Source organism: Salmo salar, chromosome 01 (genome assembly GCF_965601325.2).
Source record: "Salmo salar chromosome 01, fSalSal1, whole genome shotgun sequence".
Classification (NCBI taxonomy): domain Eukaryota; kingdom Metazoa; phylum Chordata; class Actinopteri; order Salmoniformes; family Salmonidae; genus Salmo; species Salmo salar.
In genome coordinates, this window is record NC_138291.1 from 147,749,334 (window position 1) to 147,891,510 (window position 142,177).

At 43.3% G+C, this 142,177-nt stretch overlaps 5 protein-coding genes across 8 annotated transcripts; 4 read left to right on the forward strand and 1 right to left on the reverse strand.

Moving 5' to 3' along the window:
* Positions 1-24,272: 24,272 nt before the first annotated feature.
* ppp2r2ab (protein phosphatase 2, regulatory subunit B, alpha b) lies at positions 24,273-39,088 on the forward strand. 2 transcript variants are annotated; one of them, XM_014132109.3, is made up of 10 exons: positions 24,273-24,477; positions 26,627-26,704; positions 33,886-33,983; positions 34,129-34,294; positions 34,407-34,519; positions 34,830-35,007; positions 35,146-35,310; positions 35,514-35,683; positions 36,039-36,130; positions 36,229-39,088. In XM_014132109.3, the coding sequence occupies exons 1-10, from the start codon at positions 24,471-24,473 to the stop codon at positions 36,506-36,508; spliced, it is 1,347 nt and encodes a 448-aa protein (XP_013987584.1). In that variant the 5' UTR covers positions 24,273-24,470; the 3' UTR covers positions 36,509-39,088. The 2 variants fall into 2 exon arrangements, with proteins under 2 accessions (XP_013987584.1, XP_013987576.1); XM_014132101.3 differs by having other exon boundaries at positions 24,274-24,477; positions 34,126-34,294.
* A 930-nt stretch (positions 39,089-40,018) lies between these two features.
* LOC100194666 (BCL2/adenovirus E1B 19 kDa protein-interacting protein 3-like) lies at positions 40,019-57,209 on the forward strand. Of its 2 annotated transcripts, XM_014132122.3 has the most exons (6): positions 40,019-40,296; positions 52,501-52,756; positions 53,419-53,506; positions 53,898-54,001; positions 54,379-54,528; positions 55,528-57,209. In XM_014132122.3, exons 1-6 carry the CDS (start codon positions 40,170-40,172, stop codon positions 55,574-55,576), a joined length of 774 nt encoding a protein of 257 aa, XP_013987597.1. In that variant the 5' UTR covers positions 40,019-40,169; the 3' UTR covers positions 55,577-57,209. The 2 variants fall into 2 exon arrangements, with proteins under 2 accessions (XP_013987597.1, XP_045546405.1); XM_045690449.2 differs by lacking the exons at positions 54,379-54,528; positions 55,528-57,209 and adding an exon at positions 54,165-54,378.
* A 14,137-nt stretch (positions 57,210-71,346) lies between these two features.
* On the forward strand, positions 71,347-101,670 carry LOC106565238 (dihydropyrimidinase-related protein 2). Its single transcript, XM_014132134.3, has 14 exons — positions 71,347-71,675; positions 80,911-80,999; positions 81,224-81,408; positions 82,040-82,204; positions 83,854-83,915; positions 84,670-84,750; positions 90,666-90,734; positions 90,836-90,956; positions 91,112-91,268; positions 91,437-91,578; positions 93,005-93,175; positions 94,136-94,315; positions 94,987-95,161; positions 95,321-101,670. Exons 1-14 carry the CDS (start codon positions 71,628-71,630, stop codon positions 95,410-95,412), a joined length of 1,737 nt encoding a protein of 578 aa, XP_013987609.1. The 5' UTR covers positions 71,347-71,627; the 3' UTR covers positions 95,413-101,670.
* Positions 101,671-107,068: 5,398 nt separating this feature from the next.
* On the reverse strand, positions 107,069-114,815 carry adra1ab (adrenoceptor alpha 1Ab). The gene is made up of 2 exons (XM_014132146.3): positions 113,449-114,815; positions 107,069-108,938 (listed from the first exon to the last, which is right to left on the reverse strand). The coding sequence occupies exons 1-2, from the start codon at positions 114,380-114,382 to the stop codon at positions 108,388-108,390; spliced, it is 1,485 nt and encodes a 494-aa protein (XP_013987621.1). The 5' UTR covers positions 114,383-114,815; the 3' UTR covers positions 107,069-108,387.
* Positions 114,816-132,194: 17,379 nt separating this feature from the next.
* Positions 132,195-141,479, forward strand: tmem230a (transmembrane protein 230a). Of its 2 annotated transcripts, XM_014132195.3 has the most exons (5): positions 132,198-132,396; positions 132,653-132,676; positions 136,393-136,507; positions 136,674-136,796; positions 140,990-141,479. In XM_014132195.3, exons 3-5 carry the CDS (start codon positions 136,406-136,408, stop codon positions 141,128-141,130), a joined length of 366 nt encoding a protein of 121 aa, XP_013987670.1. In that variant the 5' UTR covers positions 132,198-132,396; positions 132,653-132,676; positions 136,393-136,405; the 3' UTR covers positions 141,131-141,479. The 2 variants fall into 2 exon arrangements, with proteins under 2 accessions (XP_013987679.1, XP_013987670.1); XM_014132204.3 differs by lacking the exon at positions 132,653-132,676 and having other exon boundaries at positions 132,195-132,396.
* The last annotated feature ends 698 nt before the right edge of the window (positions 141,480-142,177 follow it).

Genomic DNA, 142,177 nt, shown 5'->3' on the forward strand with positions numbered 1-142,177 from the left:
GCTGAGAGAAATGAGTCAAAGGTAGACGTAGGTAGGTTAAAGTCACCCAGAATTGTGAGGGGTGAGCCATCCTCAGGAAAGGAACTTATCAAGGCGTCAAGCTCATTGATGAACTCTCCAAGGGAACCTGGAGGGCGATAAATAATAAGGATGTTAAGCTTGAATGGGCTAATGATTGTGACAGCATGAAATTCAAAGGAGGAGATAGACAGATGGGTCAGGGGAGAAAGAGAGAATGTCCACTTGGGAGAGATGAGGATTCCAGTCCTGTCACCTCGCTGACCGGATGCTCTCGGGGTATGCGAGAACACGTGGTCAGACGAGGAGAGAGCAGTAGGAGTAGCAGTGTTTTCTGTGGTAATCCCTGTTTCCGTCAGCGCCAAGAAGTCGAGGGACTGGAGGGTAGCATAGGCTGAGATTAACTCTGCCTTGTTGTCCGCAGACCGGCAGTTCCAGAGGCTGCCGGAGACCTGGAACTCCACGTGGGTCATGGGCGCTGGGACCACCAGGTTAGAGTGGCAGCGGCCATGCGGTGTGAAGCGTTTGTGTGGCCTGTGCATAGAGGAGAGAACAGGGATAGACAGACACATAGTTGACAGGCTACAGGAGAGGCTACGCTAATGCAAAGTAGATTGGAAAGAAAATTAACTAAACAACTGGGGAAGCGAGAGAGCAGGGCCTCCCTCAATAACCATTCGCTGAAACACTCAAACACTCAAACACTCAAATATAACTATTCCAACTTCCACTTAGAAATTATAATTGATGTAAACTACAGTGGTTCAATGTTTCCAGGAATAGGCTCAAACTTAGTTTATTCAGCTCGATAACCTCTCTAGGGTAGGTGGGACGAAATCGTCCCACCTACTCAACAGCCAGTGGAATCCCGTGGCGCGTTATTCAAATACCTTAGAAATGCTATTACTTCAATTTCTCAAACATATGACTATTTTACACCATTTTAAAGACAAGACTCTCGTTAATCTAACCACACTGTCCGATTTCAAAAAGGCTTTACAACGAAAGCAAAACATTAGATTATGTCAGCAGAGTACCCAGCCAGAAATAATCAGACACCCATTTTTCAAGCTAGCATATAATGTCCCATAAACCCAAACCACAGCTAAATGCAGCACTAACCTTTGATGATCTTCATCAGATGACAATCCTAGGACATTATGTTATACAATACATGCATGTTTTGTTCAATCAAGTTCATATTTATATCAAAAACCAGCTTTTTACATTAGCATGTGACGTTCAGAACTAGCATACCCACCGCAAACTTCCGGTGAATTTACTAAATTACTCACGATAAACGTTCACAAAAAACATAACAATTATTTTAAGAATTATAGATACAGAACTCCTTTATGCAAATGCTATGTCCGATTTTAAAATAGCGTTTTGGTGAAAGCACATTTTGCAATATTCTGAGTAGATAGCCCAGCCATCACGGGCTAGCTATTTAGACACCCACCAAGTTTAGCCCTCACCAAAGTCAGATTTACTATAAGAAAAATTTGATTACCTTTGCTGTTCTTCATCAGAATGCACTCCCAGGACTTCTACTTCAATAACAAATGTTGGTTTGGTTCAAAATAATCCATAGTTATGTTCAAATATCCTCTGTTTTGTTCGTGCGTTCAAGACACTATCCGAAGGGCAAAGAAGGGTGACGCACCCGACGCGTTTCGTGACAAAAAAATTCTAAATATTCCATTACCGTACTTCGAAGCATGTCAACCGCTGTTTAAAATCAATTTTTATGCCATTTTTCTCGTAAAAAAGCGATAATATTCCGACCGGGAAACCCTGTTTTAGTTCAAAGACAGAGAAAATAAAAACATGGGGTCGCCTCGTGCACGCGCCTCAGTCTCATTGTACTCTGATCGACCACTTACCAAAGGCGCTAATGTTTTTCAGCCAGGGGCTCCAAAGACATCATTCAGCTTTTTCCCGCCTTCTGAGAGCCTATGGGAGCCGTAGGAAGTGTCACGTTACAGCAGAGATCCTCAGTCTTCAATAAACAGAGGCAAGAAGAACGACACCTTGTCAGACAGGCCACTTCCTGCATGGAATCTTCTCAGGTTTTGGCCTGCCATATGAGTTCTGTTATACTCACAGACACCATTCAAACAGTTTTAGAAACTTTAGGGTGTTTTCTATCCAAAGCCAATAATTATATGCATATTCTAGTTTCTGGGCAGTAGTAATAACCAGATTAAATCGGGTACGTTTTTTATCCGGCCGTGCAAATACTGCCCCCTACCCCCAACAGGATAACTTGGTACAGTATTCTTCCGTGAAACCCACCCAGTGCACCGTGTCTTATGTGTCTTATGACGCCGTAGCTAACTAGCATGCTAGCATCCGATAACACACGGTTAGCACCAATACTTGGTTACAACAAACTATCAATGGATCATTCGTGTCCGTGTTTAGTTCCTTTCATAACACAGAAGTAATTAAACGTTGGCTAGCTAACACAAAGTCAGTCCTGCTAGCTACACAAGTGGACTACACAACTAGAAAGCTTACGTTGCAAAAATCTTATTGACTAAAAATGATACAGTACTGCTAGCTGGTAGCTGGTAGAGTTGGCTAGCTAGCAGTGGCTGCGTTTAACTTTATCTTTGATACAAATACAACTATGTAGCTAGCTAACGTTACATTAATCAAATCGTTCCGTTGTAAATATAATTGTCTGGAATTTTCCAAGCTGTTTAAAGGCACAGTCAACTTAGTGTATGTAAACTTCTGACCCACTGGAATTGTGATACAGGTGAATTATAAGTGAAATAATCGGTCTGTTGTCAGATGGTGGGTGTAGCTGGTGCATGAAGTCAGGCGCAGGAGAGCAGAATGAGTGGGCAACGTACTTTACTCAAAATAAAGGCACAAGGTAAACATACACTTGATCAACAATAAACGATAATCAATTATGCACAGGTGAAAACAGCACCGAATGAACATAGAAACATTCACGCACAAAAACATGGGGGAAACAGAGGGTTAAATACATGAACATGTAATTGGGGAATGAAACCAGGTGTGTAGAAAACAAGGACAAAACACATGGAAAATGAAAGGTGGATTGGCGATGGCTAGAAGACCGGTGACGTCAACCGCCGAACGCCGCCCGGACAAGGAGAGGGACCGACTTCGGCGGAAGTCGTGACATCTGTAAACAATTGTTGGAAAAATTACTTGTGTCATGCACAAAGTAGATGTCCTAACCGACTTGCCAAAACTATAGTTTGTTAACTTCTTATGGCTCAATTTGACAACATCCGGTGAAATGGCAGAACGCCAAATTCAAATTAAATTACTATAAATATTAAACTTTCATGACATCACACATGCAATACACCAAATTAAAGCTACACTTGTTGTTAATCCAGCCAACGTGTCAGATTTCAAAAAGGCTTTACGGCGAAAGCAAACCAAGCGATTATCTGAGGATAGCACCCCACCAAACAAACACAGACAGTCATAATTTAACCTGCCAGGCGTGACACGAAACTCAGAAATAAAGATATAATTCATGCCTTACCTTTGACGAACTTTTTCTGTTGGCACTCCAATATGTCACATAAACATCACAAATGGTCCTTTTGTTCGATTAATTTAATCGTTTTATATCCAAAATGTCAATTTATTTGGCGCATTTGATCCAGAAAAACACCGGTTCCAACTCGCGCAACATGACTACAAAATATCTCATAAGTTACCTGTAATCTTTGTCCAAACATTTCAAACAACTTTCCTAATACAACTTTAGGTATTTTTTTACTAATCAATAAAATTTAAGACGGTATAAACTGCGTTCAACACCGGAGCAAAACAAAGTGGAGCGTGCTTTCAGGTCACGCGCCTCAACCACAACAGTACACTTCCCTCGACCCTTGTTCTGAACAGGGCTACTTCTTCATTACACAAAGGAAAAACATCAACCAATTTCTAAAGACTGTTGACATCCAGTGGAAGCGATAGGAACTGCAAGCAACTGCCTTAGAATTCTAGATTCCCATTGAAAACTCATTGAAAAGAGAGTGACCTCAAAAACAAATCCTGGATAGTTTGTCCTCGGGGTTTCGCCTGCCAAATAAGTTCTGTTATACACAGACATCATTCAAACAGTTTTAGAAACTTCAGAGTGTTTTCTATCCAATTAATAATAATATTCATATCCTAGCTTCTGGGCCTGAGTAGCAGGCAGTTTACTTTGGGCACGCTTTTCATCCAGACGTGAAAATACCGCCCCTAGCCTAGAGAAGTTAACAAGAAATGTGTGGAGTGGTTGAAAAACAAGTTTTTAATGACTCCAACCTAAGTGTATGTAAACTTCCGACTTCAACTGTATATATATATACACTACCGTTCAAAAGTTTGGGGTCACTTAGGAATGTCCTTGTTTTTGAAAGAAAAGCCATTTTTTGTCCATTAAAATAACATCAAATTGATCAGAAATACAGTCTAGACATTGTTAATGTTGTAAATGGCTATTGTAGCTGGAAACGGCTGATTTTTTATGGAATATCTGCATAGGCCTACAGAGGCCCATTATCAGCAACCATCACTCCTGTGTTCCAATGGCACGTTGTGTTAGCTAATCCAAGTTTATCATTTTAAAAGGCTAATTTATAATTACAAAACCCTTTTGCAAATATGTTAGCACAGATGAAAACTGTTGTTCTTATTAAAGAAGCAATAAAACTGGCCTTCTTTAGACAAGTTGAGTATCTGGAACATCAGCATTTGTGGGTTCGATTACAGGCTCAAAATGGCCAGAAACAAAGACTTTCTTCTGAAACTCATCAGTCTATTCTTGTTTTGAGAAATGAAGGCTCTTCCATGCGAGCAATTGCCAAGAAACTGAAGATCTCGTACAACATTGTGTACTACTCCCTTCACAGAACAGCGCAAACTGGCTCTAACCAGAATAGAAAGAGGAGTGGGAGGCCCCGGTGCACAACTGAGCAAGAGGACAAGTACAGTAGTTTGAGAAACAGACGCCTCACAAGTCCTCAACTGGCAGCTTCATTAAATAGTACCCGCAAAACACCAGTCTCAACGTGAACATTGAAAAGGCGACTCCGGGATGCTGGCTTTCTAGGCAGAGTTCCTCTGTCCAGTGTCTGTGTTCTTTTGCCCATCTTAATCTTTTATTTTTATTGGCCAGTCTGAGATATGGCTTTTTCTTTGCAACTCTGCCTAGAAGGCCAGCATCCCGGAGTCGCCTCTTCACTGTTGAGACTGGTGATTGTCATAAGTCTTGTGTCTGAGCCGTTGAGTTCTGACTCCACTTTGTCTCTGTGCTGTACTGATGTGGAGGGCATAGCTGATTTTCACTTTCACTCTGGAACAGAGTGGTTTGGAACAGAGTAAAAAGTGTCAAAAGAACCAGACCCTCATTCCCAAATTGTAAGATATTTTCTTCTCAGTGCCATAGCAACTGATAGAGTGAAATTACATCTTGTCCAAACACAGAACATTCTGTACACAATACAAGCAATCCTACGCTCTCTGCTTTATTGTTCCCTTATGACTGATGAAAAATAAAACCTATGATGGAAAATAACATCTGTGCATGCGGTGAAAAAATAAGATTACAATGTGATGCCTCTGATTGCATGGAATAGATTAAACAAATCAAATTTTCATTGCAGAAAATGTATAAAAGATGGATAATGCATTTTTGATGTCTTGTCTAATAGCACGTCATATTTGATGCAAGGCGATGAGCCATATTAAGAAGAGCCGTCTCTTTATGTTGGATGGGAAATGATGGTTACTAATATGAGCGTAGAGGTGAAGTTCTTCAACCCGTCTTGCATAACCAATGACACCTCTTATCAACGGCATGATGTGCATAATGACTGTCAGTGATGTGCTGGATTTAGTCATGTGTAAAAACATAGATCAGTCATCATTGACTACAATAAAGTCACAAGACTGCAAAAATCGCATGGCTCAAATCAAACAGAGGGAAAAGACAGTTGTGTGGCTTGTAAGTTGTGGTTGTAATTATGATTTTCTCCTTGGTTTAGAAATTCTGTGTCTTTTCCAGAGCTATGTGTTTGCTGGCATGTGTGCCACCTGATTGGCTCTGATGTGTTAATGAGGTTATGAGGGGCGGCCTGCCAAATCTCTATGTCTACGTGATGGCAAATAAAACATTTTCACCATGCTGACAGTATCTGAAATGTTGCAAATCTCATAGTCCCCAAATGGTTTCCTTTCTATTCTCCATCCCAATCTTACCCACTGAAATTGGATGGCATACCCTCTTAATATGATTGATGTCCCTGACAATCTTATATGAACTGCACCATAGTATAGTGTGTGTCTGCGCGTGCGCCATTGTTCCCTGACAAATGTTTGTTTACCACTAAGAAAACGCAGTTCACATATAACAAACACACACACACTTTGTGCTGCCTTCAAATATATGTCCAGAAGGCAAGACACAAATCCTTGATAATCAGTCTAGTATATGCATCTGAAACTGAAGAGTCCCTTGCAACTGTATAATTTAACAAATGTGCAGCACAATGTTCAATTTAGACAAATTATACAGTTTATAATAAATGCAGTTTTGATAGGGGAAAACAAGCATTAGAACTGTGATATCTACTGAACAACAGTAAACAAACAATGCATAAAATATACAACTAGATGCATTTGAAGCAATTAGGAAATAGCCTAGTCAAATAGTGGAATGAATCTCTACCAGTGTTGCATATTATTTTGTAGCATGTGGCTAAACTGGCTATCCTCCTCTTTTAGGTGATTTGCCTTATCTTCTTTTAAGTGAAACACCATTAAAACCATGTGTCCAGCTTGTCCAACTTGAATGATCTGTATGTTGCAGTTGATGAGATCAAATGACTAAGCACAGAGCTGACGAACTCTGACGCCACAGAGAGCTCTTCAGCATCAGAACATGGGATCAGTGACAATTCGATTTCTGCAGGAAAGCTCAAAATGGCATATAGAGCTGGGGGTTACAATCTAATAGGCCTCTTCCATACTCTCCCCCCTTGCAGAAAGCAGATCCCTGCCTGAGAAATAAGCAGCATGGGTAGGATGTTGGTTGCAGAAAGACCCTCAGAGAATGAAAGCATTAAGGTTTGTTCTTCTCTGTCTGGTGTCCCTAGGCCAAAACTCATCAAATGACATGGAAAGAGTGGGCTCAGAGATGGCTGAGAGAACCCTACAGTATATGACTCTTCATCTGTGTCACACCAATTGGCTTCCCCTCTATGTGTAACAGACGTCACACTGTTGGCTTAGTGAGTACCGCTTTCTTCCTGATTCGGCTCACAGAGGATTGAATCCAGGACCTCCATCGGCGACATTTCAAGCTAGCTGTGGAGTGATTTTACAGTATGTTCATAACACTGTTAGGCTACAAGTAGACAGATGCTCCCTCACATACAAGTTTTGACAACCTGAAATACATGTAGGATAGATAATGAAGATATTTATACTTTAGCTGTATTCACAGCATTGAATGATGAGGTATTTATATCCCTCACCAAGAGACTGGAGATGCATGTCATAGACAGTGCCTTATCCCATAGACTTTATACAGCCAAAAATAAATTATCATAATCCAACAAATCTGATCCACAGAATATTCTCTGTAACCCTCTAGATCCTGACAGTCAACTAATCACTTCACTCTTACGGGAAAATATCCTCACAGGAATAGCTCTATAAAGGGTCTTTGTAGATTAAGACGTGTTAAGAATTCCTGTAAGTTTATAAGATCATTCATGCATACAAAAAGTATTAACCAAGACTGAAATGCCCATTCCGGTATATGCTGGCTGTTGCGGACAAGCTATTTATACAGTCATGTCTTCATTTTGCCTTCACGAGTAAAGAGAGAACACAAAGAGTGCTTCTATGTTTACAGTAAATTGCTAATTATGGGTTGTGTGATCTACTACATATCGGTGAACTGTTTGAACTATACTCTCACTCTTGAGCCTATGCTCTTGAGACTACAAGGTGAGCTGCCTGTTCTAGAATGCTTATTGTGTGTGTTGTGCTCAGAGTCTTGTTTCAGTACCATTTAAATCTCTGGTAGGTACATCTAATATGGGCTGTTCCAGAATGCCTATTGTATTGTGCTTTCAGTCTTGTGTCGGTACATCTAAGGTGGGCTGTTTTCATTAACCTCGTCCGGTGCCATAAACGCATCACCACAAATGGGTCACCACTCAGGGGAGGTGATTAGGGAAAGGGGAAGGGATAAGGGGGATATCTAGTCAGTTGTACAACTGAATGCATTCAACCTAAATGTGTCTTTCACATTTAACCCAACCCCTCTGAATCAGAGAGGGGGCTGCTTTAACCCCCTAAGGTTGATGTCCATAACCGAACGGAAACCTAATTAGCATACTAAACAAATCCCCATAAAATCTGTCAGTTTAAGCTAGAGATATGTTTTTTGGGGGGCTCCCGAGTGGCACAGCGGTCTAAGGCACTGCATCTCAGTGCTAGATGTGTCACTACAGACTCTGGTTCGATTCCAGGTTGTTTCACAACCGGACGTGATTGGGAGTCCCATAGGGCGGCGCCAGGGTAGGCCGTCATTGTAAATAAGAATTTGTCCGATCCTTAAGAGGTTACTGACTTGCCGAGTTAAATAAAGGTAAAAAAATGCAAAATGCTTTTTTTGCATTGGATGAGTCCCAATCCATCGCATCAGCTTATGTCACACTTCCGTATCTGCGGTGAAAGGTGTCAGAGCAAGATCTGACCATGAGACATCCCGAAAATCGGTCTTCTCACAAAATCATCTGTAGTGTCCGACCGGTTTGAAATACAAACTATTATTAATCAATGTCCACGTCACAGTGCCCGGGGAGCAGTTGTTGTTGGGGGTTAAATGCCTTGCTTAAGGCCAGAACGGCAGATTTTTCCACCTAGCCAGCTCTGGGATTCGAACCAGTAACCAGCCTAATGCTCTTAACCTCTAGGCTACCTACCTATTATACTCTAGCCTGGTTAATGGTCCTTACTGACAGCACTTAATGAAAATAAATGGAGGGCTGAAAGACTACACACAAGGAAGGAAGAGATTCTCCATCACTATGTGTTTCACCTTGTTTTCATGTTTAAGTAATCCCTTTTTACACTCAAGGGAATTAGGCCTAACACAAACAGAGTGATCAGATTACTATGGAACCACAGGGGAATCAAATAGTAGGTCCTAGGCATACAGTGCTTCCTTTCCTTTTTTAGTTTTCAATTGTACCACAGTGTGCTGGAGAAGGGCTTTCTTTAATGTGACTGTAGTAGAGACAATAAGGGCATCTCCAACACTTCATTAGTTTTCCATTATTATATTTTTGCATTAGGCGTATCAGCCAGAGTGAGTGCAATGATTAAATTTGCTTATTTCCATCAGACATAAACAGACTGAAAAATGACACGATTGGGGGGGTTCATTTGGTTAATTGTGACTTAACTTGCCAATCATCCTTGAATTGAATGGACACCATGGGCATGGTAATACATACGAGGTACATAAAAAGCAAGCACAACAACTTCTGATTTGCTTTTAGCCTTTTGTTTTCTGTCTCCTCTGTCTTCATTTCTGTATTCTGCTTAATGTACATGAGAAAATGTCTGTTGGCATAGCACTTAAGCTTTGAAATAGATGTATTCCTGTGTAATGAGTGTTGGAGGAAAAGTAGTAAGGGACTTCTGCAACAGATCTTCACATCAACTGACCTGCTTATGATAAATAAAGTCAGGCACTTGGCTAAACTGTTTGGGGATGATAAATAACAAAGTCAGGCACTTGGCTAAACTGTGACTATACCCTTAGCTAACACACCACCGGGTGACTCTCACAGTGTAATTAAAAGACATTCCCTTGAAATCCTGTCGACTAGGGAAGCTGTCTAAGAGATCATATGGGTGCCAGATAAACAACCCCTCCCTCAGCGAGCCTAGCTATGTTGCATCCTCTTCTCTCCAGCTCTCTTTCCTAACTACTCTCCTCTGCCAACCCCATCAATCGCTGTCGTTCCCACGCTCAACACCCCCCAAGCCCAACTTCCATCTCTCCCTCTCTTCTGCCCACACCCCAACAGCCCTCTGCATTATTTCATCCCTTCTCCCGGTCTGGTATAGTTGGGCAAGACTGCCCTCTAGTCATACCATTGGTTTCCTTCTTTCCTCTCGCTTGTCAGTCCATCCCCCTCCGTGCTGCAGTCCCCGTGTGTCTAGTTTGGTGGAGCCAACTGTGTCATGGAGAAAGACTGCCATCTACTGTCTTTAGTATTCTCTGGTTGTTTCTGAGCTGTTCTCTTTGCGATATGGCGTCAGTAAGGTAGGACAACACTGCCACCTGCTGCATTAAAATGTGACAAAAAAAAAGTAGGTAGTCGGTTCAATTGAAAAAACCCATTTAGTGGCTCTGCTTGTGTTAAATACTTACCTATAGCTAGCTACACAACATCTGTCTTCATGGGGCATGTTTCATTGCCTGTAGATATATTGTTGCAACAAACTTGACATGGATGTGATTCACATATGATAATTACATTGCTTTTTATGGAATATTTTATATCTTATGGAATATTTGCTTTCCATTATTATACAATACACTTACATAATTAGCCTGATCTGTAAAACATGTGTATCATATTATAACTATAGCTGCAAGACTCCCTCCACCCCCATCTCACTCTGATTTTAGACTGTCACAGCTGTTCCTGACTTTTCTAAACAGCAGCTCACTCACACAGCTACACCTGTAGGCAGACACTCTCACACAGTGGTTCCATTAGTCTTCTCTTTATGTCTCCTTCTCACCATATCTCTCCTATTTGTACTCTGACTCACATGGCTCTCTGCCTTCCTCCCACATATACAGTCTTATTCAATACATTTTCACGTAATCTCACACACACACAGACAGATGGGCCTATGTCAGAACTGGTAATACCCAGTGTTTATCAGTCTTAATCTACTTACATTGTGCTAATTAAAGCATTGTTCATCGAGTGATATTTTGGTTCACTGTCAATTGATTAATCATTCTATAAACCACTGAGTTTTAATGAGCAATGTTGTGATTTCTGACAGTGAGATGAAAAGTTGTCCGAATGCTTAGCCTACATACCACAGCCAGCAGGTGGGGGAGCTAGACCTATTTTGATTGTTGGCTGCTGGGAGCACTAAACAACAAACACCACTGATTGTCAGCACGCCCCACAAAATGGAATCACGTACCCCCAGTCAGAGGCACATTACAGCTAGCGAAGAATGTGCCTGAAACAAGATGACTTGTGCACATTGGTATATGCGCTTATGCCTGGGAGGCCACCCAGTTACAAAACCAATGCAGTTCTGCTAACCCGGTGAACTTGTGTATGGGCGATTCCATGGAAGATGAAAATATTTTTAGTATCTCAGATTGTTCTGGCAATTCTCACATAAAAACTGAATTAGGAGGAAGCATGTTTGAAATACTTTTTTACATTTGTATCACATTTTTTTTAGAAAATCATGATGAAAGTGGCCATTTTAGAACATTCTTAGACCTATGCATGTTTCCTGTAAGACCCAGACAACATATTGGTGTCATTGTACTCCTTATAGTGTGCTCTAAAATATGGAGTATGTCTTGGTTCAAGAATTTAACACTTTTAAATACAAAATGTGTTGTGTTTCAAGCACAAATCCTTTAGTATTTAAAATGTGTTGTTTATTTGCTCAATTGGAAATGTATGGGCCTATTGCAACCATCGATGACCAGATTAATGCCAGCTGATCTCTCATTACACCATCAATACGCGCTAAAATCAGCCGAACTGCTTCTTCTTCTATGGTATTATTGCGGTCAGAAAACAAATGATAGAGGTGCATGACTGTGAAGCTGCCATGTACTGTACTGGAGTGTGTAGTCAATCCCAGTTCACAGACTAAATGAATAAAGAAACAACATTAAGAAAAACTAAACATTTCACATTTTAGCAGACGCTCTTATCCAGAGTGACTTACAGTAGTGAATGCATACATTTCATTTCATGCATTTAAAAAAAAAAAAATGTTGTTGTACTGGCCCCCTGTGGGAATCAAACCAACAACCCTGGCGTTGCACACACCATGCTGGCATTGCAAAGACCATGCTCTACCAACTGAGCATGGTCCTACCTAATCCTGTACAACTAAGAAAATAAGAAAAGAGCTCTACTAACTTCAATCAAACCGTCCCCCATCACCCAAATCCCTTCCAACCAGATTTTCATGCGAATATTCAAAAATCTGCATAAAACAATATGCGCATTTTCCCACCAGAGTTTTTGCAGAAAAAAAATTCCTTTTACAGTAAATTCTGATATACCGAATGAAAAATAGAAGTTAAATGGGTTTCCATTGCATTTTCAACTCCACTGATGGTTTTGTCACAAAAACTGTTGGGTTATATAGAAAATGTGCCCATTGTGGTCTTGACACATGCACTCTAGTCAACAGCTCACAGATAAGAGCAATATTATTTGTAAGCATCAATCATCATGTCACCAGAATAATCGCACCATGTCGACGTAAATTTGGAGTCACGCGATGATATGATGTGTGGTCCTTCCACTACAACTCAGGAAACCATGCAGTTTATTATGAAGGTTTGACAGCATGGTTTAAATGCATGGTGATGAGCTTGATGCTCCTTTCCAATAAAAATCGAGGATCTTATTCTGGTGACATGATGATCGATGCTTGACTGCCGTTTGACAAATAAAGATATTTTTGCTCGTATCCATAATAATCTCATCGTGTAGACTAGCCAAACCACACATTTTGGTATTTAAAGCAACAGTTTTTGTGACAAAACTATCGGTAGAGTTAAAAATGCAACAGAAGCACGTTGAACTATAGATTTTTATTGGGTACATGAAAACTTAAGCAAAAAAGTACATTGTGTGTGCACTGTGTCATCACGCACTGATTTAAATCCACAACAAGTCAATTTGGTGGAAACACCAGTGTTGGGAAATGAGCATATTTTCTTTATGCGGATTCTAGAAGATTCGCATGAAAATCTAGCTAGTAACCAGGTTTCATTCAACCTTTTTATGGGACTAAAGTACATGATGGAAACAGAAAATGTTTCGGCAAACTATCCAAATGTCGACAAAACAAAATAATCTAGAGAAGGTGGGCTCTTTTTGTGTCTGTAAAATTAATTATGAGAGAAACACCAGTGGAAACGCTTTTATGCGCAAATATTGATATACTGTAATAACCATCATATTGAAGTAAACTTGGAGTCACGCGATGACGTTGTGTGGTCCTCCCACGACAACTCGTCAGGATAGCATGCAGTTTACTAGCCTACAGATTAAATAAATGATGATGAATTTCACAGGGTGGTGAAAGTGCAATGTGATGAGCTTGATGCTCCTTTCCAAAAATATCGAGGGTCTTATTCTGGTGATATGATAATCGATGCTTGGCTGCCGTTTGACACATACAAATAATCTTGCTCTTTTGTCCATTATAATAACCTCATCATGTAGGATATACATGCGTACTAGATTTCTTCTTCAATGAGTCGGATGCAACGGACATACTGCTCTTCACGGAACAGGCCCAAATCCACCCATCTGAGAAGAAAAAACCGACACCAAGCTAAAGATCGACTTACAGAGATAAATCCCCAGTGGTGCCCGTGAGGGGGTAGGATGAGCACCCCAGCTTGACGGACCAAAGGACACCGACACTTGGCAAAAGAATAATGACTACGAGTACAGAATGTGTTTGCGGGAAAGACTGCAAGAACCCGCGTGGCCTCAAGATCCACCAGGCTAGGATGAAATGCGTGCAGGTGGTGCATGAGACAGTGCACAGGAACTACTCTGGTGAGACGCAGGAGGAGTCATGGCCTGGAGTTACCCCACAGCAGTGGTGGAAAGTACCTAAGTAAAAATACTTTAAAATACTATTTAAGTCGTTTTTGGGGATATCTGTACTTTACTTTACTATTCATATTTTTATTTTACTATTTATATTTTTGACAACCTTTACTTTTACTTCACTACATTCATAAAGAAAATAATGTACTTTTTACTCCATACATTTTCTCTGACACCCAAAAGTACTTATTACATTTTGAATGGCTAGCAGGACAGAAAAATTATCAAATTCATGCACTTATCAAGAGAACATCCCTGGTCATCCCTATTGCCTCTGATCTGGCGGACTCACTAAACACAAATGCTTTGTTTGTAAATTATGTCTGAGTGTTGGAGTGTGCCCCTGGCTATCCGTAAATAAAAAAAACAAGAAAATTGTGCGGTCTGGTTTGCTGAATATAGGGAATTTGAAATGATTTATACTTTTACTTTTAATACTTAAGTATATTTTAGCAATTACATTTACGTTTGATACTTAAGTATATTAGTCAAGTAGTATGGCCTCTAGCCAAACAGGAGAACGAGTGGCTCCAGTTTGATGAAGATGCTGAAAAAATCCTTGAAGCATCAGCCAAAACGTGAAGCAGATAGACATCTCCAGACAATGACAAGAATCATTGTTTCCCTGGCTTCAGAGAAGTTTGGCATGGAGGAGAAGATAAAAGTGAAGGCCCCATGCACCATGAACAACAGAGCAGCAAAGAACCACCAGATAAGGCAGGAGTTGAGAACAGTTCAAGGATGCGAGTGAGGGAGAAAGACCAGCTATGTCAGAGCTACGTAACATCCTCAGGACTTGCAGAGAGCTGACTGGCATAGAAGGCGCAGCAAAGAGAGGGCCAGGAGAGAGGGCCTGCCTTTTTCGCAAATCCCTTTGGATTTACCAAACCGCTCCTAAGGCAGAAGCACAAGAAGCTGCTGCAATACAGGGAGTATAGCGACACCGAAAGTCTCCTAGGTTAGTACAGCGGTGAGGAAAGGAAAGAAGTGGAGAGCTCAGGATGCAGTGAGCAGGCTGAGTCATGGCTACGGCACAGCATGCTGGTGTGTACAGTAACTCCCGGAAGAGCAGGCCTTGGTAGCATTACAACACCATGCTACGACAAGGCCCAAGAGAAAGACAGGCGGAAGCTGGTGCAGGAGGAAGTGTGAGCAGTAGTCGAGGAGGAGGGAGCCAGCAGGATGGTCGGAATGTGGCAACAAGGCAATAAGATGGTCCGAGCTATGAAAGGCCGAGCCCTATCGCATCAAGTTCTTGATCCAGGCAGTCTACGATGTCCTGAAAAAGAAAATGAGAGCCGCTCTAGGACCTCAGATGCAATAGTTCATTAACCAACGTTTCAACAGCCAAGTTGTCTTCATCAGGGTATAGTCTATGATGTCCTACCAAGCCCATCTAACCTGTTCTGCTGGGGCAAGGTTATTTCACCATCATGCTCTCTGTGTCTAAAATGAGGAACACTTGAGTACATCCTCAGCTGTTGCTAAAAAGCCATAGGCGAGGGTCGCTATCGCTTGTTCTACAACTTGGTGCTTAAAGCCATAGTGGATACCATCTGCAGTGGGATCAGCCACTGCAAGCACCTCCAACCAGCGAAGCAGGCCATCGCATTCATCAGAGCCAGGGAAAAGCTAACACCAGCTACCAGAACCTCCACAGGTCTTATCACAACAGCTTAAGACTGGGAGCTGAAAGTCGACCTGGGAAAGCAGCTCAAGTTACCAGACATCATCACAGCGATGACACTGAGGCCAGATATTGTGCAGCTTTCCGAAACCTGCAAGCAGGACATCTTATTGGAGAAATGACTTGTCCTATCTGGCCGGCCGACTGGTCCTATCCGACCGGCTGGTCCTATCTGGTACTGGGCCGGTCCCATCCAGCAGGCCTATCTCAACCGCCGGTCAACCGGTCACATCCGGTTGGTCGACTGTACCTATCTGGCCGGCCGGGAGGACCAGACCTACCTATCTATCTGGCCAGCCAGGAAGACCGGACCTACCTATATGGCTGGACCAAACCTATCTAACTATCTGTCTATCCGGCCACATAGTTAGTTAGGTATGGTCCGGCCAGCTGGCCTCACCTATCTGTCCGATCTGGTCGGCCGGATCTACCTAGCTCTCTGGCCAGACCTATCTGACCGACGGACCGGTCCTATCTATCTGACCGACGGGCCGGTCCTATCTATCTGACCGACGGCCGGGCCTATCTATCTGACCAACGGGCCCAGACTAACTATCTATCTGGCTGGCTGGCCGCCGGCCGCACCAGACCTACCTTCCTATCTGGCTGGGAGGACCGGACCCACCTATCTATCTGGCCGGCTGGCCACACCAGACCTACCTACCTATCTGGCCGGGAGGACCGGACCTACCTATCTATCGGCCGGTCGGCCAGGACCTTTCTATCTGTCGGCAGGGAGGCCGGACCTATCTATCTGGCCACCGGGAGGACCGGAGCTACCTATCTATCTGGAGAGCGGGGGGACCAGAGCTACCTATCTATCTGGACAGCGGGGAGGACCTGACCTACCTATCTATCTGGCCGTTCGGGAGGCCGGACCTGTCTATCTGGCCGGCCAGGAGGACCTGACCTACCTATCTATCTGGCCGGCCGGCCAGACCGGACCTACCTATCTGGCCGGACCAGACCTAACTAGCTCTCTAGTCGGACATATAAGACCGACCGTCCAGGCCTATCTAACTGGCCGGCCGGCCGGACCTACCTATCTGGTCGGCTGGCAGGACCAGACCTACCTAGCTCTTTGGCCCGCCGGCCAGATGGGAGCCACCTTACTATCTGGCCGGCAGGCTTGACCGGACATACCTATCTATCTGGCCGGACCGGGCCTAGGTAGGATCTACCTATCTTGCCGGCAAGCCGGACGGACCTATCTGGCCAAACCTACATATCTGGCCGGCCAAACCTACCTATTTGTCTGACCGACTGGACCTACCTTTCTGGCCTGCCGGACATACTTATCTGGCTGGATGGCCTGCCGGACCTAGCTATCTCGTCGGCCGGACCTACCTTTCTGGCCGGCAGAACCTACTTATATCTATTTGGATGGCCAGACGGCTGAACCTACATAACATGAGATAATTAGTACAATCCCCTTTCCTAATAAACAACTATGGAAAGGTACATCTCCCTTGTTTCACATACCCTTAATATATAAAACAATCAATCCCTAATATATACAAGACAATCACAATATGATAAACAACAGGCACCAAAAGACAGACCATATGCTATCTCGGGCATTTCATTCTCATCAACGACATGCTAAAAAAAAAATTGTGAGAACTTGAAACTTACCTATGGAGGTTATAAGATTCAAATTCTTCAGAAGACTATTCCAAAGAATGGCAGCTGAGTATAAAAAAGTGTATTTCCCCATATCACTTTTAAATCTAAAAGAAACAACGTCAGTTTCACTCCTTCTAGTGGAATAGTTACTGTTATCCCGTACCAAGTTAAAGTAGTTACAGTACATAGGTACCTGGGGACCATACTGTGGACAATCTTATGTACAAGACACAATTTAATCTGAGACTCTTTCCTCCACTTTGAGCCATCTAAGGCTTTCAAAGTGAGAATGGTCAAAATGCGTAAGTTTTAAGTATAATCCTGACTAAAATGTCTGGAATTTATTTTCGAATATCTCGGGGGCGCTATTGTACCAGGAAGAGCACGCATAGTCAAAGCCATACCTGTTGCTGACAGGTATATAAAATTGAGAACGCAGCGATGCAATCTCCATAGACAAACATTGGTCGTAAAATGGCCTGAAGAGCTCAGTGACTTTCAACGTGGCACCATCATAGGATGCCACCTATCCAACAAGTCAGTTCATCAAATGTATGCCCTGTTATATCTGCTCCGGTCAACTGTAAGTGCTGTTATTGTGAAGTGGAAACATGTAGGAGCAACAACGGCTCAGCCGCAAAGTGGTAGGCCACACAAGCTCACAGAACGGGGCCGCAGAGTGCTGAAGCGCATAGTGCCTAAAATGCGACTGCCCTCGGATGCAACACTCACGACCAAGTTCCAAACTGCAACTTCAGCAAAATAACTGTTCGTCAGGAGCTTAATGAATAGGGTTTCCATGGCCGAGCGTCAGCTAGAGTGGTGAAAAGCTTGCCGCCATTGGACTCTGGAGCAGTGGAAACACGTTCTCTGGATTGATGAATCATGCCTCACCATCTAGCAGTCCGAAGGACGAATCTGGGTTTGGCGGATGCCAGGAGAACGCTACCTGCCCGTTTGCATAGTCCAAACTGTAAAGTTTGGTGGAGGAGGAATAATGGTCTTGGACTTTTTTTCATGTTCAAGCTAGGCCCATTAGTTCCAGTGAAGAGAAATCTTAACGCTACAGTATACAATGACATTCTAGACGATTCTGTGCTTCCAACTTTGTGGCAACAGTTTGGGAAAGGCCCTTTCCTGTTTCAGCATGACAATGCCCCTGTGCACAAAGCGAGGTCCGTACTGAAATGGTTTGTCGAGATCGGTGTGGAAGAACTTGACTGGCCTGCCCTGAGCCCAGAACTTAACCCCATCGAACACCTTTGGGATGTTTTTGAAATATTTAGGACTAACTTATTTCTCGCTACCTATTCTGAAACTGACTGCAGCTCTTTATTCAATTTTGCAGTAATTTCAGTCGCTGTAGTAGCTGACCGTGTATAGTGTTGAGTCATCCGCATACATAGACACACTGGCTTTACTCATTGTGTCTCTGAGTAGTCGTAATGCTGCAGCAAATGTACATTATCCCAGGGGCGTTGAAAGTCACAATGTAAGTAACCTAATATTTGTCCCTCTAACTCCCCTGAATGCCTCTGTCGGTCCTATAGCTATTGTATACAGTAATCATGTGCCAATGAACCAGAGTTACACTGTTAGCACTGAGGCGGCGTGCCCTAGTAGGAAGTCCACTGTATGCACCTCACCCTGCCCTATCAGCTCAAACATAAATAATATTGTCATGTCTACTTCTGATAACCTTCTCAGTAAAGCAATAAAAACAATCCCAGAAAACCAAAGTTCCAATGGCTGTGCCTAATATAGTGTATAAGAGGTCAAACAATAAGTTAAGTAGTGATTCCTATGTTGATGATGTAAAGAATATTTGCTGGTCTGTGGTGTGTAATGAGGAGCACCAGGCGCTGCACTTGGCACATTTATGAAATTGCTTATTCCAGTTACTAATAAGCATGCACCCATTATGAAAATGACTATAAAAACTGTTAAATCCCTGTGGATTGATGAGAAATGTAAAAAATGTATGGTGGAGAGGGATGAGGCCAAAGGAATGGCAAATAAGTCTGGCTGCACAACCGATTGGCAAACATACTGCAATTGAGAAATCATGTGACTAAACTGAATAAAAAGAAGAAGAAACTATACTATGAAACAAAGATAAATTATATAAAGAATGATAGTAAAAAGCTTTGGAGCACCCACCTCTTCAGCGTCTCATCCCGTCAGCGGGATCAAAATCCAGCGAAAAATCATATCGCCAATTAGCATTAAAAAAAAAAATCATAATTAAAAAAAAATATATATATAATATATATATTTTTTTTTTTATAGATACACCTCTCCTGAATCGACCCACGTCGTCCGATTTCAAAAAGGTTTTACAGGAAAAGCAAATCATTAGATTATGTTAGATGAGTCCATCGTAAAAAGCAGCTTCATAGCCATTTTCCGACCAACCACTTGCATCACATATAATCAAAAAACAGCTAAATGCAGCACTAACCTTTTACAAACTTCATCAGATGGCACCCCTAGGACATCATGTTATACAATACATGCATTATTTTGTTCAATAAAGGTCATATTTATATATAAAAACAGCATTTTACATCGGCGCGTAACGTTGACTAAATAATTTCCCCTCAAATGCGTCCCGGTAAACAATGCTACATTTCCCTAAATTACTATCCGATAACGATTTTTTCAATTTATATTGTCAATCTAACATTTATAGATGAATATCTCTTGAGAACACCTGTCATACCAGATTTTAAATTAACTTTACTGGGTAATCACACTTTGCGATAAAAGGAGATGCGATACTCAGAAAATGAGCTAATATACAGAGCTCGGCGCCATCTTGGAAACAATCGCATGTCACATCTCATCTTGTATAATATTGTCAATAATCGCCTACCTTTAGTTGTCTTCATCAGAAAGCATCCCAGGTCCACAACAGATGTATTTTCGGTCAAAAAGTCCATACTTCACGTTCCATTAGCCTGCTGTTGGTAGCGCGTCCTATGGCTCTCTCCAAGCGCAGGGCTGAAGTTCCGGATAAAATGAGATTCTCCCGCCTGTAGGTTCGTTCAAACATGTCAAACGTTGTAAAACATTAATCTTCAGGGCCTGTAACACCAAGAGAGCCAATAAGATTCGAGGGGGATGATTTCATTGCCTTTAAAACCGTTTCCAAAGGTGGGGGTAGACATGGCCGCCGGCGTCATAATGGTGATGGCCCATCCCCTGTGACCAATTTCCAATGCGTGTCATTCACTGAGTTTCGACTGTATAAGGCTCAAACCACTGTGAAAAGACTGGCGACATCTAGTTGAAGCAATAGGAAGTGCTCACTGAACCATTGTTAACGGTGTGATTAATAAGGAAAGATGAGAAGTCGAGTCCACAATTCAGAATTCCACTTCCTGTTTCAATCGGTCTCGGGGTTTTGACTGCCATTTGAGTTCTGTTATACTCACAGACACCATTCAAACAGTTTTAGAAACTTTAGAGTGTTTTCTATCCATATATAATAAGTATATGCATGCCCTAGCTTCTGAGTTTGATTAGTAAGCCGTTGAAAATGGGAATGATTTTTTTTCAAAATGCGCTGTGGCGCCCCCTATCCTAGGGTATCCTCAAGAGGTTTTAAAATGACATTTTGGACAAAAAGGCAAACTCAGATCCATCATTCAATGATTCAGATGGCACATTTTTATCACAAAACCCACTGATATTGCCAACTACTTTAATGATTTTTTTAATCTGCAATGACATGCCAGCAACTAACGCTGAAACGACACATCCAAGTATAACTGACCAAATTATGAAAGACAAGCACTGTAATTTTGAATTCCGAAAAGTCAGTGTGGAAGACATGAAAAACATATTGTTGTCTACCAACAATGACAAGCCACCTGGGTCTGACAACTTGGATGGAAAATTACTGAGGATCATACCTTCGCTTGGGTACTGGAACTATCGTGGACATCTTGAAGCAAGTGGGAACAGCAGCCTGGGATAGGGAGAGATTGAATATGCCCGTCACCACTCCAGCCAGCTGGTCTGCACATGCTCTGAGGACGCGGCTTGGGATGCCATCTGGCCCAACAGCCCTGCGAGGGTTAACACACTTAAATGTCTTACTCACGTCGGCCACGGAGGACAAGAGGTCACAGTCTTCGTGGGTGGCGGTGCCCACGCCGGCAGCACTGTGTTTTGCTCGAAGCAGGCGAAGACGGTGTTAAGCAGGACCCAGATAGTGGGTGCACAGGAGCAGGCGTTTAAATTCATGAATTTGATGTGCAGATACAGTATGTAGAAGACTAACTGTCAGTATACTCAGTTGAGAAGATGGCGATAGGACATTCAACCTGTCAGAATGATAGTATACTCAGATTCCCTGTCTGTATTGACTAGTTTTTCATCTGGCAAATCTAATTGGAGTGACCTACTATTGGACACAATAATATTATTATGGAGAATTGAGAGACTGGGTGTAGTACTGAGATTCTGCTGGGTCGCAGCCCATTCTGGTGTGGAAGGGAAGGAAATTGTAGACCAGATAGCCAAAAGAGCTTTAAAATTAGATACATTTGATATTAATGTTCCACTGGGTAGAGGTGAGGTCAAATGTAAGATCAGAGCCATTTTGATAGATGTGTGGCAGAAGAGATGGGACTCTGGAGCCCAAGGGCTGTCATTTATATGCTCTCCAAAGAAAGGTCGGTGATCCAAGATTCAAAGGTCAGATTAGGAAGGAAGAGGTTGTGTTTGCTCGATTGCGCCGAGGACATTGAACTCATCATTAGAAGTAAGTCGGGCTCTTTTTTTTCAGAAGTTGTCACGCCTGCTCCCGCTCCCCCTCTCTGGTGCTCGAGGGCGCCAGGCTGCCCATCATTACGCACACCTGTCACTATCATTACGCACATCAGTGCTAATTGGACTCAACTGGACTCCTCCACTTTGTTGATTGCCCCTTCTATATCTGTCTGTTCCTCAGTTTGTTCCCTGTGTCAGCATTATTGTTGTTATGTTTTCCCCTGTTCAGACACTGTCCTTGTTTGTTTCTTGTCAGTTATTTATTACATGTTCACTACCTGTACTTGCTTCTCATCTCCCAGCGTCTGTTCTTACACAAGTACTGAGTTAAGTAGGAGGATTTAGAAATGTGGAGCTAATGTTGTAGACCGTGATTGACCACAAACTTCCAAAACAGTAGGTGACGGCAAGCACCTTTAACATTTGTTTGTGGACCACCATTATATAATAGAAGAAGAAGAGGAAGAAGAAAAGGCGTTTAGCTTGTCTGGCAGCATGGTGTCAGTGTCCACGACCTGGCTGACTTTCCCTTTATAACCCGGGATTGTCTGGAGTCCCTGCCACATACGTTTTGTGTCTGAGCCGTTGAATTACAACACCACTTTGTCCCTGTACTGTTATTTTGCCGGTTTCATTGCCTGGAGGGCATAGCTGGACTGTTTATACTCATCTATGTTCCCATAATATACTAATCAAGTTAAATGTCCTACCTGTGATTAGATGTTTTCCACACACTTAGAGCTCTAGCTACATTATGTGTAGCCTACTTGGACACCGGCTCCCCACAATTTCCATCTCTCCCATGCCAAATAGCCTGAAGCCACAGGGCTCTTCTTCCAGGCTCTATTTCCCTACGTGGGAGCATTTGCAACTGTAGATCGGGATTTATTACATGGTTACATGTACATTGAACATATATATCTGTATATCAAAAAATCAATGACAAAGTTGGCTCTTTTACACTGGAGGTCAATGGGAAATAATGTTTGTTTTCCCCAATTGGTGGGCGTGGTCGAGGGAATTCCTTATTATTATGTGAATATCTACTCAGAGTATATAGTATTTGTTTACATTTACAATGTTTACAAACATTGGAGAAAAATAAGCTTATATTTTGGGTTCTCATGGGGTGTGACAGTTGAACTAAGCTCATGAGGCATTTATAAGTTATATTCTTCAAGAATCAATTGGTGCATTCGGAAAGTATTCTGACCCCTTGACTTTTTCCACATTTTGTTAAGTTACAGTCTTATTCTAAAATGGATCACCAACAAAAAATCCTCATCAATGTACACACAATAGGGAAAGGGACAGGAAAAGGGGGATACCTAGTCAGTTGTACAACTGAATGCCTTCAACTGAAATGTGTCTGTGAATCAGAGAGGTGTGGGGGGCTGCCTTAATCCACATCCACGTCTTCGGCGCCGGGGGAACAGTGGGTTAACTGTCTTGCTCAGGGGCAGAACGACAGATTTTTACCTTGTCAGCTCAGGGATTCGATCCAGTAAACTTTCGGTTACTGGCCCATTTCTCTAGAATACCCCATAATGACAAAAACAGTTTTTTCGAAATGTTTGTAAATTTATAAATAATAAAAATACAACTTATTTACATAAGTATTTTGACCAAATCATGGTTTTAGCGCCCCAAAATAGGACGTTTTGAGTAAAGTGACAATGTAAAATGTGCTATTTTTATAGGCACCCTTTCTGTTTTTTACAATCCATGATCTTGTCTGTCTAACTGATGATTTATGGTGCTTTCAAGACAACTAAAAACTCTTGGGAAAAAATGAGGTCAAATCATGACATCTGTGATTCTCAGATTGGAAAGTGGAGCTCTAGAGTGGCCTGAGTTTACGACTTGAAATTCCGAGTTGGATGAACTTTCAAAATATGATCATATATTTAAAGCCCATATGTAAACGTGACATACATATTAAAATATATTATCATATATTTTAAGAACATATATATAATAATCACTTTGAATCTGATTTTGCCGACCTCAATTCAACCTATCAGAAAACTGGGCTTGCCCATCTTGGTAAGGGGCTGGCCGTTGCCCACTGATCAGCCAAAGGCTCATTATAGATTGGGGCAATGGGTAAGGTTATGGACGTCACCAGGATGCTAAATAATATACATGATAATAGGAACCGTGCGTCCCATCAGTGGGTGTGTCCCCTCTGGTTATACGCCCACCGTTTCCACTCAAGAAGAGGCGGTTTATGATGATGTCAATGTGGGACGCTATAGCGCCATTTTGAACTGTCTGTGTATGGTGGGTGTCGGAAGGGTGGGAAGACTTGTCGGGGAGGGTGAGTGAGCTAACAAGCCAGAACGTCTCGGTCTCGCGATTCAGTTTCTTCATTTGAGAGACCGCTTGCACCAGTCAAAACCTGACAAACAAGCCCGGGAATCCCTCTAGCCATGGCAGGTAAATGGAAATAGTAACGCGTTAGCTAACTAGCTGCTAGTAAATCTACCGGCGGTAATAACGTTGGCTAGCGACCTTAACCAGCTAGTTATATACAATGCTTTATTTAGACGTATATGTAAGTCTAGCTAATAAATGTGTCACTGGGCCTCACCAATCACCTTCGCTGGGGACGTCCAACTTCACAGGCTAACGTTAGCTAGATGTGGCTAAGTTATAGTTAGCCCCACGGTCCTCTCAGTCACATAATATTCATCGCTGTTATTTCATGCAAACTGTTAGTTTGAAGCTGTAACGTTAGCTACCTAACTATGCCAAAGGCCATACTTTCCTTTTAGTGAGTTAGCCAGCCAGCCAAGTAGTATTTCTGGTAATACTACTGGTAGCTAAATTATCCCTAATGTGGCACTGTCGCGCTAGCATGACCGGCGAGTTGAGCGGGAGTCTTGATGTGAAAGATGGTGGGGTGGGTGGATGATGACTGGCTTCTTCCGAATGGCACCTTGCACCTGTAACGTTACGATGTCCACCTTTAATGCCACACCACCACCATCATCGATTTAGCCATGAGTCACGGTTCTATTGCTGGATGTGGGCTTTGCTTTAATATTTATGTGTGCTTGAACATTAAGATCACCGTGCCATTTCCCTCAGGCTGGGATTGCATTGCTAGGGGGCCAATAATGACTTGGCTGAAATCAATGCTAACCATCTATGACTCAGTTTATGCATGAGATTCAGTCTCTGTCGAAAGTATACAGCGCTCTAAATATAGAATTGTCTACTTTCCAGCTTCTATTGCAGTGGTTGTCTAATTTATTGTATTTAACCTTTTATTTAACTAAGCAAGTGAGTTAATAACAACTTCTTATTTACAATGACGGCCAAACCCTAACCCGGACGACGCTGGGCCAATTGTGCGCTGCCCTATGGGATTCCCAATCATGCCCGGTTGTGATACAGCCAGGAATCGAACCAGGGTCTGTAGTGACGCCTCTAACACTGAGATGCAGTGCCTTAGACCGCTGTGCCTCTCAGGAGCCCTAATGATGGGATAAGGCATTACTTGTTGACAGAGGGCTCCATGGTGCTTGTATCACTTTTTGCAGAGGCAGATGACAACCTAATTTAGCACTCTTACAATTGTGATCACTTGTAGTCAGCCAACTTACATGCTAGATGTATGAGGTTTCCCATTGTCTTTTATTGATGGGACATTTAGGCTTCACCCTCTACATTGACAACATTCTAGTCATACCTGCTCCTCCTGCAGTTAACACACACCCAACCACAGTACATCCCAGACATGTTTTATCAACAAATCTAACAAGTTCCATTGTGCAATAACATAAATTATTACTTGTGGAAATGTACAACTCAACATGTTTCACTGTGCAATTACCGTTTATTATTATCGAGAACCTGTCGGGATGCTATACCTATAATAACCCAGCCAGAGAGACGGGCTAGCACTAGTTAACCTGTTTCAATGGTTATTTACGCCTCTGTGGGAAATGTCCTTATCCATTATATAGTACTGTAGTAGTATTCCCCCAGCCTTGACCTAGTGTATGATGTTTGACGTTAACAGCTGTTGAGGGTGGCAGGTAGCCTAGTGGTTACAGTGTTGGGCCAGTAACCGAAAGGTCGCAAGTTCAGATATCCGAAACGACGCTGTCAATGTGCTCTTGAGCAAGGCACTTAACCCTAATTGCTCCGGTGTTGCTGTTGATAATGGCAGACTCTGGCCTTGACCCCACTCCGAAGGTTTCTCAGGGGAAGTTGGGATATGCAAAAAACAAATTTCCTTTAGGCAAATAAGCACCCACCTAATTATTTATTATCTTATTAAGCTGTGCCTGAGAGGGGTCTCTCTTAACAAGTGTATTATCAAGAGACTGTGGAAGTACAGTCATAGGTCTCCAAGGACTCCTGAGGCTGTTGGTGTTCATTTTGACTGTTGTCAGGCCATGTAGTATCAGATGTTATCAAAGACAAATGAGCTTAATGCACAAGATGGGACCAAGACACATCATTTTGTGTCTGTCTGTACACAGAGTTTTTCGTGGCAATAGTCAGGTCACTGTCAGATTTGTAACATAACCAGTCATGAAATATCTCGATCAGTAAATGTAATTCTGCCATTCAGGAGCTGGAGGTGGGAGCAATGATGTGCAGTGGTGCTTCTCACAGGTGAAGGGGGCCGTTGATGACGACGTTGCCGAAGGTAAGAGCTCTTCACAGGTCATAGACAGTGGCAGTAGTTGTTGCAGAATCATCATGGCTTCCTAGTATTTATTCATATTTCACAATAAATTATGTTGTGCTGGATAAATAGTACTCAATGCAACACGCTTGTCCAGTTATCTTTCATTCCCTGGCGGTCACCCATGACTTCTCTTCTCCCTAAATGTTACACTGCTAGCCTTGCAGACAGTCCAGTGCTATATGTAAGAGTGGCTGCGTAGTCAATTTCTGACACACAATGGCTTGCTTGCTGCTTTCTCTTGTCTTTTGTCCTGTAGCCTCATGCTGACATAGTCTGTCTGAACATCCAGTATGGTGCACTGTACGCTACGGCTGGAAATTGCCAGAGACCTTACAATGCGATATTGTCACGATACTTAGGTGCCGATAGGATATGTATTGCGATTCCATACTGTGATTTCTATGGTGATTCGATGTTCCAAACACATTGCTTACCATATGTCTGCTGCAGAGGGACGAGAGCCTTGAGAAAACGGGTTTTGATCAGTCAATGAAATAAGTGCAGAAGGAAAAATTGGCTCCCTATTTAAAAAGATGATGGAGAACAAGCTATGAAGGGGAAAACACTGGAGTTTTGGTGCAGGCACAGCCAAGTAGTGGAAAAATAACATTATGTTATATTTGAGATTCTTCAAAGTAGCCACCCTTTGCCTTGATGACAGCTTTGCACACTCTTGGCATTCTCTCAACCAGCTTCATGAAGTAGTTAACAGGTGTGCCTGTTAATTTATGGAATTTCTTTCCTTAATGAGTTTGAGCCATTCAGTTGTTGTGACAAGGTAGAGGCGGTATACAGAAGATAGCCCGATTTGGTAAAAGACCGCGTCCATATTATGGCACGAACAGCTCAAATAAGCAAAGAGAAAAGACAGTCCATTACATTAAGACATGAAGGTTAGTCAATCCGGAACATTTTCAAGAACTTTGAAAGTTTCTTCAAGTGCAGTCGCAAAAACCATCAAGCGCTATGATGAAACTGGCTCTCATGATGACCGCCACAGGAAACGAAGACCCAGAGGTACCTCTGCTGCAGAGGATAAGTTCATTAGAGATACCGGCCTCAGAAATTGCAGCACAAATAGTTCAACTAACAGACACTTCTCAACATCAACTATTCAGAGGAGACTGTGAATCAGGCCTTCATTGTCGACTTGCTGCAAAGAAACCACTACTAAAGGACACCAATAAGAAGAAGAGACTTGCTTGGGCCAAGAAACACGAGCAATGGACATTAGACTAGTGGAAATTTGTCCTTTGGTCTGGAGTCCAAATTTGAGATTTTTGGTTCCAACCACTGTCTTTGTGAGATGCAGAGTAGGTGAACGGCTGCTCTCCGCATGTGTGGTTTCCAATGTGATGTTTGGAGGCGGTGGTGTGGGGGTGCTTTGCTGGTGACACTGTCTGTGATTTATTTAGAATTCAAGGCACATTTAACCAGCATGGCTACCACAGCGTTCTGCAGCGATATGCCATCCCATTTGTTTTTCAACAGGACAATGACCCAAAACATACCTCCAGGCAGTGTAAGGGCTATTTGACCAAGAAAGAGGGTGATGGTGTGCTGCGTCAGTTGACCTGGCCTCCACAATCACCTGACTTCAACCCAATTGAGATGGTTTGGGATGAGTTGGACCGCAGTGAAGGAAAAGCATCCAACAAGTGCTCAGCATATGTGGGAACTCCTTCAAGACTGTTGGGAAAGCATTCATCATGAAGCTGGTTGAGAGAATGCCAGGAGTGTGCAAAGCTGTCAAGGCAAAGGGTGGCTACTTAGAAGAATCTCAAATAAAAATATAGTTTGATTTGTTGAACACTATTTATTATTATTTGTATTTTTGTCAGGGGGTTATTACTATGTCATTCCATGTTATTTCAAGGTTTTGATATCTTCACTGTTATTCTACAATGTAGAAAATACAAAAAATAAAGAAAAACCCTGGCACTGGGCATATGGATGGATGGCAGGAATCAACAACTAAATTAGCCACAGGGTGAAATTTTCACTGGTCAGGGGCCCGGAACATGATTTATCAATTATTTGTAGACTGCAAATTGACCGAAGAAGCCCAAACAGATATATTTGACTAAAACAATAATTTCAAATCTTAAGTTTTTATGAGGTGGCACCGGAGGAGAAGGCAGACGTTTAAGTGCCCCTACCGATTTGTGTTTTAAAATATATATATATTTTTTTTTTTGCATTTTACTTTTTGAACTTATTTTGTACATAATGTTGCCGCTACCGTGTCTTATGACTGAAAATAACTTCTGGACATTAGGACTGCGATTACTCACCATGAACTAGCAGAATCCTTATTTTTTTCTTCTTATTTTTTCTTATTCCTTTCACGACTTTGACGAGCCCGACGTGAAGGATATACTGCTTCCTCGGGAACAGACCCCGATCCTGTGATCTGCGTGGAGACAAAGAGGGGCCGAAGGGCGGGCTGCCTTCTGAGGAGTAGGAGGCGATCAAATGAACACCCCACTTCCCTCCATTCTGCTTGCAAATGTGCAATCTTTGGAGAATAAAATCGACGAGTTCCGCGGAAGATTAAACTACCAATGGGACATTAACTGTAACATCTTATGCTTCACGGAGTCGTGGCTGAACAATGACAATATCAACATACTACTGGCTGGTTATACAATGTGCCGGCAGGATAGAACAGCGGCGTCTGGTAAGACAAGGGGCGGCGGACTATGTATTTTGTAAACAGCTGGTGCGCAATATCTAAGGAAGTCTCAAGCTATTTCTCGCCTGACGTAGAGTATCTCATGATAAGCTGTAGACCACGCCATCTACCTAGAGTTTTCATCTGTATTTTTTTGTAGCTGTTTACGTACCACCACAGAGGCTGGCTGGCCCTAAGACCGCATTGAATGAGCTGTATTCCGCCATAAGTAAACAGGAAAACGCTCACCCAGAGGCGGCGCTCCTAGTAGCCGGGGACTTTAATGCAGGGATACTTAAATCAGTTTTACCTAATTTCTAACAGCATGTTAAATGTGCAACCACCATTACTCTACACACAGACACGTACAAAGCTCTCCCTCACCCTCCATTTGGCAAATCGGACCATCATTCTATCCTCCTGATTCCTGCTTATAAGCAAAAATGAAAGCAGGAAGCACCAGTGACTAGATCAATTTATTTTTAAAGTGGTCAGATTAAGCAGATGCTAAGCTACAGGAGTGTTTTGCTAGCACATACTGGAATATGTTCCGGGATTCTTCCTATGGCATTGAGGAGTATACCACATCAGTCATTGGCTTCATCAATAAGTTCATTGATGACGTCATCCCCACAGTGACCGTACGTACCAGAAGCCATGGATTTACAGGCAGCATCCGCACTGAGCTAAAGGCTAGAGCTGCTGCTTTCAAGGAGCGGGACTCTAACCCGGAAGCTTATAAGAAATCTGGCTATGCCCTCTGACGAACCATCAAACTGGCAAAGCATCAATACAGGACTAAGTTCGAATTGTACTACACCGGCTCTGATGCTCGTCTGATGTGGCAGGGCTTGCAAACCATTACAGACTACAAGGGGAAAAACAGCCGAGAGCTGCCCAGTGACACGAGCCTGCCAGACGAGCTAAATTGCTTCTATGCTCGCTTCGAGGCAATGCAAATAACACAAACATGCATCAGAGCACCAGCTGTTCCGGACGACTGTGTTATCACACTCTCTGCAGCCGATGTAAGACCTTTAAACGGTTACATTCACAAGGCCGCAGGGCCAGATGGATTACCAGGACGTGTTCTGCGAGCATGCGCTGACCTACTGGCAAGTGTCTTCCATGATATTTTTCATCCTCTCCCTGTCCGAGTCCGTAATACCAACATGGTTTAATCAGACCATCGTAGTCCCTGTGCCCAAGAACACTAAGGTAACCTGCCTAAATGACTACCGACCCGTAGCATTCACATCTGTGGCCATGAAGTCCTTTGAAAGGCTGGTCATGACTCACATCAACGCCCTCATCCCAGAAACACTATTCCCACTCCAATTTGCATACCACCCCAACAGATCCACAGATGATGCAATCTCTATTGCACTCCACACTGCCCTTTCCCACCTGGACAAAAGGAACACCTATGTGAGAATGCTAGTCATTGACTACAGCTCAGCGTTCAACACAAATGCCCTCAAAGCTCATCAATAAGCGAAGGACCCTGGGACTAAACACCTCCCTCTGCAACTGGATCCTGGAATTCCTGACAGGCTGTTCCCAGGTGGTAAGGGTAGGTAACACTTCTGCCACGCTCATCCTCAACACGGTGGCCCCTTAGGGGTGCGTTGCTCAGTCCCCTCCTGTACTCCCTGTTCACTCATGACTGCACGACTCCAACACCGTTACATTTGCCGACTACACAACAGATGTTGGCCTGATCATAGACAACGACGAGACAGCCTATAGAGAGGAGGTCAGCGACCTGGCCGTGTGGTGCCAGGACAGCAACCTTTTCCTCAATATGATTAAGACAATGGAGACGATTGTCGAGAGAGGATTGAGCACGCCCCCATTCTCATTGATGGGGCTGCAGTGGAGCAGGTTGAGGGCTTCAAGTTCCTTGGTGTCCACATCACCAACAAACTAACATGGTCCATGCACACCAAGACAGTTGTGAAGAGGGCATGACAAAACCTATTCCCCCTCAGGAGACTGACACGGTTTGGCATGGGTCCTCAGATCTTCAAAAGGTTCTACAACTGCACCATTGAGAGCATCCTGACTGGTTGCATCACTGCCTGGTATGGCAACTGCTCGGCCTTCGATCGCAGGGCACTACAGCGCTGTGCGGAAGGAAATTTGTAACACAAACAAACATGGAAGAGTGAACGTGTCGGAGTACAGAGACACTGAGCTCGTACCTAAAAGAGGGGCAACTTCGGTCGCATGGACGTGGTTTGGGTATGAAAAGTCTGACACTGACCAGAAAACCGTCCACTGCAAAATATGCCGCAGGCTGGTCCGGACCACAGGCTCAAACACCACTAACCTCTTATCACCTATCTGAGAATCATGTGAAACGGTACGGACAGAGTCTACAGATGAGACCCCAAAAAGTACAGTTGCGTGCTCAAAACAAACCCCCTACTCAGACGTTGCAAGAGGCTTTTGCCCGCAACACCATATGGCAAAGAAACAGGAAGATGGAAGGAGATGACAGCTGCCGTTACAACTTATATCTGCAAAGACATGTTCCCAGTTTACACGGTCGAGAAACGGGGGTTTCGTGAGTTGGTGCTAACTCGTCCCAAGGTACCAAATGCAAATTGATATGTGACACACATTAATGCCAAAATAACATGCAAAACAGGCAATCCCTGTTTTTTTTTGTTTTTTTTTAGGCCTATTTATTTTAATTGGAGTTTTTTTTTCTATTTACCTCTCTTTAGATTTTATAAATTTTGTTACATGCTTAATTGAAAAATGTGCACAGGTTCTAAATAAGGTACTTACTCATTTGATTTATTTTATTTATTGAGTAATTCAAAGTAATAAGAAATAGGCCTTTACATTTTATATAAACTATTTATTCATTGAATTTACAGATGTGCTATTTATCGTTATCGGGATATGAAATTACCTATATCGGGATATGAGATTTTGGCCATATCGCCCAGCCCTACTAAAGAGGGTAGTGCGTTTGGCCCGATACATCACTGGGGCCAAGCTTCTGCCATCCAGGACCTCTATACCAGGTGGTGTCAAAGGTCATAAAAATTGTCAGACTCCAGCCACCCTAGTCATAGACTGTTCTCTCTGCTGCCGCACGGCAAGCGGTACCGGAGTGCCAAGTCTAGGTCCAAGAGGCTTTTAAACACCTTCTACCCCCAAGCCATAAGACTCCTGAACATCTAGTCAAATGGCTACCCAGACTATTTGCATTGCCTCACCCCCTCTTTACACCACTGCTACTCTCTCATCTATGCATAGTCACTTTAATATCACTACCTACATGTACATACTACCTCAACTAACCGGTGCCCCCGCACATCGACTCTGTATCGGTACCCTCTGTATATAGTCTCGCTATTGCTATTTTACTGCTGCTCTTTAATTACTTGTTACCTATTATCTGTATTTTTCTGAAACTGCATTGTTGGTTAGGGGCACGTAAGTAAGCATTTTTCTAAGGTCTACACCTTTTCTATTCGGCGCATGTGACTAACATTTGATTTGATGACATTTCTATTAGGCGTGGGAATAGTTTGAATGGATTTCCAATTAAAATCACTTGGCGCTGGTGTTTTTAGTCTGTCTAATACCAACAAAAAAAATTGGAGGTAGCAAATAAAATCACTGGTGGCAGTATCAATATTCACCATTATCGTGGTTCTATATGTATTGTGATTCGATATTCCAAATATTGCTCAGAGGAACCAGAGTGTCATGAGAAAACAAGTTTTGATCAGTCATGGAAATAAGTGCTGAAAACATGTTGGGGTTCAGGGCATTAACCACGTGGTGTGTCCATGGCCTCCTTAAACACGATACACACACTTATATGCCCCAGGGTGTTTAGCCCAGTCTATGGCCTTCTGCTGCAACCTTTCTCAGCATTGTCTTTCTGCTCGAATGGGCAACAATGGGTTAAAGTGTCAGCTTTTGTCTAAAAAGCCTCCATACTGCTGTTGGGGGAATGTGCTGCAGCCTGTAGGAACTTGGTTACTGATCATTGTCTGCCATCACATCCTCAGTGGAATGCTATGGCCTACATCCATTCAGATACTCATCCAGCCCTAAGACTCCAGCTCCTGGATAGCCGATAGACCTCTAAACAAATCCAGTGCTAGTAATGTTAAATGCTAACTGCCGTCTCATGGATACAACCATCTGCAATTTCTCTCTGAATACCTGTTGTGTTGGGTAGAATTTGTATTTTATTTAACTAGGCAAGTCAGTTAAGAACAAATTCTTATTTACAATGACGGCCTACTGGGGAACAGTGGGTTAACTGCCTTGTTCAGGGGCAGAACGACATATTTTTACCTTGTCAGCTTGGGGATTCGATCTAGCAACCTTTCAGTTACTGGCCCAACGCTCTAACCACTAGGCTACCATATTTTGATTTTCTCATGACTTATAGAAGTCAAATCGAAATTAATTGCAGCTGTTTTGTGTTCAGCCGACATCATATCTACCGTGGAGTTCAACCACTCAGGGGAGCTGCTAGCCACAGGAGACAAGGGTGGCAGGGTCGTCATCTTTCAGCAGGAAATAGAGGTAAGACTGGAAGTCCGGAAGTTGAGTTTTTAAATTCAAAATCAGCATTTTATATTTTTATTTGCTTTTGAATGGAAAGGAGTGGAAAACAAATTAAGCTAACTTTTTCTTTCTCTTCATCTATTCCCTTTCTCTCCCCCAGCAGAATAAGAGTCAGCCACAGTGCCGTAGTGAGTACAATGTTTACAGTACTTTCCAGAGCCATGAGCCCGAGTTTGACTACTTGAAGAGTTTAGAGATCGAGGAGAAGATCAACAAAATCCGCTGGCTGCCCCAGAAGAACGCAGCTCAGTTCCTGTTGTCCACTAACGGTCAGTCGGTTTTCACTCTGGTAAACCTTCACTTTTATACGTGCATGCCATCACATCACTGAGCTTTGTTTATCTGTTAAATATATTTCTAGTCCTGTGTTCTGATTGGCAGACAAAACCATAAAGTTGTGGAAGATCAGTGAACGAGACAAGCAACCAGAGGGCTACAACCTGAAAGAGGAGGATGGACGCTACATAGACCCCAACACTGTCACTGCACTTCGAGTACGTGCTTAGCTGATTACATGCCAGGGGCTAAAGTTGGGGCCCTGTGTTCTGCGCAATCATGTGACAGTGTGATTTTTTTTTTTTGATTTTTTTTATTCTGTATTTTAAGATATCTGGAAACGAGTATTGCACACACCAACAACAACAAATCTGAGGATGGTGCTGGACCAGCTGACAAAAATAAAGAGGGACATGTCAAATAATTGCTTAAAAAAAACAGGGCCCTAGTTAGAGAAACACTGGTCACTGTGGGTGTAGTCTATACCCTTAGAGCCTCACCCACTGACTACCTTCTGTACCCTTGCAGGTGCCTGTGTTTAGACCCATGGACCTCATGGTGGAAGCGAGCCCTCGCAGGGTGTTTGCCAATGCGCACACCTACCACATCAACTCCATCTCCATAAACAGTGACCATGAGACATATCTATCCGCAGACGACCTGCGCATCAATCTCTGGCACCAGGAGATCACCGACCGCAGCTTCAGTATCCTCGACCAGCTGTTAATTATAGGATGGTTGAGGGAAGGGACAGAGGTGGGTGTGTGTTTACGTTTACCCCCGGTGTGTCCCAAATCTCTTCTCAGTAGGTGTGCTAGTCCCCCTTGACTCTAGCCCCTCCCAGACATTGTGGATATAAAGCCAGCCAACATGGAGGAGCTGACAGAGGTGATTACAGCAGCTGAGTTCCATCCACACCAGTGCAACACCTTTGTCTACAGCAGCAGCAAGGGCACCATCCGCCTCTGTGACATGAGGGCATCAGCACTATGTGACACGCACTCCAAATGTGAGTACCTAGTGGCCACTGCAACAACCTCTGTATAAGGGGTTTTCACGTTTGACCATTAGAAAATGGCTTGACTGAATTCACATCGCTGCATAGTTAGAGATGTGGGAATATCTTTTTCACATTAGATGGGGGGGGGGGGCTAGCTAGCACAGCAACATGCACCGTATTATCTCTAATAGCAGTTAACTTGACCTCTCCAGTGTTCGAGGAGCCGGAAGACCCCAGTAACCGCTCCTTCTTCTCTGAGATAATCTCTTCCATCTCGGACGTCAAGTTCAGCCACAACGGGCGCTACATGATGACCCGGGACTACCTGTCTGTCAAGATTTGGGACCTGAACATGGAGAACAGGCCCGTGGAGACGTACCAGGTGAGACTGGCAGAGGGAGTGTGGAGACTTGAAGTTTGAGAAAGTCAACAGGCTGTTTTAGTGCACGTTTTTATCAGGAACTGACCACAACTCATTTCCTGCATGTAGCTTCAGATAATGTCCACTAGGGGGACTAAGTCTGTTCTTGCCAGACTGCTGCACTATCACACCCTGAAATGAGAAGCCAAAAAAATGTTTTACTTTGAACTTATGTTATAGGCCATTTCAATCATCTTAACGCTCCTATTCAGAATATTTTACCCAAAATGACTCATAAATACCGAGTTGACCGCTGAGGTTAGTGTATGTGACACCATGTTGATTAGCTCTGGCCTGTCTTTTTCCCTCATGGCAGGTTCACGAGTACCTCAGGAGTAAGCTGTGCTCGCTCTATGAAAACGACTGCATCTTTGACAAGTTTGAGTGCTGCTGGAACGGAAATGACAGGTTAACGTTCATTGCCAAGTTCTCAAATTGAATTCATAAAAATAACAAGCCCTAGGTTTTTCGTTTCCTTGTTTTAATCCTCTCATTTTCCTTTCCAGTGTGGTGATGACGGGCTCATACAACAACTTCTTCCGGATGTTTGACCGGGGCCAGAGGCGGGATGTGACCCTGGAGGCGTCCCGGGAGGGCAGTAAGCCATGGCAGGTCCTGAAGCCCCGCAAGGTGTGTGCCGACGGGAAGCGGAAGAAGGACGAGATCAGTGTAGACAGCCTGGACTTCAACAAGAAAATCCTCCACACTGCCTGGCACCCTCAGGACAACATCATCGCCGTGGCAACCACCAACAACCTCTACATATTCCAGGACAAAGTGAACTAGGTGTTTTCCGTGAAGGCAGACATCCACTACCTTCAGCCTTTAATTTTAGTCAAGAACAAAATGTGTGACAACATCGCCAACAACAACTAACCTGTTATTGGACAAAACAGACTTTGCCAAGTTTCCAGGTGTGGAAAACTGAAACCATATTCTTGCCCACCATCAGCCTCTGTGGCACAGTGATGCGTCACTCACCATGATATTGTTTTGGTGGTGATGTGCCAATATCTGTGCGTCGCCGGCCCAGTATCGCCCAGCCCCAGGGCAACATGGGTAACTCGTTTAATTTATATGCATGTCTGACAAGCACGCTTTCTTTGGGGGGAGGGGGGGTCGAGGGCTAGTAGAAAAACCAACACACCGAGAATCATCCCTACCCCTTCAGTACCGCCTCTCATTGTCTGGTGCCATAGTCATTTTTTTTTATTAGTCAACTGCCAAACTGTTCTGTTTTAATTCAATTACAAGAACTGGTGTTCTGTTTCTATTGTTTCTCATACCACATACTTCTCCGAGAGCCTCCATCTCTTACATACACACACACAGAAATATTCAGACACACATTTATTAAAGAGCCTAGCTGTTGCTGCTGTTGGTGTACTGCTGCACCTCAGAGGAACAGTCTAAAACATCTACTGAGAGCATGTAGTATGACTGGTCCTACACTACATGACCAAAAGTATGTGGACACCTGCTTGTCAAACTTCTCATTCTAAAATCATGGGCATTAATATGGAGTTGGTGCTATAACAGCCTCCACTCTTCTGGGAAGGCTTTCCACTAGATGTTTAACATTGCTACAAGGACTTGCTTTCATTAGCCACGAGCATTAGTGAGGTCGGGCACTGATGTTGGCTGATTACCCCTGGCTCGCAGTCCGTGTTCCAATTTATCCCAAAGATGTTTGATGGTGTTGATCAGGGCTCTACCGGCCCGTTAAGTTTTTCCTCACCGATCTCGACAAACCCCATCTGTATGGACCTCGCTTTGTGCACGGGGGCATAGTCATGCGCAAACAGGATGGGGCCTTCCCCAAACTGTTGCCACAAGTTGGATGCACAGAATTGTCTAGAATATCATTGTATGCTGTAGCGTTAAGTTTTCCCTTCACTGGAACTAAGGGGCCTAGGCCAAACCATGAAAACAGCCCCGGTCCATTATTCCTCCACCACCAAACTTTACAGTTGGCATTATGCATTAAGGCAGGTAACATTCTCCTGGCATCTGCCAATCCCAGGGTCGTCCGTCAGACTGCCAGCTGGTAAAGTGTGATTCATACTCCAGAGAACACGTTTCCACTGCTCCAGCGTCCAATGGTGGCAAGCCTTACACCACTCCAGCATTGCCCATGGTGTTCTTAGGCTTGTGTGCAGCTGCTCGGTCAAGGAAACCCATTTCACGAAGCTCCCAACGAACAGTTCTTGTGCTGACATTGCTTCCAGACACAGTTTGGAACTTGTGAGTGTTGCAACCGAGGACATACGATATTTACGTGCTTCAGCACTCGGCGGTCCCGTTCTGTGAGCTTGTGTGGCCTGCCACTTCGCGGCTGAGCTGTTGTTGCTCCTAGACGTTTCCACTTCACAATAACAGCTCTTACAGTTTACTGGGGCATCTCTAGCGAGGCAGACATTTGACAAACTGACTTGTTGAAAAGGTGGCATCCTATGATGGTGCCACGTTGAAAATTACTGAGCACTTCAGTAAGGCCATTCTACTGCCACGTTTAAAATCACTGAGCTCTTCAGTAAGGCCATTCTACTGCCAATGTTTGTCTACGGAGATTTGCTCGCTGTGTGCTCGATTTTCATATACCTGTCAGCAACAGCTGTGGCTGAAATGGGCAAATTCACTTATTTGAAGGGATGTCCACATACTTTTGTGTGTCTGCACACACTACTAGATCCACAACCAGTCTGTCTGGCCCAGTGAGGACTCCTTACAACTGCTTGGGAGAGACTTTACTGAGTCTGGCAACCAGGGAGTTCTTGCTGTCTCTTTTTAAAAATAAATTAAAAAAATCTTGGTTTTCTGTTGTCAAAGAGACATTCTGAGATTTGTCATATTTATAAATGGAACAAATGTAATATCCGTTTTATTCGTTCTCTTTTTAAGGTAAAGTGAAATCTCTCTTGATGTATTTTATATTGTCGGGAGTATCCCCTTTTCATACCTCGCTTAGTGATCTTTCTATTGCAGAAAAGCAATACTTCATTATAGGAAAACCTCAATCATTCCAAGTGCTATACAGTGTCGTACTTGATCTGTGTCATAGTACTCCCAATATTATACAGAAAATTGCATAGTGAAACGCTAAAGATGTGTGTAGCATTTCATGAAGAACTGCCATGAAAGTGGCAATGTTCAAAAAAATTATCTGAATCGGAGTGAAATGGAACTCACTCACCAATACCATGCTCTGATTTTGCTCATCAACTTATGTCTACACACAGTGCAATTTTACAGTTTAAATCACAATGCCTCCAATCATGTTTGACAATAATTACAAATATAATACAGCTGTTGTAAATCTATAGTGACAATGACAGGAATAAAGTACTTTTTTAAATATTTTTTTTACTAATGTGTCACGCCCTGGTCTTTACATTTTAATAGAAAGTAATGGCGTCTTAGGCACCAACTCTGCCAGGGCTCGTCTGTTTTGGATAAACGCTGAAAATGAGGTCTATGGTAAACACAGGCTTTGGAGATCATGTTTTGTTCTATGAGGATCTTCAACTGTCTCTTTTTGTGAATTTTTAAGTGTTTGTAGTCAAAACAAGCACAAAGGCTTTCCTAATTCATAAAGATCACGTTAACAGATATAACATATAAGATCGCCTAAACACTGAAATAAGGTCTAAAAGGTTATTACAAAACCCTATTAATCCCCCACCTCCCCCATAGGAATGGCCAAACAAGCAGAGGTAACTCATTTCTGTTTTTTAGGACTATAAACTGGCAAACTCGATGCCACTTCAGATTGGACCATATCATGCCCTCGTTTAGTCCAATGTTGACATCCCTCTGATAACACCCACTTTGAAATAGGAGTGCTGGCTATTTATGCCCCAGGTACATAAAGTTCTTGACTATTTTATTTTTTATTTTATATATATAAACAAGTGCCAAACTGTTAAATAAGTGTGAGGTGAACTTAAGTTGTTTTGAGGGTCTTATTGCACAATGCAACATTATATCCCCATGCATAGGAGTATCCTTTGATCTACTACACACAACTGGGTATTGAGGGATGGCATTGGCATCTTGGGGTACGTGCCGATGTGCGCGTTCTCAAATGAAGATTTTCTTTCACGTCTTGTAAATATACAGATGATGCCTTTACAGAGTTGTGAAAGTAGTGAACTACAATTTTATAATTTATTCCAGTTATTTTCTCACGATGTGGTGTCACTGAGGTATAATACGAACGGGGGTGGTCAATTTCCAGCACGTTACGTAATGTTAGTCTGCCTATGCTTTTTGCCTGCCTTTGTTACTAAAGAACTGGCTCATTTGACGTCATCACAGAGCTCCAGGAAGATTGCAGTGCTCCTAACCACTGGTTCCAGATCAGCTAACAGAACACATATTTTAACTGTGTTGGCGGTAGCTATTCTGCAACAAAGTAAAGGCGACTCAGGTCAGTTTTGGTACGCGGATGCGCGCACGTCCGAATGTTTGGAGGGAGTGTGCGTGTTCGATTGACAGTCATATGCAAGCCACCCTGCACACAGGCATGATGTCTGAAGCTGTAGCGGAGAACAACGGAGACGCTGGACTAAATGGTATGGTTCGTCGAAATGCTTAGCTATATTTTACTGTTATTGTTTATTAGAACTTGTCAGGTAATTTGAATCATTGTCTTTTGATACTTTACTATTTGGCTTTGAGTGTATAAACAATATCTAGTGAGTTTTGGGTTGGTTTTCTAAGTAGTCATGGAGAAGGGTTGTGGAAGGACCTACATTGTGCTATTTCTGTTTTCTGTATTGACAGTATCATGGACCAATGTGATTTTAAGAGGCGGTATAAACCGTAAGATTGACCAACAGTAAAACCAATGGTTGATTCACGTGGTGCTGAATAGGCGGGATAAAGTGGATGTCAACAAGACGAGATGGAAGAAGTCTGAGAGCTCAAAAATGGGGTTAGGTTAGATGTTCGTAAATTAACATTTTAATGCACATACCCGAGTTTTGAGGAAAGAAGTATTACGAAAACCTAACGAAACATACTTGGAATATATGAAGTGTTTTTATTTAATGCATAGTCAGCCAATTGTGTAACAGTGTAATAGATATGTCTTCTTGCCGTCGATGTAAACATAGCAAACTGGCCTAGTTAATCTGAGTGTGGGTTTAAATATAGACCAGCAAAGAGTAGCCGATAAAACTACACGTGCACCTCTAAACACACCTGCTGCACTCAGTCTGGTCAATTTGTATATAGCAGCCTGATACTTATGGAGAGCCTGCTACTGTGAAAATAATAATACAATATGATCAGTCTAATGAACTGTTATACCAGGTATATGGTAATTTGCTTGATTATAGGTGTATTCACTATCGACCCCTAACAACAATGTAAACACAATTTAGTGCTGAACAATTTAGTGATATTTTGGGGGGTAGTTCGGTTATTAAAACATAATCATGGTTTTCAATTTTGTTGATTATTTTTATACATTCAATGTATTATGAAATAATGGAAATTCCAAAGAACAAAATAATGAACATTCAATTACCAGAACATTACAACTACTCCATTGCCTCTGTCAGGTCCACATTAGGTAGACATCAATAGAAAAATATGAAATTACAATCAAAGAAAATATTCTCTTAATTCTTCTTGGAAAGTTAGTTTATGTGCAAGTTAAATGTGCCGCTGCTACTGTTTTTTTTGGGTTGCATCTTCCTAGGTGCTGGTAGGGTAAGCAAAACTCTGAGTTGTGTGTACTGTCAGTCTGTCACCCAACAGCCTGTGACCTATGGGTCAGAGCGCAAAATTCGCCCTCCAAGGATGTGTGACAGCTCTCCTCTACCTAGCCCTTTTATCGGAGGATATTGGGATTCCTTGTCTTGTGCTGATTTAGCCCACCAGCTAGTGTGTGTGTGTTGGCCACCGTAGCCTGGCGCTAACCTTTTCAAGATATCCGCCACTGATTTACCCAGCAGCACTTGACCTACTGGGCATCCTACTCCTCAGACCCATGTGTGGTGATGACCCTCTCTCAAGGGTACAGGCTGCAGTTCCGACAACTTACCCCCACCATTCTCAGAGGTCAGAATGACTTCAGTCACAGACCTCCTAAAAGCTTGCATCCTCAACCAGGAGATGACATCTCTCCTGGAGAAGAGCATGATCAGAAGAGTAAAAGTTTCAGAACAGGAAGATGGCTTTTACTCAACCTATTTCCTGGTTCTGGGTTTAAAACGGGTCAATGTTTTCCTAAAAGTTCTTTCACATGTTGCGGATGGTTTATGCTTTCCAGACCGTAGCCGCAGGGGAATTGTTCACGTCCCTGGATTTTTAAAGGATACTTACTTTCACGTTCCTGTGTTAAAGGAACCCAGGCGTATTTTGTGGTTTGCCTTCCAAGGCCAGGCATACCAGTTTGTGGTATTATCCTTCGGCCTTTCCCTGGCTCCTTGCATCTTCACAAGATGTGTGAGCGCAGCCCTGAGCTCCCTCCACCTGCAGGGGATCTGCACCCCCTCTTGAGAGTGTACGGCCGAGGGCACAACGCTGACACTGACACACATCACCACACTGGCTCTTAACGTGAACAACGAAAAGAGCAACTTCACACCAAGCTAAAAGGTCACCTTTATTGGCATGGCTCTGAACACCTGCACTATGAGGGCATGTATAACACCTCAGCGCGTGGACAGCATTCTTCTTCAAAAATTCCAGTTGAACACATTGGTGACAGTACAGATGGCCTCCACGGTTACAACGTTAGGCCTACTGTCTTTAAGATCACTACAAGTCTGGCTCAACGACCTCCCCCTTGGACAGAAACATCAAAATACGGGTGACGAGGGTGTGCTACTCTACTCTGCTGCCGTGGAGGAAGAGAACCTACCTCACTACAGGTGTCCACCAAGGCAGAACGTAGTGATGACCGACATTTCAGTAACAGGCTGGGGAGCAGCGTGGCAACACAGGTCTGTACGAGGAGAGTGGTGCCCCCGCTGGATGAAAGAGCCCATCATCGTTCTAGAACTTCAGACAGTTTACCTTGCCCTGAATCACTTTCTGCTGGTTCTCAAACAGAAACATGTCCTGATAAGATCAGACAATACATTGAGTGTTCCACATCAACCATCAAGGGGGAACGAAGTCTGTATCCTTCCTACAGGTGGCCCAACAACTCCTGACATGGGCCCTACCACATCTGGCCTCCCTACGAGCCATTCATCTCTCAGGCAAGTTGAACTAGGTGGCGGACTTCTTGTCGCGAGAGAAACCAGCCCCGCGGGAATGGAGACTTCATCCGCGAGTAGTGAAGTTGATATAGCAGCGGTTTGGAACAGCACATGTGGACTTGTCCGCCTCAGAGCAAACATCCCACTGTTCCCTCTGGTTCTCTCTGGCAGAGTCCAAGTGCCCCCTGGGCATGGACGTCTTAGCCCACACATGGCCAGAGGGCCTACTGTATGCTTTCCCTCCGACCTCCCTGATCTTAGCAACGCTGCACAGGGTCTCTCAGGCTTAGCACAGGCTGCTGCTTGTAAACCCCAGATGGCCAGTGAGACCCTGGTTTCCAACCCTCCTCTGTCTTCTGGAGGGAGAACCATGGCAACATCTCAGACAGAACCTGCTCTCACAGTTGGGCGGCAGGATATGGCATCCCAGACCAACTACAGCTATGGGTGTGCCTCTGAAGAGACGGATCCTCTACTGATCTGCTGTGATCCTGCTATTATCGAGAGGTTAAAGAAAGCCAGAGCACCATCAACCAGGATGATGTATGCTGGTCGCTGGAAGCTGTTTACCGAATGGTATTCTAATAGGGCGGAGGAACCGGTCTCCTGCTCTGTACAGTTAAACTGAGCTTCCTTCAGAAACTACTGGAGTCAGGTCTCTGCCTCTACCTTGAAAGTGTATGCCTCAGCCATATCGGATAACAATTTACACATTGTTGGGAAATGGTCAGGGGCCCACTACCTCATCTGCCAGTTCTTATAAGGTGTACGCCGGCTGCATCACCCCCAGGGCTGTCCGCGTGGCATCCTGGGATCCGCCACTAGTATTGGAGGCTTTGATGAAACCTCTCTTAGAGCATACAATGGAGCCGTAAACAACTTTCCTCTTAGCTATTTCATTAGCGAAATCTGTGAATGACCTCCACGCTGTCTATGAGTCCTGTCTGCCTACGATGGAAGGCAGATGACCTAGGTGGGACCTTATGGCCCAATCCAGCCTTTTTTGCCTAAGGTTTTATCACCCCTTCACATCAATCAAGCCGTCGAACTGGCGGCCTACTGCCCCCCCCACCTTTCCAGAATGTGGAGGAGGAGCGAGCAAATTTCCTGTGTCCAGTCCATTCCCTCAAATGCTATATGCAAGCCTTGGCACACTACAGGAAATCAGACCAGCTATTTCTGTGCTTTGGTGGGAGGTCAAAAGGCCTTGCCTTGTCTAAGCAGAGGCTTTCACACTGGGTTGTGGATGTCATTGCTCAGGCCTACCAGGGTGTGGATGTCATTGCTCAGGCCTACCAGGGTGTAGGGCTCCCTGCCCCAGAAGTTTTGATAAGTCACTCGGTCCTCTGGGCCTCGCTGAGAGACATCCCCCTGAATGAGATATGTGCAGCTGCTACCTGGTCGTCACCATGCACATTCTCAAGATTTTACAAGGTCAACATCGTATCCAGCCATACCATGGGGTCTGCCATTCTTCCAATGGCACTGGCGCATTCAGGTTAGTTGTGCTATTCCTCCCGACCTTGTTGGTATGAGTCATCCATACTTTCAACCGTACTGACAGTCTGAAAGGTATGAAGTAGAACGGAAGTTACAGATGTACAGTTGAAGTCAGAAGTTTACATACACTTTAGGTTGGAGTCATTAAAAAAAAAAAATTCAACCACTCCACAAATGTCTTGTTAACAAACTACAGTGAGGGGAAAAAAGTTTTTGATCCCCTGCTGATTTTGTACATTTGCCCACTGACAAAGAAATGATCAGTCTATAATTTTAATGGTAGGTGTATTTGAACAGTGAGAGACAGAATAACAACAAAACAATCCAGAAAAACACATGACAAAAATGTTATGAATTGATTTGCATTTTAATGAGGGAAATAACATTTTTGACATGCGTTTTTCTGGATTTTTTTGTTATTCTGTCTCTCACTGTTCAAATAAACCTACCATTAAAATTATAGACTGATCATTATAGATGGCATCACGTGGAAGGAAAATGATGTGGATATATTGAAGCAACATCTCAAGACATCAGTCAGGAAGTTAAAGCTTGGGTCTTATGGGTCTTCCAAATGAACAATGACCCCAAGCATACTTCCAAAGTTGTGGCAAAGGGCTAAGGACAACAAAGTCAAGGTATTGGAGTGGCCATCACAAAGCCCTGACCTCAAGCCTATAGAAAATGTGTGGGCAGAACTGAAAAAGCATGTGCGAGCAAGGAGGCCTACAAACCTGACTCAGTTACACCAGCTCTGTCATGAGGAATGGGCCAAAATTGACCCAACTTATTGTGGGAAGCTTCTGGAAGCCTACCCAAAACGTTTGACCCAGGTTAAACAATTTAAAGGCAATGCTACCAAATACTAATTGAGTGCATGGTAACTTCTGACCCACTGGGAATGTGATGAAAGAAATAAAAGCTGAAATAAATCACTCTACTATTATTCTGACATTTCACATTATAAAATAAAGTGGTGATCCTGGCTGACCTCAGACAGAGAATGTTTACTAGGATTAAATGTCAGGAATTGTGAAAAACTGAGTTTATATGTATTTGGCTAAGGTGTATGTATACTTCAACTGTAACTATGATTCTACGAACACCTGGAAGACCGTCAGTACTTTCCTGTCACTTGTAATCTGTTTACGAGAAGATTCTCAGACACAGTGCGTGGTCTGATGTACGGTTTTATAAGAACCGTGGGCACGTCGTCCCATGCTGTCACATCACAGGCGTGACTTTGTTGTTAATTTTACTCGACCTGCACGGAGCTCAAGGGATATACTGACGGTCTTCCAGGTGTTTGTACAACCATAGATACATTTGTAACTTCTGTTCTTCAAAGTAGATAAGGTATACTTTCACAAACTGTCTCTGTCCCTCTCGTCATTGTGTTGTGTACATTCCTCTCTCATGCAGTCTGGGTGTGTAACGGCCAAGATCCTTTTAAAGTGTAAATTTGGCTAGCCAAGCTTGCTTCACCTTCATGTTGGTGCTAGCCTGCTTGTTAGTTGCTATGCATCAAAAGCCAATTCAGTAGGGCCTGGAAACGATGGTGAACTTCGATTGGTCAATAGCAACGTAATGTTGCGGATTATTTGCATAATGTTCAGTAATGGGGCTCCGTTGTTTAATCGCCCCCAACGTGTTAGGTGGATTTCCGGTTTGGAGCGTGAAGTCACAAGCTCTGCTTGTTGGCTACTGCAACATAGCAGGCTTTCTACGGCAGTGCCAAAAGACCTGGTCTATGTCAATTACTATCGCCAGAACGGCCAAACTTATTTATTTTTTTGATGGCAGTTTTGGGGTCTAAAATTATTTGATTATGATCAAGTTAGATCCACACTGAATTATTTTAAAGTCACTACAAATCGAGATATTACTTAAATATTGATCCATTCTGACTACTACATTTGTTGTCACACAGGAGCACGTGCTGTCACAGACCAATCACGGACCGGCAGGCTAAAAGTAGTCTCCATAGACAGACTTTTTTTTATTTAACCAGGCAAGTCAGTTGGGAACAAATTCTTATTTACAATGACGGCCTAACCTGGATGACGCTGGGCCAATGTTGCACCGCCCTTTGGGACTCCCAATCATGGTCGGTTGTGATACAGCCTGGAATCGAACCAGGGTCTGTAGGGGCACCTTTAGCACTGAGATGCAGTGCTGCACCAGAGTCAGATTAACTTGTGGAGGCCATTTTAATGTCTCTGTGCAGTTTGAAGGGAATTGCAAACTAGCACTAGCACAACTGGAAATCTATATGTAACGCTAGTTAGCATTGGCTCACAAAACTACTTCTAACCTCCTTCATACTGGACACATAAGAAATGGCATGCATGAGTTAATCTGACTCTGGGGAAGTAGATAAATGGCCTCATTGCTAAAACCCTGAGGTTGACACTCAGGCAGGGTGAAAACGACTACATCGACCATGATCCTTCGCTAGTTACGCTCACTTTCACCATGATCCTTAGCGTTAATTATTATTTATTTTTTTGTGCCATTCAGCCCCATTCAGCAATATGGCACGCTTCAAATTCAAATACTTCCAGCTTCGTGCGCCATCAGTTTTTTTCATAGGAATACATAGAATTGTAGAATAATAGTGAAGAGATCAAAACTATGAAATAACACATGGAATCATGTGGTAACCAAAAAAGTGTTCAAAAAATATATTTTAGTTTCTTCAAAGTAGCCACCCATTGCCTTGATGGCAGTTTTGCACACTCTTGGCATTCTCTCAACCAGCTTCATGAGGTAGTCACCTGGAATGCATTTCAATTAACAGGTGTGGCTTGTTAATTTGTGGACCTCCACTCCCATACCCCCTCCTCCCCTCCCCCCCACCACCATCTCTACCATCCCCTCCAACCCACCCAAAACATGCGCCAACAACCAACAAAAAGAAAAAAAGAGAGGAAAAACAACAATGCAAGAAACAATAGACATCAAGGACAACGCACATCTAAATAGCAAGGCCAGCTGTATGCGTTTGAGTGCATGTGTGACACTGTGTTTGTTTGTGCGTGTACATGTACCTGCGCGGCATCAGCCTCAGGCAAACGGGCATTGGATGTAACAGCGTTCCCCCTTTTGTCATTAAAGCTAACTTTTTAAATTAGATTTGGATTTTTTTTTTATGGTCATTGTAGTTAACCTGTTAGGGCTAGGGGGCAGTATTGACACGGCTGGATAAAAAACGTACCCGATTTAATCTGGTTACTACTCCTGCCCAGTAACTAGAATATGCATATAATTATTGGCTTTGGATATAAAACACCCTAAAGTTTCTAAAACTGTTTGAATGGTGTCTGTGAGTATAACAGAACTCATATGGCAGGCCAAAACCTGAGAAGATTCCATGCAGGAAGTGGCCTGTCTGACAAGTTGTTTCATCTGGGCTCTTTTTTTATTGAAGATTTAGGATCTTTGCAATAACGTGACACTTCCTACGGCTCCCATAGGCTCTCAGAGCCCGGGAAAAAGCTGAAGGATATCGAGGCAGGCTCTGGCTGAAACACATTATCGCGTTTGGAAAGTGGCCGCTCAGAGTACTGTGGGCTTAGGCGCGTGCCCGAGTCGACCGAATGCTTTATTTTCTTTCCTCTGTTTACCTAAATGCAGATTCCCGGTCGGAATATTATCGCTTTTTTACGAGAAAATGGATTTTAAACAGCGGTTGACATGCTTTGAAGTACGGTAATGGAATATTTAGAATTTTTTTTGTCACGAATTGCGCCATGCTCGTCACCCTTATTTACCCTTTCGGATAGTGTCTTGAACGCACGAACAAAACGCCGCTGTTTGGATATAACTATGGATTATTTTGAACCAAACCAACATTTGTTATTGAAGTAGAAGTCCTGGGAGTGCATTCTGACGAAGACAGCAAAGGTAATAACATTTTTCTTATAGTAAATGTGACTTTTCTGAGTGCTAAACTTGCTGGGTGTCTAAATAGCTAGCCCTGTGATGCCAGGCTATCTACTGAGAATATTGCAAAATGTGCTTTCACCGAAAAGCTATTTTAAAATCGGACATATCGAGTGCATAGAGGAGTTCTGTATCTATAATTCTTAAAATAATTGTTATGCTTTTTGTGAATGTTTATCGTGAGTAATTTAGTAAATTCACCGGCAGTGTTCGGTGGGAATGCTAGTCACATGCTAGTCACATGCTAATGTAAAAAGCTGTTTTTTGATATAAATATGAACTTGATTGAACAAAACATGCATGTATTGTATAACATAATGTCCTAGGGTTGTCATCTGATGAAGATCATCAAAGGTTAGTGCTGCATTTAGCTGTGGTTTGGGTTTGTGACATTATATGCTAGCTTGAAAAATGGGTGTCTGATTATTTCTGGCTGGGTACTCTGCTGACATAATCTAATGTTTTGCTTTCGTTGTAAAGACTTTTTGAAATCGGACAGTGTGGTTAGATTAACGAGAGTCTTGTCTTTAAAATGGTGTAAAATAGTCATATGTTTGAAAAATTGAAGTTTTTGCATTTTTTTGGTTTTTGAATAACGTGCCACGGGATTACACTGGCTGCTACGTAGGTGGGACGATTTGGTGCCACCTATCCTAGAGAGGTTAAGCACCATGTTTCTGCGCTGAACTCGGTGTTTTAAAATTAGTAGGAATGTCGTTTTCACATGTAGACACTGATATTGTGCTGGCGATAAGGAAAATGAGGTTGAAAAGTGGTAGAATTGCCCTTTGCATTGTGATCTTCCTTTGTCATAGCCTTCTAATCAACTTTGTCATTATGACTGTCTGTATGGATATATCCTGTTAGCAAATATTGATGGAGTATGTGCTCAGTCTGGAACGAACTGAGGGATGTATATTTAAAGACCTCCGTATGCGTGGGTTGCAAAGGGAGCAAAAGGCATGTTTATCAGTGTCACACATACAATGCCTCTAGAGGAAGTACACAGTCAGCACTGTGTTGACCTCCCTTTATGGGGACTGCTGGGTATGGGCAGATGTGATAGAGCATTACCAAGCCCTGAACTGAGTGAGTTGGCATGCTGTGCTATTTATGGACACAGTGACATGTGGAAAGTGCAGAACGTTTTTCAGGACACAGTAGGGTGGAGTAGGAAAGTAAGGGTGAGGATCAGGAGCCTTTCATTCGGAAGTTTGAGCGTACATGTTGAGTCAGTTACATTCCAGCTGCAGTGCTAGCCAGGGAGGGAACAAGGTTTGTTATTGTTAGAGACAGCTTACTCACTCAATAAGTAGATACTCATTTTTGCTGTGTAATTCTCAGAATTGAGTAAAGCTTTTTGTCCACTGCAGTGTCATTGTCTTGGATAGGATATCTCAGTCCCATCCACACAATGGGTATATTCAGTTTACCTTACTCTTCTTTGGTGATTATGTGAGTCTGGAGCCGTTGGTTAGGCTATACATACTGTTTTTATTACCATAAGATATATGTTTCCATACAACAGCTGATAACAGCGCCACGACAGAGCGAGGAGCAGCCAGAATGTTCGGCTCACCACTGGCGTCATGGCAACCTTGTTTAGGCCATGGAGCACGGACAATGGACTGTTGACAGTGGCTTTGCTCAGGCCACTGTGTAATCCTCGGGATGAGCCTGGGGTGCTGAATTGGGGTAGGGGGAGGGGTAGGGGCTGCTGTCATTCAATGTCTGGCCAGTGAAACCGACTGAGAGACTGTCAGCTTGGCTGACTGTCACATGACCAGTGTGTTTACTCTCTCTGCTATGAGATCATGTGCTCTGCTTGTGAACCCTAGTTTCCTAACTTCTGGGAGTATGTGAGACATTTTAAGATGGGGAATCCAGAGCGAGAAAGAGACTGGATGTCTCTCCAGTGTCAGTGTGACTCCCTATAATTTGTATCCTAGCTGTGATTGGCAGTCTCCGCTGTAGCGAGTCCCTGCCTGGGCTCATGTAGTAACATGGATCAGCTACGCTAGGCCTTGGCTCGTATATAACAGCAGGTGCTGTAAACTGACAGCACAAAGAGCTATTCACTATCCTGTCGTCATGCAGTAAATAGAGACTAACAGAACCACTGGCTTAAGGAGGGGTAAAGGTCCAATGCATTATCTTAATATGAAATAATTTCTGGCTAACAATTAAGTACCTTACTGTGATTTAAAAAAAAAAAAATAACATTTTTAAATGGTCAAAAAGAAGCAAAAACCTTCTTAGCATGGACCAATTTCTCAAGCAAGAACTTTGCTGTCTGTCTGGAAGTTGTCTGAGTGAGGGGCCTAATTTGACAAGCTTAATGGGAGGCATATGTAAACTGAACTAGCTGTTTTTGGCAGAAAGGTTTGAAACTCTGTTATTGGTCTATTAACTTACTTGTGGCCATGTAACGTATGTGGACAGCCCTTCAAATGAGTGGATTCGGCTATTTCAGCCACACCCGTTGCTGGCAGGTGTATAGAATTGAGCACACAGCCATGCGATCTCCATAGACAAACATTGGCAGTAGAATAGCCCGTACAGAAGGGCTCAGTGACTTTCAACGTGGCAGCGTCATAGAATGCGGTCAGTTCGTCAAATTTCTGCTCTGCTAGAGCTGCCCCGTCAACTGTAAGTGCTGTTATTGTGAAGTGGAAACGTCTGCCGCGAAGTGGTAGGCCACACAAGCTCACAGAACGGGACCACCAAATGCCGAAGCGCGTAAAAAATCGTCTGTCCTTTGGAACTGTTGTAAGTGTTGCAAAAAACTGCCTCTGGAAGCAACGTCAGCACAAGAACTGTTCGTCGGGAGCTTCATGAATGGGTGTCCATGGCCGAGCAGCCGCAATCAAGTCTAGGATCACTATACGCAATGCCAAGCGTCGGCTAGAGTGGCGTAAAGCTAGCCACATTTGGACTCTGGAGCAGTGGAAACGTGTTCTCTGGAGTGATTGATCACGCTTCACCATATGGGTTTTGGAGAACGCTTCCTGCCCCAATGCAAAGTGCCAACAGTAAAGTTTGGTGGAGGAAAAATAATGATCTGGGGCTGATTTTATTTATTATTATTATTTTTTTTTTATTTATTTTAATTTTTTATTTTATTTTTGTGGTTCGGGCTAGGCCCCTTGGTTCCAGTGAAGGGAAATCTTAATGCTACAGCATACAATGACATTCTAGACGATTCTATTCCTTCAACTTTGTGGCATCAGTTTTGGGAAGGCCCTTTCCTGTTTCAGCATGACAATGCCACCGTGCACAAAGCGAGGTCCATACAGAAATGGTTTGTCGAGATCGGTGTGGAAGAACTTGACTGGCCTGCACAAAGAGCTGACCTCAACCCCATCGAACACCTTTGGGATGAATTGGAACACCGACTGCGAGCCAGGCCTAATCGCCCAACATCAGCGCCTGACCTCACTAATGCGCTTGTGGCTGAATGGAAGCAAGTCCCCGCAGCAATATTCCAACATCTAGTGGAAAGCCTTCCCAGAAGAGTGGAGGCTGTTATAGCAGAAAAGGGGGAACCAACTCCATATTAATGCCCATGATTTTGGAATGAGATGTTCGACAAGTAAGTGTCCACATACTTTTAGTGTATATCGCCTGGTGATGTCACCAGGCAGGCCAAAACTCCATCCCACCTAGACAGACACATTTCAGGCGGTCTTTTCAAACAGCTCTTACACTTAAAGGGCATTATCATTTTCATGGTGATAATTCACAATTATTCCAACCTGGAAATATACATACAATTTTTATAAAACGGGATAATCAAGTTTTTGACTGCGCTGGGCCTTTTTAAACTTTGTGGTTGTGTGTCTCTGCCAGTCTCTCTGACTGTGTGTTTCTTTATCCCCCTCATCATATCATTCTAGGTATAATGTCTTTTAATCATTAGGCTATTAGTTCAGCATAGAGGCACACTTTGCCATGGACTGCAAAACATTTTGACAGAAAACATACAAGATATACAAAAACATGGAAAGTAATCATGTACATATAAGTGGTAATACGTTGTGAAGTTTGATAGATTCGCTAAGTATCCTAACTGACAAATGTGACCAATGTCATGTTCTGTATGTACGTGTCCTGCAGGGTCCTGGGTGGAGTTGGAGATGAACAGAGCTGCGGCCGCAGCTGCGGCGGGGTTGTCCCAGTCTACCTCCACCGTTGGCCAGGCTCTGGGTCTGCTCCCCCTGCCTCAGGTGGAGGAGGAGGAGGAGGTGGTGGAGGCCATTGTGGGGGGCTTAGAGCATGTGCCCTCCTCATCCTCCATCCATAACGGAGACATGGAAAAGATTCTACTGGACGCTCAGCATGAGTCTAGCCGCAGCAACTCTTCCTGTGACAGGTAGGGGGTGCTACAATGAGGAAGAACACAGTTCAGCTTGGCCTTGAAAAAACTAGGTACAGATAATACTAAAAATCTAGAACAATTCTTAAAAATCATCTAACTCTTTTCAATTCACTGTTGAGGTCACATACTAGCCCAAAAAATCAATGTAGATTTAATCTCTGGATTGATATAGTACTGTATGCTGTTATGGCTCTGTAAATATAATCCGTTTGCAATAGTAAACAACATCTTCATCACCTGTGTGTGCACAGGGTGAGGTCATTGGACTTAAATCCACTCACACCTCTGCTTTCCCTACCCTCTGAGCCATGTCGCCCGGTCAGCTGAGTCCGTCAGCTGTCAATGAGTCACCTGAGAATGTTTACCAGGAGTGTTTCTACAACAGCCTACTAATGGTAGAGCTCACAGACAGACTCATCCATCCACTTTGAGGTTGCAGGCTGACAGGCAAAGTGAAAGCCTAATAGAGGCATGATTCATATGCACATTGAGCCATCAGAGGCGAGGTCTCTTGCTTAATGCATTGGGAATTTGAGCAAGCCCCAAATCTTCAACCTGGTTACTGCATACAAGTGTACATTCCTATGCACCAAGGGAGAGAAGACTTGGAGTGCATAAATACTGTTTTTTATTTTGTTGTTTGATCCTCCCCACAGTCCTCCCCGGCCTCCTAGTCCCCAGGAGGATGATCATGATGGACAGATCATCTTTGATGTGGACGCGAGCAGCAGAAGAGACGGCCAAGTAAGAGTTATTACTCAGTGTGCCTGTGCTACCTACGTCACGTATGTTTCCATGGTAACATAACCTGCTGCTTCCCTCAGTCTCTTGTGAATGACAACCGTAACCTTTGTTACAATGGCGATGGCGACAGGAAACACTAACCCGGTGGGTTTGAATCCATGGACACGGTAGTAGCCTCAGCTTTAGGTTCCATTACAGTTACACACACACACTCTGTCAGTGGATGACATGGCAAAGCCACATTTTTATGTTGACGACTGACTCGCTGTAACCATGGCAGCCTCACACAGGGTGTATTGTATTGTATGGGCGGTCAGCCATATTGTCTCTGCCTCCCCCTGTTGTCTGTACTGAGATCAGTGTCCTAATGCGCAGCATGTGTCCCTTGCAGTCAGAGGAGGATACCCTGGAGAAGGAGAGGGACATGGATATCCTGATGAAGGACTCAGACTGGGTAGCAGACTGGTCAAGTCGGCCCGAGAACATTCCTCCTAAGTGAGTGATGTACACAGTCCCATTGCCACTAAAACATACAAGTCTTAGTGTATCTGGTCTTCTAGGTAAATCCTAGTGTGTTTGTGCATACAGTAATACTACTTATGGCTGAATATTTCCACATGATAAGGAGAAGATGAATAATACTGTAATGAATCCACAGGAGGCTGCTGAGGGGAGGACTACTCATAATAATGTCTGGAACGGTGCACATGGAATGGCATCAAACACTTTGGAAACCATCTGTTCGACGTATTTGATACCATCCTCCCCAATTAGGGTGCCACCAACCTCCTGTGGGACAATGTTGATGAGGAAGATGGTAAAGTGGATGGTGACGTTACTGTATGATAACCATAATTTGTCCTTGCCTGTAGGGAGTTCCATTTCCGCCACCCCCGGCGTTCAGATACACTCAGCATGAGAAAGACGGGGGCAATGAAGAAAGGAGGTGTCTTCTCTGCAGAGTTCCTCAAAGTGTTCATCCCCTCACTGCTACTATCACACATCCTGGTCCTGGGACTGGGGTAAGAGCAATTCTAGGACACTTTTGCGAGCAACCTTAGTTAGGCAATCATTTGTGTTATAAGTAGGATAATAGCACTTTTTTTATGGAAGTGAAAAAGCCAAGTGATGACACTATGGAAGGCTTGTTTCAACCCATCAATGGGTCTGCTGGGAGAATAACATTTCCATTATTTAGCCATTAGCTGGCTAAGTAAACACTTCCTTCACAGATTAATGAAGACAATTCCCACATGGAATCTCCTGAACAGCTTTCAATTTCCTTCTGTTTACATACAATTAGAAGAACCCCAATCAGATGCAATATATCATGTCGTTTTGTTTACTAGGAATCAGATATCCCTGGAACAAACTGCATGTACAGAAAATAATTAGCCACTCTATATTTATTTTTATTTTACCTTTATTTAACTAGGCAGGTCAGTTAAGAACAAATTCTTATTTTCAATGACGGCCTAGGAACAGTGGGTTAACTGCCTTGTTCAGGGGCAGAACGACAGATTTGTACCTTGTCAGCTCGGGGATTTGAACTTGCAACCTTTCGATTGCTAGTCCAACGCTCTAACCACTAGACTACCCTGCCGCCCCGTATATGTATATATATGCACACTTCCATGCATATTTCTCTCTCTCTGTGTGTGTGTGTGTGTGTGTACACATACATACATACATACCATACATACATCACATACGGGGCGGCAGGGTAGCCTAGTATATGTGTATGCGCACACTTCCATGCATATTTCTGTATAAACCAGCAGAGGGCGTGTGGTGGCATCAGACAGTGGGCAGCTACAATGCTGGAGCCCTGTGTATAAGTCTGGGTCCAGATAGTAGAGCAGCTGCTGCTGGGATGGATAGACACCTGCTGCACCACACCCTTAACACACACTTTGACAGCACACATGACACGGCAGGGACAATCCACAACTCCATCTATCACTTATCAGCCGACTAGTTAATGACTCGGGGTGTAACTGCTCTCACTCTCTCCCCCTCAGGGTGTACATTGGGAAGAGGTTGAGCACGCCCCCTACAAGCTCTTTCTGAGCAAGAAGCTGAACGAGTGCCTGCGGGAAAAATTACGCTGTTGTATGAAGAATGCCCCTCTCTCCTCAAACTATCCCTTTCCTTTTCCCCCTCTTTCTCTCTCTGCTCTCTCCCACCTCCTAAAAAATGTCCACCTCCTGTAACCTGCGCGGACCTGAAACGTGCTGTGTTCTCAGGACAGATGCGTTGCCTCCATCCCCCCCCCCCCCCCCCCCTTCCTTCCTCATTTGTATTAGCTTTTCAAGGACGAAGTGAGGTCATGTTCCCTTTTCCTCCTGTTTTGGGTGTAATTGTTTATAAAGGGTGTTTTTGGGGGGAGGAGGCAAAGCATAAAACCAAACCAAACTCTTCTACACACTAGCTCCAGCACTCTGTCATGCCTGGTACAAGAAAGAGCTGTCTGCCCCACAGATTTACAAGATAGAAGTAGCCCAAGATTGTGCCATCTACAACAGTGGTTGGTTGAATCTCTCAAGCCTGTCACTTGACCCTGAAAGGGTCTTAACTAATTTCAGAAAGAAAGAAGCTAACCTGAAAATGTGAGCATGCCTTTGAAAGCAATCATTTTGTCTATAACTATAAATACAATTTACTGTAGATGTTATGGTCTTTTTTGAAATATTTTTACCACCATAATAAAGCCTGAGTTTTGATTAAGGGTGTTACCATTGTGGCCATGTCAAATCCACAACCACCAGACGCTGTGCATTGGAGAGAGTCTGCTTGGCCTGCCAGATGAGATGTGTCCAGTATGTGTCATTGTCTTGTTTCTGTCTTGAGTTCTTTACAACATATCATGGGCCTAGTTATTTAGTCCTGGTTCAATGGGTAAACCTCCGATATGCCTGCACAACTGCGATAGCTCATCTTACCACCTTACACACTTGTACAGCATACATGCAGACATTTAAAAACCAGTTTATGTAGGTTGTTAGTCCAGCTGGAGATTAACCCTGATGTTTCACCACACTGATAGCTGAAGTTGGAATGGAGTCCAGAGGCAGATTAGTTTTAGAGGCACAACCACATGGATAAATTCAAGCATGCTCTGAATGTCACTGTGACCTACAGTATGTCACAGTGCTCAAAGGGGGACCGCAGTGTTTCAAAGTTGAGATTTAAGATTAACTTAAGATGGGGCTGTTTGTACTAACACTCCACCATTGGATATTGCTGACATCAACCTCTTTATTTCCCTCTACACAACTGCCAAAAGGAACTGAGGTCCACCTTGAACCTCAACTCTTCTCAGTAACCACGTGCCTCACCTCTGTTCCCAAGACTCCATTGTGGTTCTGTTGGTCAGTGTCTGTCTGTGATCTGACACCGGGGCTACTCTATGGTTTGTTTCAGTGAGTTTTATTGTCTGTATTGTGACATTGGAGTCTGAACACACAGAGCAGGAAGTATAGCTATGATAAGACTGAAATCATCAGGGATTTAATGAAGATTATGTTAGAAATATACACTTTTCAAAATGGGCCCTGCAAAGGAAAGTTTAAAAATGATTCCCCTCAGACTGCTATGGTAACAATAGTTATTGTAATCATACACATCCTTTTGATTTAATTTAGTTTTTTTCCCCTAATTGTAAAATGGGAAAAGGTTTTGTCATTAAAATTTCCTCAATCAAGCTGAATTGTTAAGAATTCTTTTGTATTAGTTTCACTGATTAACTATGCAAAGGAAAGGGATCACCTCTTTCCCACCAAGGTGCATGAATTGAGGAAAAAAGTGGATAGGAGATTCAGCAACTCTTGCAGGACAATGGAATGTATTTATTTTTTAAGCGTTTTAAGTAGAAACAACATGAAAGGCTTTTGGCCTTCAGGGTTTTTTACCTGAAGAAGGCCAAAATATCTATTGTGTTGGTTCTATTTTTGACTGATTACCCAGAAACACACACAGACTAAAATGCATAATCTCACACTGCATCAGATCAGAGCCAGCAGGGAGAAGGTAGGGTGGTATGGCTACTAGCCAGTCCTCATACCTCAGCCTATAACATGCAGTCAGTTCTCATATTCCACAGCCTTAAAACACCAAATGTTTAGCTGAGTGTGTGCCTGCACAGTCATTTGTCATGCAATGGAGCTTGTCCGTCACTGAATGTCCCCAGGGAGGCCACAGGCCTGGTTCTGCTGACTGGCACTTCAAATCAAACTTTATTTGTCACATGCGCCGAATACGACAAGTGTAGACTTTACCGTGAAATGCTTACTTACAAGCCCTTATCCAACAGTGCAGTTCAAGAAGAAGAAAATATTTACCTAGTAGACTAAAATAAAAAGTTATAATAAAAAGTAACGAGGCTATATTCAGGGGCACGGGTACCGAGTCAGTGTGCGTGGGTACAGGCTAATTGAGGTAGTCTGTACATGTAGGTGGGGGCGAAGTGACTATGCACAGGTAACAAACAAACAGCGAGTAGCAGCCGTGTACAAAAGGGAGGGGGGGGTCAATGTAAATTGTCTGGTGGAGATTTTATGAATTGTTCATCAGTCTTATGGCTTGGGGGTAGAAGCTGTTGAGGAGCCTTTTGGTCCTAGACTTAGCGCTCCGGTACCGCTTGCCGTGCGGTTGCAGAGAAAACAGTATAACTTGGGTGACTGGAGTCTCTGACAATTTTATGGGCTTTCCTCTGACACTGCCTATTATATAGGTCCTGGATGGCAGGAAGCTTGGCTCCAGTGATGGACTGGGCCGTTCGCACTACCCTCTGTAGCGTCTTACGGTCAGATGCCGAGCAGTTGCCATACCAGGCGGTGATGCAACCGGTCATGATGCTCTCGATGGTGCAGCTGTAGAACCTTTTGAGGATCTGGGGACCCATGCCAAATCTTTTCAGTGTCCTGAGGGGGAAAGGTTTTTGTTGTGCCCTCTTCACAACTGTCTTGGTATGTTTGGACCATGATAGTTTGTTGGTGATGTGGACACCTTGGAACTTGAAACTCTCGACCCGCTCCACTACAGCCCCATCGATGTTAATGGGGGCTTGTTCGGCCTACCTTTTCCTGTAGTCCATGATCAGCTCCTTAGTCTTGCTCATATTGAGGGAGAGGTTGTTGTCCTGGCACCACACTGCCAGTTCTCTGACCTTCTCCCTATAGGCCGTCTCATCGTTGTCTGTGATCAGGCCTACCACTGTTGTGTCGTCAGCAAACTTAATGATGGTGTTTGGCGTGTTTGGCCAAGCAGTCGTGGGTGAACAGGCAATACAGGAGGGGACTAAGTACACACCCCTGAGGGGCAGACGTGTTGTTGCCTACTCTTGACACCTGGGGGCAGCTCGTCAGGAAGTCCAGGATCCAGTTGCAGAGGGAGGTGTTTAGTCCCTGAGTCCTTAGCCTAGTGATGAGCTTCGTGGGCACTATGGTGTTGAACGCTGAGCTGTAGTCCATGAACAGCATTCTCACATAGGTGTTATTTTTGTCCAGGTGAGAAAGGGCAGTGTGGAGTGCAATTGAGATTACATCATCTGTGGATCTGTTGGGGCGGTATGCGAATTGGAGTGGATCTATTGTGTCCGGGAGGATGCTGTTGATGTGAGCCATGACAAGCCTTTCAAAGCACTTCATGGCTACCGACGTGAGTGCCATGGGGCGGTAATCATTTAGGCAGGTTACCTTTGCTTCCTTGGGCACAGGGACTATGGTGGTCTGCTTGAAACATGTAGGTATTACAGACTCGGTCAGGGAGAGGTTGAAAATGTCAGTGAAGACACTTGACAGTTGGTCCGCGCATGCTCTGAGTACACTTCCTGGTAATCCGTCTGGCCCAGCGGCTTTGTGAATGTTGACCTGTTTAAAGGTTTTGTTCATCGGCTACCAAGAGGGTTATCATACAGTCATCCAGAACAGCTGGTACTTTTGCCTCTTCCTGAGGGGGTGTACTACAAAGCAGGATCAATGAGTTAGCTAGCTAACATGCTTAAATATTATTCAATAACTTTACATTTTTTAGAAAGAGAAGCTTTCATGGTGTAATTGACTCAACAACCAATAACACATGTGTTTAGCTTTCTTAATTTCTTAATGAACCAGAAAATCAATAGTTATTTCTGGTTGTTCACTAAAGTTAGCTGCCTAACTCATTGAACCTACTTTGTAGTTTACCCCTCTGGACAATATCCCACTCATGTTGTTTCTCATATCGCTGTGTTGATTCTCTCTCTCTCTCTCTCTCTCTCTCTCTCTCTCTCTCTCTCTCTCTCTCTCTCTCTCTCTCTCTCTCTCTCTCTCTCACACACACATCCTGTCTGTCACTAAAATTATTGGACTTAAATTATCCAGCCTGGGCTCATAGACTAGATGTAACATATTTAATGTAACTCCGGGACACTCAAATTAGTATGAAATGTAATGCTTGGTATGGTTACATAAGACAAAAGGAGGGTGGTTGGTCGGGGTGGATGAGTAGACGTATAACACGAACGTCTAGCAGCAACTCGAGGTTGTGTGTTCAAATTTCATCACAGACAATTTTAGCTGAATAGAAACTTTGCAACTACTTGCTACTTAGCATGTTAGCTAACCCTTCCTTTAACCTAACTCCAAACCCTAACCCCTAGCCTAGTTAACGTTAGCCACCTAGCCAACGTTAGCCACAAGAAATTGAAATTCTTTACATAAGTTTTGCAAATTCGTAACATTTTGTACGAGTTACAATTCGTAGCATATTGTACACATTTCAATTCGTAACATATCATACAAATGGATGAAGGACAAATTAATACATACCATATGAAAAGTAAGATATCATACTAATTGGATTGTCCCAGATTTACGTTTACTATGTTACATCTACCCAGGTTGAATTATCAATCAGTGAAACCCTTTTAGTGGCCTCTGGCTTCCTGTAGGCACAGCACAGATATAGAGATCTCACCAACAACTGGTGAACAACACTCTCCAAGAGCTGCTGTCAGTCAGTACCCCATGCTCCTAGCTCAGTCATTCTGACCTTTAACCCACGGCCATGATACTTCCCGGCATGTAACTGGAATAGAACCCCTGCCTGGGACACCAATGGGAAGCATTGATTTTGTGCGATTTGAAGCAGCTCACGGATGCCACACAGGAATTAGCTGTCTCGGTCTGCATGTGGTTTAGCAGTAACTCAGGAATTAAACAGCTCCAGTGACAGACGTTTGATTTGTAGCACGGACTAAGCTGAGGTTTACATTGTTTCTTGTTCAGTCCCTATAAAGAATAGCTTGCTGTCCTCTAGTGGTGAAGATATATATGACACATGCCTGTGCTTTGTGTGTTTGGGAAGGCTGGGGACGTGTAGTGTGTCTATGTATGCTTGTTTCCTATATGAAATCAATGTTCAATAGAAATTACTTCTATGTATCCAGATGGTTAAGTTATGCAATCCTTGTACACTCTGACAATACAAATGACACAGACACTGAGAGTCGGACTGTAAGGTGCAGTGTAACTTGATCTTAACACAATTGCACTGAACCCGTTAATCCTCTGTCTGGCATGTGGCAAAGTGGCTGAATTGGATAAACAGTCAGGATGGCTAAATGAGTCAGAATGCTATTGAGCAGTATCCAAGAAAGGTCCACCCTCACTCCAATTCTTCTCTAACCAGTGGGACATGGGTCAGAACAGTAATTGATGGTAGTCAATGAAGGGGGGATTTTGTTTGGCATTCCAGAGATACAAATAGAAATTATCCTAGAATTCAGTTCTGCATGCTTTGTAATGATGCATACATACACATCTTTAGTCATTCAAAATGTGCATGTACATCCTCCTCCATTTTTTTATTTAGATAATATCAGTAAAAACATGCATGAACGTAGTTTGAGTGTGTTGTATGAAGTCTGGTCTGTTGAGATGGGGAGGGTTATGTTTTTTTTCACTGGAGAAGGACACACAGAGCCGGCCACCACCCTGTAACCCATGGTAACGCCACAAGCTGCAATGGGAGGAGCTGAGGAACTTGCCGCCTCTGGATTGGCTGGAAGCAGGTGTTCTGAGGTTCTGTATGGGGAAGGAGGAGAAGATGGGATGGAAAAAGTGTGTGTGTGTGTGTGTTTTTTTTTACACCAAAAGAAAGCAGTGATCATTGCTGTGCACTACCTGTTAATCCAGACACAGAAAATACATTCTCTAACCACTGGGGAATTGGATGCAAGTGCATCAACTTCAGAGTTGTGTTTTCTGTGACAGTGTAAGTAGCAACAGTGCATAAAATGGATTTACTACTCTTTGAACCCCATCTGTTTCGTAATGCCAGGACCAGAAGGCAGACATGGGTCCAAGTGGCCGTCTGTTTTTGGGCAACTTCGTTATAGACCTAAAAGTTCAACATGCAATTAGTCTTCAGAATCTAGTTGAGTAATGTTTTTTTTGACATGTGTGAGCAAGGGAGAAAGAATTCAGAACATGAGCAACTCTTGCGGCAGACTTGCCCAGTCACACAGAATGGGGTGGTGCTGAAAGGATAGCTCCCTTCATTGTTGAGCTGGGTGTGAGGTAGCAATCTGTGAGATATGCTCTGACTGCCTTTTGACCCCATTCTGCAGACTTGTTCAGAATTAAAGTTTTCATTTAGCCACAGTTTAACCAATACAATAGTTACATTTATTAAAGTTGTTTTCTCACCACTAACCTCTCAGGTTCAAATCATAGTAGGAGGCTTTTGATTGACACCATAGTGACCATACCCCTCTAAGTAGTAGGCTACACTTCATCGATAGGGGCAACAGATGAGCTTTGATGAGATTTGATTGACAAAGCATTGTCCTATGCCAGTGAGTTCACTGTTCATTTTTGGGCATCACTTCCAGACATATGGCTATACTCTGATGTTCTCCAGCCATATCTGAGTGCTAGTCACTGTGGAGGACTTTGCTTGCAGCTTAAAGGTATACCTTCTCAGCATCTCTCAAACACATTGCCCATTGGGATAGGTTAGTGAGAAATTAGGCTATACTAGGTTGGGCACGTTATAGGATCATTTGTTCATGTTTTGCATTTAGGCTACATGGGTTATATTTTCTATCTACACGAGTACAGGTAAGCAATTATCTGAGTGTAACAGACTACACCTAGTCTCAAAATCGTATGGTGCTATGAAAATGATAGAAGCTGGTGAACATGTTGTGCAGTCTGAATGTACTGTATCTCTGAGTCATTGCTTGAGATGAGCTAAGTAAATAATTGTACTTGAAGATTTTTCGTTTTTTACAGATTAAATCATTTCTAATTTATGATGCATGTTTGTCTCCCTTTCAACACTGCATACAGATACAGCATTTTCATTCAGCACTGATATCCTTCAAGGTGCGACCACTGCTATCAACCGTCAAGGCGGTGGCTGTCCAAGCTTACAGATCGCAATTTGCAAGCCACGCTACAAGGGTTGAGAACTCAGCAACCACACCGTTGAATCATGTCGACAACCGGGGAAGTCCCTGTCTTCTTCAAGAACATGGGCTCGGGTAGCCCCAAGCCACGGCAGAAATTCTGTGGCATGTTCTGTCCAGTTGAAGGCTCTGGCGACAGCAAGACGTTGGAATTCCAGTCACTGCCGGGGGGCTGTAGCAGGCATGACGGACAAGTCATTGACAAGCAGGCGGACATCTCCCTGCCAAGGGTCACGATACGGGAGAGCAGAGGAAAATCAGCCCTGCAAAACCTAAATGACAGGGTAAGAGAGCTGCAGATGTTTCTGCTTTGTCACCCTGGATGAAATTGTAAATGTTTGTAATTTAGTAGATGCTCTTATCCAGAGCGATTTACAGTAGTGAGTGCACACATTTTCCAACGTTTGTTTTTTTTTTTGGGGGGGGGGAATAAATGAACTGTATTTTTCTTTCTTTCATCTATCTCTCTGTAGCATATGTCTGTTTGCCTCGCACAGATAAAGCACAAATAAATCAACACAATCATGCAGAAATGAGTTCATTGAGATCTCTAGAAACTTGCCAATCAGTAATATAGTCAAGTCTCTTTCCAAACCACTTAGCTAATGCCTTTACTCAATCAATGCAATGTCAATGCAACTCTGTCAACATTCATGTTCCTCAGGCACTACCTTGTGCAGAGTATGCACTACCAGTTGCATAAAGTTAGTTGATTTTTTTAACCATTACCTACCAAGTCTAGAGAATCAGGTTCTATATGCCAATGCATGTTATTGAGATATGGATCATTGACTTTAGGGAAAGCAAACCCAGAGCAGGGCTAGCACCTAGCTGATATCCTTCACATCACTCTTCAATGGACTGGACATTATCAGGTTGAGTTTGCCTACATTTCCCATGAGGCTCTGTGATGCAATGGGCCATTACTTCCTGTGCTGTGCTTGGTGGAGTATCCATCAGAGGGAGAAGTTCCTGTAGTGAGCTGGCCAATAGGACAATGTCAATGTTAGAGTGCATGGCTTTACGTAGTCTTTAGCAGGTTTTCCTGTGGTCAAACTGCAGCAGCCTAGCTTTTTATTAATCAAATCCCCGCCTCTGGTCATTATGCATGCACAGTTAGAGTGGCAGGAACCTCACAGGATGTGTGTGTGTGTGTGTTTCCCTCCCACATATGCCAGACCTATACATCTAGTGCAGAGGGACCCTATATGGAACATCAGTCTCAGTCAGCATCTTGGCCAATGCTCATATGACTTGCTCTATGCATAATGGAAACTGTGTACTGTCAGAAAAATACTAATTGTGTAATTTAGACTTTTATGGTTTCCGCTCCTGTGTTTCTTCCTCACTAAAACATAGAGTAGATCATGCTACTTCTCATTCCCTGGTCAGTGTCCCGGCCTCTTGACTCCCTGCTTAAATGCATGTTAAATATGTTTTTTTTTATATAAAAATAGGCCTGTTATCTAAGATCCTCTTTACTGCCTCATGTCTATTGTAGTCCCTCTGTTCTCTATCGCTTATTATCTTCATTAGAGTAAATAATTATTATTGTAAGGGTAATAATAAAGAACAGAGTAGCAGTAGCATATGATGAGTGTGAAAGTGTATGTGTGCGTGTGTGTGCTATCTGTGTGGGTTTTGTGTGAGAGTGTCAGTGTAGTGTGTGTGAGTGAGTGTGTGTATATACAGTGCCTTCTGAAAGCATTCACACCCCTTGACTTTTTCCAAATTTGGTGTTACAGCCTGAATTTAAAATGGTTTAAATGTAGATGTATTTTGTCACTGGCCTACACACAATACCCCATGATAGTGTAATTATGTTTTTAGACATTTTTACAAATTAATTAAAATCTTAAATCTCTTAAGTCAATAATTATTCTACACCCTTTGTTATGGCAACCCTAAATAAGTTCAGGAGTAAAAATGTGCTTAACAAGTCACATAATAAGTTGCATGGACTCACTCTGTGTGCAATAATAGTGTTTAACATGATTTTTGAATGACTACCTCATCTATGTACCCCACACATCCAATTATCTGTAAGGTCCCTCATTCGAGCAGTGAATTTCAAACACCGATTCAACCACAAAAACCAGGGAGGGTTTCCAATGTCTCGCAAAGAAGGGCACCCATTGGTAGATAAAAATGCAAAAAAGCAGACTTTGAATATCCATTTAAGCATGGTGAAGTTATTCATTACACTTTGGATGGTGTATCAATACACTCAGTCACTACATTTTACATTTACATTTTAGTCATTTAGCAGACGCTCTTATCCAGAGCGACTTACAAATTGGTGCATTCACCTATAATATCCAGTGGAACAACCACTTTACAATAGTGCATCTAAATCTTTTAAGGGGGGGGTTAGAAGGATTACTTTATCCTATCCCAGGTATTCCTTGAAGAGGTGGGGTTTCAGGTGTCTCCGGAAGGTGGTGATTGACTCCGCTGTCCTGGCGTCGTGAGGGAGCTTGTTCCACCATTGGGGTGCCAGAGCAGCGAACAGTTTTGACTGGGCTGAGCGGGAACTGTGCTTCCTCAGAGGTAGGGAGGCGAGCAGGCCAGAGGTGGATGAACGGAGTGCCCTTGTTTGGGTGTAGGGCCTGATCAGAGCCTGAAGGTACGGAGGTGCCGTTCCCCTCACAGCTCCGTAGGCACTACAAAGATACAGGCGTCCTTACTAACTCAGTTGCTGGAGAGGAAGGAAGCTGCTCACTGATGTCACCATGAGGCCAATGGGGACTTTAAAACAGTGACAGTGTTTAATGGCTGTGATAGGAGAAAACTGAGGATGGATCAACAACATTGTAGTTACTCCCCAATACTAACCTAATTGACAGAGTGAAGAGAATGAGGCCAGTCCAGAATAAAAAATATTTCAAAACATGTATCCTGTCTGCAACAACGCACTAAAGTAATACTGCAAAGCAATAAACTTTTTGTCCTAAATAAAAAGTGTTATTTTTGGGACAAATCCAGTACAACACATTACTGAGTACCACTCTTCATGTTTTCAAGCATAGTGGTGGCTGTATCATGTTAAGGGTATGCTTGTGAGTTACAGTCTTGAGTTAAATCTGCTTGAAAATCTATGGCAAGACTGGTATTATAGCAATGATCAACAACCAATTTGACAGAGCTTGAAGAATTTCGAAAAGAATAATGGGCAAATATTGTACAATCCAGCTGTGCAAAGCTTTTAAAGATTTACCCAGAAAAACTCACAGCTGTAATCCCTACCAAAGGTGATTCTAACATGAATTGACTCAGGGGTGTGAATAATTATGTAACTGAGATACTTCTGTATTTCATTTTCAAACATTTCTAAAAACATGTTTTCACTTTGTTATTGTGTGTAGATAAGTCCGATTTTTAACAAAATAATAATTGTTGAATTCAGACTGTGACACAACAAAATGTGGAATAAGTCAAGGGGTATGAATACTTTCTGAAGGCACTGTATAGTCTTGTGAGTGTGCATAAAGTCAATGCAAGATCGGGTCGATGCAGATAGTCCATGTAACCATTTAATTAACTATTTAGTAGTATTATGGCTATTTAGCAGTTTAATGGCTTGGGGGTAGAATCTGTCTCGGAGCCTTGATCCCAGAGCCGATGCTCCGGTACCGCTTGCCGGACGGTAGCAGAGTGAACAGTCTATGGCTTGGGTGGCTGAAGTCTTTGGTAATTATTTGGGCCTTCCACTGACACTGCCTAATATAGAGGTCCTGGATGGCAGGGAGCTCGGCCACAGTGATGTCTCTTTTCAGCCTCCTGAGATGGAAGAGGCGCTGTCGTGCCCTCTTCACGACTGTGCAGGTGTGTGTGGACTATGTTAAGTCCTTAGGGATGTGGACAACAAGGAACATGAAGCTCTCGACCCATTCCACTACAGCCCTGTCGATTTGAATGGGGTTGTGCTCTCGCCTCTTTCTCCTGTAGTCCACGATCAGCTCCTTGTTCTTACTGATGTTGAGGAAGAGGTTGCTGTCCTGGCACCACACTACCAAGTTTTTGACCTCCTCCCTGTAGGCTGTCTCATCGTCATCAGTGATCAGGCCTACCACCGTCGTGTCGTCTGCAAACTTGATGATGGTGTTGGAGTCGTGGGTGAACAGGGAGTACAGGAGGGGACTAAGCACGCACCTCCGAGGGGCACCTGTGTTGAGGGTCAGCATGGCAGAGGTGTTGTTGCCTACCCTCTCCACTTGGGGCCGGCATGTCAGGAAGTCCAGGATCCTGTGGCAGAGGGAGGTGTTCAGACTCAGGGCTCCAAGCTTTGTGATGAGTTTTGAGTGGACTATGGTGTTGAATGCTCAGTTGTAGTCTAGGAGCAGCATTCTCACATAGTTATTACCCATCTTTTCCAGGTGGGAGAGGGCAGTGTGAAGTGCAATTGAGATTGCGTCACCTGTGGATCTGTTGGGGCGGTTTGCAAATTAGAGTAGATCCAGAGTGTCTGGGATGATGGTGTTGATGTGCCATGAGCAGCATTGAAAAGCACTTCATAATTACAGATGTGAGTGCTACACGGTGATAGTCATTTAGACAAGTTACCTTTGAGTTTTTGAGAACATGGACAATGGTGATCAGGATGAAACATGTTGAGATTGGTACAAAGAGATATTGAAAATGTCTGTGTAGACACTTGCCAGCTGGTCTGCGCATGCTCTGAGAACATGCCTTGGTATTCTGTCTGGCCCTGCAGCCTTGCATGTGTTAATCTGTTTAAAATCTGTACTCACATCAGCCACGGAGAGCAGGATCACACAGTCATCAGGAACAACAGGTGTTTTCACGTAGGATGGTTTTGTTTTCCTCGAAGCAAGCATTAGTCATTTAGCTCATTTGAAAGTTGTTAATCATTGGGCATCTCACAGCTGGCTTTCATTTTGTAATCCATTATCGTCTGCAAGCCATGCCACATCTGACGAGCATCGGAGCCGGTGTAATATGATTCCAGCCTTCCTCCTATATTGTCCTTTTGCATGTTTGATGTATCGTCGAAGTTCGTAGCGGGCTTTCTTGTATGCGTCCGGGTCTCGGTCTTTGTAAGTGGAAGCTCTACGGATATTGCTTGTAATCCATGTTTTTTTTATTTGGATAAATTCCTATAGTCAACTTCGTCTATGCACTTATTGATTAACCTCTCTTGGAGAGGTGGGACGCTAGCATCCCACCCACGGTTCACACTATTCAACAGCCAGTGAAAAAACATACGACTATTTTAAAGATACACGTCTCCTTAATGTAACCACATTGTCCGATTTCAAAAAGGCTTTACGGCGAAAGCATAAAGTTAGATTATGTTAGGACAGTTCCAACACAAGAAAAACCACACAGCCATTTTCCTAGCAAGGACAGGCGTCACAAAAACCAGAAAACCAGCAAAAATTATGCACTAACCTTTGACGATCTTCATCAGATGACACTCCTAGGACATCATGTTACACAATACATGCATTTTTTGTTCGATCAAGTTCATATTTATATCCAAAAACCCCATTTTACATTGGCGTGTAATGTTCAGAAATGTTTTGCCTCCCAAAACTTCCGGTGAATGAGCACATCAATTTACAAAAATACTCATCATAAACATTGATAAAATATTAAACTGTTATTCAAAGAATTATAGATGAACATCTCCTTTATGCAACTGCTGTGACAGATTTCAAAAAAGCTTCACGGGGAAAGCACACACTGCAATAATCTGAGTACTGCGCTCAGAAAAAGACATCAAGCAATACAGATACCCGCCATTTTGGAGTCATCTAAAATCATAAATAGCATTAGAAATATTCACTTACCTTTGATGATCTTCATCAGAAGGCACTTCCAGGAATCCCAGGTCCACAATAAATGTTGTTTTGTTCAATAAAGTCCATAATTTATGTCCAAATAGCTCCTTGTTGTTTGCGCGTTCAGTAAGCTACTCCAAGTGTAGGAAGCGCGGCCAAAATGTCACGAGGAAAAGTAAAAAAAAATTATATTTACGTTCGTTCAAACATGTCAAACGTTGTATAGCATCAATCTTTATGAACCCTAAGTCACTGTGTGTTGGATAGGCAATGACTTGAAAGGACTACAAGCGCCAGATTTCCCACTTCCTGGTTAGATTTTTCTCAGGTTTTTGCCTGCTATATGAGTTCTGTTATACTCACAGACATCATTCAAACAGTTTTAGAAACTTCAGAGTGTTTTCTATCCAAATATACTAATAACATGCATATTCTAGTTCCTGGGCCCGAGTAGTAGGCCGTTTAATTTGGGTACGTTTTTCGTCCGGCAGTGAAAATACTGCCCCCTACCCAAGAGAGATTAAACCCGCGACTGATGTGCCTTCCAAATATCCTCTGATTTACCTTCCATTTCCTGAGTAGACTAACACACTTATTTCTGTTAATCCCTTATTGTATAGGCTACAATCAATGGTTTATCAATTTTAAGGGATTTAATAAATCTAAAGTATAATTCTTTATATTGTTCATTAGCTATTACGTAATGTTTTAAATGTATGGTGTTTTTATACCAATACATTGCTTCAGGATTGAGCTATGATTTTTGTATGGTTATCAGGACGTTTTTAGGCCAAATTCTTCAATGAAGACAAAATAACTCAAGGAAATATGACGTCATACCATAGAGAATCAAAAGCTAAACCTTGCACATGCCGTGGAATTTATATTCAGGGCAGGCAGCAGGGGTGTAGCTGTAGCCTACTGTACAGGGGCGGAAATCGCGGGGGGGACGGGGGGGACACGACCCCCCCATCCTGGGAAAAATACGATTTGTCCCCCCCAATATATCACTGAAACATAACTATGTAATTTAAATAATATTAATAATACGCAATGAAAGCAATTGTGCTGATTATAGACACTTAATAGCGCGTTTTTAAGTTTCAAAAGATTGCGACCCCCCCACCCCTTTCCTCACAATGGTTTGATCCACTGGGAAGGTAACAGAGGGGTCGTAGCCACTGTCTGAAAGGCACTCAATGAACGTAACTGACGTGAGGTTAATCCAGTCAATCGCGCACACACACTAGCTGAATATGCAGAGCTAGCGCGCAAATATGAACTATTAAGCTAGCTAGTACCTATTCCATTTATGTGGCCTCGTCAAAGATGGAATCTTTGCTATCGTCAATTTATTCCGAGATCAGCATGCAGATGATGTAAGTTAGTGCTTCAAAGTCCCTGTGATAAGGTTAGCGATAAACTGAAGTCCAAACTGAACAGAACCACACTCTCTTCTACCATTGTCTTAAATATATTTAATGGTCTCGTTGCAAAAGCTAAATTGTCGCAAGGGAACTTTTATTTATTTATTTTATTTAACCCGGGTAGCAAAGATTATAGCAAACACCACTGAAACAGAATTGGTGCTCGCTAGCTTTGCAAATTCAGCTATTGTTGGAAGCCAGCCAATATGAAACAAACTATTAAAATTACAAAAGGTTGCAGCATATGTTGTGTAAATGGTGAACTCATACAGCTGTCAACTCTTGTCATTTTAATCAGTTTCACATTTGCTAGCTACCTTTTAGATCGAAGCCCAAATAGAATGATAAAAGATAAGATGATAGAAGCCCATCTCCTACTGTAAATAACCTACACACTGTGTGTGTGTGTGTAGCCAGCCAGCCAGGTAGAAAAATGGCAGAAAAATAAAAGACGGACATCAGAGTATTTTTCAGTACACCAAAACGCAAAGTAAGAACCCTAGTAGCCTAATATCTCAAAGACTAGTTGATAAAATGTTCATAAGAAAGAAATGAAATTCTAATGGAAATGTTTCACAATGATGTCATTAGGCAGAGCAGGCAACAGATGGCACACAGACAGCAGAGTTGGGGACAGATATGCAGGGACAGACTGGCAGAGACAGGGAGTCTCAGGTAAGTTTGTTGAGTCTTTGTTTGGCAACATTATGAAAGGTTCTCCATTTTTTTAACTTGTAAAATAGGAACATAATTGGAAAATGCCATGGATACCCCCACTCTCAACTTAAACTGGTGACTGAACTAAGATTTGTTAAAGGCAATGGTATTGCTGTTGTGAGTAGTTGTGTAGTTTTGGGTACCGGTAGTTAGGAGTACGGCAAACACCTTATTTCTTTGGTTCCTCAATATACATTTACCATATTACAATGTAGGCTATGTGTTACAGCACTACTTTTGGTGTCCCCCTCAGGAATTGCTCTTGAGAAAATTTCATGTAATTGTCCCCCCCAAAGTTGATATCAGATTTTCGCCCCTGCTACTGTACTCCCTAATTCAGGTTGAGAAATGCATAGCATCGTGCCATGATTTCTCAATGGATCAGGGCGGGGCTCTACACATGCACGTAGGGCTTCGTCAAGAGGGTCTGTCCCTCCCTTCCTCGGTGTGTGAGAGTCAGTCTGGCAAGGTTTGGCGCATCAGCGGAGAACAGGAGCGAGAGAGGACGTGCTTTGGAGCTGCGGTTCTTTCCCTAGATTCTGCGAGCGGTGGCCTCCCCCTTTAGGACGCACGACTCCTTTTGGAATTGTACACTCTCTTGGCTGCTAACTTCTCTGCCTATTCCACACCGGCCTTATCCACCCGGCAAACCGCACTATTCTGAACACCCATTCCATTGATAGCGGTCCATTAAGCGCAGCAAGAACAGAACAGCGAAGATGTCTGGGCAAGGCTATCAGGGCAAGAAGAACATTCCCCGCATAACAGTGAGTTAGGAAAACATGTATTGATTCCATTGAACATTGTGCATGTATTGCTACAACTATCCGTTCACCAGTCAGGCAAAGATGTGCATCGCTAAAATGAGGCTTGTGATCCGAATTAGTTGAAGCTCTCTCGGGTAGCTTTAGGCTACAGCTCAGAGGTGAACGACCTGTTTGCATAAACTGTGAAATGCATTCTGCACGAGCTCTTAGTAATACTTGTGTAATTAACGGGGTCTTTAGGATTAACAAGGCTAAAGGCCAACATTTTGAGACTATGTAAAGAAATTATCTTTCAAATGACAGTGGGCTAAAATAGGCTACAACAGTTTTGCTTATCTGGTCAGCACGCGTGATCGTTCAGAGCATAGGTTATCTTTCAAGGACTTAATTTATCTCAATTGTCTTTATTTGACAAGATGAGAACCTGAGGCTAGCTGTCCACTTTTGGATAGGCCAAATCACATTTGGCTCTTGTAAGACTCTCCTTGAAATCAATGTTGTCCTTGAATCATTTCCACATCTAAAGTAATTCAGTCGCAAGGCTGTGGTTTCGCCCTCGCGCATTATAGGCTACATTTCCATGCGGATCTTCTTTGTTAGAGAACGGTATCTGGCCGGTTATCACCGTTCGCCAACGGGTGGAGCAAATGCATTAGCTTTCTCGCCTGTGCCCATCCGCTGCAATGTCGGGTTAGTTTTTCTGGACAATTCCAACTCCGGTAAAATTGTTATTTATATATAGGCGGGTTTAGGACATATAGCCCGTTATTGTTGACGGATTTTGTGTGACTTTGGGCGAGGCAGCAACCATGTCTTGCACCAGATTTTAAATCATGGCGAAGAGAGAATATCATAGGATAATGGAATGAGAAGAAGAATGAAACGGGGGCGGCAGAGGCTCCAGTTTCCTGCCTTGTCTCTCAGCCTCCACACTAATGAAGGGAAAGGGGCAAAAACGACTATAGACTCCCGCATGTCTTTCCATATTTCTATTGCTGAACTGGATCATTTATAGGTTTTCGTCTCCAGTGGTCTATATGAACTCCCCAACTATTCATCCAACCCTCATGCTTCCCAACCACATTGCAATGAACCTATGCTTCAATACACATTTGAAAAACACGTTTAGGCCTTTGTCATTAAACCATAGGCCTACATCTCCATGTAATGGATGTCCTGAAGATCTATAATAGTCTAAGCTTTTATGGGGAAAGTGCCTCTCTCCTCATTGCATGTGCATGTGTGCTTTTTTTGTGGACAAAGAAAGCAATTTGAAAGGGGCTTTGGCTGGCATCCCGGTTGGTTACTCCAGCAGGCTGGCAGGCTGGCTCAGTCTGACAAAACTGATGCAGGTTTGGCCTAAACCCTGTCACATCCCACAGCCTGCTCATATGGATACGCCAGCCACCAGCCATGACCCGGTGAAGGGAGCAGGCTAGGGCTACCCCACCTAATGATCTATTCACATAGTCACACACACACACACACACACACACACACACACACACACACACACACACATACTATCATTCTGCGGTGCACATGCCCTTCTACTGAGCATGCACCCTTCCTGTCCTTATCCCTCTCTAAGCTCCTGTTGATAAACTCAGCCGTTGCCCAACATGAGGATGACGGGAGAGACAGCGAAAGAATAGAGGTACGCCTAAAGTAGCCCATCTTTCAGACTGTAAGAGATGAAAGAGCAAAATGGATAGACAGACAGATAAACAGGGGTGACTGAGAGTGCAGTACCAAGGGTGACTGAGAGTGCAGTACCAAGGGTGACTGAGAGTGCAGTACCAAGGGTGACTGAGAGTGCAGTACCAAGGGTGACTGAGAGTGCAGTACCAAGGGAGCAGCCGCAGTGTGTGTACGTGTGCCACACCCCTGTGGCAGGGAGCAGTGAGCACCCTGTGTTGTCTGTCTGTATAGACAGCCTGTCATACACACATTTATGGAACCAAACAATCCCCTTCCCCTTACAGTCCAACAATCTTCTGCTTATCCAGGTCATATCCTTGTTATTTCATGCATTTATCAATTATCATAACATAGGATCAGCAGCCAGGGAGTGTCACTGTTTCAATGTAGATGTATATCTACGTGTATATCATATGTGTATGAATGTGTTTGCGGTTTTATATCAGTTGATCATCCTCACGCTCCAGGCTTTGCTCTGTCTTCACCCAGTCCTGGAGTAGTTTCCGTGAAGAGCGTAACAGTTAGTGTTAGATCAGAGGATCAGGAGCCGTAGTAGCCCTAACGGTGATGAAGCTAACTCAGAAATAGAACATGTACTCTGTACCCGGGAAAGAGAACATGAGGGCAGAGAGAGAGGGATGAATGAAAAAGAAACAGAGAGAGTAAGAACAAAGTACAGTCCATCTAACATACTAAAACAATTCACTGTATAACCAAACACACGATCACTATAGATACACACAAAGAATGTTCTTGTATGCTACTTTCTGTCTTTCAATTTAAGTCAATTGTGATTTTTTTTTGGGGGGGATTATGACAAACACCCCCACAGAAACATAGGCGTACACACACACACACACACACACACACACACACACACACACACACACACACACACACACACACACACACAGTTGTTGAGATTGGAAAGTCAAAAGGCAGCAGGCAGGCTGCAGTACGAGGCTGTCGTCACCAGCTGGAGTGGTCAGCTGCAGACTAGGAAGCAGCACACCTCAGAGACGCCTCATAAAATATGAATGTCATCCTAAAATCACCACCTGGGGCTGCATTCATAAAATGACTCATCCAACTCTCTCATGGATATGATTAGGTTCATTTAAAGTCACACACTCACTCACTCACTCACTCAAAGTTACTGTTGGAAAATGCGCAAACAGAAATAGATTTTTGGATTTATTGTTATTTAAGGGGAGGACTCATAAGGGTTCCTGTATAACACTGATGGACTTAACTGCAGGATGGACATATCATGAATACTTTAATGAGAGAGGTCTTCCTGTTGTTCCCAGGCTCTGGGGTCAAGAGTTCAGGAGCCAGTGGAATACCTGGTATTGGCCACCGTGGATGCCATTTTATCCAGAAGCCTCTGGCCGTGTCCGAATACCCCTACCAGCATTCTAAATAGTATACATTTTTGGTATGCGAAAATACAAGTTACAGTATATAGAATGTGAAATTCAGTGTGCTTTAAATGCCATGATTTCATACTCGGCTTTTAATTTAGTTGAATTTGCTGCACGTTATTGAGGGAGAGAATCGTCTTTCAAGACTCGTGTGTTTTTGACAACCGCTGATAATCAGACAAAGGGATGCAATCTACCAAAATGAACAAATGGTGGGATTCAATGCAATTGCACATTATATGACACCTTCACAGTATGGAAGAGCCTAGTATGTTGATATTTGTGTGTACTGCATTCGTTTTTTACTAAATGGTACGCTCTAAATAGTACGATTAGTACACAGTATGCAATTGAAGTAAGCAGTAGGCAAGCCAGATTTTAGACACAGCCCCTGTATCTTCCTGTTAGATCACTCTCTTTTACTAAAGACAGTCCAGCCTGGCACTGCTCATCTCCAGCCCGCCATTCTCCCACAGTAATCCCATAATGCACTGCGGCCCGGGGAATTCCGTGTTCACACATTACACAAAGCACACTCTTAGTTCTAAGGGACACCGACTGCCTGCCAAGAACGCTTTTTTTCCTTCTACGCTGTGAGATATAATCCAGCATATCCCCATTCATAATCCCTTCAATGTGAGATGGTGTTTATTTATGTACACTTCAGCAGCTGGACACAGGAAGATAGGGGAAGGAATGGTGCCCCAGTGCAACCTGGGATTTCTCCCTGACAAGCGAGATTTCCTTTTTCTTTAAGAGGATCCGGCGGCCGCTACACAGTACATATTCAGCCAGATTGTTGGCTCAACAAAATCCATGCTTCTAAATTGGAGCGTCTGTACAGTAGCAGTCATAGTCTGTGTGTCTTAAACCAGACAGCCACCCAGCAGCTCCTCCAGTCTTTGATCAGGGGGGCTGTCTGGCTATTCCAGGTCCAGGAGACATAGAGCTGACGGGGCTTGAGGGCAGTTTCCTGTTCACCCGTCCACTGGAAAGAAACTATTGGATCAGTAACTATTTGGATTAGGCGTGCTTGATGCTTCTCCACCCCAGCTCCAGCTCATGTTCCCTGGGAGTTTTCCACTGGGAGAGAACAACACATGCTGTTCCTTGGTTACCTCATTTGACAGTATTTGTCTTCGATCGAGGAAGGTTGCTCAGGCCCAGTAGAAATGGGCCCTGTCTATTGCTTCCATGCAATGTGTGAATAACATCTTTGCCTAATGGTGTCAATTTTAACGTTTGATGTCACGTCTTTAACTACACGTCAGTAGTCTTTAATTCGAGCCCTCTAAAACATGATACATTGGATTGATCTGCCACACAGCGTGGAGAGAGGACGGATCAATGCAACATCAATCCATCAGTCTATGTCTCTGATTGACCTCTAACCTATCCAGGCTCTAGTTTGGTGCTGGGCTTGGTTCAGATTTGTTTTTGCAGTTTAAGGAATTTCTGAAAATGCCTTCTACACTTAAATCTCAATTGAATAAGTTGTATTAGGGCTGTATTAGTTGGTCAGAGATGGATTACCTGTTGTTGATATTAAACATTGACCAACACCCTAGGCATATTATTTGTCTAAGAGTTAAAACCTTGTTCAATTGAGTCAACATCCTGTTTGTGTGTGGTTCTCCTCCAGGGAAGGTCACTGTCATGTTTGGCTCAGGTCCAGAACAATCAAAAGATAGATGCTCTCCAAAACCATGATGCCTGATTGACGATCACAGGCCAAGCAGATTGGGCACTGACTTTGACCTGCAAATGCTTCTTTAAAAACAAGAACCGCTAAGTAGGTTAAAATAAGAAGAAACATGAAATAGGCATGCACATTTATAAACTGAAATAGTCCACAGTAGATTGAGTTTAAAAGCACTTGACTGTTGTTATCATTGGACGTTTACTAAGAGTGACAGAGAATGACTTTCATTGTAATCCTGACACAGTACCACATTATTCTGTAACCTTTCTTTCCGTTTTTGGTAATGTACAAGTATCTAAAAATGTAATTATAGTTTTTAGATCATGGCTGTCTCACACATAGTTGTATGAATGTTTATGAACGGATTTCAGTAAAGGCCTCCAATTTACAGTGCATTTGGAATGTATTCATACCCCTTGACTTTTTCCACATTATGTTACAGCCTTATTTTAAAATGGAATAAATTGTTTTTTCCCCCTCATCAATCTACACACAATACCCCATAATGACAAAGCAAAAACGGGTTTCTACAAATTTTTGTAAATGTGTATATATATATATATATATATACATTTGCAAAAATTTGTAGAAACCTGTTTTTGCTTTGTATATAAAAATGAAATTTCACATTTACATAGGTATTCAGACCCTTTGCTCAGTACTTTGTTGAAGCACCTTTGGCAGCGATTACAGCCGTGAGTCTTCTTTGGTATGACGCTACAAGCTTGGCACACCTGTATTTGGGGAGTTTCTCTCATTCTTCTCTGCAGACCCTCTCAAGCTCTGTCAGATTGGATGGGGAGCGTCGCTGCACAGCTATTTTCAGGTCTCTCCAGAGATGTTGGATCAGGTTCAAGTCCAGGCTCTGGCTGGGCCACTCAAGGACATTCAGAGACTTGTTCCGAAGCCACTCCTGCATTGTCTTGGCTGTGTGCTTAGGGTCGTTGTCCTGTTGGAAGGTGAACCTTTGCCCCAGTCTGAGGTCCTGAGTGCTCTGGTGCAGGTCTTCATCAAGGAAATCTCTGTACTTTGCTCTGTTCATCTTTCCATCGATCCTGACTAGTCTCCCAGTCCCTGCCGCTGAAAAACATCCCCACAGCATGATGCTGCCACCACCATGCTTCACCATATGGATTGTGCCAGGTTTCCTCCACACATGATGCTTAGCATTAAGGCCAAAGAGTTGAATCTTGGTTTCATCAGACCAGAGAATCTTGTTTCTCATGTCCTGAGAGTCCTTTAGGTGCCTTTTGGCAAACTCCAAGCGGGCTGTCATGTGCCTTTTACTGAGGAGTGGCTTCCGTCTGGCCACTCTACCATATAGGCCTGATTGGTGGACTGCTGCAGAGATGGTTGACCAAGGCCCTTCTCCCCCGATTGCTCAGTATGGCCGGGCGGCCAGCTTTAGGAAGAGTCTTGGTGGTTCCAAACTTCTTCCATTTAAGAATGATGGAGGCCCCTGTATTCTTGGGGACCTTCAAAGCTGCAGACATTTTTTGGTACCCTTCCCCGGGTCTGTGCCTCGACACAATCCTGTCTCGGAGCTCTACGGACATTTCTTTCAACCTCATGGCTTGCTTTCTGACATGCACTGTCATCTGTTGGACCTTATATAGATGTGTGTACCTTTCCAAATCATGTCTAATCAATTGAATTTACCACAGGTGGACTCCACTCAAATTGTAGAAACATCTCAAGGATGATCAATGGAAACAGGCTGCACCTGAACTCAATTTCAAGTCTCATAGCAAAGGGTCTGAATACTTATGTAAATAAGTTATTTCTATTTTTTATTTTTATGCATTTGCAAAAAAAACAACAAAAAAAAACATTTCAAAACCTGTTTTTGCTTTGCCGTTATGGGGTATTGTGTAGATTGATGAGGGAAAAAATTATTTTAGATTAAGGCTGTAACGTCACAAAATGTGGAAAAAGGGAACGGGTCTGAATACTTTCCGAATGCACCGTATATGTGAAATGGCACTGTCAGTGTCTGTGTAGTGGAGATGAGAAATAGAGTCAATCGCAGGACACTGAACTGAGTAAAATATACGTATTTACTCTAGTAAAGCTCAGTCAAAATCCACGCAGGGATAAAACAATAATGACAAACGCAACTAACACGACCAACAGTAAAATAATAACGCACAAAACATCATGATAACCAGAGGGTTTAAATAGGGAAATAATCAGAACGAAATGGGAACCAGGTGTGAACAATCAAGACATAACAAATGGACAAAGAAACATGGATCGGTGGCAGCTAGAAAGCCGGTGACGATGACCGCCGAACGCCGGCCAAATAAGGAGTGGCACCAACTTCGGCGGAAGTCGTGACAGGCACGACAAATAATGATATAGTGATAGTCAACCACATGATTTTTGTTCAGTGAACAGTTGCCAAAACAGGATGGAATCATGTAGATGTGAGAATGGACTGGGTTCATCACTCCTGTCACACGAGTTATTAAAAATGTCCTGACATAGTCATCACTAACAATACATTCTTTGGGGGTTTGTTCGAAAGAGAGGAGAGAAATGTGTGTGCGCGTGCGTTTCTGCGTGTGTCTTTGTTTTATAGAATCTTTGTCAGTTGGCAGGGAACAAGTAACCACTTTTGTTGGGAAAAAATATACCAAAGTATGTCAATGTCATAGAGATGGGTTTTCTATTCTTTAGTCCAAATGCATTTCGGGCGGGGCATTGTGAACCCTGTTGGAAAGCATTTCTGCTTGAGGCCAGGGCTTCTAGCAGGGAAACACGCTAGAGGCTGAAACTCAAACAGAGCAACCTTTGTTTTTGGAGGGGGCTAAATGCCTCGTGACCAGAATTGTGCCTCTCCACTTTTGGAGAGTAGGCCGTCGCCACTGGGGCAACACAGGGAGGTGCCAGGGGGCCGGGTCTCCCCCCTCTCAGTCTCGCACAGAAACAAGTGGCCTGGTGACAGAGGTATGGATGACTGATTCCCAGTGAGGATGCCAGAGGGGCGTATCCTGTGGTCCTGTGCTCTGCTGCTTGTCGTTGTTTCATCAGTGCATTCCTCAACCTCATTTTGAGCCATGCTGGTATCATCCTACCTAGTAAATTATCCATTCAAAGATGCATATTCCGTATGTTGTTCCTGGTCACGACGTGCTGTATTCAGCCATCTATAATAAGCACACTGTACATCTGTGTTCCCTTTATCCCTCCCTGTATTAGGATGTGCATGAAGCATTGATCACGCAGTCTCTCTTTAAGACTCTGTCAAAGCAGTCGTCCTGCTTTCATTCCAGGCTGCAGCTCAACTCAGATCCACCCCCGCTGCTGTATCTCTGTGTCTTTGGTTCCTATTTAACTCCCGTTCCCTCTCTCCTATTGCTCTGCTTCTCTATCTCTCTCCTTTATTCTTACAATCCCAAACACTTTCTGTCCCATTCTCTGTCTCACACACATACTGTAACGGTTGAACAACCTTCACCCAAGACCTGGTGCTGATCCAAACTATCCCTGCATGGAACTGCTTCTTCCTCTGTGGTGTGTGTGTGTGTGTGTGTGTGTGTGTGTGTGTGTGTGTGTGTGTGTGTGTGTGTGTGTGTGTGTGCGTGTGTGTGTGCTGTGTGCGTGTGTGTGCGTGTGTGTGTGTGTGTGTGTGTGTGTGTGTGTGTGTGTGTGTGTGTGTGTGTGTGCATGAGCGTGTGCGTGTGCGTGTGTGTGTGTTTGAGAGAGAGAGACTTACAACACAAGCCATCCATAATCAAATAGATCATGCCAGCTCAACACAACCAGTTGGGGCAACCATAAACATTGTGGGAGGATAAGTTGTTCCTTATCATCACAGAACTCACTTGGACGAAGCCTAATATCCCTATGACGCAACAAGGCAGAACATCAGATAATGCTGTGACAGTGACACATGATGTGACACTGCCCAATACAGCAGAGAGGCAGTCGGAACGTCCCGCCATGGTGGGGGTGATGGGATGGCAGGGACATGTAGGGGGGGTTAAGTCTTTTGGCTTGTCTTTAGTATTTTACGTGTCTGTATTTAGTATATTAATAGCACAGTGTTAGCTGATGCTTCCTGTAAAGAAAGTGGCTGGTACTGCGGTGGTGCCAAATACAATACTCACCATCATGAGCTCATTTTTATAAGGCCATATAAATGCCCAGGACGTTTTTTGTGCGTTACATTCTGGTGTCTGCTTTCCCACACTGACATTAAAGGCTTTTCCTAAAGGAACGCTTACTTCACTGTGTTAACTCTGTGAGGATGAAGAGAATGGGACATGTGTATACTAACTAATGAATGAATGAATGACAGTTGGTAACCTGTCCCTTACAGGATTAATTGACACATAAAGAAACATTACCATGATTCACAGTGAATTCTTCATCTAACAATACTTTTTTTTAAATGATCTTGTAGAGCGATCGTCTCCTGATCAAAGGGCCGATAATCGTGAACGATGACCAGTCCTTCTGTGCTGACATCTACATGGAGGATGGTCATATCAAGTGAGTTTCACGACGACGACTACATGCTCTACTTCTCAGAGGTTAACTACCTCTGCACCATCCTTACCATGCGTTGACCTTTAACACTGGTCGTTGTTTGCTATTGCAGACTAAATTGCAGTCGTAATGATAACTCTATAACAACGCTCTCTTTTTTTCTCTTTCTCACTATCTCTCTCTTGCTTTCCATTCTCTCTCTTTATCTCTCTTCCTCTGACTCCCAGACAAATTGGCGAGAACTTGATAGTGCCCGGTGGGGTGAAGACCATCGATGCCCACGGGCGCATGTTGATGCCAGGGGGCATTGATGTGCACACACGCTTCCAGATGCCCGACCGGGGCATGACCTCGGTGGACGACTTCTACCAGGGCACCCGCGCCGCTCTGGCAGGGGGCACTACCATGATCAGTATGTACACTACCACCTACCCACTTTCTGTCCTCCCCCTCTCAAGTGTCATGGGCAGGGCACAGTGCCAGCTCCATCTATGGCAGCACCAGGTCCTGAGCCCATAAAGTCTCATCTGCTACAGACTAGCTTGCCACCAAGTGCTGCTGAGTGCTAGGGAGGACGTTCAAAACTTTTTTCAAGTTGTTTATCCACTCTCCTCCTAATTGCTCAGTAATAGCATGGCCTGCCTGTAGCGTTCCTAGAGTTCTACTGAATATCCTAGCTGCCTCAGTAAAGGTCCATCTCCCTGCTCAGCAGTTACACAGACTCCTGAAGAGTAAGGTGGCTTTATCACATCGTGCAGAATGCTGACTCCTGCTGACAGCACTGCAGAGTCCACAGAGCCATCTCTGTAAATGGGTCACGTCACGAAACAGAGGCTTACTGGGTCACAGTGCAGTACAGTACAATCTGGTTGAAGAAACATGATGCAAGATCCTGATCTAGGCTTTTAATCTGACCTATTGCATTTCGTAGTTGAATGCGACCAGAACAATAAGAATGAACCAATTTACTAAACAATTGTGTGTGTGTGTGTGTGTGTGTGTGTGTGTGTGTGTGTGTGTGTGTGTGTGTGTGTGTCCACTAGTTGACCACGTGGTTCCGGAACCCGGGGTCAGTTTGCTGTCTGCATTTGAGCAGTGGCGTGAGTGGGCGGACAGCAAGTCGTGCTGTGACTACTCTCTACATGTGGACATCACTGAGTGGCACAAGGGAGTCCAGGAGGAGATGGAGGCCCTGGTCAAGGACCACGGTACAGACACATCCACATTAACATCTCATGATGTCATATAGTACATTTTGATTGGTTGTGTTCATGTTTTCTCTTTCTGTATGGTTGCTAGATTTCCTACATGTACAGTACCAGTCAAAAGTTTGGACACACCTAGGGTTTTTCTTTATTTTTGCTATTTTCTAAATTGTAGAATAATACTGAAGACATCAAAATGATGAAATAACACATATGGAATCATGTAGTAGTCAAAAAAGTGTTAAAAATATATTTTAGATTTTAGATTTTTCAAAATTGCCACCCTTTGCCTTGATGACAGCTTTGCACACTCTCAATTTTCTCAACCAGCTTCATGAGGAATGCTTTTCCAACAGTCTTGAAGGAGTTCCCATATATGCTGAGCGCTTGTTGGCTGCTTTTCCAAACTCTGCTGTCCATCTCATCCCACACCATCTCAATTGGGTTGAGGTCAGATGATTGTGGAGGCCAGGTCATCTGATGCAGCACTCCATTACTCTCTTGGTCAAATAGCCCTTACACAGCCTGGAGGTGTGTTGGAACATTGTCCTGTTGAAAAACAAATGATAGTCCCACTAAGCACAAACTAGATGGGATGGTGTATTGCTGCAGAATGCTGTGGTAGTCATGCTGGTTAAGTGTGCCTTGAATTCTAAGTACATCACCTACAGTGTCACCAGCAAAGCACCATCACACCTCCTCCATGCTTCACGGTGGGAACCACACATCCGTTCACCTAGTCTCACAAAGACTGGACGGTTGGAACCAAAGATCTCAAATTTGGACAATTTATACTCATCAGACCAAAGGACAGATGTCCACCAGTCTAATGTCCATTGCTCGTGTTTCTTGGCCCAAGCAAGTCTCTTCTTATTATTGGTGTCCTTTAGTAGTGGTTTCTTTGCAGCAATTCGACCATGAAGGCCTGATTCACGCAGTCTCCTCAGAACAGTTTATGTTGAGATGTCTGTTACTTGAACTCTGTGAAGCATTTATTTAGGCTGCAATTTCTGAGGCTGGTAACGCTAATGAACTTGCCCTCTGCAGTATATGTAACTCTGGGTTTGCGACTGCACTTGAAGAAACTTTCAAAGTTCTTGAAGTTTCTGTATTGACTGATCTTCATGTCTTAAAGTAATGATGGACTGTCATTTCTCTTTGCTTATTTGCACTGTTCTTGCCATAGTATGGACTTTTCCCAATTAGGGCTATCTTCTGTATACCAACTGTACCTTGTCACAACACAACTGATTGGCTCAAATCCACAAATGTACTTTAACAAGGCACACCTGTTAATTGAAATGCATTCCAGGTGACTACCTGGAAGCTGGTTGAGAGAATGCCAAGAGTGTGCAAAGCTGTCATCAAGGCAAAGGGTGGTTACTTTGAAGAATCTAAAATCTAAAATATATTTTAATTTGTTTCACACTTTTTTGGCTACTTCATGATTCCATATGTGTTATTTCATAGTTTTGATGTTTTCACTATTATTCTACAATGTAGAAAATAGTAAGAAAACCCTGGAATGAGTAGGTGTGTCCAAACTTTTGACTGGTGTACTGTATGTTCATATGTTACTGGTCTCTTCGCCTCTCTTTGTTTCTCATCCCAACTCTCTGTACCTTCCTTTGATACGTGCTCTCTTTCCTCAGGTGTCAACTCTTTCCTTGTCTATCTGGCTTATAAGGATGTTTTCCAGCTTACTGACTCTCAGGTATGACTTACCTTATCATATGGTAGCTTTTTTTAACGTTGGCTCCCTGTTTGTCTTACAGGAAACACACATCGATCACTACCGCCACAAAGGACATGAATGGTTAAAATAATCTTTAAGAAAAAAGTATGGAAGGAATTCACCTCTTTTGGGACAAAATCATACTGAATGCTCAATTACATGCACTGTAAGACTTTATATACTGTAGCTCTCCAGCCTTCCCCTCCCAGCATATCCCATGGCCTCTGGGCTGAGTTGAGGAGGGAGGGTGGGGGAGGTTGAGGCATTAATTGTGTGTGTCTCCAGTGGGAGTAAGGGATGATGAAAGAATGCACCAGTCCAAGTCTTTGTGTCTGACTCATGGTAAACAGATTCATCTTGGACTGGAGGCTCCTTTGAAAACGGCCCGCATTGGTCTTTGCACCTGTGTGAGGAATGCATTCAGGCTGCTTGGCCAGAGCATTTCATTCTATTTTGTGCAGGTCTCCCAAGGCAACCTATGGTAGCTCTTTATTATATTTCTGGCTTTTGGGAGATGACTCATACAAGACTCACACATCGCTCATACATCAGTAACAGGTTCTCCTCTACCACTGTTGTATTTGAGACCTTCAGAGTGAGTTTTGCATGGTGTGAAATTGGCATTATTGTTCACTTTGCTCAGCTATCAGAGTATCCTCAATGTACTTTACCTTGTCTGTTCTATGACCCATCTGTGGTTGTCTGAGGCTGCTGACATGGTTATTTCCTGTAGGTCTATGAGGTGTTCAGTGTGATCCGGGATCTGGGGGCCATCGCTCAGGTCCATGCTGAGAATGGAGACATTGTGGCTGAGGTAAGACCTGAGGCTAATAGGGTTGAGCGGTTTTCTCTCTATAAAATGGCGCCGGAAGAAATGGCAGCAGTTTTACGGGCGCCCAACCAATTGTGCTTCTATGTGTTTTTTTGTGTTATTTGTAACTTATTTTGTGCATAATGTTTCTGCAACCGTATCTTACGGCAAAAAAAGAGCTTCTGGATATCAGGACAGCGATCACTCACCTCGGATTAGACAAAGATTTTTTCTTCAACAAGCAGGACGCACAGGACATTCTCCGAACACCCGACAAGGCCAACATCCCAGTTATTGGCAAGAGGAAGAGACGCAGGTATAGAGGACACAGAGCGGGGTGCCTCGTAAGGATTCGCAAAAGGCGAGTGGGAAAGCTGCCATTACCGTCAATGTTACTCGCCAACGTGCAATCATTGGACAATAAATTAGACGAGGTACGATCACGAATATCCTACCAACGGGACATCAAAAACTGTAATATCTTATGTTTCACGGAATCGTGGCTGAATGACGACATGGATATTCAGCTAGCGGGATACACGCTGCACCGGCAAGATAGAACAGCACACTCCGGTAAGACAAGGGGGGGGGGCGGTCTGTGCAAATTCGTAAACAATAGCCAGTGCACGAAATCTAAGGAAGTCTCTAGATTTTGCTCGCCTGAAGTAGAGTATCTTGTGATAAAATTTAGACCACACTATTTGCCTATTTGCCTCAGCTATACTTTTCGTGGCTGTTTATTTACCACCACAGACAGATGCTGGCACTAAGACCGCACTCAGTCAGCTGTATAAGGAAATAAGCAAACAGGAAACCACTCACCCAGAGGCGGCGCTCCTAATAGCCAGAGACTTTAATGCAGGGAAATTTAAATCAGTTCTACCTAATTTCTATCAACATGTTAAATGTGCAACCAGAGGAAAACAAATTATAGATCACCTGTACTCCACACACAGAGACGCATTCAAAGCTCTCCTTCGCCCTCCACTTGGTAAATCCGACCACAATTCTATTCTCCTGATTGCTGCTTACAAGCAAAAATGAAAGCAGGAAGCACCAGTGACTCGGCCTATAAAAAAGTGGTCAGATGAAGCAGATGCTAAACTACAGGACTGTTTTGCTATCACAGACTGGAACATGTTCTGGGATTCTTCCGATGGCATTGAGGAGTACACCACATCAGTCACTGGCTTTATCAATAAGTGCATCGAGGACGTCATCCCCCAATGACTGTACGTACATACCACAACCAGAAGCCATGGATTACAGGCAACATTCGCACAGAGCTAAAGGGAAGAACTGCCGGTTTCAAGGTGCGGGACTCTAACCCAGAAGCCTATAAGAAATCCTGCTATGCCCTCCGACGAACCATCAAACAGGCAAAGCATCAATACAAGGCTAAGATTAAATCATACTACACCGGCTCCGACGCTCGTCTTATGTGGCAGGGCTTGCAAACTATTACACACTACAAAGGGAAGCACAGCCGCAAGCTGCCAAGTGACACAAGCCGACCAGACGAGCTAAATAACTTCTATGCTCACTTCGAGGCAAGCAACACTGAGGCATGCATGAGAGCATCAGCTGTTCAGGACGACTGTGTGACCACGCTCTCCATAGCCAACGTGAGTAAGACCTTTAAACAAGTCAACATTCACAAGGCTGCTGGGCCAGACAGATTACCAGGACGTGTGCTCCGGGCATGTGCTGACCAACTGGCAGGTGTCTTCACTGACATTTTCAACATGTCCCTGATTGAGTCTGTAATACCAACATGTTTCAAGCAGACCACCATAGTCCCTGTGCCCAAGAACATGAAGGCAACCTGCCTAAATGACTACAGACCCGTAGCACTCACGTCCGTAGCCATGAAGTGCTTTGAAAGGCTGGTAATCGCTCACATCAACACCATTGTCCCAGAAACCCTAGACCCACTCTAATTTGCATACCGCCCCAACAGATCCACAGATGATGCAATCTCTATTGCACTCCACACTGCCCTTTCCCACCTGGAAAAAAGGAACACCTACGTGGGAATGCTATTCATTGACTACAGCTCAGCGTTCAACACCATAGTACCCTCAAAGCTCATCAATAAGCTAAGGATCCTGGGACTAAGCACCTCCCTCTGCAACTGGATCCTGGACTTCCTGACGGGCCGCCCCCAGGTGGTGAGGGTAGGTAGAAACACATCTGCCACGCTGATCCTCAACACTGGAGCCCCTCAGGGGTGCGTGCTCAGTCCCCTCCTGTACTCCCTGTTCACCCATGACTCTATGGCCAGGCACGACTCCAACACCATCATTAAGTTTGCAGACAACACAACAGGCCTGATCACCGACAATGACGAGACAGCCTATAGGGAGAAGGTCAGAGACCTGGCCGGGTGGTGCTAGAAGAACAACCTACCCCTCAATGTAACCAAGACTAAGGAGATGATTGTGGACTACAGGAAAAGGATGACCGAGCATGCCCCCATTCTCATCAACAGGGCTGTAGTGGAGCAGGTTGAGAGCTTCAAGTACCTTGGTGTCCACATCACCAACAAACTAGAATGGTCCAAACACACCAAGACAGTCGTGAAGAGGGCACTTCAAAGCCTATTCCCCCTCAGGAAACTAAAAAGATTTGGCATGGGTCCTCCGATCCTCAAAAAGTTCTACAGCTGCAACATCTAGAGCATCCTGACTGGTTGCATCACTGCCTGATACGGCAATTGCTTTGCCTCCGATCGCAAGGCACTACAGAGGGTAGTGCGTACAGCCCAGTACATCACTGGGGCTAAGCTGCCTGCCAGCCAGGACCTCTATACCAGGTGGTGTCAGAGGAAGGCCCTAAAAATTGTCAAAAACCCCAGCCACCCCAGTCATAGACTGTTCTCTCTACTACCACATGGCAAGCGGTAACGGAGTGCCAAGTCTAGGACAAAAAGGCTTCTCAACAGTTTTTACCCACAAGCCATAAGACTCCAGAACAGGTAATCGAATGGCTACCTGGACTATTTGCATTGTGTGCCCCCCCAAAACCCTCTTTTACGCTGCTGCTACTCACTGTTTATCTTATATGCATAGTCACTTTAACTATACATTCATGTACATACTACCTCAATTGGCCCGACCAACCAGTGCCCCCGCACATTGGCTAACTGGGCTATCTGCACTTTGTCCCGCCACCCACCACCTGCCAATCCCTCTTTTACGCTACTGCTACTCTCTGTTTATCATATATGCATAGTCACTTTAACCATATCTACATGTACATACTACCTCAATCAGCCCGACAAACCGGTGTCTGTATATAGCCTCGCTACTGTTATAGCCTCGCTACTGTTATTTTTCACTGTCTTTTTTTACTGTTGTTTTTATTTCTTTACTTACCTATTGTTCACCTAATACCTTTTTTGTGCTGTTGGTTAGAGCCTCTAAGTAAGCATTTCACTGTTGTATTCGGCGCACGTGACAAATAAACTTTGATTTGATTTGATATTGTCATACCGACCTTCTCAGTATTACCGGCTTAGTACACAAGGGGGCGCCAAAAAAACACAGAATGCTAACAAAATTAGCACAAGTAGTAACGCATTTCCAAGGGGGTTGCTCGCTAAATATGCTAACGAGCGAAAACGAAAATAACCGAATTGCAAAGACAGTCAATCCAGCTCATAAAAACACTGTAATTTTTGTAGAGTTTGGACATTTAAAAGTGAATGTGAACGAGAGACATTGTGCAAATTGTGGCAGCCCAGGGGAGTCAGAGGTGAAACACACAATAAATAAGACAGCGAGAGTTGGTTTTGCAGTGCTTAAACAAAAGTTGTTCTTTAATAAAGGTTGGGGGGAACGGGGAGGGGAGAAATACAACTGAAAGGCTTCTCATGTAACGGGTGGGTCACTGTGTCCAGTGTGGCTGTTCCTCGGACCGCCTGTGTTAATTTTTACATTTAAATTTTTTATTTCACCTTTATTTAACCAGGTAGGCTAGTTGAGAACAAGTTCTCATTTGCAACTGCAACCTGGCCAAGATAAAGCAAAGCAGTTCGACACATACAACAACACAGAGTTACACATGGAGTAAACAAACAAACAATCAATAATACAGAAGAAAAATCTATATACAGCATGTGCAAATGAGGTAGGATAAGAGAGGTAAGGCAATAAATAGACTATGGTGGCAAATTAATTACAATATAGCAATTAAACACTGGGATGGTAGGATGTGCTGAAGATGAATGTGCAAGTTGAGATACTGGGGTGCAAAGGAGCATGATAAATAAATACAGTATGGGGATGAGGTAGATTGGATGGGCTATACAGATGAGCTATGTATAGGTGCAGTGATCTGTGAGCTGCTCTGACAGCTGGTGCTTAAAGTGTCCATATGAACAAAAAGAGAGCGAGAGTGATGAGTCTGGGGTTTCAATACTTGCGCCGGGAGTCGTTGTGTCTGGGAATGGGTCCTCTTGCTTTGGGCCCAAAGAAAAGGAAGAGAGAAAGTTGAGTCAAGCATTACCTAGTATCTTCTTTGTCGTCTGATTGAGGTGCTTATCATACTCACTGCTGTTCTTCTGGGGTCTAGGAGTACCCTCTGCCTGTCTACCCAAGCGCCCGAGTGACTGCACCTCTACTTATACCCATTTGGGGTAACGAGGGAATGGTGGGACCAATTCCAGGTCCAATTGGTTGCAACACCTGGACTGGGTAGTATGGGTGTTGAATCACCAGCCCCAGTCGGTGCCTGTAGAGCTGTCCATGGTGCTGACTCACCTTGGCCTCTGGAGCCCTCTGGAGCTCACTAAGGTCCTGCTCTTTGCTTGTAGCTCCCTGCTGGCAACCGGGTTGCCACAAAATGAACAAAGTTTTGACGCATGCTTGTCTAAAGGACAAACTGTACTTGTGTACACACTGTGTCTGGAGTTGCTAGGGCAACGGGCCTGTCTGCTCAGAGAAGAGGGGGGGTAGCTGACGGAGAGGAGAAAAAAATGCAAGGAAATTAAGATAACTCATCCAAAGGGCTTTGACTTCTCAAACACGGCAGAAAGCTAACAATTCAGCCACTTACTTAGATAACTAGCAAGTTAAATTTAGGGGTCGCGTTAACTCAGAATTCAGCATTTTTCACGCAGAAAGAAAAGATAAAACACAATAAATATATTGCTGCGTTTTGTAAGTACACATCTAAAATGCTTCTTATTGTAATTTCTGCTCGGCATCTGACAAATGTTGTGCTTCAGTTGCACTTCTCTACTCGGATGAGAATTCACAAACAGGCATTCTATCACCAGACAGCACCGACTGATGTGTAGCTACTTTTCTCCGGTACTTTTCTCTGTGTAGCCAAGTTTCACTTTAAACAAAACATTAGCAAATGTACCTGGCTACATTCTTTCTATAATAAACATTACAAGTATAATGGCCATGCATCGTTTTTGCAAAACATACCTTGTTTTTTCATTGTAAGCTTATTTACTTGTGGGGCTGCCAGCCAAATAGCTTTGCACTTGTGTTATCATCTGATGAAAATGAAGCTATATTCTGCCGAATGTGTTGCACTAATGTATTTTTTGTGAAGGAAAACTATAGTTGCACGTCCCTGATCACTCTATTGAAGCAAAAAAAACACTGTTGACTTTCAAAATAAAACGCAACCCCTGTCAATACACAGCCCGACTATACAGCTGGGCTCACCTGCACCCACTTTATCCCGTTGTGTTATTTACAAACAAACAGGTGACTGGCTTTCAATGGTATTGACGGTATGGAAAAACCATTCCGTGGCTATTCCCAAGTACCCCGGTATATGGTATATACAGTATACCGCCAAAGCCCAGCTAACAATACACCATTTACTGGACTATCAAAACCCGATCTAAAATACCTAACAGTGGACATTTTTAAAGCGTGCCTGTTCTGTCCATTCAGGAGCAGCGTCGGATCCTGGAGCAGGGCATCACTGGGCCTGAGGGACACGTCTTGAGCCGTCCTGAAGAGGTATAATGCATCAGCATTTGACCTCAGAGTTCTTACCTCTATTTTCAAAATGCATCCTTGCATGGTCACCTTGACCTCTGAACCCTGGGTGTGTCTTTCAGGTGGAGGCAGAGGCTGTCAATCGTTCTGTGACAGTAGCCAATCAGACCAACTGTCCCCTCTACGTCACTAAGGTGATGAGCAAGAGTGCTGCTGATGTCATCGCTCAGGCCAGGAAGAAGGGTGAGAGACTGTTGCTAGGCTGTTGCTAGGGTATAAACATACAGAAAGATGAAGGGAAGATGCACATGTGTGAGCCAAAAGAAGGGAGAGGCACCATAATAAGTCAATAACATCATTCATTTGTTATCACATGATGTTTCTGATTGGCCTTGCAGGCACGGTGGTGTATGGGGAGCCAATCACTGCCAGCCTGGGCACAGACGGCTCACACTATTGGAGCAAGAACTGGGCCAAGGCCGCCGCCTTTATCACGTCCCCGCCCCTCAGCACAGACCCGACCACGCCCGACTATCTCAGCTCCCTGCTCTCCTGGTGAGAGTACTAACTCAGCACCATTACACTGGATTGGGCCATATGGACAAATATCCATATTCATATGGTGTAAACTGTTATCATGGTGACAATATAAAGTAGGACAATCATCCCACTCTGAGTCCAAGTGGCACAGTCTAATCTCTTTTCCTGTGCCTTCCTCTCCAGTGGAGACCTTCAGGTGACTGGCAGTGCCCACTGCACCTTCAACACTGCCCAGCGCGCCGTGGGCAAAGATGACTTCACCCTCATCCCCGAGGGTACCAATGGCACTGAGGAGAGAATGTCCCTCATCTGGGACAAGTGTGTGGTGAGAGACTACATGTTATATATATATATATATATATAGGATCTTGTCAATGATCTCAAGGCAGCTGGGACCATAGTCACTCAGGAGGGATTCTGTCCCACTCCTCTTTGCAGATCTTCTCCAAGTCATTAAGGTTTCGAGGCTGACGTTTGGCAACTCGAACCTTCAGCTCCCTCCACAGATTTTCTATGGGATTAAGGTCTGGAGACTGGCTAGGCCACTCCAGGACCTTAATGTGCTTCTTCTTGAGCCACTCCTTTGTTGCCTTGGCCGTGTGTTTTGGGTCATTGTCATGCTGGAATACCCATCCACGACCCATTTTCAATGCCCTGGCTGAGGGAAGGAGGTTCTCACCCAAGATTTGACGGTACATGGCCCCGTCCATTGTCCTTATGATGCGGTGTTGTCCTGTCCCCTTAGCAGAAAAACACCCCCAAAGCATAATGTTTCCACCTCCATGTTTGATGGTGCGGATGGTGTTCTTGGGGTCATAGGCAGCATTCCTCCTCCTCAAAACACGGTGAGTTGAGTTGATGCCAAAGAGCTCCATTTTGGTCTCATCTGACCACAACACTTTCACCCAGTTGTCCTCTGAATCATTCAGATGTTTATTGGCAAACTTCAGACGGGCATGTATATGTGCTTTCTTGAGCAGGGGGACCTTGCAGGTGCTGCAGGATTTCAGTCCTTCACGGCGTAGTGTGTTACCAATTGTTTTCTTGGTGACTATGGTCCCAGCTGCCTTGAGATCATTGACAAGATCCTCCCTTGTAGTTCTGGGCTGATTCCTCACCATTCTCATGATCATTGCAACTCCACGAGGTGAGATCTTGCATGGAGTCCCAGGCCAAGGGAGATTGACAGTTCTTTTGTGTTTCTTCCATTTGCGAATAATCGCACCAACTGTTGTCACCTTCTCACCAAGCTGCTTGGCGACGGTCTTGTAGCCCATTCCAGCCTTGTGTAGGTCTACAATCTTGTCCCTGACATCCTTGGAGAGCTCTTTGGTCTTGGCCATGATGGAGAGTTTGGAATCTGATTGATTGATTGCTTATGTGGACAGGTGTCTTTTATACAGGTAACAAACTGAGATTAGGAGCACTCCCTTTAAGAGTGTGCTCCTAATCTCAGCTCGTTACCTGTATAAAAGACACCTGGGAGCCAGAAATCTTTCTGATTGAGAGGGGGTCAAATACAAATAACATTTTTGACATGTGTTTTTCTGGATTTTTTGTTGTTATTCTGTCTCTCACTGTTCAAATAAACCTTCCATTAAAATTATAGACTGATCATTTCTTTGTCGGTGGGCAAACATACAAAATCAGCAGGGGATCAAATACTTTTTTCCCTCACTGTGTATTCACAAAAATGTGATTTTCTCCCTAAGTTAACTGCCCCATTTTCTATGTTCCCCTGGCTCATTCAGGTGACAGGTAAAATGGATGAGAACCAGTTTGTGGCAGTCACCAGCACCAACGCTGCTAAGATCTTCAACCTGTACCCCCGTAAGGGCCGCATTGCTGTGGGCTCTGACGCTGACTTGGTACTCTGGGACCCAGACGTCACCAAGATCATCTCAGCCAAGAGCCACAACTCGGTCAGTCAGTCACACACTCACTACGCACAAACATTACACCTTCAGAAAAGCGCAATCTACTGTATATCCAGCCGTATGGTATTACACATGTGGTATTACACCACAGATTCATCTTTGGGAAACTGTCCAAAATTAAATAGTTAAACTTTGAACATTCAAGTGAACTTGAGGTTATATGAAATTACCATATTGGTATTTTTTATGGTCATCTGACTCCTGACCACATATGATTGGTTGGGTTCCCCAGTTCTAGGGCGTGGGCCTTATGGTAACTCAGAGGAGTGATGTCACCCCCAAACTCTGCCAGAGTACGGGAACATGTCATTTCTGATTGTTAGCAGCCAAATCACAGTGTGTGTGCGTGTGTATGTCCGTGTGCCTGTGTGTGCTTTTGCAGTCTAATTGCTCTACCTCTCTGTGTTCTATGGTTTATTTCTTTCCATTTGGTCAAGAAATTGACTAATGTACATGGGGAAAATTGGTAATTCAGAGAGGCATAGTGTGTTGGGTGGTCCAGCCTCAAGGTGATCTCACTACTGGCTTTTTCTAAGCCCTGTGGAGCCCACTAAATTGCCATGACCTCAGTCCTAGTCAGCCAGTAGTTTTTACGAGGGTGGTCACACTCCACACTGCTTTCCACTGCCTACACCATCCTTGTAAGAGCCTGGTAACTGCTCCTCGCTGCCTGGCTAAATCAATGGTCTGTGATGATCAATGATGCTATCTCAGGAGGGGTTTTCAATTGCCATTTATCTAACCTTTGAAAAAACCCATAGGGGACACTTAATAATTTGAACATTGGCCTACTATAAAACAGCAGCTCACTGGCAAAGGATGGAGGAGGAGGGAGGTCCACCACACTAGTACTAAAACCAATCAACTCACACAAATCATAAGAAAAATAATCCATTGTACTCCACATTCTGCCTCTCCTCCTCTCTCCCCCTGTCACTCTTCCAGAATGTGGAGTACAACATCTTTGAGGGTGTGGAGGTGCGTGGTGCCCCCCTGGTAGTGATCAGCCAGGGTAAGATCGTCCTGGAGGACGGGAACCTCCACACCACCGAGGGGTGCGGCCGCTTCGTGGGCCGGAAGCCCTTCTCTGACTACGTCTACAAGAGGATAAAGGCCCGCAGCAGGGTAAGGCACTGTTTTGGAACTGTGTCATCGTGGTGTGCTGTCTTTTGTATTGATGTGTTTTATTTCCAAGGGTGGGTTTCCTTTTCAAATACCCTGTATTATGTTAAGCTGTTGACTCATGATAAGATGAGGGTATTTTCTGACAGGTTAGTGGAACGCAACATCTATCAGTAGCAGGGTAAAAGTTCTGTCACTGCAACGGATTTCCATCATATGGATTTCTTGGTTGTACAGTAGTTATATATTTTTTAAGGTGTGTATATATATATATATATATATATATATATATATATTTTTTTAAATCAAATTGGAAAGGACTGGAGCTGGTCAAACTTGCAATTTAATGTACAAAATTATCCTCTTTCCCTAAAAGCTTTTTACATGAAAGGGGAAGTTAATTTACATGACATGGGAAGTTAATTTACATGAAGGGGAGGTTAATTTACATGAAAGGTGAGGTAAATTTACATGAAAGGGTAAGTTCATTTACATGAAAGGGTAAGTTAATTTACATGAAAGGGTAAGTTAATTTACATGAAAGGGTAAGTTAATTTCGCCCGGCAGACAATCGATCTGAGATCTGAGATGTGTTTTTTCGGGGGTTTAACCCATGCAGTAGGTTCGGGTTGTTTGATCTTGACTCTTGATTCTGCCTCCTCCCTGTTCTCCAGCTGGCTGAGCTAAGGGGTGTTCCCCGGGGGCTTTATGACGGGCCTGTTTGTGAGGTGTCAGTCACACCCAAAACTATGACTCCTGCCTCCTCTGCCAAGACCTCTCCAGCCAAGCAGGCAGTAGCCGGCGCCCAGCCTGTCCGCAACCTGCACCAGTCAGGGTTCAGCCTATCTGGTGAGGAGCACTGGGGTGGATCCCTGGATCCATTCACTAGAAATATCTGACATTATACCTATCATAGTTTTAATGATAAACTATGATCTATATGTTCATAACAATGAAAATGTCATAATACAGTGATATTGACTTCCTCCTCCTCTTCTGTACTTGTAGGTGCTCAAGTTGATGACAACCTTCCTCGGCGTAACACCCAGCGCATTGTGGAGCCACCTGGTGGCAGGGCCAACATCACCAGCCTGGGTTAACCCCTCCCATTGGCCACCAGGGGAAACGAGGGCTTGAGGAGAGGGGCATCAGGGACTAGGGGCCATTCCACCAGGAGACAAACCAATTCTCCCCTCCTCAATCTCTCTCCCCCATCTGCCGCTCCCTACATCTCTTCCCCACTCTCCCCACTCTCTCTCTATAAAAAAGATTTGCCTCATTTGAAGAAAAAAAGAGACGAAAACAACAGCCCTTATTTGAGCACTTTTGACTGTATTATTTAGTGTTCTCTACTGTACTTTCTTCCTGCCATGTATCATTCAGTTTAGTTTCTGATGTTCATGTTATAGTAGAGGGGTCAAGTGAGACTAGACTGAGCAGTTTTAAAACGGCCAGAAGGTCAAGACAGTGCATGTCGCATTTGCATGGAGGGAGTCCAATCTGTTGCCGTTCGTCTTTTTTCATTTTCAATGTAGGGTAAATGAAGTATGGAGACACATGGGTAACATGTTCTACATCAGATTAGTTGTGCTAACATTACGTAGTGAACAAACATGGAGGAGATAAGTTGCTTATGCTTTCCTCAATATTGATCTAATCATCTTTTCACTGGTTTGTGTTTGTTCTCTACTGTTTATACAGCCTTGCCCTCCACTGTGCTTTTCATCTCTCACACTGTTAAGATCAGTACAGCACTGGCTACGATCAACACAATTTATTGACTTGTCCATTGTTATTGTTTAAAGCTGGTAGTATGCTATCCTCGTCCTCAGGTTACGGGATGAGGCATGAGATTAGTAGTAAACTGAACCACTGTTGAAAACCTTAAAGGAACTTCTCACTGGTGCTCATCTCATGTCATTCCACCAATAGCTTTGTTTAAAGGTATAAATGGAATGAAAAAACATGGTCCATATTTGGAAGCTGCTGGTGAGCCAGGAAAGTCAAGTAGATTAGGGAGGAGTTTTGGCAGGCGGTGAATAGAGCGCTGTATTAAGTCTCCCAGGGAGAGGCCATCATGGAACTTAACGGCCCATGAGAGGAGATGTGACTCAAATTTAGGATGTTGGGAGGAGTGTAACCGGGCGGCAGCGAAGGAAGGAAGATTTGTGAGAATACTAGGGAATGCCCAATTTGTCATAGCCTCATTCAACTGACCCTCTTTGCAAGATGGTGCCACACTCGTACTCAGCTAAGCTATAGTACAGTATGTGCCCATATACCTCGCCTGAAGGGGATTGTGATCTATCACTGTAATGGGATCTTTGAGATTCATACACCATTTAATTGACAGTGTTGCAGGCAGCATCCCCTCCCTCTGTTCTAGAATGTCCCAGTACCAACCAGTGCATTCAGAAGACTGAATGTCTTTCTGCTCCCGGCCTCCTCTTTTTAATTCATGCACTCCCCCTTTTCCTTTTTTAACTCTTTATGTGCCTGAACCCACAGAAGTTGTACTGATAGTTCGATTTTGTATTATTCTTATTATGGTAAGAGAAGGATGTAAGATAAAAATGTAAAATAGTCGATGTTAACCGATACAAAGGTGCCAGATTTTGTTATTTCGTATTCCACTGATAGTGCTCCTTTAAAAACAACAATGCTTACTTAATATGTTCTAATGTTTTAGTTTTTAACTGTTGTTATTGCTATTTAGTGTCATTCTGTAAGTAGTGTCCTGAGGCTGAACACTATTCATTTGAGCTTGAAAGTAGACGTGGAGTAATGTATATCTAACCACTCCTTGGGTCTCAGACCTGGAGTACTGGTAATGGCCCTTCGTTTGGCATGGTCTGGTTTTCATTAAGGCAAAGCAGTCTGGCAGCTGTTTTTCTACCTTCACTCGCATGTCAGCGAGTTTCTGGCCTAAAAGTCGCTGTTCTGCAGTGTTCGCCTTTTCCTCTCCATGACTCAACACAGAGCAACACACTCACTCACACTGTTACAGACACACTCACTCACACTGTTACAGACACACTCACTCACACCGTGACAGACACACTCTCACTCACACCGTGACAGACACACTCACACTGTGACAGACACACACACTCACACTGTGACAGACACACACACTCACACTGTGACAGACACACACACTCACACTGTGACAGACACACACACTCACACTGTGACAGACACACACACTCACACCGTGACAGACACACACACTCACACCGTGACAGACACACTCACACTGTGACAGACACACACACACTCACACTGTGACAGACACACACACACTCACACTGTGACAGACACACACACACTCACACTGTGACACACACACACTCACACTGTGACAGACACACACACACACTGTGACAGACACACACACACACTGTGACAGACACACAAACTCACACTGTGACAGACACACAAACTCACACTGTGACAGACACACACACTCACACTGTGACAGACACACACACTCACACTGTGACAGACAGACACACACACTCACACTGTGACAGACACACACACTCACACCGTGACAGACACACTCACACCGTGACAGACACACACACTCACACCGTGACAGACACACACACTCACACCGTGACAGACACACTCACACCGTGACAGACACACACACTCACACTGTGACAGACACACACACTCGCACGCATGCACTCACAGAACAAGTGGTGTCTGTATGTCCTTCCAGCACTGTGCTGTGGCTTGGACCCTTGGTTTTCCTGGCTGTGTTAAGGTCTTATAGGAAGCCCTTAGAAGGTAGAGTCTCTTTCAGGGTAGTAATGGTATCTGTGTTTAAGGAATCCATAGCAGGGGAATGAAAGTTTGACACTTCAGTGTGACTGCCTACAGGGAATGAGATTAGACAGGGATGGGAGTGAGGACTGCTTGTTAGTGTTCAATCACTCAGGTGAAAGGGTCACTCCAGTCAGGGTTTGGATGATCTAATGCAGCCAGATGACAAGATCTCAGAATTGTGCATATGCATACAGTACCAGTCAAAAGTTTGGACACACCTTCTCATTCAAGGGTTTTTCTTTATTTTTACTAATTTCTACATTGTAGAATAATAGTGAAGTCATCAAAACTATAAAATAACACATATGGAATCATGTAGTAACCAAAAAAGTGTTAAACAAATCAAAATATATTTTATATTTGAGATTATTCAAAGTAGCCACCCTTTGCCTTCTTGAAAGTTTTGCACACACTTGGCATTCTCTCAACCAACTTCACCTGGAATGCTTTTCCAACAGTCTTGAAGGAGTTCCCACATATGCTGAGCACTTGTTGGCTGCTTTTCCTTTACTCTGTGGTCCAACTCATTCCAAACCATCTCAGTTGGGTTGAGGTCGGGTGATTGTGGAGGCCAGGTCATCTGATGCAGCACTCCATCACTCTCCTTATTGGTCAAATAGCCCTTACACAGCCTGGAGGTGTGTTGGGTCATTGTCCTGTTGAAAAACAAATGATAGTCCCACTATGTGCAAACCAGATGGGATGGGATATCACTGCAGAATGCTGTGGTAGCCATGCTGGTTAAGTGTGCCTTGAATTCTAAATAAATCACAGTGTCACCACCATGCTTCACGGTGGGAACCACACATGCGGAGATCATCCGTTCACCTACTCTGCGTCTCACAAAGACATGGCAGTTGGAACCAAAAATCTCACATTTATACTCATCAGACCAAAGGACAGATGTCCACCAGTCAAGTGTTCATTGCTCGTGTTTCTTGGCCCAAGCAAGTCTCTTCTTCTTATTGGTGTCCTTTAGTAGTGGTTTCTTTTCAGCAATTTGACAATGAAGGCCTGATTCACGCAGTCTCATCTGAATAGTTGATGTTGAGATGTGTCTGTTACTTGAACTCTGTGAAGCATTTATTTGGGCTGCAATTTATGAGGTTGGTAACTCTAATGAACTTATCCTCTGCAGCATATGTAACTCTGGGTCATCCTTTCCTGTGGCCCTCATGAGAGTCAGTTTCATCATAGTTCTTGATGGTTTTTGCGACTGCACTTGAAGAAACTTTCAAAGTTCTTGAAACTTTCCACATTTACTGACCTTCATGTCTTAAAGTAATGATAGACTGTCGTTTCTCTTTGCTTATTTGAGCTGTTCTTGCCATAATATGGACTTGGTCTTTTACCAAATAGGGCTAACTTCTGTATACCCACCCCTACCTTGTCACAACACAACTGATTGGCTCAAATGCATTAAGAAGGAAATAAATTCCACAAATTAACTTTTAACAAGGCACACCTGTTAATTGAAATGCTTTCCAGGTGACTACTTCATGAGGCTGGTTGAGAGAATGCCAAGAGTGTGCTAAGCTGTCATCAAGGCAAAGGGTGGCTACTTTGAAGAATCTCAAATATAACATATATTTTGATTTGTTTAACACTTTTTTGGTTACTACATGATTCCATATGTGTTATTTCATAATTTTGATGCCTTCACTAATATTCTACAATGTAGGAAATAGTAAAAATAAAGAAAAACCCTTGAATGAGTAGGTGTGTCCAAACTGTACTGTCTGGCACGTAAGATTAAGGCTGGGACAAATCTCCGTCCTCACATGTGAAGAATCGGCTACATGGCTGAGCAAAAACTCTCAAAAATGTTCTCTTTGCCTCTTCACTTTTTTATCTTTCTCATTGAGATATTATGGTCATCATTATTCCGATTTTGGTTATTATCGTGGTTATTTTTGTCATTATTATTTTACTATGATGACTAACAATATTTAAGATTTTAGATTCTCCAGTTGTTCTTCTCGATCCCATGGAAAACCCTGGCCATTGTATTGGTATTTTTTCAGCGTGAGTCTCCCACTTGCTTGCTTGGTGTTGGAATGCATTTCTCTCAAATGGAGGGGGACGCAGGGTTAAAATGATTCATACTTCTTTTCCCATAGACTGGAGGGTGGAGCAAGGGGCCTGCCAAAGCACAAATAAGATCTGTCAGCCAGGAGCGCATGAGTCCTCCTGAGACTCAAAGTATGTCTGCTCGTTTCTATCTCTCTCTCTCTCTGGCTCTTCCATTGTTGCCCTCTGTTGCCTTGACTACGAGGCCCTTGAGTCACCCTAGGCCCCGATTTTTGTTTGTCATGGCAACGCTTGTAAGATCGGAATTTGCCCATAGCAACCCCTCCGGACCTGGTGCTACTAGAAGAACAAGGTGTCCGTGGCAGACTAGCTGTATGGAAGCCATGCACTCTATAGAACTCCTTCCACACACACGTTTTCTTCCCTACCCTGCTTTTCTAAAATGAACTGCTTCTGCAGAATCACACTGTTTCAGTGTGTCACCGTCTGTATATAAGCTTTTGGTTAGTTGGGTGGGATCCACATACCTCTGCTGACCCAGGATTCGTTGGCCCTTGAATTGCGTCTTTAAGAGGGCACCACAAGCTTCACATCACAGCAATTACGCAGAGCTCCTCTACAAGGCCACAGATATCTGCCAATCACCCAAAGCTGTTGTGGAGCACCCATGCCTAAAGCATTGACTCTGATATTATAAACCAGCTGTCAACGCTGGCGCTGCCATCGTGTCCCCACAATATACTGTATACACACAAGCCCCATTTATACCTGGTTCTAACTTTTGTCCTTTGTCCTGATCTTGTACACATTCAGATTGTGCTCACATTTTTTGACAGGTGTCTGGATATCTTACAAGTGTATACAGATCTAGACAGGGAAACCATTTAAATCATTATTCCGCCCTCTAAAATCATTGACAGTTGGCAGCATTGACTGATTACATCAATGTGTCGTACAATAAATACATATTTTTAAAGAATAGCTGTGGAATAATTTGCATAAAGTAAGGGACCAGGAAATCTTGTCACAATGCAGACACAGTGGACAGATAACAGACACATTGTAATACCATGTGTAGACACATGTCTGGAAATGTGGGCACAATCAAAATGTAGACAAGATCAGGACAAAGCACCCATGTTAGCTCCAGGTATAAACAGGGCTGTAGACACACACATGCAAGCATTCACACAGACACACATTCCTTCTTCTTGCTCTTTCAGTTTGGATGTTTTTCTATGCCACGCTAATATGTGATGTAAGCGAAACGCAGATTGAGAGTTTTAGGTTGGAGGTTGATAATGCTGTTCAAATCCCACCCCACACCCCCTCCACCTAACCCCTCCGACTGTGAAAGGGAAACTGTGTGATGGTGTTTGTCTTGATGGCTGTGGGGCTTTGAGGATGCTTGCTCTCTATGGAAAGTGTCAAATCCCATGGATGGTGATGTAAAAACAATAACCAAAACAAATAAAGATCAAAAACAAAACTCAGCCTCTGGCTTTTTTGGTGATTGTTGTGTGCTGACCTTAGGAGGTAGAATGGGTTCCCTCTCTCCACTCCTCACCCTTGGTAATAGCGCATCACATGGCCACTGATCATGTTTCACAAAACATTTTTTTATTTTATTTAACTAGGCAAGGCAGTAAAGAACATATTCTTATTTACAATGATGGCCTAGGAACAGTGGATTAAATGCCAGGGATTTGATCTAGCAACCTTTTGGTTACTGGCCCAAAGCTCTAACCACTAGGCTACCTGCCACCCCGAGATTTGATTTGTGTGTAGTGTTTAAGTCTAGCCCTATAGTGCCCTGTGTATTAAGGTTACTGCGCCCCCCCCAATATTAACAACAATATTAAAGCCTTTGTGTAGGAAAGACCATATGAATAGTAAGGCTAAACATCCAAATTTGTCAAACAATTCCAAACAATTATACTGTAAATTACAGTGCATACAGAAACATTACTGAATGTTCAATACTCTCCAATGGGCCTCTTGCAAAGATACAGATGTCAATGTTGCCTCTCTACTTATTCAGCTCATGTAGGACGTCATTGTAAATAATAATTTGTTCTTAACTGACTTGCCAAGTTAAATAAAGGTTCAATAAAATAAATAAATGTAATGTAGGCCAGGTTTTCCCAAAGTCAGTCCAGCCCCGTGCACGTTTTAGTTTTTGCTGTAGCACTACACAGCTGATTCAAATAATCAAAGTTTGATGATGAGTTGGTTATTTGAATCAGCTGTGTAGTGCTGGGGCAAAAACAAAAACAGCCCCGGACCGACTTTGGGAAACTGCTGTAGGCTCATCATTAAATTCCCACAGAAACAATGGTCTGCTGAGTCCTATGAGCGCAAGTACACTCTCATGACACAAGATGGCAGTATGTCCCCTAGTCTGTTTACAGTTTTTTAAGATTGCTTACACATTAAAATGTAACTTTTCCCACAAAACCTTACACTCATGGAGCAAAACACAAGGCTAGATTTGCACAACTGTAAGTACATTGTCAGCTTCACACTATTTGCAAAACATTACACACAGTGATTTTCAAAACACTAAACACACTTGTATACATCAGACACAGAAGTATATCATGATGTCACTTCCTTGCAATTCCAAAGCACTGACTGTCAAATTACCACACCTATAAGCCAATCTGTTAAACACAGCCATCAGGTGCACAAACACATGATTGCTAAATTGTAGACACACCAAACAGGTTTAAGCACTATAAAAATGCAGCAGGTATGTTCACCTGCCTTTAACCAAAATGGAAGGAGTCAGAAGAAGAGTGAGGGTGAGAGGAGGAGAAGACAGAGGAGGAGAAGACAGAGGAGGAGAAGGAGGTAGAGGAAGAGGCAGAGGTTGAGGAAGACCTGAAGCAGGAGGAGAACGTGCACAAAGAAGAAGAGGACCAAACTTGTCAAATGACATTCGTGCAACACTAGTGGACCATGTTGTGAACCAAGGATTGACGCTGAGGGAGGCTGGACTGAGAGTTCAGCCTAATCTTAGCAGATATACAGTGGCATCTCTCATAAGGACTTTTCGACAGGGAAACGGGTAAAAGATCTGTCTACAGTTACAGTAATCAGCCGCTTATTGTATGCACCATATCAGCACTTGTGATACCCCTTCCTGTGACATTGTACAGTAAGTTACATGTATTATTCTCTACATAGGATTGAGGGTCGGGAACGACAAGGAGGAAGGGGGCCCATATTCACGCAAGAACAAGAGAGAGATAATAAACATGGTTTTGGCCAATAATGCTATCAGGCTCAGAGAACTACAAGCCAACATTATCGGTGACCATGCCATTTTCAATAATGTCCATCAGGTCTCTCAGTCAACACTGGCACGCATCCTGAAAAGACATCAGGTTCAAATGAAACAACTTTATCGAGTGCCTTTTGAGTGGAATTGAGGGTCAAACGGCTGCGGCATGAGTATGTGGAGGTTTGTATTGATCACTTTAGCACTGTGATGTTGCATACTGCACACATTACTTTTTTTACATTGACTGTATACTAGACCTATCCTGAACTACACAATCTTGTCTTTCACTGTATTTCAGGGCATTTTGCAGATGGATGCTGAGGAAATCCTGCATGAATTCATATATATTGATGAGACAGGGTTCAACCTCACAAAAGCAAGAAGGAGAGGCAGAAATATCATTGGCCACAGAGCTATAATCAATGTCCCAGGGCAACGTAGGGGTAACATCACCCTTTGCGCAGCCATTTCACAGCATGGGGTTCTCCTCCGTCATGCCAAAATGGGCCCTTACAACACACCTCACATTCTCGCATTTTTGTACCGATTGCACCACATCGTCACAGCAGGTAATGAAATGCACCAGATGCAATACACTGTCATCTGGGACAATGTGTCATTCCACCGCTCTGCTTTGGTCCAGAACTGGTTTCAACACCATCCACAGTTGACAGTACTATACCTTCCACCATACTCTCCGTTTCTAAACCCTATCGAAGAGTTTTTCTCTGCATGGCGGTGGAAGGTTTACGATCTCCAGCCCCAGGCTCAGGTACCCCTCATTCAGGCCATGGAGGACGCCTGTGACCAAGTCGACGCCGCAGCTGTGCAAGGATGGAGTCGACATTCAAGACGGTTCTTCCCGCGTTGTCTTGCTAATGAGGATATTGCTTGTGATGTTGATGAAATTCTCTGGACAGATCCAGCTAGGCGAAGCGATAATGTATAATATGTTTACTGTAGTATTTTCTGAACAACATTGTCAGTTCTTTTCAGATTATTTTTTGTTTATTTACTGTAATGTAACCTTTACTGGATACAGTATTTTACGTTTGTCTGTTTGCTGAGCTAACAGTGTTATGCACACTACTGTAGTAGCATGAAAACTGGGACATGTTTTGTTGTGATTCTTCATGTTGACTGATTTGGGTATATGGCGAGAAATAAATGATATTCTCCTCGGTCTGCAGCATTGGTCTTGTGTAATTGCACTCTCTGTGTACTTCATGTACAGTACTTTAATCACTGACAATTAGACTTGCTGAAAGTGTTTTAGGTTAGCAACAGCAGTGACTGGTTCAAAAAGATTGAAGTCATATGAAATGTGTTTCGTATGGTAACAAAATATTGTTTTTATGAAGTCGTGTATAGTTTGCCTTACCTATGGCTGTTGGTAGAGCATGGTGTTTGCAACGCCAGCATGGTGTGTGCAACACCACGGTTGTGGGTTTGATTCCCACGGGGGGCCAGTACAAAAAAAAGTGCATGAAATGTATGTATTCACTACTGTAAGTCACTCTGGATAAGAGTGTCTGCTAAATGACTAAAATGTAGTTTTGACAAGTGTTCCATTTTGCAAATATCTGAAGTGTTGTACTAATTGCGTGTAGTGTTTTGACAAACCGGGCTCTTTTTTTCAAAATTGTGCTTAAACAATTGAAAACTAATGGCGTAAAATACCTATCCAGGCATTGTCATCCTATTGTGTTTTATCATTTAATCTATTTTTATTGGATAATTTGTCATTTTTGAGTTTCTCTTTTCCATATCACTTTAGAATCTATCTGAATTAAAATCTCTTAACCAACCCTGGAACTGTGTGACTAACAACTAGACTGAGTATTAACGAATGCTATGACCATTACAATCAAATCTCAAGTTTATTGGACCAATTGGATTAATGGGAAATAAATTGGAACCTCCCTGTATTTTGGCGTCTAACAAGTGGCTATATGGATATTTGAAGTCATAACATACTAAATAAACTGAGTGTACAAAACATTAAGAACACTTGCTCTTTCCATGACATAAACTGACAAGGTGAAAGCTATGATCCCTTATTGTCACTTGTTAAGTCCACTTCCATCAGTGTAGATGAAGGGGAAGGGGACAGGTTAAAAATATATTTTTAAGCCTTGAGACAATTGAGACATGGATTGTGTATATGTGGCATTCAGAGGGTGAATTGGCAAGATTAAATAATGAAGTACAGACGACACACAATTAATCTTCTCCTTTCCCCCTTCTGATAACCAGGCGGCGAATCGCATCTCTGCATGTCTGTCAGACATATCAGTGTGGATGACGGATCACCAGCTCAAGCTGAACCTCGGCAAGACGGAGCTGCTCTTCCTCCCGGGGAAGGACTGCCCGTTCCATGATCTCGCCATCACGGTTGACAACTCCCTTGTGTCCTCCTCCCAGAGTGCTAAGAACCTTGGCATGATCCTGGACAACACCCTGTCGTTCTCCACTAACATCAAGGCGGTGACCCGATCCTGTAGGTTCATGCTCTACAACATTCGCAGAGTACGACCCTGCCTCACACAGGAAGCGGCGCAGGTCCTAATCCAGGCACTTGTCATCTCCCGTCTGGATTACTGCAACTCGCTGTTGGCTGCGCTCCCTGCCTGTGCCATTAAACCCCTACAACTCATCCAGAACGCCGCAGCCCGTCTGGTGTTCAACCTTCCCAAGTTCTCTCACGTCACCCCGCTCCTCCGCTCTCTCCACTGGCTTCCAGTTGAAGCTCGCATCCGCTACAAGACCATGGTGATTGCCTATGGAGCTGTGAAGGGAACGGCACCTCCATACCTTCAGGCTCTGATCAGGCCCTACACCCAAACAAGGGCACTGCGTTCATCCACCACTGGCCTGCTGGCCCCCCTACCTCTGAGGAAGCACAGTTCCCGCTCAGCCCAGTCAAAACTGTTCGCTGCTCTGGCACCCCAATGGTGGAACAAGCTCCCTCACGACGCCAGGACAGCGGAGTCAATCACCACCTTCCGGAGACACCTGAAACCCCACCTCTTTAAGGAATACCTAGGATAGGATAAAGTAATCCTTCTAACCCCCCCCCCCCCCCTTAAAATATTTAGATGCACTATTGTAAAGTGGTTGTTCCACTGGATATCATAAGGTGAATGCACCATTTTGTAAGTCGCTCTGGATAAGAGCGTCTGCTAAATGACTTAAATGTAAAATGTAAATGTAAGTACCTTTGAATGGGGTGCGGTAGTAGGTGCCAGGTGCACCGGTTTGTGTCAACAACTGCAACGCTGCTGGGTTTTTCACATTCAACAGTTTCCCGTGTGTATCAAGAATGGTCCACCACCCAAAGGACATCCAGCCAACTTGACACAACTGTGGGAAGCATTAGAGTCAACATGGGCCAACATCCCTGAGGAATACATTCGACACCTTGTAGAGTTAATGCCCGACGAATTGAGGATGTTCTGAGGACAAAAGGGATGAGGGGGATGCAACTCAATATTAGGAAGGTGTTCCTAATGTTTGGAGTACTATGTATTGAGGGCTGACTAACAGCTAAAAAGGCCATGCATTCCTGATTATAATTATTCATCACACAGGCAAAACAACAGGTGACATGTCTAATTTTCATTGAGGATTGGTGCAGATACAGTGAAATATTCAACCATGATTGGAGAGAGGCATAATAATTAAGATTTTCTATATTTTACACAATTTCCATTGCATTCAAGATTGAAATGGGTTATACAGATGCTTACAGACTTTATCTTTACTGATCAATGAACTAAAACATCCTACAATGCATAGCAGGTATTTGGCTCATTCTCTGGGTCTAGTGTGTCGGAGTATCTAGCTGTGCATGTGTTTGATGGACATGTTCTTCTGCTATTTGAGTAGGTAAAGAAAGAGACCACTGTCACAAGACACAAGCATACACACCAGCAGCACAGTAGCTACTTTACATAGTAAGAGCTGAGCACGCGTTACATTTTTCAGCACAAAGCACCGTGAAAAAAGCACATGTCAGATGGTAAGCTTGTCATAAATATTGTCAAAAAAACATAGCAGTATGGACTGTAAATTGAACCAATGTATGGACATCATTCGGTGACCCCACTATTTGCATTGACCCCACTACTCGCTGTTTATAGTCTGTGCAAAGTCACTTTACCCCTACCTACATGTACATATTACCTCAATTACTTCGACTAACCTGTACCCCCGCACATTGACTTGGTACTGGTAGCCCCTGTATATACCGCATTATTGCTATTTTATTGTTACTCTTGTATTTTTTAAACTTTAGTTTATTTAGTCAATATTGTCTTATTCTTATTTTTCTTAAAACTGCATTGTTGGTTAAGGGCTTGTAAGTAAGCATTTCATTCGGCGCATGTGACAAATTCAATTTGATTTTATTTTGATTTGAGAAAACAGAAAGGTGTCATGATGTATTTTTTCGCAAACATCCTTTCTGAATTTAAAAGTAATCCAAGAAGTAATCTAGTTTTTCTAAAGTATCTGTAATCTGATTACAATATTTCAGCTGGTAACATAATTGATTGCAGTTACAGTTTTTTGTAATCAGATTGTGTCTAACTGATTACATGTAATCAGCTACTCCCCAACCCTGGTCTCTTTACTGACTCAGTACTCTTTATTCAGTTTCTGTACTGACACTGTGTATCCTTTTGATTCATACTGTACATCAATCTACAGTGCAGCAAATACTGTACAGTACATCTCTACCTCCAGGTGTGTGTACTCTTTCCCATTTCCCAAAACATGAAGACACATCAGCATTATGTCAATAGCTGGACTGACTGATTCCAGCAGGTCTCGAGAGATGTCTTAACTTCATGCCAATAAGTGACACATCTTTTCCCACAACTTGGGGGAATTTTAATTACCCAGAATCCTTTAGTTTTCCCAGTCAGACAGCCTCCCCTCTTGCTCCCAGGGAGTGGCAATGGACTTTCGTTTGACATGTAGCACCAGGGGCTGAGGGGCTCAGACAAGCAGCACCCTGTTGGGATGGGTTCTCCCCCGCTGCAAAACACCACACCTTCAGCAGGCTTTTACTGTGAACCCGGGTACTTTGGGTATGGCCTCGCACCCCCACAGAGGAAGAGGAGCCAGAGAAGGTCCTCCAGCAGCCAGAGGAGGAGGCGTGAGCATCTGGGGAGGCGGCTCGGCATGGCTGGGTGAAGGGGGTGGAGGAGCTGGAGGAGGAGGGGTGAGGCTGGGATCTAATAAGAGACGATGGACCAGGACTGGGACTATAGGAAGGAGCAAACCCCAGAGACTTGGAGCTCCTGCCACCCTGTCTGAGGCAGCGTCCATGCAGAATGTTGAGGAAGGCCCTCTGGAACTCCTGGCTGAAGCAGGGATAGATAATGGGGTTGATACAGCTGTTGAGGTAGCCCAGCCAGAAGGTGATCTTAAATATGGTGTCAGATGGCCTGTACAATGGGAATATGGAGCCTGTGGAAAGAACACAGACAGAAATCACACATAAACACACAGACGGATCTGTCAATATAGCAAGTACAGCAGTTCACAACGTCTATATGAATCATGAATCATTTGCATGTCCTATTGACCCTTATTTGTATTGAATAACAGCAATAGGATGAGCATTGGCAGCTCAGACATTCTGGTGTTCACTGTGTACTTACACATTCAAGGTTATCTGATAAGATGTATGTAAGGCCAACATACACTACCAGTCAAAGGTTTTAGACACACCTACTCATTCAAAGGTTTTTCTTTATTTTACTATTTTCTACATTGTAGAATAATAGTGAAGACATCAGAACTATGACATAACACATATGGAATCATGTAGTAACCCAAAAAGTGTTAAACAAATCAAAATATATTTTATATTTGAGATTCCTCAAATAGCCACCATTTGCCTTCCCTGTGGCTCAGTTGATAGAGCATGGTGTTTGCAACGCCAGCATGGTGTGTGCAACGCCAGGATTGTGGGTTCGAATCCCACGGGGGGCCAGTACAAAAAAAAAAAAAAAAATGCATGAAATGTATGCATTCACTACTGTAAGTCGCTCTGGATAAGAGCGTCTGCTAAATGATTAAAATGTAAATGACAGCTTTGCACATTCTTGGCATTCTCTCAAACAGCTTCACCTGGAATGCTTTTCCAACATTCTTGAAGTAGTTCCCACATATGCTGAGCACTTGTTGGCTGCTTTTCCTTTACTCTGTGATCCAACTCATCCCAAACCATCTCAATTGGGTTGAGATCGGGTGATTGTGGAGGCCAGGTCATCTGATGCAGCACTCCATCACTCTCCTTATTGGTCAAATAGCCCTTACACAGCCTGGAGGTGTGTTGGGTCATTGTCCTGTTGAAAAACAAATGATAGTGGGACTAAGTCCAAACCAGATGGGATGGCATATCACTGCAGAATGCTGTGGTAGCAATGCTGGTTAAGTGTGCCTTGAATTCCAAATAAATCACAGTGTCACCAGCAAAGCACCCCCCACACCATCACACCTCCTCCTCCATGCTTCATGGTGGGAACCACACATGCGGAGATCATCCGTTCACCTACTCTGCGTCTCACAAAGACATGGCAGTTGGAACCAAAAATCTCACATTTATACTCATCAGACCAAAGGACAGATGTCCACCAGTCTAATGTTCATTGCTCGTGTTTCTTGGCCCAAGCAAGTCTCTTTTTATTATTGGTGTCCTTTAGTAGTGGTTTCTTTTCAGCAATTTGACAATGAAGGCCTGATTCACGCAGTCTCCTCTGAATAGTTGATGTTGAGATGTGTCTGTTACTTGAACTCTGTGAAGCATTTATTTGGGCTGCAATTTATGAGGCTGGTAACTCTAATGAACTTATCCTCTGCAGCAGAGGTACCTCTGGGTCTTCCATTCCTGTGGTGGTCCTCATGAGAGCCAGTTTCATCATATCGCTTGATGGTTCTTGCGACTGCACTTGAAGAAACTTTCAAAGTTCTTGAAATTTTCCGTATTGACTGACCTTCATGTCTTAAAGTAATGATGGACTGTCGTTTCTCCTTGCTTATTTGCACTGTTCTTTCCATAGTATGGACTTGGTCTTTTACCAAAGAGGGCTATCTTCTGTATACCCCCTACCTTGTCACAACACAACTGATTGGCTCAAACACATTAAGAAGGAAAGAAATTCCACAAATTAACTTTTAAGAAGGCAGACCTGTTAATTGAAATGCATTCCAGGTGACTACCTCATTATGCTGGTTAAGAGAATTCCAAGAGTGTGCAAAGCTGTCATCAAGGAAAAGGGTGGCTATTTACAGATTCTCAAATCTAAAATATATTTTGATTTGTTTAACACCTTTTTGGTTACTACATGATTCAATGTTCAAACTTTTGACCGGTAGTGTACCTGTATATCTCTATCTGAAGAGCTTTGTCTCTAAAGGTCTAAAACGTTCAACTCTTTCATTCCTATAGTCTGAGAATCTCAGGGGCATTAGCTTTGACATTGAATATTGTGCTCGCAGGTCTGAAGTTCTGTTTCTATTGAAATGCAGGACTCCAGTAATGCTTTGCTGCCTTGGAAAGATGAAGGGTGATTGTGGGGCGCCGGCTTACTGCGCACAACGTCGTGCCCTTTATGGTTGTTGTTTATAATGGCTTTGGCATAAAAGAATGAATAGTGTTTTTGTTCATTTCATTTCTTCCCTGAAGTATAACCCTATACGGTTCAGCACTGGTATTTCATTTGCTCGGCTTCTCCACGGCAGTAATTGAATTCCTGATGTACAACTAAAGAAAACACAGACAAGTATACGGAGCATTCAAGAGGGGAGACCAGGGTCGTAGACTCTGTTGTTATATATACAATAAAACACAAATAAATCAAAAGGCTATTCCAACATCGGACTCATTGAATTTCCATCAAGAAATTGTGTATAAATGAATTCTAAAGTAGGATTAGAAGTGCACATAATCTGAATGGATTCAGCTACACTTCCCAAGACCAAAGGAGGTGTATTCGGAACCAGACCATCAGCGGGCCTTTTGATAATCTGTTCATTTACAGTAAATTAGTTCAAACCCAATCTCCATATAATCTTGAATTACAGATCTGTCGGATCCTTAATCAAGCATATTAAAGTCTGCGTAGCCATTATACGGCATTTCATTAATCACATTCTCACAGGCTTGTGGGGGTATTATGTTGATGACAGCTGTGAGGCAATGTTGGGTTTGACTGTACATCTATCATCACATAATAATATGTACTGAGTGTACAAAAACATGTTTTTTTTTGCCCTCAGTACAGCCTCAATTCGTCAGGGCATGGACTCTACAAGGTGTCGAAAGTGTTCCACAGGGATGCTGGCCCATGTTGACTCCAATGCTTCCCACAGTTGTGTCAAGTTGGCTGGATGTCCTTTGGGTGGTGGACCATTCTGTGGAAACTGTTGAGTGTGAAAAATCCAGCAGCATTGCAGTTCTTGACACAAACCGTTGCACCTGGCACCTACTACCATACCCTGTTCAAAGGCACTTCAATATTTTGTCTTGCCCATTCACCCTCTGAATGGCACACAAAAACAATCCATGTCTCAATTGTCTCATGGCTTAAAAATCCTTCTTTAACCTGTCTCCTGCCCTTCATCTACACTGATTGAAGTGGATTTAACAAGTAACATCAATAAGGGATCATAGCTTTCACCTGGATTCACCTGGTCAGTCTACATCATGGAAAGAGCAGGTGTTCTTAATGTTTTGTACACTCAGTGTATAGCTCTTATCTTTCAAATCACTGAACAACTGTTATATGTGACTCATCCCATGGCCATGCTAACACCAGTGATTTTGTAGCTGAAGTTCTATAATAGAGGGTTGCATTTGTTTACGGCTCCTAACATTGTTTTTGGTGCACTGTAGCAGGAAATATGCAGAAAATAGGTCCTGTGGCTTATTTCCCCTCTTTCAATCTCAAAAACATTCATTTCCATTCAATTTTGTGCTTTTCCATTGAGAGGTTAAGATTTACATTTCACAGTTCAATAGAGTTGAGTAGTGGGGTTGATTTTTAAGAGATTTGGAAGGGAAGCTTCCCTGACTATAAAATGACACATTGTGAGTCAGGCATTGGCAATCACACTCTATCCAGTAAAGGGGCTTTATATGCTGCTATGGGAAATCAGTTCCAGGGATTATTTTCTTGAGAAAAATGCTAATTCATTCAGTGATGTTATTCTAGTGATGGGGGAAAAAAATCTATATAGTTGAGTATTGCAAGATTATTTTTGATGATATTATATTGATTCTATGACTCCAAGTATCTACAAAAAAAAGAGTTAGGTAGTTAACATTAGCTAGCGCTAGTCGGCTGTACAGATGTATGATCGTAATTTGATCTCTCTGTTGCAGGAGAACTTTACTGCAATGCAGGACACCTAAAACTTGTAGTGTATTTGAAGTTTAAAAAGGCTTATGAAGTTTGTGATTTTCATTTTGAAATTTCAGACTTGATTTTCCCTTACGTATCAATTTCAAATCTGAGGCATTTCTTCTTCTCTAGCTTCTCATTCATCTTCTTTTTAAATGGTGAGCCAACATGTTTTTAGCGCTTTTATTTCCATGACTGATCAAAACTCGTTTTCTCATGACTCCTTCTTGTCCCGCTGAAGCAGCCATGGTGAGCAATATGTTTGGAATATCAAATTGCATAAAATCGTAGTATCGAATCGCAATACATATAGAATTGTAAGAATCGTATCGGCACCTTAGTATCGTGATAATATCGTATGGTGAGGTCCCTGGCAATTCCCAGCCCTATGTTACTCCCTATGATACTGTTATTCAGCAGTTGATTAGACTTACGTTTTTTCATATTAAACGTCTCTGTATCTGCTTTCGTTTTCATATCGCATTCTCTTTTTCATTTCCATGCAATTCAAAACAAAGGCATGCATCAGCACATAGGGAGAGCAAGGAAAGGCATTGTGGGATACCCACCAATGGGCATAACCAGGAAGAAGGGCAGCCAGCAGAGAACGAAGCAGCCAACCACAATGCCCAGAGTCTTGGCTGCCCTCTTCTCTCGGTAGAATTTCAGCAGGTGCATGAGGGCGAAGGTGGTGCGTCTCCGCCTCAAGATGCACTTCTCTCCCTCCTGCTCTTGCCCCACTGGCTTAGCAGGGGCATTTCCCCGATGGATCCTCAGCGTCACTCCCTCTCCCTTCATGTCCATCCCCCCCTCCCTCTTCCTGCCCTCCCTCAGGTCCCGAGTCTTCCGCTTGGCCACCACATATACCTTGCAGTACATGGCCAGGATGACAGCTAGTGGCACATAGAACGACCCCAGGGCAGAGAAAATAGCATAACCTGGTTCCTCTGTGATCCGGCACTCAGTCTCGTCCTCTGGGTCGGGCTCCTTCCAGCCGAAGAGTGGACCTACGGATATGGCTGCCGAGAGGCCCCAGAGAGCTGCCACTGCGACCAGGCCGCGCCTCCCAGTGGCCATGGCAGGGTAGTGCAGCGGGTAGCTCACTGCTAGGTAGCGGTCAACAGAGATAACACACAGGCTGAGGATAGAAGCAGTGCAGCAGAGAACATCCAGGGCGGCCCAGGCACTGCAGAAAGACCGGCCAAACACCCAGCGGCCTAGGACCTCCGAGGTGGCAGAGAACGGCAGCACGGTGGAGCTCAGGAGCAGGTCGGCCGCTGCCAGGTTGGCGATGAAGTAGTGTGTGACGGAGCGTAGGTGGTGGTGGCACACCACAGACAGGATAACCAGGATGTTACCGAGAACCCCGAAGATGACAAACACCCCCATCACCAGGCCCAGGGTCACCGCCTTAGTGATATCCACCTCAGCGAAGGAGGAGGAACTGCAGTTGGGACAGCTTTCTGACACAGGGAACGTGATGTTCTCATCTGAGGGAACCATTTTGGGTTTATTTACGGTTCAATCACTAGTTGAATGTCTTTGGGATTGACTGTTATGTTTTGTTAAATCAGAATTCAGCCATGCAAACTTCAGCACGGGCGTTGGGAGTCCACCATTTGTATAGCCCCTTCTTGTGACTCAAAACTGGAGAAGTTGGTACCTCGTCAATCACAGATCTTTGATGCTAGGAGGCATGCGCCCTTGCCAATGCCTGCACAAATCACATGTCTTTGGCTGCAACATTTAAAAACACTGACAGGTCAGGATAGTGAATCTTCAGCACTGTCACTGCTTGTTGCGCCATCTGTCTTTGGAGTTTGCCTGCAGGGCTTTCTAGGTCACGAAGTCAAGATACAATATGTTTATGGTGTCTCTTTCACGGTGGGACTGAAATGGCATGATAGAAAGTTGCTGGAGGGATGTTTTCATTGAACAGAAGTCCCACTAAAAACACAGTAGAAAGAGAGCAGTTAATAAAAAAGCCATCCCCCAGGCTCCATCCCTGTTTTACAGAATGGCAAAAGCTAAATGTAGTCACTGTTGCAAATAAGACTGAATAAGCCTGAGACTGAGTAAGCATTCGTCATAGCACAGCCATATGCCAGGCATCCATTACATTAAAGGATATTCAACATTTTGATAATAATCCTAAATAAAACCACAACACAACAAAATATATATATATAAGATGATGGGCGTGCTGTAAATATGCATTAGACTGCCAAATATCTTCTTCCTCAAGAGTGAGGTTCTCTGTAAAGATTTCCTCACCTCACACATCATTACAATGCCGCCAGAGTAAACAAGAGGTCCCGCTTCAAGAAACACAGCATTTTCTATTTACTTTTCATCCAAATACCATCGCCTCCTTATACATAAAACCATTAACTTCAAACACCAGCTCCACTGACACAGAATCATTGGTAGTCAAGACATAAGTTATGAGGGAAACCAACAAAGCATAGAGGTTAAGAAAATAAATAGATATATAAAACAAAAGCACATTTTCATAAGTCAGGCAACAACATGTGCTGGTCTCTGTAACGGGCTGTGTGTGAGTACTGAGACAGGCTAATTTTCCCACACAGCTCCTTACAGTTACTCAGCAGCTAGATGACAGGCCAGGGATTGAACTGCACAGAGGGCAGTGCATTAAAGTTCTGAAGGGCAGCGGACTGATAATTCCACTCAATACCACTCTGGGTGTACGTGTCGGAGATTTCGCATGTCATTGGATGAGATAAATGTTGGTGTAGCAGGAAAGGGGATAGTGATAGAGCCATCGCAATGCAATGCCGGTCAAATGGTCCAGCAGGATCAAAGACAAGCAAAGTGACGGGTTGTTATGCCAGGTTCACTAATATGGAATGAGTATTGTCATTTTTCTTTGAGCTGTTGGATTTAATAAGTGTCGGGTTCTGACAGTTCGGGGAGTTGGTATAGTATGCCTGCCTGCTCCTTAGTTTGGTGCCCGATCTGGGGGTTGGCAATAGAAGGCTGGGAGGTGGGTCGAAAGAGGTTGTTTTGATGCCCAGACGGTTTGATATGAGATAAAAAGCACTGGCTGTGGATCTAAAGCTGGCTGTGCCTTAGACGGATGATTACATGACCATACATATGGGAGACCTAACCTACCTCTAGGTGTGTGTGTGACTCAGTATGACTCAATACGAGGATGACTGTCATGATCATGAAGCAGTCTGTAGAACAATACATACTACTGGTGAATCCACAATGTACCCTTACATATACGGTACAGTATATTTAAAGAACTGGAGTTAACACAGCTAAAGGACAGCTAAACATTCAAAGACAGTTGATGTACAGTAAAGATGATTGATTAACCCGAGACCCACAAACACTAAAGACCATTCAATGTAATCTCTACTCACTAGAGAAATGCAACCTTATTTCTTCAGGGACTTCAGGGCACCACTTCAACCAAAGACCACTGAAACGTCTAGTTGTGTCCTGTTCATTGCTCCCAATCGCAACATTTCTTCAGTTATCTTATTACTTGTGAACTTCCAATACATTTCATAAGGCTGTCGCATGTTGCTGAATTCTCTTGTGAAATAGTAAGATTAGCATCTCACATTATTCTTTACATAAATCTAGGTTAACTATCTGGCTAATGTTAGCTGGGTTAGGGTTAGGGTTATGGTTAGGGTTAAGTTTAGGAGTTAGGTTAAATGTTTAAGGTTAGGGTTAAGGTTAAGGTTAGGGGAAGGGTTAGCTAAAAAGGTTACATTTAGGGTTAGGGGAACGGTTTGCTAATATGCTAAGAAGTTGCAAAGTAGCTAAAAAGTAGTAAGTAGCTGGAAAGTTGCTAATTAGCTAAACTGCTGAAGTTGTCCGTGATGAGATTCGAACTCGCAATAGGTCTCATGGGACATTCAATTTATTGGTGGATGAATACATGGCTACTAGCAGCGGATTAGCGATCTAGTTATGTGTTTTAAGTTTCCACTTCCTTGGGTGTTTAACCCCAACATAAATGTACATAAAGATGTAATTAATCTCGATTTAAGAAAAAAAATCTGGAAATTATGAAGTCCTAAAATATAGCAACTATAGTCTAATTGTTAAACCAACATTCCTGAAAATCATTGGATCAGGTTGCATATCAAAATATTTGAACCATGCATTCCTGCTTGGACGTGTTCGATGAAAAAATGTATTTCTTGAATACCTCAGTAGTTTAAATATTATACTTCTTAATAAAGCACTTTGAATGACTTTATAAGATGATTAGTCATGATTTGGGTCCGACCAAATCATGGGCTGGTGCCACCAGCTGTAAAGTAAGTGGCACCAGTGACACCAGGGAAACAGGAGGCAAACAAAATGGCTAGAGACGAGTTGTATCTCCAGTGGTGTTTTTACATGTTGTATTTGTTTTAGTTGACGGCGGACTGTGACGTGGGAAGGTGTGGATAAAATGCCAGGGCCGAATTCTTGTGACTCTTTGTGAAGCAGGATATCAAACTCTGCTAGACAGCTAGTGCTGATGAGGGGGCAACGTCAATCTCCAAATAATTATCCTTAGACACTACCTGAAAATACATGCACGTTCACAAAATATGTGTCCTCGGTATCATTTGAGTGCCAGTCTGTTCTATCATGTTACTCTGCCACTCATAGTCATGCCAAATGTTTGACATGACAATTCCATAAGTAGTTGTCAAGAGAACAGAAACAAACTAGCACTGCACCCAGGCTTTATAGAATTTAAAGTTATTATCATGGAAGTTATTATTATAGGCCTATGTTTCATTTTCCTGTGGCCATATGTTGTTTTGTCAGCTTCCTTTGTCGAGGCCAGCATAATGATAAGTGATCCCTATGCAATAAGTGCATATTCAGCAATCTTTATTTATACTAAGCGTCTAAGTGCACGCACCTGGCACTTATGAAACACTTGGCAAGTCACTTTTTGGTGCTCTTTAAACTGTTTGGAGACGCATATTTCCTTTGTTCCCTAGCCTACTACTTTGTCTTTGATGCAAGGTGAAATATTAAATCAGAGCCTGATCATCGATTGAGCCTTCCCACTGGGCACAGAAGTCAATTCAATGTCTATTTCACGTTGGTTCAACGTAATGTCATTGAAATACATTTTATTGGCATGTATTTCATTGAAATTACTTGAAAACAACATTGAGTCAATCAGTGTGTGCCTAGTGGGTTTGAACTTTCATTGATTGGGATTGTTATCATTGATTTGACAGATCTTCCCACTTTAGTCTCCATAAAGAAAAATATTAGCATGTCAAACAAGCATCAGGTGTTTTGCTATTCTGCACATGCCTATCAGTGAATATTGTAGCCTTCATTTGCTGCATTTACACAGGCAGCCCAATTCTGATATTTTGCCCAAATATTGGCAAAAGAGCTGATCTGACTGGTCAAAAGACCAATTAGTGGAAAAAGATCAGAATTAGGCTGGCTGTGTAAATGTAGCCTGAGACTATTGTGTGCACAAACAATGTTTTGAGCTATTCAGTGCTATTGAAAAATAATTGTTTTGGTGATGCCACCAAAGCTCTCATAGCCCAGGAAGTCCTCATAGTTGACTGATTGTCTTGTAGAAATATTACATATTGAATTGTTTTATGGTACATTATAATTGATTGATTGATTTATTGCATGTTTTGAGGAGCAATTGTGAAACAAATTCCACATATAGGAGGAGTAAAGTGATGTGCAAAGTGATGTGCTTCTTAGGCAGTGTTCTGATTGTTTATAGTCTACTAATGTCATGCCTATCTCATAGCATTTTCAAAGGTTTTGATTGGCTATTTGTAAAAGTCTCAAATTTTTGTACATTTTAATTGAAAGCAAGTAGATGTGAAATGATGCAGGACATTTGAAAATGCAAATGACTGAGGGCAGACTGTGAATTCCAATTATAGTCAACAGGTCTCATTACATTTCCTCTCAAACTGTTAAAAAAATAAAAAAATTGAAAGTTATAACTTCTTTCAATAATGTATAACCATTATATTTACATGTTACAATATAATAGACAAAAGGTAGACACATTTAGTAGACAAAAAGGACAGCATAATTATTAAACATTAATAAGTAGGCTATAGACATAATTAAAGCAAATGATAGGTACATTACTTTTAATTTATTTATCTGAGACTGGTCTCTGCACTAGTCTCAAATATCCAATAGGTACAGGCAATTGTTGAATTTAGTTAGAAACAACGGAGTTTACTCACATTCCCACCAGCTCGTTTTGAATAAGAATTCAAGAACAATATTTCATCAAATTCATTTCATGCAAAAATGGGAATGGCTTACCTTGTTATCCCTAAATGCCTCCCAAATGAGTACCGTTCTTTGACAGTACAAGTATGATCTAAGCAAATATATTTTTCGTATGGACTGGACAAACTATTCAGGCGGTAGGCTATTTATGGCTGTTATGTCGAGACGCACACACCCGTGTAACTCCCTGAGGAATCTGTCTGCTGCTGCTGCCCTCAGAGAAATGCACCAGCTAGAGACGCGCTTCACCTGATATTCAACACTGTGTGAGACAACACCCTCCTTTCTTTCCCACCCCTACACTCCACCACCCAACATCTCCTTTTTACATTTCATAGTCTACAGTCAGTAGCATAGGCTATTTAACCTTTATTATATCAGGGAGTCATACTGAGACCAAGGTGTCTTTTACAGATGTGCCTTGGATTACATCAATTACAGAAAATACACACATCAATATAAATACAAAATGGTCATAAAAAACAAACACATTCATCAGGGGCGGCAGGTAGCCTAGTTAGAGTGTTGGGCCAGTAACCGAAAGGTTGCTGGATCAAATCCCCGAGCTGACAAGGTAAAAATCTGTCATTCTGCCCCTGAACAAGGCAGTTAACCCAGTGTTCCTTAGCCGTCATTGTAAATAAGGATTTATTCTTAACTGACTTGCCTAGTTAAATAAAGGTTAAATAAAATCAGTTAATAAGGTCCTCAATCAGCTTTCTGAATTGCCCTAGAGGCATCAAATTAAAGAACATTTTGAATATTGTTCCACAAATAAGGTGCAAGAACTCAGTAGAGACCAAAGGAATTTCCAGAGTTAACCATCCCTGAGACCGGGGGTGGTAACTCCTATGTCTAAAGTAATGATGTTAGATACTTTTTGTAAAAGGACTTTATAAATGAAAATATAACAATGTATCAACCTACGTGACATCAAAGAGGGCCAACCAACTTTCTGGTAGAGAATGCAGTGATGAGTACAAAAAGTGTCGCCCAAAATAAAGAGCAGTGCGATCTGATAAACTGCATCTAATGGCTTTAATGAAATGGCAGCTGCGTTCATACAGATAATGTCAACAAAAAAGTCTAGGACCGATAGGAACGTCGACTGAATAATCTGCTTTCTACTATTTAGTGAGAGGCAGGACCTATTTCTATAGAAGTCCATTTTTATTCTCAGCTTCTTAGCTAACTCATCCATATGCTTTTTAAAAGACAGCTTTCATGTATCCAGATGCCCAGATATTTTTAAGCAGAAATACGATCAATATGGACACCATCCAAAGTACATTGTTATGTGCGCTAGAGAACAACATATACTTAGTTTTACCTGCATTCAATACTAATTTCAGGTCAATAAAGTAGTTCAGATAGAACTTGCTTAGGCAGGGAAGAAGATAAATGTGTACGCTTCAGTGCATTTACTGTTTTCCAGACTTTAGAAAGATCACCAAAGTCAGAGATAGAGCTTAACAATAGCTTGATTTAGCTTTCTTAATCGAAATACTACATCTGTTTCTCAATTGTCTGAAAGATTGCCAGTCCACTACAAAGTCAGTTGTCCTTGCTTTGGCCCAGGCCTGATTTCTCATCTGAATGAGCTCAGAAGAAAAAAAACAAGGGTTAGATCTATCTTTGACTCTGAATTCTTTAAAAGGGGTGTAGAGGAACAAATATGGAAGAGAAATGTTCTAAAACCAACTCAGGGTCAGGAATATTGGAGCTAATGGCTAAATCAGAGTAGGACATGTAATGTAAAAACCCCTTTTAAAATGTATCTTCTTAATTAAACAAGGATTAGCATTTTTATGTTTCATATCTCTAATACATACTATGCAAATACTCCACTAGACAAATATTTATGGGGGTTATTTGTAAGAATTAAATCAATCAATGAGGTGTCAACAGCGTTTTTCACATTTAGCCATGTGGGTTTAGAGAACAATTGAGTCAGATTAAAATCAATGCATATACTCTTAAATTGATCTGAGGCTGTGGATAGCCAATCCAGATTCAAATCCCCTTAAAATGACCAACTCTGAGGATAAAAAAGGTGTTAAACACTCAGATATTGCACCAATAGCATCCACCATGGCAGCTGTGGGGCGGTAAATCCTAGCAACAAATAAACGTGCATGCTGGTTTATGGACGCATCTACAACCAGGACCTCAAATTTCTTGGGAACAGAAATATTTAAAGATTGGGACGGCATGAAATTATATTTTACATACAGTATATGGCCACTCCTCCCCCTTTCTGTAATCTGTCACATCTAAACACATTCTAATCATTGACTTCAATTTCTTTATCAGATACAGAACCAGTTAACCATGTTTCAGAGAGTACCAGAATGTCAGGACACGAGTCCTGCACCCAAATGTAAATTTTGTTCATTGAATTCATACTTGGCACATATAGGCATATTAGCCCATATTAGCCCAAGCCTCCTATGAAATTTAAAGTCAGAGGGGGTATTCAGCTCATTCCCATAAGAGCTAACAGGCATAGGGTCATCTGCAGCTATTTGTTGAGTGAGCTGAGACTTTGCCTTGGGTCCCTTGCCAACCACATGAGAGCAGAGTAGACTGAGCATTTGACAGACCTCCCTCAACTGGGAGAGCAGTGTTGGCAGAGTTCAGTCCGCCCTGATGAAGCTCCCGCCAAAGGAATGGTGCTGGGGGGATTGAAGTGGCTGCCAGTGCTCCATTCGGGATGTGCACAGGAGGTCTTGGTGTGGCTCCTGTTGCAGGGTTGGAGCTGCCATGGTGGGTAGCAGTGTCCCAGGCCTGTCCTGGGGAGGAGAGTAGGAAGGGTAACCAAAACTAGCCTGGGATGGAGGTTGTGGGGGGAATTGAGAAGGGTGGTGTGGAGGGCAGTGTGGCTGACAAAGCTCCAAACTCTCAGCATATGAGGCCTGATGATGAGAAAGATGTGGTGCACTACCCTCAACAGTATTTTGCCAGACTCTAGGGTAGTGGTCGATGCTGTGTAGAGCTGGGCTGTACTGTGATGGGTCGGGTCTGGTTGAGCTGTGCTATGATGGGTGGGGTCTGGTAGAGCTGTGCTGTGATGGGTGGGGTCTGGTAGAGCTGTGCTGTGATGGGTGGGGTCTGGTAGAGCTGTGCTGTGATGGGTGGGGTCTGGTAGAGCTGTGCTGTGATGGGTCGGGTCTGGTAGAGCTGTGCTGTGATGGGTGGGGTCTGGTTGAGCTGTGCTGTGATGGGTCGGGTCTGGTTGAGCTGTGCTGTGATGGGTGGGGTCTGGTTGAGCTGTGCTGTGATGGGTCGGGTCGAGCTGTGCTGTGATGGGTGGGGTCTGGTTGAGCTGTGCTGTGATGGGTGGGGTCTGGTTGAGCTGTACTATGATGGGTGGGGTCTGGTTGAGCTGTGCTGTGATGGGTGGGGTCTGGTTGAGCTGTGCTGTGATGGGTGGGGTCTGGTTGAGCTGTGCTGTGATGGGTCGGGTCTGGTTGAGCTGTGCTGTGATGGGTCGGGTCTGGTTGAGCTGTGCTGTGATGGGTCGGGTCTGGTAGAGCGTTGCTGAGGCAGGCCTGGTCTGGAAGCATGGAAGCATGGAAGGGAGGTTGTAGGGGCAATTGAAGAGGGTGCTGTGGAGGGCAGTGTGGCCGGCGATGCTCTAAACTCTGCACTCGTTGACTACGTACGGCTTGGGCATAGCTCAGTGTATCTGCATGCAGTTCCTGGTAGAGAAGTGGTGGAGGGTGATGTGGGGGGCAGTGTTGCTGGCTGTTCGCCAGTCTCTGTGAGGCGCCATGCAGGTCTTAAGGAGCGTCTGATTTGTCTCAGGGTTCTGTTGCTACTGTGGGGTGAGATGGACTGGCCACCCAATATCCTTTAACGTCCTGGCAAAAGTGGGGACTGCCTCTTTGTACAGCTGTACATTGTCGTAAAAACAGTCCAGGCTGAGGATGGGATGGTGGGCCAGGTATAGGTTAGGCCATACTCCACTTCTCACGTGTGAGAGAGGCATGCTCAGGGCTGTGTCTGCTGCAGGCGCGGGAGGGAGAGGGACACTGGAGACTACATATTGAGGCACAGAGTGAGTGGAGACTGTTGTATGTAGTGACAGTGGAGAGGTTTTAAGTTGAGCAACAAATTGTTCCAGACTGGCCTCCGAACATTGAACCATCACAGTGTCGTTATTATAAATATGAATGTTACATTTGGGTGTGAAATCAATGTACAGCTGCCTAAAATGTCAGAAAACAAACGTTTTCTGACATTTTAAATTCATTGTTGGTCTTGTGGAGAGCCGTGTGCTAAGCAATAGGATTATCCGTGTAGAACAGATAGTCTCCTTTTATTTCCTTGTTTGCTTTTAGGATGAAGTCAGCCCTCAGAGTCTCTGGGGATCCTCTTTGCAATTGATTTTTGAATTGATTTTTTCCTGACTCACTTGTATCATTTTCAGGATACGTGACGGCAAGGTCTCTGAAACAATGCTTAGAGAATTTATCCATTTTCATCTCCATGGAGACCTCTAAACAATGCACTCCGCTCTAGAATGATGTTCATGTGTCTCTTGATGAAAGCACTTACTAAAATAATGCACCTACAGATAAATGCACTTTTTAAACGATGCACTTTTAGAAATAATACAAATAAAAGGTATTAAATGTGTTACTGAAACAATACATTACCATAAATTAAGATACTCTCAATGTTAAGAATGTTTCTACCTCCTTTTCACGTGCTCTTCTGCTTGTTTGTTCATCTAAATACTTGTTTCACTAGCAAGGCCTAAACTATCCTCCATAAATCCTTCCTCTTTCTCCCTCTGTTGGTTTACCTATGTCCTAACTCTTATTGTTGTCCTTGTTGGGTGCCTGATGATTTAGCAGACAAGTCTTGCAAGAATGTAACGGTGGGCGCTGAGAGTCAGGAAGCAAGTTCAGGGAGTGAGTGTTTTAATTAAATAAACAGAACATAATACAAAACAAGAAACACGAACAGCACACAGACATGAAACTGAAACAATGACGCCTGGGGAAGGAACCAAAGGGAGTGACATATAGGGAAGGTAATCAGGGAAGTGATGGTGTCCAGGTGAGTCTGATGATGCGCAGGAGCGCGTAACGATGGTGACAGGTGTGCGCCATAATGAGCAGCCTGGTGACCTAGAGGCCGGAGAGAGAGCACACGTGAGTACCCCCTCCCCGATGCGCGGCTCTGGCCGCAGGACGCCAACCAAAATGATGATCCCGGGGATCAGGAGTAGACCGGTCACCTCTGCTGAGGTGCAGGAAACCTGTCAGTCCGGCTGAGATGCGGGAGCATGGCGACCTAGAGCGCCGGAGAGAGCATACATGATGGTACCTCCTCCCAGGCGCGTTCGGCTCCAACCGCAGGACGCCAACCAAAGGGACGATCCCAGGGATCAGGAGTGGACCGGTCACCCCTGCTGATGCGCGGGAACCTGTCCCTGGCTGAGACGCGGGAACCTGACAGACCGGCTGACGGGCATGAGAGCCTGACCAGCCGGTGGAAGCAGGGGAGCCTGGCAATCCGGAGAAGGCATGAAAGCCTGACGAGCTGGCTGTAGCAGGAGAGCCTGACAATCCGGCTGAGGCATGAGAGCCTGACGAACCGGCGGAGGCCGGGAAGCCTGGCAATCTGTCTGAGGCATGATAGCCTGTAGCGGCTCCCGGACTCAACGTCATTACCACCAAAAAATAAATAAATAATAATAATAAAAAGTTTTCTTTTTTTAAACACTCCCTGATGCTTCCCTTAGGTGAGGCGTCATTCTGTAACAATGTGCGCTGAGAGTCAGGAAGCAAGTTCAGGGAGTGAGTGAGTGTTTTAATTAAATAAACAGAGCATAATACAAAACAAGAAACACTAACAGCACACAGACATGAAACTGAAACAATGTCGCTTGGTGAAAGAACCAAAGGGATTGACATATATAGGAAGGTAATCAGGGAAGTGATGGAGTCCAGGTGAGTCTGACGACACGCAGGTGCGCGTGACGATGGTGACAGGTGTGCGCCATAATGAGTAGCCAGGTGACCTAGAGGCAGCACATGTGACAAAGAACCAAGTCGATCAATCTCTTCAAACTATTTCCACAAAAGAAAAGTATATTTCAATTCCTCTAGACGGGCAGAACACAGCAATGCACTGAAATAACAAAACTGTTAACAAAAATGGCAATTTAAGGAGGAGCTCTTCTTAAGTGCTGCTGCTCGTGGAATTGGTTTCTAGGGACTGTGGTATTGCCACTTTTTTCATAAGTAATTCAATTATTGGTAAAAAAATTTGAAAATCATTTTTGTTATTAAGTTCATGCTAATTTAATCTTCTCCCAATTTATATATTTGTTTTAATTCAATTTTATGACAACCTGCTGTACTGTCAACAAAATGTGACAAATGTAGTTTTAGCGACCAACTCGTTTGCTATAGTTCCAATAAATTTTGTCGAGTGATATGCACTGCAAATTGATATGTTTTGACTAACGTTTATTTATTTTTTTACATTTATTTTACTAGGCAAATCAGTTAAAAACAAATTCTTATTTACAATGACGGCCTACCCCAGCCAAACCCAGATAATTGTACGCAGCTCTATGGGACTCCCAATCACGGCCGGATGTGATTCAGCCTGGATTTGAACCAGGGACTGTAGTGATGCCTCTTACACTGAGATGCAGTACCTTAGACTGGTGTACCACTCGAGGTGTTCAGTTAAAAATACATTTAGGATTTCCCAGGGTAGATATTCTGATCCTGTTAGCAACTTTCACTCAGGGCAAATACTACTGAAACCAAGCCATAATAAATTACTTCATCCACAGAATGAATTGACTGAATAACCCAACCACAGGCCCTGTGGCTCCACCAATCCTGAGACAACCCTCCTTCAGAAAGATTTTTTTTTTTTTCTTTCACATTTCCAAATGTCTGTGCTGTCAAACAAAGTGTTATCTCATGTAATGTCATGTCCGCCCTGAAGGTAGGTGTGTGTGTGTGTGTGTGTGTGTGTGTGTGTGTGTGTGTGTGTGTGTGTGTGTGTGTGTGTGTGTGTGTGTGTGTGTGTGTGTGTGTGTGTGTGTGTGTGTGTCTGTCTCTTTTGGTGTGTTATGTGACAGAGAGAATATTCCCGTGAACACATGAATAGCGTTATGTAGATGACACATAATCGGACAAATGGCACTGACTGGTGAAAATGAAGATGGAACATGAATTGGAAGGTCATAATGTCCATTTGTCATTTCTAAATTTCATTTCTCAATGCAGGAGGAGCAAAATGGCATTGTCCTCGACCAATTGTGTCATTTCCAGATTAAGTTTGAATCAAATTGTAAAGTTTGAGACCCATGTGAGTCACCATAGATTTAGGAGAAAAGTCATGTGTATCTCTGATCATTATACAGAAGGAGTCTCTCATTTTAATCTCTCTCTCCTGGACTGAGAGGTCATGCTGAGGTTCAAGACTTGGTGTGTACCTCCTACGATTGTCTCCACTGAAGGCATTGTGAAGGCAAATCTCTGTCCCTTGTTAAGCCTCCACTATACATGAAGCATTAGACTAACATTTTTATTCTCATATGGTGGTCCTTTGACATTAATTTCTGCCGGTGGTTAAAAGGATACAATTCTAAGGCATTACTGAATGGGTATGTCATTTATGCAGGCTTGAATAGAGTCCAGAGTGATTTTGTAAGGATAACAGTGCTAATTTTATGTTTTAATTGGCAAGGCATTTACTTAATGTCCATGTATTTAGCTGATCAGCATAAATACAAACACGTTCACCCTGTTAGTTCTGTCTCACCCCATGTCTGTAATTATTCTGCCACTGTATGCCTACTGATAAAATTGTATTTCCTGATTTATCATTATTTGTATTTTCTATTTATTTATTTTGTTTTGAGAGAGAGAGAGAGAGAGAGAGAGAGAGAGAGAGAGAGAGAGAGAGAGAGAGAGAGAGAGAGAGAGAGAGAGAGAGAGAGAGAGCGCGTAATGAAAATGAATAATACAAGTGTAATTGGCCCACCACTGTGCTGTTTCTCTTATGGGTGCTGAGACAGAATGCTGTGCAGGGAATATTAAAAGCACGGCAGAATCGTTTTCCCACAAGTTAATGTAATTACAATTAGTCTTGGATGAACTCAAACTGAGCACAAGTAAGTGCCTACAGTAACAATTAGACAAATATTGAAGAACAACAATTGCTTGCCAATCCATCTAGAAACGTTATATCATAGACAAACTGTGTGACTCATTGGAGAAGGCCATGGCAAAGTCTACACAGATTAGTAGCCTTTCTCAAGTCAAAAGGCCAGGACAATGTGCGCATCTACCTGGTTACTTGTTGAATTTGATTCCAGTTAACCCCCTTTTCCCATTCAGTTTTAGCAAGTCTGTTGATTCAAACACTGTTGTGTTCAAACAAACAACAGTATAAGAAAGGTTGAAACATGGAAACCATGTGTTTGAAATTGTTGATACCTTTCCACCTATTCTGCTCCAGTCATTACCATATGCCCATCCTCCCCAATTAAGGTGCCACCAACCTCCTGTGGTGCACAAGTACCCAGAATGGAACTAACAGGAAACAGAGACACGATGATGTTCATAAACCAAATAAAAGAAAATCTCATAAAACCACTCTCAATCTTCTATCTCAAAGTATGCAATATGGTGACTCATCAAGACCTGAGGGCTGTGGTATTTTGAGATGCCAGGAAATAAAAATGTAATAAGAGGAGGAAAAAGTAATACATCACTTCTGTTTTTGCTATCCTGAGGATCTTGGAAGCAATTTGTAATTTCATTTTCATTCACCTCATTCATTCCACTGTCAGCATCTTGTCTTGTCACAGACATTGTATCTCCCATGACACTGGCCCACATCGTGGTTGCTGTCAATCATGTTCCCTCCTCACTAATTGATGTACTCACTTTCTTTCAACCACTCACAATCTCACACAAATACATATGCTCAGTTATACTTGCCGAAGCACTTAATGTCACATCAAGTCATTTAATTAAACACTCAGCAGCATTACTTATTTTCTGCAACAATTATAGTAAACTAAAACTAAAATGAAAACTAATCATGGAAAAATTATTTAGGAAACTGAAATAAAATAATTAACAAAACTATACTGAAAATGTTATCTTTGACTCCCAAACTAACTAAAATAAAAACGAATGAATTATGTTCAGTTTGGGGTTTTCAAGCTTTTATTTCGAAAGGGCCTTTCAAGCTTCTGAATCTGGCAGGTCACATTAAGATTGACATCATAATTTAAAGGTAGACTCAGCGAGATGACATTGCCATGAGCAGCACCGCAGATATTGGGTGCGTTTGAGTGGTAAGGCTAAAGCAACTGACTGTGAACGAAAGTCGAAGTAGTGAAGTCGGGGGAGGTGCATCTGCGACAGCCAAAAGTCACACACTAATGTGGTTTTCCAACAGCAAAGCTCAGATCAACAGGGCAGTGTTGTAATTGTTTATTAAATGTTTTCTTTATAATGTCGAAATAAGCATGCATCTCTCCCCCAAAACAAACAAAAACTGAAATCATAATTTAATATTATGTGTGCACATTGAACAATAATTTAGTGAGATAGACCCTCAAATATCACATTTGTATGTATATATCCACTGTATACAAATTGGTTCCTGTTTCAGTCATTTCTTTGGTCACGTTCACATGGGTCAAACAAAAACACCCTGGGAACACACATTGGTTGAAAATAGAGCATCCTACAATACAGGCGATGGCTGCAGGATGAATTTGGTAAAGGCCCACTGCAAAAACTTGCAGTCGACTGCAGTCAAAACTTCATGACCTTCGATCACATCATTTTTGAGAGGAGCACAATGCAAGACTTTGCTCTCACACAGTGACACAGAGTATCTGTGAATGTGCACAGGGTGCGCTTCACACTACCACAACGTAGTAGCTACGGGAACAAAACAGCTGAGAAGTTTAGCCTCGCACTTCAACTCTCCTTGTTGTTTGTGCATCTACGTCATCTTGCTGGGTGTACCTTTAAACTTAACCTAACTTATTACCTGACCCATCACCATATGCATTACTGCCCCACAGTGGCAAGCAGTGAATTCCCCAAAAACTATACAACATATACAGTGGATTTGGAGAGTATTCAGACCTCTTGACTTTTTCCACATTTTGTTATGTTACAGCCTTATTCTAAAATGGATTAAATTGTATTTTTTCCTCATCAAATCTACACATAATACCCCGTAATAACAAAGCAAAAACTAGTTTTACAGGCAGCGATTACAACTCCAAGTCTTCTTGGATATGACAATACAAGCTTGGCACACCTGTATTTGGGGAGTTTCTACCATTCTTCTTTGCAGATCCTCTCAAGCTCTGTCAGATTGGATGGGGAGCATCGCTTTGGGTTCAAGTCTGGGCTCTGGCTGGGCCACTCAAGGACATTAAGAGACTTGTTCCGAAGCCACTCCTGCGTTGTCTTGGCTGTGGCCTTAGGGTCGTTGTCCTGTTGGAAGGTGAACCTTTGCCCCAGTCTGAGGTCCTGAGTGCAGGTTTTAATTAAGGTTCTCAATGTACTTTGCTCCGTTCATCTTTCCCTCGATCCTGACCAGTCTCCTAGACCCTGCCGCTGAAAAACGTCCCCACAGCATGATGCTGCCACCATCATGCTTCACCGTAGGGATTGTGCCAGGTTTCCTCCAGACGTGATGCTTGGCATTCAGGTCAAATAATTCAATCTTGGTTTCATCAGACCAGAGAATCTTGTTTCTCATGGTCTGAGAGTCTTTAGGTGCCTTTTGGCAAACTCTAACTGGGCTGTCATGTGCCTTTTACTGAAGAGTGGCTTCCGTCTGGCCACTCTACCATAAAGGCCTGATTGGTGGAGTGCTGCAAAGATGGTTGTCCTCCTGGAAGGTTCTCCCATCTCCACAGAGGAGCTCTGGAGCTCGGTCTGAGTGACCATCAGGTTCTTTGTCATTTCCCTGACCAAGGCCCTTCTCCCCCGATTGCTCAGTTTGGCTGGGCAGCCAGCTCTAGGAAGAGTATTGGTGGTTCCAAACTTCTTCCATTTAAGAATGATGGAGGCCCCTGTGTTCTTGGGGACCAATGCTGCAGAAAGTTTTTGGTACCCTTCCCCAGATCTGTGCCTCAACACAATCCTGTCTCGGAGCTCTACGGACAATTCCTACGGCTTGGTTTTTGCTCTGAAATGCACTGTCAGCTTTGGGACCTTATATAGACGTGTGTGCCTTTCCAAATCATGTCTAATCAATTTAATTTACCACAGGTGGACTCCAATCAAGTTGTAGAACCATCTCAAGGATGATCAATGGAAACAGGATGCACCTAAGCTCAATGTCGAGTCTAATAGCAAAGAATCTGAATACTTATGTAAATAAGGTATTTCCATTTTTTTTTTTTCAGTTGCAGAACAGTCAAAAAAAAATGTTTTCGTTTTGTCATTATGGGATATTGTGTGTAGATTAATGAAGAAAACAATTTAATACATACAGTTTATAATAAGGCTCTAACGTAACAAAATGTGGAAAAAATCAAGGGGTTTGAAAACTTTCCGAATGCATTGTACATGGCTCCTAGCCTCCCACCCATAGGCTACTTTCTGTCCTTAACAATAAAACTGAAACTAAAGCTAAGTAATATTTTAAAAACGATATAGAAATGTTGTTATAAAATTGAAGTAAATAAAAACGAGTAAAGTTTATCCGAAAACTAACAGAAACTAAACTGAATTTCAAATAAAAAACAAATATATAAACACAAGACTATAATAACCATGGTCTGCAACACACATCAACATAAAAAAAAAGCTTCAATCAACCATAATTCCATGCAGCCAGCTTAGTACTGAACCAGCCTTACGGTACACCCACACACTATGCAGGGCAGCAAAATGACGGCATCTAATAGCTTAGCTGTGAAATCGATTGTACCCCTCTTCTAACACTCACCACAGACTAAAACTGATTCCATCAGAAAAACAAGAATATTATAAAGGGAGTAAATTGTATGAACTGGCAAGACACAAACACACATAAATCCATCAACTGACTGGCATTGTTTTTTTCTTTCTTAACTACAATAGCAAGGTTAGTGTTTCAAAGAAACTGTGTCGATTCTAATTGAATTCTGCATCTCATTAGAGTGGACTTGCAGACTAGTAGCCACTAATATGGCTTCTTGCGTCTCTACATGTGAGCTGACTGCTAATGTTATTGAATTGAAGCATCTGTACTACAGCATCAGGCAAAGCTAGGAGCCTGGGACTGAACCCCTCCCTCTGCAACTGGATCCTGGACTTTTTGTATTATTATTTTTTAAACTCTGCATCGTTTGGAAAGGTTTGTAAGCAAGCATTTCACTGTATAGTCTAAGCCAGTTGTATTTGCTGCATGTGATAAATAACATTTGAATTGTTTTAGTTTAGTTTGCTATTATCAGAGATGGTTCATAAACCATATAGTAATACAACCAAATATAACTATTTGTGCTATTATATTTGGTTTGTCTCCTAGTCAATCAAAATATCCAGGTCTGATTTTAATTAACATAAGGGGCCATGATTACTTATCATACATTTAATTATCCACCTGTAAGTCATTTTCTGTGTTGTACGTTTTTGTAGGTGCAAAAATGATTTATTTCCATTTCTCAGGCAGGAAAGTTAAGGTGTCTGTATAGCATTTCGAACCAATTAATTGGTTTGGACATCACCAATGCATGTAGAGGTTTTCACAACAGCTACCATTTTAACACGCTACAATGATAGCTGATAGTGAGTGAATACTTATTTTGTTTTATTCATATAATCACATATTAGAGTTAGGAAAAAAACATGTAGGGCTAGTCACCCAAGTTATTACAAAAGTAATTCAGTTTTGTTTACCATATTGCTTATTATACCACAAATTGTATAAAGAGGAGCCAGGAGTAGCGTGTCTATTTACTGTGCCCCTACCAATATGGCCGCTCGAGATTGTCTGTGAAACCATAGAAGGCTGTATGTTGGTGACCAATTCTTGCGCGCGCAGCCACGAATACGGGAAAACAAGGAAGCAGACAGAGGGCTTGATGAAGTTCTGTAGATAGAAAACAAGTGAACAAAACACTCTAGCTATTTGAAAAGTCTATCACTACCGCGAAATGAGCATTTATTGGGGAAAATAGTTTTACGTTGATGTCACTTATTATTTTGTGTCCAGCAGTAATACAGGTGAAAGGTAATGTTTATTTAGCTAACAAGCTATGCCAGCTCATCAGGGGTGTATACCGCCGATTCGGTTATAAAACGTTTCTTAAACGGAAGCAAACGAAACGGGGAGGGGCCTACCTGAATTTGTCGAATAGAAACAAACTGTTTTGCTCCGTTTGCTTCCGTTTGGTTATTAATTGATAAACGCTTTCCGTGATGAATACACCCCCGTTGAATGTAGCTAGCTAACGTGACTGTCTGTCTGTTTTTCCCACAGAGGTCTTCCCCTGTGTTTGCAGAGGTACTGAATAATTTATCATTCCTCCATGCGGGTCACGACATCGCTCTCCCAGGGTGTCGGACCCCTGCTTCGTGGGCTTGTTGGCTTGGCTGAGCTTATGGCTTCCCTTTGTGACCGGTGTGATGGTGCCATCCCCCTGGGGATCCACATACCTCATGTATTTACTGCCTGGGTATGAGCCTGGCAGAATTGGAGGCCATGCGCGACTGGGTTGGCCGGGCTCAGGCTGGGGACGAGCTCCATCCATCAGGAGTGGTGCGGCAGTGAGCTGTTAGTCCCTCTACTGGGCCCAGTACCCCTCCCAGGAAGCATGGCCGGAGCCACCGCAAGCAGAGCCCATCTGTTGCCAGTCCTGGATGTGGGCATGAATCGGACCGCTGGGACCACCTTGAACGGAGGGTGCATGCCCTGCCTCAGGAGGTTGATAGCTTCGATGGCGATGTTCCCTGTTGACCAGTAATAGGCTGTTCCTGGGGGACGGTGCTGGCACTGTTGACCGTGAGCGGGGCTGACAGGCCATCTGAAGCCGCCAACGGGGCTTCATCGCCCCCAGTGGCTCGAGGCTATGAGGAGCCTACTCACTTGGGTAACCACTGCACTGGACATCAACTGGTGGATGGCGATGACTCTCCATCTGTCCCCATCTCTGCTGAGTTCTGCGAGGTCTTGCAGGAGAGCTGGGCCTCTGCCAGTGCGGAACCCATGACTGAAGGCGGGACCCCCCAGAGTCTTTGATGCGGACTTGAAAGCCACATATGGCCCTCAGCTCTCTTGGCTGCCTTACCAACGCGGCCATGCTGCTGCAGGACTACCTGCAGACTCTGTTTTTCTGGCTGCAAGAGGGCACATAGGAGCTCCTCCAGGAAGTGATGGAGGTGTCTTGCCTGCTTTCCCTGCTCCAGAGGGATGTGGCCCGCGCCAACGGACGGGCAACGGTGCAGGTGGTTACCTCCCAGCGCCATCTCTGGCTGGCCCAATCGCGTCTGCCAGCTGCTCTCCAGAGCACATTTGCCACTCACCCCATCACCCCAGGACTGATGACATTCTAGAGCAGACTGATAAGGTTCGTAGGGACTGGGAGACCCTGAGATGGTTCATGCCGCCGCCTCAGGCCCTGGGTCCAAGGCAGACGGACCGTCGCCACCCACCTGCACCTGAACGACGGTGGGGTCCCTCTCCCGCCCAATCGCCTCGTGCTAAGGACCGAAAGCGGGGATGGGCACAGCGTGCGGTGAAGCAACAGCCTGTTTTTCCCACACGGGTCTTCCCCGGTTTTTGCAGAGGTACTGGGTAATTTATCCCTCACTGGGTTCCTATTCCTCCAAGCGGGTCACGACATAAGCTCTCCCAGGGCGTCAGACCCCTGCTTCATGGCCTTGTTGGTTTGGCTGAGCTTATGGCTTCCCTTTGTGACAGGTGTGATGGTGTTAACCGACACTGCCATTGGGACGTGCCTGGGAGACCTAGGCGCTCAGGGCACCAGAGGAGAGGCAGGACCCCTGACACACCCTTCCTCGGCCGCTTCTCTCGGTCTCAAAGGGCAAAGTGGGATGAGGGTGTGGAGTCCCCCTAGGTGTTGTCCACAATGCTCGAGGGGTACCAACTCCAATTTCGGTGCCGGCCCCCGTCCTTCAGGGGCCTTATGTCACCACGGTGGCCGACCCCCTGAAAACCCTGCAGCTGGAGATCTCCTCACTCCTGGACAAGTGAGAACAACAGATTGCTCTTTGTCTGCTATGGTGAGAGAGTCCTGGGGGCTGGGCTATCAAAGCAGAGGCTCTCACTGGATCGTGGACACGGTTACAACAGCGTACTGCCTGGCTGGCATGCCAGTGCTGGGATCTGTGGTGGCACATTCAACACGAGGTGTGACTGCGTCCTGGGCTCTACTGAGACGAGTGCCCCTCGCTGAGATCTGTGTTGTGGCCAGCTGGGTTTCCTCTTGCACCTTTACTAGGTACTATCGGGTAAATGTGGCACCTCCCTCTGCGGTTGGTTCAGCGGTCCAGGGCATCGCCTCCCTTTCGGGGGACTATGGTGGGACCCCCCCACCCATTGACAGCCCCTGCGGCTCAGTCCCACTCTGGGACTTTGCCGCTGGCTGGCCAGGTCCCTCTAGCGTCGACTAATCTGGTACGGGTATACCAAACATAACAAAGGTTACATAAAGGTTACATATGTAACCATGGTTATGTGAGCTATATGGATCACTCCAATCCTCTACGGCGCCTCAAAAATGATGTCGAGAACGTGTGTCGCGGCCATGGGGTCTATATATAGGTGTGGACCCCAGCCGTGACACCGGTGTACACGGGAGTAAATATCAATATATTGGAGGGATCCATATAGCTCACATAACCGTGGTTACATACGTAACCTTCAATTTTTGCCCTCCCGCGTCACTTAATACACAGAAGAGCTCCACTAAACATAAAATCATATGGTTTCTCCGCCTTTCTGTGACCACCGATAACTTCAGAACAAAGTTGACTACAAATACAGTTCACAATGTCTTTTGCAATTGATACAAACGAAGACGTATAAAAAGATGATTCAAATGAAAACAGATGACTGCATTAAAATATAAATACATTAGACTTATAGGCATATTTCAATCATATTGCAATTTATTTAATGTTGAATCAATTGCTTTTATATTTAGCTACTTGTAGGCTACTTACTGTCTGTAATTTGTCTCAATATATTTCATGATGTGTAGCCTAACGTGCACAATTTGGCAAATCTTAATTTAGTACATTATTATAATGTAAGAATTAGAATAGCCTCCTCAATATGTGCAGCCATAGGTGATAACTTTCATTGTGGAATAATTATAATGTTCACGTAAGATTTAAATGGGGAAAGCTGATCCGAGAGCAGCGTTGCATTTTTTTTGACTCTATCAGTATCGACACATGCCTCAAAGACACTTATAGTGAACGTTCTCTTTGCGTGGTGTTGGGGCATCGTTAAAACACTCGTAAGCGAGCCTAAATTCCATCGCTATCGGGAAATCCGGGCCCAGGGTTGTATTCATTACGTCTTGCAACAGAAACCGTTTACCATTTTAAGAACCAAACTGAAGCAAACAGAACGGATTTTTTTTTTTTACTCGTCATCACACGCTGCTGCTACTGTTATTTTATTCCTAGTTATATGTACAGTATACCTCAATTACCTCATACCCCTGCACATTGATTCGGTACTGGTACCCATATATAGCCAAGTTATTGTTACTCGTTTATTTATTATTACGTGTTTTACTTTTATATTAGTTCTCTATTTTATTTCTCTCTGCATTGTTGGGAAGAGCACGTAATTAAGTATTTCACTGTTAGTCCTCACCAGTTTTTTACGAAGCATGTGACAAATACATTTGATTTGAAACGGGGAGGGACCTACCTGAATTTGTCCAATAAACTCGTTTTCATTGCAAAACGTTTTCTGTTTGGAGTAATAAACCGTTTCTGATGCTAAATGTTTTGCAACAGAGTTGGTGTAATGAATATACCTGCAGTGCCTAGCCTCCAAGTTGTGTGCCTGTAGCGACTAGCTAGTTACTCTGTCTGTACAGTACTTAGCTAGCTATAGCTACTTATGTAAGTTATAACTAGCTATGCATATATCGCTTTCTGGACACTAAGTTATATGGTCTATATGAGTTTGCATGTTATTTGAATGCCATTGAAGTTGTCGCCTTCTCCATCCTGACACAGCCCCTGTCTTGTAATGATGCCTGCACGCAGCACTGTTGCTGGTGGTGGGGTATCCAGTAACAAAGTTAAGTATTCAAGACTAGCTGGCGATGAGGATGGCTACATTGACTTGCAGGTGAGACACAGACAACCGGATGTTGCATTACATGCATATCTCTCTAACCTCCCAACCACCTATAGTTAAGCCTTTTTGGGTAATCTCTGTCATATCACATATCATTGTAACCTGTGGTTGTCTTGGTTATTATGAATCCAATCTTTTTACCTTTTATACCAAACAGTTCAAGAAAAGCCCTCCCAAAGTTCCCTACAAGGCTATTGCCCTGGCTACATTCCTCTTCCTGATTGGCTCCTTACTGATTGTAATCGGTGCGCTTCTCCTTGCAGGATCTATAGAAGTTTCGGTGAGTAGCTCACAGACATACATACACTACATAGCCAAAAGTATGTGGGCACCTGCTCGTCAAACATCTCATTACAAAATCATGGAGTTGGTCACCCCTTTGTTGCTATAACAGCCTCCATTCTTCTGGTAATGCTTTCCACTAGATGTTGGAACATTGCTGCGGGGACTTGCTTCCATTCAGCCACGGGCATTAGTGAGGTCGGGCACTGATGTTGGGCGATTGGGCCTGGCTCGCAGTCGGTGTTCCAATTCATCCCAAAGGTGTTCGATGGGGTTTAGGTTGGGGCTCTGTGCAGGCCAGTCAAGTTCTTCCACATCAATCTCGACAAACCGTTTCTGTATGGACCTCGCTGTCCATGTGGGCATTGTCATGCTGAAACAGGAAAGGGTATAGCTGAATTAGCCGAATCCACTCACTTGAAGTGGTGTCCACATACTTTTGGCCACGTCATTGCAGTAGCTTGACTACATAAAACAACGGTGCCCTTTGGTGGGCTGATATCCTGGCTTGAAAGAAACAATCAGCAGCAACATCACCTACAGTATTATGTGATGACTTTGAAATTGTCCAGCTCCTCTACACTGCGTGCACAATTATTAGGCAAGTGAGTATTCTGATCTTATCATTGTTTCTATTCACATTTTCGAACTCCAAACCATATAAACTTGAATGCTTATTGGATTTAATCATTTTCAGGTGATATGTATTTGTGTAATGAGGGAGGGTGTGGCGAAAGTGAATAACACCTTATATCAAGGTGTGCATAATTATTAGGCAGCCTCATTACCTCAGGTAAAATGGGCCAAAAAAGAGATTTAACTGACTGAAAAACCAAAAATGTAAAATGCCTTTCAGACGGATGCGACACTCTTTAAATAGCTAATCTATTGAGGTGTGACCACCGGACATTCAAACGTTTTGTTGCGAATAGTCAACTGGGGGCGCAAAAAACGCATGGGGAAGAAAAGGCGCAAATTAACTGCAAAAGACTTGAGAAGAATTAAACATCAAACTACCAGGAACCCATTATCCTCCAGTGCCACCGTATTCCAGAACTGCAACCTACCCGGAGTGTTCAGAAGTACAAGGTGTCAAGTGCTCAGAGACATGGCCAAGGTCAAGAAGACTGAAACAAGACCACCACTGAATTAGATTCACAAGTTGAAGCGTCAAGATTGGGCAAAGAAATACCTGAAGACAGATTTTTCAAAGGTTTTATGGACAGATTAAATGAAAGTGACTCTTGATGGACCAAATGGATGGGCCCGTGGCTGGATCAGTAATGGACACAGGGCACCACTTTGAGTCAGGTGCCAGCAAGGTGAAGGAGGGGTACTGGTATGGGCTGCTATCATTGAGGATGAGGTAGTTGGACCTTTTCGGGTTGAAGATGGACTGAAACTCAACTCCCAAACCTACTGCCAGTTTCTGGAAGATTCTTTCGTCAAACAGTGGTACAGGAAGAAGTCCTCAGCATTCTAGAAGGCCATGATCTTTATGCAGGACAATGCTCCATCACATGCATCCAAGTACTCCACTGCTTGGCTAGCCAGCAAGGGCCTCAAAGATGCCTGAATAATGACCTGGCCCCCTTCCTCACCTGACTTCAATCCTATTGAGAACTTGTGGGCCCTTCTCAAACGTGAGATTTACAGTGATGGAAGACAATACACCTTTTTGAGCAGCATTTGGGAGGCTGTGGTTGCTGCTTCAGTGAAAATTGATCGTGAACAGATCAAGAAACTGACAGACTCCATGGATGGAAGGCTCATGGCAGTTATTGAAAATAAGGGTGGCTATATTGGTCACTGAATATTTTTGAAAGGCCAAAAATGTTATAATTGTCATTTTGTGATACTTATCTGTTACACTTACTCTAAAAATGGAGAATAAACAAGTGAGTTGAGAGAAATTATTTTTGTAATTTAGTGCCTAATAATTCTACACACTAATAGTTGCCTAATAATTGTGCACACTTATATATTTTCCTGAGAAAGACAAAACTCACTTTTCCTTTGTTAAACATTCAGGTTTGAGGTTCAATAACATTTTGGATTGACTGAGAGCATTGTGTTTGTTCAACAATAAAATGAATCCCGAGGAATACAATTTGCCTAATAATTGTGCACGCAGTGTATAAAAACAAAGTAATCTATCGTTGGCCCAGATTCACACACACTGAGGCAAAAAAAGGTTGATCAAATTGGAATGAAGGCAGGATCTTCATTGAATTGCAATGAAGAGTGGGCATTAATTTCCTGATTCCGCTTTGTTCAAGTTTATTTGCCGCTAGTCTGTGAATCTGTGACTGACAGTAGGCTGTTTGAGATTGCGCAGATTGAAAATGTGTCAGCCTGAATGGCATGATGCGCTGTTCCAAGTTGTCAAATGAGGGTTTGTAAGGTCATGAAAAGCAATGGAAATTAATTTCATAATTGTTAATGTAATTCATGAAAACACACTTAAATATGATCAATCAATAAAAAAATGACATATCAGCCATTACATTTTTTAATTTAGCCTTTATTTAACTAGGCAAGTCAGTTAAGAACAAAGTCTTATTTACAATGACAGCCCACTGGCAAACACGCAGCACCACAGACAGGCACACCCTCCCCTAACCCAGACGACGCTGGGCCAATTGCGCGCTGCTCTATGGGACTGCCGATCACGGCTGGTTGTGATATAGTCCGGTATCGAACCAGGGTCTGTAGTGACGCCTCTAGTACTGCAATGCAGTGCCTTAGACCGCTGCGCCACTCGGGAGCCCTTATTAGAATGACCCTTCAGTGCCTGTCTGTGGTGCTGCGTGTTTGCCAGTGGGCTGTTGCCCGTGGAGACAGAGCGCGACATTTCAGCAGCAAATATAAAATGACAGACAGACTAACTAGATCACCAATTCAAAACAACTTGTAGCAGTTCTCACTACTTAATTATAGCTAACTAATCATTCATTTCATTGTTGCCTTTTCACCAGCACTGTAGAGCCTAAATAAAAGCTGGGATTCCCCTCTATTACACAGTAACCATGTAATTACGACAACGTAAAACATATTCTAAGAATAGCCTAATTAACAAATAACTTGCTGTGCATAAACATGTATAGTTGGATACATTGCTTTGAAGTAGCATACCTTGTCCATTTGATCCATGATTTGTTGAATGAGGGAATCATTTTATGAAGACAAGTATTTGTTTGTAATGTTGAAAAGCCTGCACACCCAGGAGATCTCCAGATGGAGGGTTGACCACATGCTGACAATGTGTGACTAACAGTGCAGATCTATGTGGGGTGCTAAGTGCCTTGATCAAGGGCAAAACGGCAGGAGGTGGTTGGTCTACATGGGATCACACAGCAGCCTTCCATTCAAAATGCTTACTTTCTCATGTAGGCTATAGTCATGAAAATTTTGTTAAAAGTCATGAAAAATGTGTATAAACCATTAACAGTGAATAATCAGGTCTCTATAGCATAATGTCATTTGTGAATTTTGGTGGACATAGTCTAATGAACCGACTTGGAAAAAGACAGCTCCTGCACTACTTCCATCCCAAGTCATGCACTGTACAATACTATAATGTAATTGTAAAAGACAATGGCAGGTTATTCATCGCTTTCCTCTTCAGGAACATCCTAAAGGGGATCAATGTATCAGGTCTCCTAGGTTCCTCTACCACCTGGCTGATTGAGCTTGAAGTGTACTCCTTTCCTGGGTGTCTGTGCATTTCACATTCCCCACCCATGTAGATCAGTGACCATTCAATTCCAGATATTTTAAGAGTTTTCATCTCAACAGTGTGTGTGCGCATAACATAAAAAAAAAAACTAAATTAAAACCGATTTACATCATTGCATGCGATGAAACATGTAGTACTGTATGTGGTCATCAGTGTCCATTTCTAGCACACTCTCTCTAGTGTGACATCACTTGGAGAATAAATGCTGTGTGTGTTGACTGGCCATGTGGGGGTCAGTATGCCTACATAGTGCTTCCTCTTACAGCCCTGCCTTGTCAGAGGGTTGTAGTGTGGTGTTGTGTGATACATATGTGCCAAATTGTAATTTGATGGATAGAGTGCCTGTATCTGTGTGTGTGCGTGCCTCTCTGTGAAAGATACTGAAACACAGGCTAATTCGTTAATCAGGCACTGATTGTGATACATAGACTAAATAGGCAATTATCTTTCAGCACCCGGACCGTACAGTTCCAGTCCTCATCATTGGGATCCTTGTGTTCCTTCCTGGATTCTACCATTTACGAATTGCCTACTACGCCTCCAAGGGTTACCGCGGATACTCCTATGATGACATTCCAGACTTTGACGACTGAGCCACCCTTTTGCTCCTCTTAGCTGCATGAGACTGTTTCATTTACCTCGAGTATCTCCCAGACTGAGAAACAGCATCACCAAGTGGCTTAACTTTACTCTCTTTGTTTTATTGCATATCACATGTGCAATGCGACTGTGGCTTTGGCTTTAAACTTAACAGTATTTATTACTGATAGAGTATTATAGATTATGCAAGAGTTTAAGATATGCAAGGCCTGTTATATATTTATGTCATGACTAACTGTTTGTAATGCTCTCTAAAGATGTGTGATTGGTTGTAAAAGTTTACGTCACATATTTATGATAATAATAAAATAAACAATCCAAATGCATGGCTTTATACAAATACGTTATTTTTTTGCATCTTTATTTTTTCAATTAAAATAGGAAAAATTATACTTACCTTCATTTCTTGATAAACATGCTACTTGCAGGATGCATAGAGTGTCTTGCTAGATTGCACTAATGCACCTCATTTAGTCTTGTTTGAATGTCCTTTTGTTTTCAAGATTTTAAGCTGCAAGTAGCTCGTAAGCGTATACACTGAGTGTACATAACATTATAAACACCTGAACTTTTCATGACATCGCTTTCACCTGGTCAGTCTATGATCCATTTATTGATGTCACGTGTTAAATCCACTTCAATCAGCGTAGATGAACGGGAGGAGACAGGTTAAAGAATGACTTGAGACAATTGAGGCATAGATTGTGTTTGTGCCATTCAGAGGGTGAATGGGTAAGACAATATTTATGTGCCAGGGTAACCGGTTTGTGTCAAGAACTGCAACGCTTCTGGGTTTTTCACTCAACAATTTCCCGTGTCCGCCACCGAAATAACATCCAGCCAACTTGACGCAACTGTGCAACTCAATATTAGCAAGGTGTTTTGTAGTCAGTGTAGGTCTTTGCAATATCAGGATTTTACTGAGACTATAATTTGTCGAAGTGCCCCCTCTTGTGGTCTCAATCGAAACGTTTTTTATGACCTGCCCCTGTTCTGGAATAATAGCTTGAAGAAATATTCCCATATCATCTATTGAAATA

Bases quoted from the DNA above. Each gene is read 5' to 3' on its own strand.
- adra1ab (XM_014132146.3), bottom strand. From the start codon at position 114,382: ATGGTTCCCTCAGATGAGAACATCACGTTCCCTGTGTCAGAAAGCTGT. The intron at 108,939-113,448 runs GTGGGTATCCCA...TTCTTTCCACAG, and splicing joins CTTCCTGGTTATGCCCATTG to GCTCCATATTCCCATTGTAC.
- LOC100194666 (XM_014132122.3), top strand. From the start codon at position 40,170: ATGCGCGCACGTCCGAATGTTTGGAGGGAGTGTGCGTGTTCGATTGAC. The intron at 52,757-53,418 runs GTAGGGGGTGCT...TCCTCCCCACAG, and splicing joins AGCAACTCTTCCTGTGACAG to TCCTCCCCGGCCTCCTAGTC. The intron at 54,529-55,527 runs GTAAGAGCAATT...TCTCCCCCTCAG, and splicing joins ATCCTGGTCCTGGGACTGGG to GGTGTACATTGGGAAGAGGT.
- ppp2r2ab (XM_014132101.3), top strand. The intron at 33,984-34,125 runs GTAAGACTGGAA...TCTCTCCCCCAG, and splicing joins TCTTTCAGCAGGAAATAGAG to CAGAATAAGAGTCAGCCACA. The intron at 34,520-34,829 runs GTACGTGCTTAG...GTACCCTTGCAG, and splicing joins ACACTGTCACTGCACTTCGA to GTGCCTGTGTTTAGACCCAT.
- tmem230a (XM_014132204.3), top strand. From the start codon at position 136,406: ATGATGCCTGCACGCAGCACTGTTGCTGGTGGTGGGGTATCCAGTAAC. The intron at 136,508-136,673 runs GTGAGACACAGA...TATACCAAACAG, and splicing joins ATGGCTACATTGACTTGCAG to TTCAAGAAAAGCCCTCCCAA. The intron at 136,797-140,989 runs GTGAGTAGCTCA...ATTATCTTTCAG, and splicing joins CAGGATCTATAGAAGTTTCG to CACCCGGACCGTACAGTTCC.
- LOC106565238 (XM_014132134.3), top strand. From the start codon at position 71,628: ATGTCTGGGCAAGGCTATCAGGGCAAGAAGAACATTCCCCGCATAACA. The intron at 81,000-81,223 runs GTGAGTTTCACG...TCTGACTCCCAG, and splicing joins ATGGAGGATGGTCATATCAA to ACAAATTGGCGAGAACTTGA. The intron at 90,735-90,835 runs GTATAATGCATC...TGTGTCTTTCAG, and splicing joins TCTTGAGCCGTCCTGAAGAG to GTGGAGGCAGAGGCTGTCAA.